Here is a 144179-nt window from a genome sequence, read left to right as displayed (position 1 = left end):
CCATCAGTTTCTGCAGGGCCCCTTTGGTTAGCTGACTCAAGGACCCTGTCACATGGAGCTCACCGATCCGTGCCTCGCTACCTGTCAGCTCTGCCCCAGATATGAGTCCCATGGCCTAGTCGGTCAATTCGACCTTCTAAATTTGTGCTGTATACACCCTATGTTGTAAGTGCACTTTTAGCCCCATTCCACATTTTATCGAAAACTTCCCTTTTCTGCCGATCATCCGACAGCTCCTCTCATTGGTGAGCCAATCAAATTGCAGCCCCCCTTCCCCCCGGTGCAGTTACGGTAATGGGTAGTCACCTGGAAAGAAGACAAAGGAACAGTGAACAAATCAGTTGCTACAGTTACATTTAATAGCATATATCTGTATCCTGCTCTACCCGGATTTGACACAGTATTGAACCACAACCGCTGAGGATACACCTGGGTGTATTTCATTAATTCTCCTATCTCGGATACCGGCAAACATGTAATGAGGCCCATTGCCTTCAATAATAACGATACCAAGGTATGTGGAACAGCCACCTCTAGAGGTGACCCCAATATGATATTCTCACTTTGTTCCACTAATAGAGCTGATAGTAGATAAGGTGGCATTCCTACCGCAACCGGGTCCAATGCTTTACTGTAATAGGCTACAAGACTATAATGGATCCTGTGTTTCTGCACAAGGGCGCCAAGAGCAAACCCCTTTGTTTCATTGCGATACAAGGTAAATCCATTTTTACAATCGGGTTAGCCCAACATGGGTCCCTCCGCTAACAACCTTTTTATTCTCATAAAGGCCTCTTCTGCTTCTGGCGTCCACTGCAATGGTTCTACAGTGTTAAATCGGGTGTAGCCCTCAAGCGGTTTAACTATTTCAGCAAATTCAGTTATCCATTGCCGGCATTTGGCAATTGCGCCTAGGAAATCTCACATTTGTGTTATATTCTGAGGTTTTGGTATATTATAAACAGTCTCTTTCCGAGAAGCAGATATCAGCGGACATGCCTTCGTAATGTCATGTCCCAGATAATGCACCCTGGGGGTTGTTATGTTATGTTGATTTATACCGCGCACCGCTGCCACCCAAGGACAATCTCCAGGTGCTAACGTGGCTCTGCAAGAAAGAGGACAGGATTGGTTAGTGAGGGAAGAGTGATAGGGTAGGTCTAGAACCAGGAGACACTGTTGTCTGTGTGTGTTGGCCTGTAGATGGTTGGTTGGTTGCGTGCACTGGCTTATTGCATCCATACAGGAAAGGTCCAATGCCTGGATTGTTTCTTTGTGAGTGTTATGTAGGAGTGTGTCTGTGTATTTTAAGTGGAGTCTGGATGGTATTCTGGTGGTGTGCACTGGCTTGTTGTATCCATACGGGTATCGTCCAATGCCTTGGTTGTTTCTATGTGACTTTCTGTTATGTAGGAGTGTGTCTGTGTGTTTTATGTGTAGATTGGATGCTATTCAGGTTGGGTGCATTGCCCTGTTGCATCTGTATGGGTATGGTCCAGTGCCCAGGTTTGTTGTTGTAAGCTTGTGTTACTGTGTTGGGTGTGTATTAATGTATAGGATGGCTAGCCCATTGAGCGTGTATAGTGTTTGGTGGTGTGTTGGAGGAAGCAGGAACAGAGTGGTTAGTACATTGGCTACTCTCCACGTTCTTCTAATTGGCCAATCTGCGCAATTCTATATAGTGATGTGCATGGTTAATTTCACGGTCTATCTAAATGTGACACGTGGCTAATCTTCTCAAATGTATCTAAATGTGCTGCATGGCTAATCTTCACAATTCCATCTAGGTAAGACGCGTGGGTGGTCCTTGCAATTGCTAAATGCAGAGTGTAGCTACTTGACACAATTGGGCTAACAGCAGATAATTGGAGACACAACAGTAAATGGCAAACACCTAGATTTGAGATACCTGGGAAGTTGGAAAAACGCCTAAATTGAAGACTCAACAGTAAGAGGGAAGACCGCCTAAAATTGGTACACAGTAGTGATTGGAAAACTGCTTACTAGCTGGCTGACATTGGTCTTCTATGTTATGTAGGTAAAGAGAGTGCTATGCTTTTCTGGAATATAGTAATTGCTTTGCAGTAATTGCTGTACTCCCCACCCAGACCATACTTACCCTACTCCATTGAACTCCATGGGCTCCATTGCATAAGTGTAGCGCCTGACTTCCCGTGCGTGACTTCTGGCGCTGCCGGGACTTGTAATGTCCCAGTGGCCCCCGGGAAGTCAGGTGCCGGATTCAGTGTTACAGGGTTGAGGCAACCCACTCGTCGCACCGGCGGGTTACCACCAACCTCGTAATGAGGCCCTATGTCTTTCCTCTGCCAATGCTGTCAGTATGACCTTGGTGTATTCTTTATAAGCTTCGTATGAGGGAGAGGCGATTAACAAATCATCAACATATTGTGTCTGCATGGACTTCCCTAGCAATTTTTCATCATCCAAATCTTTATTCAATTGTTGTGAGAAGAGGGTTGGGGACTCTGAAATACCCTTGGGGCAAATGGTTCCACATATACTGTACCCCCCTATATGATAATGCGAAAAGGCACAGACTATCCTTATGTATGAGAACAGAGAAGAAAGCAGAACATAAGTCGACCACTGTAAAATGTGTGGCTCCCGGTGAAATACACAACATATGGTCACCAGATTTGGCACCACGGGAAAGGAAGGCATCGCCACTGCATTAATAGCATGTAGGTCCTGGACAAAATGGTATGCCTCCTTCCCTGACTTCTTCAAAGGAAATATAGGAGTACTGCATATGCTAGTGGTCTGCGCTATTATTCACTGACTCATGAAAGATTCAATGACTGACGTGATCCCTGCCTCTGCTTCAGGCTTCAGGGGGTACTGCAGTGTGCAACACAATCTTTTATATTGATCTAATTATATTTGTAGTAGTTTAGCAGTTTGTACATACCCTACCTTGTAATCGTGGGTGGCCCACAGACACCCTGGTACAGAATCAATCAATTCCTGTATATCCTCTGACGATTGTTTGTCTATATCCACCACTCTCCTCCTGTCTCCTCCCTTAGTGTAGCCATCATTGAGGGTATTGTCACAAACACCCCATCAGGGGTGCAATAAATGGTGCACCTCATTTTGCACAGCAAGTCTCTTCCCAGAAATACGAGGTGGCACTTAAAAGAAATGCATGCTGATCAGTAATGGACCCTAACATAACAGTAAGGGACTCTGTTACCTTGTGTATGACAGTGTTATTTGATATGCCTACCGCTCTTACTGTCCCCTGTTCGAGGGACATAAGAAAAGGTGTTAATCTGCAAAGCAGATTGGTTTGCCCCAGTATCTACCAGACATGGTATTGGTATCACCCGAACCTAGCATTGTACATAAGGTCTCTCCTGGTTAAAGGGGATCCTTGGTGCTTTCAGTGTCCCTTCCCCTTCTGTTTGTCAAAATCCATTTGCCTCCCTCTATCACACGCGGGTCTTCCAGATGAAGGGAGTAGTGTATGGGTTCAAAAACTTGGCCATCGAGCCTGCGGTATCGTTCATTATCTGGACCTGCCCTTTCTGTTGTGGCATTTGGACATTATTTGGGATCGTGCCACCCTGTTGCTGTTGTCTCTGTGGCCTAAGTGGGCACTCATTTTTCCAATGGCCATCCTGTTTACAATAGTTGCACATTAAAGGGTTTGGTGCCATGGCTCTAGGAGCCTGCTGATTATTCCCATTTCCCTGCACCTGTTGACCCTGTGTTCCCTGCGCTTCTGTTGTTGATCCAACTGTCCCCACTGTCTCGGTTGCTGTTGTTGTCCCCTATATCCTCCCTGCTGTGTCTGATAGTTTGCGGACCCATCAGGCTTCCACTTCTGCCTCTTAGTTGCCCCCCCCCTTTCGGCCATATTCCCAAATATTGTGCTGTTCCATAGCATTGTCCCGGAACCTGTCCCTGAAGACTCTGCATCTGCAACATCATTAGTTTGTTGCCAAATGTTTCCTTCCTCTGCTCCTGGCAAGTGATGCAATGAGTTGCCACCACAACTGGTTTTGCTATCGGCCTGCTAGCCTATGCACACGTTCTTAAGCTGTATCTGTACTTTCCGAAGTAAGCCTGCAACAAACGAGTTTGCTATAGCTTCCTGTGCCATGTCTCATTTAACTCTGCATTCACTCGTCATTTGCCCCGTTACCCAGGCGCCCGTGCTCAGTGAGTTTTTTCGACTCCACTCCTTTGCAGTACTGAGAGAGAAAAGGGGTCCAGAACACTGCAGAGTGGCCCTGACAAAGTTAAGGGCTCTCATCATGCACTCATCCACCTACCCCTATTTGCTTGACGGCTTTAGCCTGTCCCCCAAATCCATTACTCTAATCCATACCTGTGCGTTTTACCAGGCTCAGTCCCTAACCTTGATATTTTGCTAGGTTAATCTCTGGATAAAAGAGAGAAAGGAAAAATAGAATTACAGTTATAACACAGGCAAAGACTACTATCAATAGTACATTCCCAGCCCAAAACTCCATCCCATTCTAGCATATTCCCTAAACACATCCCATCCTGCGCTGTTCATCCACTGGTCCCCAAATGGCACCGTCAGTTCCCTGTATGGCCTCGCATGCACTGTCAACAGCCCCAATCTACTCCTGCGGAAGACCCCTATGGAGATTTTAATGTAGGTCTCCTACCTTATCGTTTCTAGCGCTTGTGGGGGTGTCCGGATGGAGAGCTTCGGGGTCCGGCAGTCTGCAGCATTGCATGACAGGTTAGCGTCACAGGCACCATCCTATGAATGTAAAACCAAACACAAGGGCTCAGGAGTTGTATTGGAAATTGACAATTCTCCGGCCAAGAATAAGGTCCCATTGTCCTAGCCGGTATAGGCCGGCACAATCCAAGATGGATGCCGAGGTGGTTTTCACCCAGTGCACTCGAGTGCCTTTGAAAGTACTGCCTCAGCAGTCCTACAGTGCATGTTCGTGTTATGGGGCTTTCAGGCAAGCATTGCCTAGAGCCTATAAGTAGTGATTTCCCTATGGCATCATTCCAGTATGAATCTTTTTCCCACTCCCCATAGAGGTATGTCATCAGCGTCCACAATACCAATAGCTGAAAACATATTTTGAGTATATGATACCAATGCCTGGCAAATAGTGTGAGTTCTCGGTGTAATATGGTAAACACAAGCAGCACAGAACACATTTCCATTAGATTAAAGCCAACACTATTGGCTTTGCCCATTCTGGTCAAGGCTTTGGGCTTTATTTCCTAATGAAATGCAGCTTGGTTGTCAGCGAGACAGAAATCTGTCCATGATGATTTTGTATTTCACAATGACGCCTGGGCCTGTCTTTCGACACGTTTCGTAATGCGGTCTGGTAAGTTACACTATGGTGGGATTTTCACAGGTTTCCTTCTGAGTTTTTTTTTTTTGTTGCAATTTCAATAAAGTCTAGTCGCTGCAATTAGCCAGGCATCTCTGCCGCCTCCATGTCAATAATAATTACTCACATTGGTTTCAACCTCTGCATGTGCTGTGCTTTCTTTTTTGTGCATGGGTTGAAAGACAATTTACAGTGGGCGAAGTGCGTGAAAAGAAATAGTGGAACTATGTTCCCTACTGGCCTGCCCTCTTTCCCCACAAACCCACCGCCACGCTGACTTCCACGCACAATACAAACCCCCAAACCCAGGTGCCTGTTGTTTTCACGGAACGTTCAGTCCAGTGCACTGAAAGCGCAAGTTTCAACTTCTTCCTGCACATTTATTTTAAAAAGAAATCCTTCCAGACCAGTTTATCTTTAAGGGAAAAGTATAGCAACAGTAAAACTTAACGAAAAAAAGTAGAGGAGCACCGCTCTCAACCACTCCCATCCATTTCGACCACTGAAATATTCTTTCAATTTCTATTCCTTCATAATTTATTTATATTTATTTTATTGTTTAATAAGCAGACCTCGCTCCAGAGCAGCAGAGCACTGCACAGGGTGTGGGTAGCCAACGTTTGGGCTGGTGTCTTTTAAAAGTAGTGTGCTACTGTGAGTTGTGGTCTGTGTGTCAGTCTGTGCGTCCATCGGGATTAGTCTTTAGGCAGGTGTTGTTATAAAAGCTACGTTTTGAGAGCTTTGTGGAATTGCAGAATTGTGGGGGCATTCTGAGCTGATACAGAGATCGAGTTCTACAGGGTGGGTGCATGAAAAGAGAATGATTATTCACAGGTTTTCTCTTTGTGGTGAGTTGCGATCAGTTGGTCGATTTGCTGCATGAGAAGTGTGTGCTGCCAGATATGTGATACTTAGTTGCTTGGTACGCTGGTGTGCTATTCATGACTGCTTTGTAGAGTATATATTCTTGCAACAACCACTAAACCACGGGAAGCCACACGCAAACGTGAGATAATCTGATAGATATCTTAAGAACAGACAATGCCCTCCCAAAGAATCAGCAGACTCAAGAGAAAGCAAGAAGAAGAGACCACCACAAGGGAACCATGACAGACCTCCACACCACCGAACTACAGAACACAGATAGAACGTACACCCATAAACAGCACTAGAATAAGAGCAGCCCCCCAAAAAAGACTAAAATCATTCTATTTATCAACTTTACACCCTACCTCGCAACAGATAGTCCACCAGAACAATCGGCCATACACGCAAGCAGGCTATCGGAACCTCAAAGAAATAATTATGAGACTACTAGAAGATTGGTGATTGACACCCTCACCCCGTACATCACCAAACACCAAGGGAATCTCTGCCAACACAGTCCTGAATCTGAGGAGGAACCAGAGTAGGCCATAAACCCAATAAGAAACCTAACCGATCTGTTCAACGACACAACTAAAACAATTGAGCTCGCTCAACAACCCACACACGACAGGGAGAACCACCAACAAAACCACCTAAAGGTACAAGCCATAACAAAACAAAGCAACCTAATCAATGCCAGATTGATGTCCTAACATGGAACCTAGATCTACGACCTACTCTGCGACGGGGGAATTGACATCCTATTCATCATAGAAACCCGGCTAGCCAAAAACTACAATGTGATCCTTCACAATTGCCTACCCAACAACTTCAAATGCAAACAAGTGAAAAGGAAAGGGAAAAGAAGAGGAGGACTCACGGTTGCCTATAAAGAACACCTGGTAATAAAAACAGTTGAGCCCTTAAAAATCCCTAGCTGCGAGTCCCTAGTCCTTCAACTTACCATGGACCGACAATCAAACCTCACATTCATTTAAATCTATAGGCCACCAACCTACGACACCACCATTGCAGACACCTTCATAGAAGCAGCCACAAATCTAGCCATACAGCATGAACATCTGATCATTCTCGGAGAGTTCAACATATGGTTCGAAGATGATATGATATGATATGATATGGCATTTATAACGTGCCTATACACAAGTGTTTCAAGGCGCTACGAGGCAAGGGAGGGGGAACAGAGGGAAGACAGAGACAACAATCTTACTAGGCCTGGTGTCATTGAGATTGTGCAAGTGCACGGGAAGGGGAAAAGTGCAGGGGGTAAGAGGCAGGGGACAGTGCAGAACATGGGATAAATAGAATAAATTAAACAATAAATAAAAAATACAGCTAGCTGGTGGCAAGTATAAGTGCAGACATCAGGTATCACGTGCTGGTGTCAAGATGAGAACCCCAACTTGCAGAAAACGTTAATCAAGCAACTCGAGACCATGAACCTCCAACAGATGGTGAAAGGAGCGACACACACAGCAGGGCACACCCTAGACACAATCTTTGCCAATAAAAACCTGGTCACAACGGCACCACCCATCCAAATACTATGGAGCGACCACCTCATATATCCCTTTCGTGATCCAAATACCATCAAAGCCACCTAATAAACCAGAAAAATACCCACCTATTTGGAAAAGAAACTGATGAACCATCAAGAACAGCAACTTAGAGGAGAGACTAGAAATCTCAAAGCCAGCGACCACATCATTGGATGCAACAGACATAGATGAAAAAGCAAACCTAAAACTGTAACGGATTTCAGAAACAATAAATGTAAATGTCATCCGGCCCTCAAGAAAAAAAGCAATGGCAAAATGGTACACACCTGACCTAAAAGGGATGAAAAGAAGTAACAGAAAACTACAATAAGAATGGAGGAACAAACGTGACCAAGAAAAAATTATAAAATACCTGCTACAAATCCGAGCATACAAATCTGAAATTCTAAAAACAAAAAAGAAACACTACAGCGAGCGGATCGAAAAAAACACCAACCCTCAAAAAGAATTATTCAACATCATAAATGAGATAAGAAACCCACCGGGATGCAACAACGCACTGACACCCTCCCAAAATCTGTGCAATGATCTTGCAGACCAATTTAAGAACAAAATCACAAGCATTGATGTACGGCTTCCAACAGATGTCAAGATGAAAACGACTAGATTTTGCTGAAAAAGCGCAACAAGGCAGGTTCTCCAAAGGTCCCCTGCCCTCCATACATCTATAAATCTATCCTTGCACAGGACACACCAGCGGAGTACTACCCGAACCTCTTCAATCAATCTCTTTCAACAGGGAAAGTACCAAGAGCTATCAAAACAGCCTACATCAAACCTCTAATCAAGGACAAAACTGGCAATGTGGAAGACATCTCAAACTACAGACCAATCTCTAAAATTCCTTTCCCAGCAAAAAAAATACTAGGGACCTATGTCTATGAACAACTACTGGAGCACATTCAAAATAACCAACTACTGGATCAGTCGCAAGTAGGATTCAGACCAATGAGAGAAACTGAAACAACACTAGTCTCCATATGAGATACCCTAAAGATGAACGCAGATTCCAACATCAAATAAGCACTAATATTACTCGATCCCTCAGCTGCCTTCGAAACAGTCAACCGCAACATCCTCATTAAAAGAATCAAAGTAATAGGGCTCACTGACACAGCACTGTTCTGGATCAAAACATTGCTTGTGGAAGAGGCAGAAACGATCTGGTTAAAGCCTTTCAAATCCACGCCACGGGATTCCTCGTGTGGAGTACCACAAGGATCCTCATTACCCACGCTTCTTTTCAACATTTAGGTGACATCACTAATCAACCTCATCAAAAGGCACAGACTAACATGCTACAACTATGCAGACAATACACAAATTGTCCTCAAATTCAGGGACATACAAGAATAGAACGCCCCCCTAGGGGAGTGTCTCAAGGAGCTCTACCAAAGGATGAACATTACCAAATTCAAAATCAATCCTGACAAAATTGAAATCATGATTATACCGGTAGACAGAAGGAACGACCTGCACATACCATGGCCAATATAGCTGGGAAACCAACTAACGCCATCCAAAGCTGTACAAAACCTTGGGCTCCTCATGGACAACGAGTTAACACTTGAACCCCATGTGAAAGCAATAATCCGGAAATGCTTCTTCCTCCTACAAATGATTTAAAAAAGTTCCTACCATTTTTCTCCTTCATGCACAAAACACTGGCCATCATATCCCTTATGTCCAGGAATGATTATGATAACAGCATGTACCTCGGAATGCCATAATACCTAACGAAGAAGCTACAACGAATCCAAAACGTGGCAGCCAGACTCTTCCTCAAACTCAGCAGAAGAGATCACATCACACCAGCACTCATTGTGCAACATTGGCTACCGGTCAAAAAGAGAATCTCCTTAAAGCCCTGTACATAATGCACAGAGTAATACGCGGATAGGGAGCAGACTTTATCCAACAGAAATTATCCATCTACAAACTAGCTAGAACCCTTCGATGATGCAACGACATTTGTCTTGAACCCAAAGGGTACCGGAAGAAAAAACTTGGCGGCTCAGCATTCTCCTGCTGAGCTGCAAGTCTATGGAACTCCATTTCGAGGGAAATGCGAACTGCGGAGGACCATACAAAATTCAGGAAACTGCTGAAAACCTGGCTCTTCAACTCCAGACACAACGAAGCCGACAGAATGATGTCCGCACACCCCCCGATCAACGAAGCATGGGGAAAAAGAGAAGTAACTAGGAAAAACAAGATTGAGGGATAGGACCAGAAAGAGAAGCACACCACCCCCTAACCACCTCACCAGCCAACATAGAGCCCTGGAGAAGAGAGGATGATAAGCCAGAAACGCAAGGGCTAAAGAAGTGGGCCAAGGAAAACCCAAGTATGGAAATGGGAAAGGGAGGGTCACCCTCAGGCATGCCATGAGTAAGGGCAACAAGAGGGAAGTGGACCAATCAATAACTACACCCCTACAAGAACTTAACCCCCAAAGAGAATCCAGTTAAATAACTCCCCACCCCGCTGATCACTCTCTGGGCTAGGAACGGGTATCTAATCAGAAATAGGGACTGCACTCAGAATTTGGGCAACAGACAGAGTAGCAAAGTAGCACAAGAACCCTTCACCCAGAGGCGACTTTACTGATACAACTAGCAAGGGCACCACCGAATAAGGGAAGATACAATTAAAAACCAGAAAAGCTGAAGAAGATCAGCCACTAACAACCCAAACTGTTACTAACAATCAACCCTCTGCATGCACTTCTCACATACTGCACTGAAACAACCAGAACTCCTCAGCACCACAAACCGCACACACTTCACAACACTGCAACAACAAGATATAGCACACGCAACCTGTCTGCCTCCCGAATCTCACACCCAAGCTCAGTGAACGGTACATCCGAACATCTTTTTTTTCACAGAACTGCCAGAGCACCAAGAGACCATGCAAGTGACACCTGTGTGTGGTATAAAAACCTTTGCAATCAGTGAGCGACCGATTTCTACTTGATTGACTATTAATGCCAAATTACTACATTTTGATGGAAGCATAGATCCATGAATTTTCTTCAAATTGTCAGGCAGAGTAGGGGAGCAGGATGGGCTTAACATGTCCACCTGTTTTTCCCAGTTCTGTCTGACAGATGCTTCTGTATTGCCACGAGCGTGTGATTTTCATGCTGGCAGTAATGCAATGGATTTCTATGGAACTTGCCGGTAAAAGCAAGTGTACTCCTGAGGAATCCATTGCAAATGTATCCCTCAATAATTAGATGTGAAAGTCATTTACATTGTTTCACTAATGTAGCGGAAAGGTGAAGAGTAATGACGATTTTGTCTGTCTTTTTCGCTTTATTTTTTCACTACGTGGTGGCAAAGATTAAAATGGGTATCGAGGGGAACGTTTGCACAAAAGGTAGGCTGTGGTTAGGAGGACCATGGTTTGGTCATTGTAACTTTGGTCAACACCTTTTCAGCGAGTCGAGCAGATAAATATATATATAAATATATATGTGCCATTGTTTAGGAGTGGAAGGGTGGGGGCGTGGGAGAGGAAAATGGGCATGGGGGAAACCCTATAACTAGGGTGGTCTACCATGGTAGATCTAAACGTAGACCAAAAGCGCAAATAGAGCCAGTCCCCTACATGCAATTCCCATCTTGACGGGAATGACCCCCCCTCTCTAATTTATTTATTTATGCTCTTTTGGTCAATAAGCCAGCGTGCCATTACTCAATCTTCAATGTTCGCCAAATACGTTAGCAGCGTCGCGTACAATTGGGTACGACGAAAGATACTAACGGGAACAACCGGGGAATCCAACCAACAGATGTAACACATAGATGGCATTATTTTAAGTTAAGTGTATGTCTGCCTTGTGTAAACGTTGCCAATTTCAATTCTCTTGGATTGACCGTGATGGCAACGATGCGGTTCTAATCTTTGTAAAGTCCTGCAACTTGAAGTTTTATATTGTAGTGTGATTGCAATAAGTTCAATTTTGTAGGACAACCTTATTTTTAGGTAAACTACAAAGTATAGATAAATAATGTAAACATTATCCTGAGCTCATCACACACAAAGATTTCCATTGACTCCATACAGTCCTGTTCTGGGGCCAGATTACAGAAACATTACACCTGTGCAATTGCAAAATTGCACAGTATCAACACTGGGGCAAAGTTTGCCCTATATTAAAAAACAATGGGACATATTAGAAAACTATTACACTATGACAAGTGCAGTTTGGGATGGTACAAGCACCAGGGCAAAAATTGTCCATGCGCAAAAAAGGTAAATTTTCACTGAATTATTGCACCATGGCAAAGTTTGACCTAGTGCTAATACGGAATTGCATTAGCACTAAGGCAAACTTTGCCCTGGTGAAAAACTCATTGAAAATGTATCTTTATTGTACTATGGTCATTTTTGCCCTCGTGCTTATACCATCCCAAGCTGCACTCGTCATTGTGTAATAGCTGTCTAATATGTCCCAGTGTTTTGAAAAATAGGGCAAACTTTGCCCTAGTGCTAATACCGTGCAATTTCTGCACTTGCACCGGTGCAACGTTTCTGTAATCTGGCCCCAGGTTTTCATTGCTTCTGCCTTCTTCCATGAATTTGTTTTTTAAAATATCTTGTAAACACAAACTTAGGCAACACCGCAGAGACTGAAGAAGTTGTGCCAACAAGTCTTTGAGTGTTATATGAGTGTGCGAGGGCTTTGCCATTGGGGCTGCAAGCCATGGATTTAGGTCAGTGCCACAAATAGAGCCCCTCATTATCAGCAGGCGCTCATATTGGAGCTGTCACTCTGGAGAATGTTCATAGCCTGATCTATGGGGCCCAGACAGACATCTATGAAAGTCAGATTTCAGAGTGTCTCATTGTCACGTCTGCAGATGACACCTCGTGCAGGTGGGGAGAGCCCTAATCCCAGTGCAGAAATCCTCTTTTAATGAGACCCTAGGTAGACGTTGACACATTAAAATTGGAAACACATGTCAGAGACCATTGAAGCGCCCTGCCTGGGTGCTGATGGATTCAGAATGAAGAAGGCGTTTCTTTGCTTGCGCAGTCGATCGCTGGGTTTCGGAGTTGTGGTGCTATAGAAATGCATATGCAGCACCGAGTTACTTGCTCAGACCCTAGAATATACTGACATAAGGCAGTATTAATTGCCATCACAAAATCTAGCTGTGCACTGCGAAGACGCAATGCTCTTTGGATGCAGTGAACTTTGGAACTCTGTGACTGGCACCGACCCAAAACCGACAGGCAAATATCAAAATGATATTGACTTTTTTCTCATGTTCTGAGTATATATGGGGTGTATGGGACCCTCTTTTTTAATCTGGGGGGGGCCTAAATCATGAGGGTGTCAGACAGTATATATAACGCAAGGGAACTTAGGCTACCCCACCTGTTTGGCAGTGGCCCGTCAGTTTATCACAACACACAATGACGGATCATGTGATTTAGTCTGTACAGAAGTTAGAGATCACCAATATTTCATTTATATACATACATTTATTTTCAAATGCTTCTTTAAAAATTGGTGATCTCTAACTTCTGTACAGACTAAATCACATGATCCGTCATTGTGTGTTGTGATAAACTACGGGCCAGTGCCAAACAGGTGGGGTAGCCTAAGTTCCCTCGTGCTATATATACTTTTTTCTCATGTGTCACCTCCATTCAAATCACCAGAGCCAACAGGGCTGGTCAATACTGGGCGAATTGAAAGCGGACGTGAGATATTTCGCTATCAAATGCCATGCTAGCCTCCATGTTTTATGTGGCATGCCTTCCTGTGGCCAGGGCACTTAACTAGGGGTTCTGAAAGGACTGCGGGCCTGATTCATGGATTCAAAGTGACTTTTCACTGGTGCAAAGTGACAGTGCAAAGTCAGGTTGCACTGCAAAAAATACACTTTGCACTGATCCGTGAATCAGGGTGGAGCAGTGCAAAGTGTATTTTTGCAGTGCAAAGTGAATTTGCAAGACACAAATACACTTTGCATTCACTGTTTCACGGGTGCAAAGTCACTTTGCACCATGCAGAAAAAGTCCATGAATCAGGCCCTCTATTTCCGGACACCAAAAAGTACACTGTCCCACTTAGAAACGTCAGTAAAGTCACATCATCCCTGTTGGGGCACGTTTATGACCTTTTGGATCACCTTGGAAGTCCAAACAGGGGTTTACAATTGAAGGTGGGATATTGCGTAATAACATCATGATTAACTGAAGGAGGCTGCCTGTTAGCTCTTGGGGAGTGACTTATGTATACGTGTATATATCATTTTTTGAGGAAGAATAAAATGCTTTAAACAGAATCACCTTAAAAAAAACACATTGTTTTAGTGGTGAACCCATCCTATTGCTCTGTGCTTTACAAAAGCTGTTCATCAAATAATGTGTAACCCATCCCATGTGAAAATATGACATGATTTAAAGCAATAAAGCAGCAGTGTCTAATCCAAGCAACAGGATGTCATGGGTTTGCACATGAGACTGGTTGGTTAATGCCGCATTCTTGATGGGTGCTGGTTGGAGAAATCACGACACCGAGAAGGCTGCCGGGAAAGGAGTCTGGCAGACATCAGAGGAAGCAGAAGTGATGACACAGACATTTCCCTGTAAGGACACCTCTACAATGCTAAGCATTAGCAAAGCCAATAGTCTTTGAACATGTAGATAGTAAGAGTTGTTTTGATCCCTTAGGGGTGTTAAGGTTAGCCGTCAGGTAAGGAAGCGGGGGGGGGCCACAGAGACATACAATGCAGGCTTAATTCTTGTAGTTAAAGACTGCAGATGTAGTACAGACCAGATCAGGTAAGTAATACCACAAGGCATATGGGGCAATGGCCGTCCACCGGCACAAGCTCTCTCTCATTCAGCCTCTCTCCAACTGTGATCCAAGCGCCTAGATGCCTCTGGGTTATGCGCGCTATATAAATGACAAAATAAATAAGTAAAAATAAATAAAATAGAACACTGGTCAGCTCACTCTCGCAGCATTCCTCGCTCAGAACTCACATGACATCATGCATGCCTGCAGGCAGGGAAGGTAGAAGAGCTAGAAAGCACATCACAACACATCTTCCGCAGAGGGAAATGCCAGAAAAGAAAGTACACTTAAAAGGGACTGACAAGACAGAGGTGCAAGGGTGCAGGGAAAGTAGAATTCCAAGTATGCAAACCAACAACGAAAACTAAACAACCCCTCCATATAAAACCAAGGGGTCCCTCATCTGCCCCCAGGGTCGGACTGGGACAAGAAATAGACCCGGAGACCCAGAAAAAAGTGGCCTACCCCTCGGCTCAAAAAAGTGGCCCACCCCTCACCTCAAAAAAGTGGCCCTGAAACCATCATCCGTGAATTGCGTCAATTCAGGACGTTACAAAAAATGCTACTTATGGAGGGTTCATGTGTCTGTTACATTACAACACAACTCATAAAATAACATAACTTTGCATACAAGAATGGATTACCATATGTATCATTAATACCTGTGTGTATAGATCCATATTGTCAAATCACTGTGAATACAAGCAGATATCCAAGGCCAAATGATAATATGTTATTGCACAGCACTTACGCTTAAGCTCTTTTTTTATAGAACAAATATACCTACAATATCACCCAACCTGTGTTGATACTCATTTATCGACCTCAGAAGGATGAAAGGCGGAGATGGATTTGCTGGGATTCGAACCTGCAACCTGCAGATCACACACACATCGCAGCAGCAAGCGCTCAACCCACTGAGCTATCATATCAGCTATAGTAAAATGAGCAATTATTATCCACTGGATACCATTAAACTGGTAACTGAGATTTAACAGCAGACCAGTTAAGTTCATCTGCAGGTCTGGTGCAAATTTGGCCGCATGTCAACCCTGCGTGCATCTACTTTTCAGGCTTCAGAGGTAGGGTGGCCAAATTTACAAAATGGTTTTGCAGGCCACTTTAGAAGTGGTAGCCATTGAAAGCCGCCTGCAGTGCTCGTGGTTCCATATAGTGTCATTCCACCCTCTGCCCCCTCCCATCCACTTTTGGGGTAAATTAGTGGCAGATGGCATTTTAACACACATAGCACAAAAAATGGTGGCACCATTATTGTAGCCCCTTACGAGCAGAGTTCCTGACTGCCCATGCCCACACGCTAGTTCCTGCCTGCCCACACGCTTATCACAGCGGATTCCGGCGAGTAAATGGAATGCCCAAGAAATTGAACAACAGCATATAATAATTCTTGCAGGAGTGTTGGTGATGCAGCCGGAAGGGCTGCATGGCCGGAGGCTCTCTCCGCTGAGACTGCCAACTAGGTGCCAGGTGTGGTGGCAATGGTACTGGCGGGCACCAGCTTATTGATATCATTCACGCTGCTTGGGAGTGAGTTTTATAGAAGATTCCCTGCATTCACACGATTAATTCTTAAGGGAGAAAAGCTCCAGCAAGCCGCCCTCAACCCAAGCATGAATGCCGCTGGTTTGCCCCTTATTAGGTCAACAAAGTCCAGCATAAGCGGCTATTCATTTAGCTAAATTGTTGACCTCCCAAGCTGCGATATATACGCAGTAGATTCAGTTTGCCACTGTGTGCGTTGTGCAAAATTGGTTTGCACCGCCGTGCCCAGAGAAAAATCATTTTGCAATTCTGGGTGTGAAAGCCAGACTGGTTCACTCCGTCCCGCATTAAACCGGGAAAGTGGTCCAACATGGATGCACACACGTTCCGTCTTAATGCACATTTTCTTTTTAAATAAGACTGACATTATCGAGCCACATGAAACGCATCCCTCGGCTGGTAGGGATAACAGGCGCTTGAAATCATTGCTGTTTCCTTCCCGTCAAAAGCATCTACAATCACAGGGGGGTGCAGGTTAGCGGGATAGCGGCTTAAATCCTCCCAAAATGGCAGGCTCCTGGTAGGCCTCTAACGATGACCCATGCCAATGCCTGGCCGGAGATGGGGTGCAACGCATGACACATCGGGCCTGATTGACAGTGCGTTTTCAATGGGATATACCCATTGCAAAACGCTTTGTGAATCAGCCCCATTGTGTTCTCTTGGGCAGATCTCTTTATCCAAACGTGCCCCTGAAGGAAAGTTTATCTCCCCTTACCCTGGACACCACAGGATATTGGCTGGAAAACCAACACCAGTAGCACTTGACTTTAGTTCTTACTTACTTTGCAGAGCGCGAATTGAAACTCGAATCCTTCAATGAGCCGACACCACTAGGTGCCTGTGTCATACTCCCCGTGCACTGCAGATTGCTGGCCAGGCCTGCTGCTGCAGTCACACTGGTGTCTCCAGTCCCAGCCTCCCAGGCAGCCTGTGCTGGTGACACACACCGCACCCAGCCAGACGCAATGCGCATGCCTGGCGGCCTGGTGCCGGGTTGGCGGGATTCGGGAGCCAAGCCAGCACGTGTTGATGAAGTGTGAAATTGGCAACAGTCTTGAGTGCGCGGGGCGGACACCCGCACCCCACCATGCTGTGTTTTGCAAGCAACTTTTGTTTTGCATCGTCTTCGTCTCTCTCTGTTGCAGGCTGGTGCTGCAGCCAGCAAATCAATGGCACCTCGCAAAAAATCTATTCTGACACCCCATGACCCAGGCAGCCGCGAGGCCACCCCTGAGCGCAAGACCTGGGGAAGTTTGCCCCCCCTACCCCACTCGTGACAGCCCTGGCTGTCTCTGCAGAGATACACAAACTGGCTCTCTGCAGACCCAGACTGGCCCAGGAGTGCTTCAGAAACCGGCCCCTCGCCCGCCTCTCAAGTGATTTCGGACCGGCCACGGGCCGATGGGCCGAGGGCCCAGTCCGACCCTGTCTGCCCCCACAAGTGCACAGAATAAACTCTCACAAGAAGGTTCAAGAGCCTCACTGTCAGTATGAAGCACATTTCAAGATGAGTGTCACACATCGCAAGATTGAGACCGTAAGAAAACCTCATGAGTCAAACAGATCAGAAGCCTCACCAGACACCGCAATGAACTCCAAACACCTACCCTACCCCACGCCGCTGAAGCAAAAACGACAACGGAGCAGGGGGCCGTCCAGTCAGACAGCAACGAGTAAAGCGGGTACTGCAGCAAACCAACAGTCCATTCAAAGTGCAGTCTTCAGGCAACTTTTGAAAGTGACCTAACCGCAGGACAGTAAACACAAGCAAACATGAACCTCTAGGCAGAAAGCTGGCTTTGGACGAGAGCGAGCCACCTGAAGCAGGTTCACCTAGTCACAAAGAAGGAGTGTGCATGCAGTCCATTAGCAAGTGCAACTGCAAACATGCATCCCACGTCACCCCGTCTCCAGATGCAACTCCATCAGACAGCAGGTAGAAAGTAAAGCAGTGTGCAACACCCACACACTCAATAGCAAGGAAAGGGGAGGCAGCACAGGCAATGCAGAAGTTTCACACGTAACACAGTAAAACACAGATGCCACCCCAGACTTGGGTCCAGGGTATGGAAGGCCACAGAGGCAGTGGAGCAAAGGTCAATTCAACAGGTGCCATACACAAAACACAATACTGCGCCTCCAACCCAGCAGGCAACACGAAGGCACAAGTAGACATCAGTAACTGTAAAAAAACATTCTTAAAAGGCCCATTGCCCAGGACCTCACGTCTGCCAGGTGGTTCTGACTGTGGGAACAGCATTATGAAAGTATACAACTATTTCAGGATGACAATGCATTGTTCAAATAGAGGCCACAACCTGCACATACCTGTACACACTCAAAATGACAGACTCCACATCACCCCCAAAATCAAAATAGTGCCTCTCTAAGCTCCATGAGGAATAGGAGTAATTGATTTGGCACCAAAAAAACATCCATGATATAAGAAGCAAGCAGGTGTAGAGAAATGAACAAGTGCTGATTACATTGACCGCAACACCCACCAAAGTGTTTCCGGGACATACCGGTTTTAAGGAATATATTTTGGGATTTATCTTCAAATACTGGGTACCTTTTTACCAAAGTATCTGAACAATTAAACAACGTTCATCATCTGAACGAACTGCCAGAGTGAAATGTGCGCGGTTCCAGCTAGACATCGGATGAATCATGCAACATTTTGGGGTGTGGGGGGAGGCTCTAGGGGCTCCGGCAACATTAGATTCAGGGGCTCCAGCAACATTTGAGTCACCTCAGGTCATTGGAGGTTCACCCGGAGGATGTGCACTCGCCGAGTCTCCAATGACACTTGACGCAGCCGCGCTAGGTGGTCAAAATGTCTCCCACACCATTGGGACACACTTTGACATTGAACCCATTTGATCAGGCACGTCAGGATGCAGGCACACAATGGAGATGCAGAGTAGCGTTCAGGCCTGCATCACCATATTGGACAAACGTGCTAAGGGTGAGGAGCTCTTTGGCTTGCCAATGAGGACAAAGTGTCTTATGACTGCTGCACGTTCATCTACGGAGCCACGGCCCACCTCCAAAACAACATGACACAAAGAACCACCTGAAGAATATTGTAAGTCTATGGTGCGGTAACCCGCGCAGGCTTTCCCCACTACTTCTCTGTTGCTCATGCTGGCAGGGGATAGAGCACAGGTCACCTGGGTTTTGGAGAAACTTTAAAGATCAGCAGCTGTAAGAACATTGGTATCAGTACAGAAGGTTAGGGCACACAGGTCAAATCCACAGGTGTAGACAGGCACAGATTAATGAATAATTGTGGTTTGCATCTCGCGCTCTGAAACACTTGTGTATGAGTGCAATACAAATAAAATATCATATCATATCATAACGCTATCAACCCCAAGGGATCTAAGCGCTGCTCCCAAGGTAGACCTATATTAACGAAGGTGGATGCGAAACCAGAAGAAATATTACTTGAGATTAGAGCTAAAGGTTTAAAGTGTTCTTATTAACAGTGTGATGGTGTCAGACATTCAAATCACTATGGGCCGAGAGTTCCAAAAGCTGCCAGAACCTGAAATGAGCACTGAAAGGTTACTTTGCATTTATAAAGGGGAACTTGAGCAAGTAGCTGGTGACATGACCTCAAAGGTTGTGGCAGTGTATACCGCGTGATCATCTGCTTTAAGTAGGCTTGTACATGCATCATATTGTAGACTAAGGTCATAGCCGGAAACTTCATCCTAACAACTACAGGAAGCCCGTACAGCTTCCTAAGGACCAGCATAATATGTGCACGTCCAGGTGTATTTATTTATTTATTTATTTATTTATTTATTTATTTATTTATTAGCATTTATAAAGCACACATCAGCCCTGAGGCATCGTGGCACTGTTACAGAGATACTTGCTGGTTGCAGAGGACACAAATACTTAGTTACATGATATACAGTGTTATAGATGGGCAGTAGCATACATAGAGTAAGAGTGGCAGCGCGGAGAAGAGAGCAAGGGTAGAGGGGGGAGCAGGGGTGTGTTAATTGAACAGTGTGGTTTTGAGGGTTTTGCGGAAGGTAGTGAGGGAGGTTTCAGCTCTGAGTGCGTTGGGTAGGGCATTCCAGAGTTTGGGTGCTAGATGAGGAAAACCGATGCCTCCAACGTTGGCTCTTTTGATGGGGGATATGCAGAGTTGATTGGCGTGGCGACTTCTTTTGGGACGCGTGGAGGTGTCTCTGGTGATGGTTTCAGATAGGTAGGGTGGGGCAGTCAGACTGAGGTATTTGAGCGTTAAGGTGAGGATCTTAAAGTTGACCCTCTCTTTAACTGGGAGCCAGTGGGCTGCTCGCCTAGCCTGCGTGACGTGGTCTCTTTTGGGGATGCTGAGGGCTGCTCGAAGCGCATTTTTTTGTACAATTTGGAGCCTGTTTAGTTTTTTCGCTGAGGTGCCCGCAAGGAGAGGATTACAATAATCCAATTTAGCTCCGATAGTGGCTCAGGCAATGGCGAGGCAGTTTTGGATGGTTAGAAAAGGTTTTAGGGCATTTATAAGTTTGGTGGTGTGGCAGAGGCGGAAGCAATGGCGCTGACCTGTTGAGACATCGAGAGGGTGGAGTCAAGGAAAACTCCAAGGGTCTTTACAGAGAAAGAGACGGTATGATGGAGTTGTCGATGGTAAAGTTGTCATATTTTTGGTTGAGTTTGGGCAGTATTGGTCACAATACACTTTGCTGTATTGAGAATTACCTAAATTCTGTACACACATTTTTTTAAATTAAGTCCTAAATACAAATGCATTGCAGAAGTCTAATTACGCCACAATTATTGCACGTGCTCTAGTTGCACAATTTTCTTCTGATTACAAATGTCAAATTTATATAAGCAACATCAAATGGTACAAAAAGTATTTCACAATCAAGTTTACCTGTGGTGCCATAGACATGGCAGTGAGACTTAACCTTATCCAATGTTCTGATACGTTCCTGAGGTAGGATGATGTGAGTATAGGTAGAAATTATGTCCGTCTTTGGTTGATAAGCCTGAAATAAATGACATCTGTTCTTACATTGGTTAAGTCCAAGAAAGTTTGACTTCCTCCAGTTATCTACCATAAGAAACAGTTCCCGGCAAGCTGATATTTGATACTTTGGCGTTCCTGTCCAGAATCTGCATGTCATCCGCATCGTTCTGAAATTTCACCCAGAGACTGGTCAGCAAGTTGTGGAACGTCATCATGTACAGATTGAATAAGACTGATAAAAGACGGCCATCCTGTGCAATCCCACAACCTTAAAGGGCATGATCGATAGTATCAAATGCTGCTGATAAATCTAGCAGCATGAGGATACATGAGCCGTCTGTATCCAGAAACTAGAGGAGATTTTCCTTAACATTGTTCAGGGCTGTTTCAGTGCCTCATCTCGGAAGGAAGCCTGACTGACGATGTCCGAGTAGATTCCTCAAAATAATCCTTAAATGCAAAGAGATCATTTTATATATAATTTTTAGGAGGAAATGGTTATTGAAGATTGGTCAATAATGGGAGCAGTCACTGGTGTCTAAGGAGGGTTCAGTGAGAGGAGTGAACCGTGACTTTTTAAGGCAGCTAGGAATGAGGCCTTCGAAAAAGGAGGCATTTACGATGTTGGCTATAACACATGCAGGGACGTCTATATGAGTTTTAATCACAGAAGATGGGCAAGGATTATTCAGTCCTGTAGTGGGGTTTAAAAGGTTTACAGTTAAGGTGATGCTGTTGGATAACACTGGCTGAAATTTAAAGCTAGTGAAATTGGGTCATTTGGGGACCCATAGGCATAGGCTACTGTGGTAGGTTGATCTTTTTCAATCTCATTACAAATATCACAAATTTGGAAACAATGTCAGGTTTTACCACCATTAACTTGCTTGCTGAAGCTTGACCTCTAGACCTGAGGGTTGCAAGTTCCTTAGAGAACCAAGTATTGTGTTTTTTCGTGGTGCTCCTATTCCTGGTTATTTTGGGCACAACCAGATCCAGGGGGTGATAACAGAGGTATTGTAATTCTCAATCAAGTCAGATAGGCTTACGTTAGGTGACGGATATATCTTGAGCTGCTTTGACCCATGTCATGTCAGTATGCTTCTGATAAGTTGTAAAATAAAAGATTTCAATAGGTTTCTTCCATTAGGTGGATGTTGTCATGTCAAAGTGGATGAAAATATGGTCTGGCCTGAGGAGTCAACTGCCCTGAGTGTTGCCGATGTTAACATTTCTAGTTATCACCTTTTGTGTCTATAGAAAAAGCGACATTTTGTGTGAAGTCCAGATGGACCATGGTGAATCAGAAGCCATAGACAGCAGAATCTGTCATATCATCAAATACTGAATTGAAATCTTCAAGGATTATGGTTTTATTTTGAAGGGCTAGGGCTTGGAGAATTATATTTAAGCAGGCTTTGGAGAAAGTCTGAGCTGTCTTTGGGGGTGATATAGAAGCATTAAGTAGATGGTATGATTAGGTTGTCACAATTTAACACCTAAACTATTGCATCCTATGATATCAGCACAAATAAGGACTTCAAAGGAAAGGATTGCACTGTGTCCCACCATCCACTAGGCTCCCCTTTTCTCCAAGGTAGCCGTACTCTGTTTCTTCACTCACACTACTATTTTCTTGCACTTCTCTCGCATCTCCTGCACTTATCTTCTAGCTAAACACTCGTGGACCCCTGAAAATACTTTCCCCTACAGTTTATACTGGGCCACAGCGCTATTCCCATGACTTTTTCGGTTTTCCCAATAGGCCTTCCTCCTCTTCTCTGGGTTCCCCTTAGGGTGCGCTGAGCTGGATCTAACTGTTGGCTCATTGGCTGTGCTTTTTCTGTTGTTCACTTCACTCAGTTGTAGAAGTGGTTTCCCTACCTTAACCTACTGTTCTTCCCACTGCTGATACTCATTGCCTGTGTTTTTCTGTTGTTCTCTGTACTCTGTTCTAGAATTGTTACCCTACTGTTACCCCATTGTAAGCTGTTCTAAATTGATACCCTACTGTTACCCCACTCTAACCTGTTCTAGAATTGTTAACCTGCTGTAATCTACTATTCTTAGTGTGTCCCCTGTACTTGTATATCCCTGTGTTTCTCCCTGTGTTCTCCCTTTCTCCGTCTTCTGCCTCTTCTATGCCCTCCCCCACCCATTAGGGTGCTCTCTATTTCCCCCATCTTCTCTAATTACTTCTCTATCGCCTACCATTCTCCTCTCACTAAGTCTGGTAGGAAGATGCTTAAGAATGACACACAGTCTCCCCATCGCTGACACTTATGCCAGTGCGTCCACCGGAGAGACTCTCACCGACATACTCTTCATTATTCCTTCCCTGACCTATGGACACTTAATATGGTTGCTCTGTTATCTCCTTACTCTTCCTCACCCATTAATGGTAGCACATGCTGGGAGGTGCTCTTAGCCTCCTTTCATTCCTTCAGCATCATCATTAATGTCTACCTCAATGGTACCATCCTGGTACAGGGCCTCAGCCCAACCTTTTACTTTTCAATAGGCGCGTCCCTCGCCTCATCAATTTCCTTCCTTCTGCCACCCTGGCTACCTCTGTGCTTGCCCCTCAGCTACCTTCTTCCATCACCCTGGTTCCCTTGCCATTGTCCTCCCTGTCTCCCTTGCCACCCCCTCCATCCGCTGCTCTGGCTCCTTTGCCACCTACCTCCATCGCTCCCCTGCCACACCCTCCCTCCGGTACTCTGTCTCCCTTGCCACTCGTTCCCTTCGCTACTCTGGCTCCCTTGCCACCCCCTCGCTCCCCTACTTTGGCTCCCTTGCCAGCCATGGCTCTAGTGGATTCCTTGCCTCCCTTTTCCTCTGCCCTTCCGGCTTCCTTGCTTGATGCCTCTTTCCTGGCTACCTCGCCTCCCTTGGCCAACACCTCTCTAGCCCCTCTGCCATCCACGTCTTCCTTGGATCCTCTGCCTCCTCCTCCCTTAACTCCCAAGCTACTCTGCCACTTCCAGTGGGGACCCCTACTCCCTGTCCCAGAAGTTTTTCAAAAGTTGCAACTTGCTCCACACCCCTACTCTTAACTGTCGCTCTGATGTCAAACACTCCTCTGACATCTGCCACCTCCTTGAACTGCAGAATCTAGATGTTCTCGCCCTTACTGAGACATGGTTTAAGGCCAGCTCTGTCATGAGTTTTGACACACTTCTCCCTGAGGGCTAAAAGATCCTCTCTGGGCCCAGGCCCAACAGGCCCGGGGGCGGAGTGGCCCTGATCTTTCCTGAGTGGATTCCTGTCTCCATCATTCCCACTCAAGCCTACTCCTATTTTGAATGCCTGGTCTGCAGGCTCTCTGTTTCTCCTGGCTCCTCCCTGACCCTGGTCACCTCTGCCGGCCACCTGGCCAGGCCACACTCTTCCTCTCTTAATGGGCTGACCTAACTTCTTCTCTCCTCTCCTCTACCTCCCAGCTTCTCCTGCTTGGGAATCCCAACATCGACCTGGACTCCCCTGACTCCTCAGGGCTTTTCCACAACCTTTGTAAGTCTCTCTCTCTTTCCATTCAACCCTCTGGTCTGACCCACTCTGCCCTACACAACTTGGATGCTCTCATCGCCTCAACCATCTCTCTCTTTAACCCTCCCACTACTCTTCTCTCCTGGACTGATCACTTTCTTCTTTCTTCTCTCTTCTCACTTGAAGCTTCCTGTTCCCCTGGCAATGGCCCACCCAGCAATGCCTCCATCCTTCAAGGTCATTCGACCCATGAAGAGAGTGTCAGTGGAAGCTTTTGCCTCCATCTACTCTCCCCCACCTACTCCTGTGACTGACTCCCATCCTGACACAGCCCTTTCCAACTTTCACCTTTCCATCTCTAACATCCTTGACATCCTTGCCCCTGTCATGAGGATCCGATCTGAAGCCTGCCAAGAAGTGCAATTCTTGGTATGACTCTGACCTGGCTGCCGTGAAACACAAGTGCAGAGCAGCTGAACAAACTGGCCTGCTGCCTACTTCAAAGGCAATATAGACTCTCTAAAAAAAAAAAGTCTACATTAAAGCATGTATCTCTGCAGCATCAAACAACATGGACACACTTTTTAAAATCAGCAAGGAGCTGGCCAATCCTGCTGCAATATTTTCCTGTACCACACCCACCCAGACCCCCTCTGCTTGGCCCTGGCCTCTCTTTTCATCACCAAAAACTCTCATCTGCTCCATTCCCTCCCTCTAACTCTCTCAGGCCCTCCTTGGCAGCCTCTTCTCCCCTCCTCCTCTCCTCCCTCTCTCCTGTCACACCTGATGAGGTTACCAGACAAGTCTGGTCTATGAAAATCTCATCCAAATAGGTGTCTCACTGCCCCTCCAGAACCAACATTGACTCTCTCGCTCCAGCCTTGGCCTATCTCTGCAACCACTCCTTCGCCACTGGAGTTTTCCACTCTCCTATCAAGCACTCACTTGTGCACCCCCTGCTCAAAAAGCCTCCACACTGAAACTGTTGGTTGTCTCTATGACCACCAGTCTGGCTTCAGTGTAGCCAAAGGCACAGAAAGTACTCTCCTGAACACCCATGAAGACTTACTCTCTAACCATGACTCTAACTCTCCCTCTGTCCTCATCCTCCTTGACCTTTCTCATGCCTTTGACACAGTAAACCACAACATCCTGATCACCCGTCTCCGAGATACCCTGGGCATCATGGACCAGGCTCTGGTGTGGCTATCCTCTTTCCTCTTGGACCGACTTTCCCAGGTTTAACTTGGGTCCTTCCTCTCCTCCATCACACTCTCTACATGTGGTGTTCCCCAGGGATCTATCCTCTTGCCCTGGTTCTTCAATGTCTTTCTGGCTCCCTTGGCCCGACTGATTTCTACCTTTTCCTCTAACATTCAGTGTTATGCGGATGACACGCAGCTCTCTTTCAGGCTACCCTCGACCTCCTTCTCCTCGCTCATCCCTGACTGGTTTTCCGCTATTCAGGCATGGTGTGCCTCTAATGATCTCTGCCTAAATGCCAGTAAGGCAGAGAACCTTCTCATTGGGACCCCTGCTCCCACCTTTCTCCTTTCACTAGGGCCAGCCACTTTTGGCCCTGTGCTCTCACCCTCTTGTGAGGCAAAAATCCTTGGGGTCATCTTCGACTCCACCCTCTCCTTCTCTCCTCACATCATGGACGTCTCTAAAAAGTCCCATTTCAAACTGCACCTCTTGAGAGGTATTCTACCTTTTTTCACCTTCACTCAGAAGCTCACTGTCTCCAGAGCTCTGGTTCTCTCAATGTTTGACTATTGCAACAGCCTCTTTCTCAATCTACCTAACTCCACCCTCCACCCTTTGTGACTCATCCAAAACAGGACCACAAGACTTATCCTTGACCTCAAGCCCAAGGACCGCATCTCTATGGCTCTGGAATCCCTACACTGGCTCCTGGTGGCTGCAAAGATCAAGCTCAAGACCCTCTGCATTGTACACAAGGCCTTCTGGGGCCGGGCCCGCACTATCTCCAATGCTCTCTTCCTAAGTACCTTCCTTCCAGAGCCCTCCGCTAGTCTACCTCCAATTCTCTACGGTGAGTCACTTCTCCAAGCGGAGACTCGGTGTTAGATCTCTTTCCTCTGCAGGTGCCTCCCTCTGGTATGGCCTCCCTGCCACTCTCTGCCTTGAGCCGGACCTCCTTAAGTTCCCGAAACTCATCAAGAACTTCCTTTTCTCCTCTTCCTTCTCTCTGCCTCTCCTCTGATAATCTTTCCCCAACTTTCTTTTCTCTCTGCCTTCCCTCTGCTATCCCTCCCTTCCTCCTGTTGTTACGTTGACGGTCTGCCTGCTGCGCCTCTGAGTCATATAGGACACCTGGCCCCCCTGCCCAGTCCCTAGTACTTGCCTCTGAGCCCTCTGCACTGTGGCCTTCTTTTCAGTTCTGGGGCATGTTCCCCTTGGAGGCCTAGCCTTCCGGCACTTATCCCAGGGCACTGTTCCACTGGGTGCACTTACCCCTTCACCTCCCCTGCACTTCTTGTCTGCGCACTTGCACTATTTGAATGATACTAGGCCTAGTAAGATTGTTTGTCTTGTTCTCCCCTGTTTTCCCCCTCCTTGCCTGGTAGCACTTTGAAACACTTGTGCATAGGCGCATTATACATAACCTATCAATCAATCAATTTGTGGATAATTTCGACGCTGCTCCTCTTGGCCTCCTATCCTACATCTGCTCGAGATGTCATGGCCATCTGGGATAGCTTGTGATAAGTCAAGGCCGGAGTGCGCTATCATGAAAGCTTTGGAGAGTGCTCGTAAGTCTATGTTATGCGTAATGATTATGTCGAGTGTCCAAGTAAAGATCTCGAATGCAGAAGAGCACATTGCCATGTTTTGAAAGAGGATCGTGAAACACTCTTTAAGAGGGAGGGGCAGGTTTCTTATATGCAGAGTTAGCAACTTCCATGAGCCCTTTGGTTTGGATATTTGTAAAACGGTGGCTACATTGAGGCATACGGTCGTGTGTTATTTTGGATGATTATTTTGTATAGCACGTGTTTGTTGTTAAAATGGTCCTGTGGTTTGTAAATATTAACATTGTTATGATAAAATGTGACTTTTATTTCACACATAGCAAGGTCTGTGTGTGCCATGGAAATGTATTTGGGGAGTATATTAGAAAACGGAAGCATAGCAGTGCTGGCCGCATGGACCGAGTTGAATAAGACAGTTTAAGATGATATCAAACCTGGCATTCCGGAATGTTGGCCATTGAAGCAGCAGCCTAGATCTGCAGCCCCTGCCCCTCGCCTGTGAAGGATTTCTCAATTGATTGTAATTGGTTACTTATAACACGCTTAATACCCAGAGGATTATAAGCACGGACCCAGGGATCGAACCTGGGTTGCTCCACTTCGTCTTGCTTCCAAGGCAAGCACGTTGCCCCTGAGCTATCCTCCCAATTCTTATGAAGAAGAAGATTTATACCACAGAAAACCCCATTCACAAGAAGCCTAAACAGGCCTCAGACATGGGCGAGGTGCCAGGAATTCAAGACATCTATGTTCCGCTGCTGAAGGTGGCTCCAGATGTGGGGGAAGTTGAAGCTCCCTGTGTGAACTGACCCAGAATGTGGCCCATCTGGACGGCTGTGTTTCCAAGCTTGAGGCAAATATGGATGGCTTGGGGGTGGAGACTACAGGCAGTTTCAGGGCTTTCAATGGACAGAAAGCAGAACTTTTGAAGGAGAGAGAGAGAAAACCCTCAGGATGGACCTGAAGCATTATGGCAGAAACCTGAGGCCGGTAGGCGTGGATGAAAACAAGGATGAAAACATCAGTATGGATTAATTGATGGGGAAGGTTATCACAGAGTCGCTTGGTCCAGATACCCTCTCAGTGGCCGAGGGGGATTTTGCATATAGGGTGGGTGAAACCTTCCCATGCCAGGCCACGACAGATCCTTCTGGCCCTTAATGGTGTGAGATCTAGTGAAAAGGTGCTGAAGGCCGCAAGAGGGAAAGGTCACATCTCCTTTACAGGCAAGCCACTGCTCATATATCCACACTATCCCAAAGAAATTCTGGACAAGTGGACAGGCTCCAAAGGGGCTAAAGCATTGGCCGGAGAGAAAGGCACAACACCAACGGTGAACAGAGCTGCTGTCCTGAAATGAGCTTTCCCAGATGGAGAGAGGTTGACAAGTGATGCCCCTGAAGCCATGCTTTGGCTGGAAAAGGTGCAAGTCGGACCTTCTCCTGGGTCAGAGACCATTGATCAATGAGTCATTGTTCATTTTTTTTTTTTTATTGCAATTTTTTTGTTTGTTAACATTGTTAATATGATTTTCAACAGCCCGCTGCCACCGTTTTTAATTTTTGTTTTTGGATTTGGTGTTTTGGACTATATGCAGTTTTTCTCACTGTACATTTCTGCTTATTTATTTGCCTCACTCGTCCACTTGAGCACAAGCAAAGATGGCGCCAGATGTGAACAGCTCCTACCTGCACGAGGCCACAATGTGCAGGCTTGCGCTGCTCCATGTCTTTCATCATATAAGTGCCAGAGGGAACAGAGGATTTGCCGGCAGACTGCCGGGTTAGGGCCGGGCCCCGTTCGTACTTCCAACATGCCCACTCCACCGCTGGGTGCAGGTGATACAGGCACCGAGGCCTCCATTTTGGATAGTGTAAAGAACCCTGCAACGTACACGTGCATGTCCGTTGCGGTTGCAGAAGTAAGCTCGGCACGCAAGAGCCTCTGCTAAACCAGGAAAGGATCTGTTCACCGTGATCACTCACGCGAAACTGCGGCTTGGGGATTTCTGTGGCGTGCAGTATTAAGTCAGCATTTGTGTTTATTGCGATATTCGGATGCAGGCCCGGATTCTTGAGGCAGGTCATCAATCTGGCCATCGGTTTGACGTGTGGCAGTCATATTGTGTGTATGCTGTGGGCAAGGCCGCCTGTGGAGGTGGAGCTGGGCAAGAAGGGAGGCTGACCTGATCGCAGTTCAAGGGGCTGCTGTCTCTGCAGGGAGCGCTGCTTGTCACGTCGATTGACGGGGATCCTCGTGGGGAAGGGGTTTGCTGGTCTATTTTATGCGCCACTGGGGGCGCTTCGTGCTGACTCCTTCTCATCATTTTAAGTGCCCACAAGCGTTTGGGGATTACAGCCGCACTGCTGTCACGCTTGTCTCGAGGCTAAGCCATCGTTTACACACCATGCGTAACGCCCTGTTCCTCTACTGGAGTCGGATGACATAGGGGTTTGATTATTGGACTTATATTGTGTATTTCTAAGTTGGTAGGGAGGTGGGTTGGTGTCTCTTTATTATTCGGTACCTTGCGGTTTGTGTGCAGGCCTGTGAGTGGTGTGTCCTTGGTTATCTGTATGGAGAGTGGGTGTTTTACGAAAGGAGTGTTGGGGCTTCAAGCTCTGGATTGCTCTTTATTTACATCGTTTTGTATTTACATTATCCTGCAAAATGTACCTTCTTGTGTGCTTTCAATCTGGAATTCTTTACTTGTTGGAAATGGTGCGTTCTCGGATGCTTTATAGGAGAATGGAACCCTGGCCATGTATTCACCTTACCTTTTGTCTGTATTTTGTCCGCCCGGACTTGAGGCTGGGTTGAGTTATTATGGAGAAGGAACTCTGTGGAGTGCTTAGGCGATAATCCTTTAGGTCCCATGATGTCCAGAATAGGACTTCAACAATAGAGCTTTCATAGTATTGCCTCCTTCGATGTTGGTATGTACAGTGCGCTATTGTCTTGCAGAACATAAGAATACACCTAAAGAGAATGCTCTTTGTGGACCTTATCATCATCCCCTCTCAACACTGTACGCCACTTGCTCCACCAGATCAACCAAACGACCCTGGCGGAGGACCATGGTGCTATTAGCACCATGGTCCATGCCCGTGTCCGCCATGGCGGAATGGGGAATTACCACCCCATTCCAAGGATGGCGGGGCGGTAATTCCCCATGCCGCCATGGCCCTTCCCCATTCCCATTTTTGCCCCATAGGGATCAATGGGAATGGGGAAGGCGCTAATTACGGTGCCGCAAATTGCGGCACTGTACATAGCACCAAGGTCCCTTTGCGGGTCCCTACTTTAATGGCTGGTAAAACCAGCCGTTAAGGTCGGGTCCCGCAAAGGGACCTCGTAATTAGGAGCTAATAGGTTAACGGCGCCGCAGCCTTTTACGGCACGGTTAACCCATTAGCGCCTGGGTCGTAATGAGGCCCAATGTTACCAAGTTTATAAGAATGCTGTTCGGCTGTTTATGGATTTACCCTGGCAAGGAGGCTCATAGGTGGTATTTAATAAACTGCAAGGGGCTTTATTCTAGGGATGGATTGGATGCTATTGAGGTGCAGGGTGGGTGTTTACCTAAATGCTGCCAAGACTATTGGGCCTTCGACCTGGTGCAGCGCCGGAGCCTATGTTCTTGTATTGTTTAAGAATTTCAATTGTCCTTAGGGGATGAGGGCGGTGGGTCCACGTTGTTGACTTTGAGTAGATGTGAGCCAGGTCGGGGTCTGTTTGTGGTACTGTGGTGAATTGATTCCACCTGGGTGTTGATGTTGCCAGCCTGGTATTATGTGTGGGAATATTTGGTGTACCATGTAAGGCTGTATGTGGTTGGCTGCCTGGCTGTTACAGCGTGTGCCGGGATAGATGGGATGAGAATGTAAGCCTATATTGTGGACCTTAACATGTGTGTGACCGTGTGATGAAATTCGCCTGGCTTAGTGTACGGGATGTATCTGCTGATTTTTGCCTCTTTGACCAGTGCTTGTGTGGAGGATATTAATGGATGGTTCTTCTTACGCCATGCTGCAGGTTAATGGTGGATGTGGTGTGGGCCCTTGTATTATGTGGTTGGATATGTGTGCCTATTTGTGGTTAGCTGCTCAGCTTTTGCTCTGGATTGTGGGCCTTTCTCAGGTATGTGATCGTGTGATGTAGTCCCTTTGGTTTGGAGTGTGATGTATGACTGATAAATTCTGCCTGCTCATTTGTTGCTTGTGTGAAGGATATGGTTGCAATGGTTCTCTTACACCTTATTGCAGATTGATAGTGGTTAGGTGTGGATGCTCAATGTGGTTGTTGGATATGTTAGATGAGGCTGTATATGGCTGGATGCTTGACTATTGCAGAAGGTGTTGGGATAGATGGGGAGTTTTTTCGCCTTTATATAGCGGTTCCTTAACATGTATATGACTGGGTGATAATGTCCGTCTGGATTGGTGTGTGTCGTTAACTGCTGATTACTGCCTCTTGACCAGCGTTTATGGAAGGGATATTGGTCGGGGGCTCTCCATACATGTTACGGGAGGTTAATGGTTTGTTGCTGTCTATTTGCTTCTGTTTCAGTGTTTGCATTTGGATTGTTGGGGGACAAGGTTTTTGTATGCAAATTCCTTTATGGCCTGTTATATAGATGTGGTGAATTGAGGTTTGTTTTTTTGCACTTCTGTTTTGTGTTCATTGGGCCTAGGACACCACTCCCCTGGTTTGTGTGTTAAGTCTGAGGAGAGGACTGTTAGGCAGAATTATATGCAGTACCCTTTGGGAACACCACACACAATTAAGACTACAAGTGACAGTACAAATTCACTTTTGGTACAAGCCTGTACTACACAGTAAAGTGGTAGTGATGGCTGAGCAGCCAGACTTATCTCAAGGGCAAGTGAGCAGTATAAATAGTTGCACAAAGGACAACAATTACTATGATTCAAACAAACACTGACTCAAGGTTTCTGAGTAAATGAATATACATTTATTTACACATAAGTTGTAAAACATTTCACTAAAGTAAAGCAGTTGAAAAATCACACTCTTAATACACCACACCACTCCCAATAGATTTTGGACAAGTTAAGCTCAAAAATGAAGTGTGAGCCAAATGGCACTCCAATAATTTAAAAGGGAGGGAAAAACAAAGTTAGGCAGAAATTGAGCAGCACCAACAGGTAAATAGGCAGGGCAATCTAGAAAAAGGAACTACAGTGAGGGAATCAAATCAAAAGGCTTAGGGCCAAAGTCAATAGGACAAAAGTATTTTGCTCAAGATCACACAGTTCAGGGTAGTTCGCGGTTAAGTCTTTGCCAAGAGTTCCATATGGAGTTGGTGAGCAGAAAAGTTAGTTTAAAGAATAGAGAAGGACAAGCCCTTAGATTGTCGAAAGGTTTCACACACTTTCACATCGACTGGATTTGAACAGTACCTTTAAATGGAGAAGAAGCTGTAGCTGAGGCGGACGTTCCTGGCAGGTCCTGCAGGCTCACAGTTCCTGAAGCGACTGTCAGACTGACACGAAGCAGGAAGACTGGAGGGCCCTGCACTGCCCAGGGAAGAAACCAGCAGCGGAGCAGAGCAACAAATAAAAGGTGTGCTCCTTAAAACCCAAGCATGGTCTGTCCTTCCTGGCAATCCGGTTCACTGTAGCTCTGTACAGCAAATTTGACCAGAGGAGGGTGACGTGGCTTGCAGATTGGGTGAACTGGTTGGTCCCACCAGCTCAAGGGGAGAAGATCCCTTGAAGATCTTCCCTGTCATTGGAGTATGAAGATTCGGACCTGCAGCAGGGCTTCACCGGGCAGTTCAGTTGTTGTAGGGGTCCTCTTTTGTCAGCTCCTCTTCCGTTCTTTCGTTCCAGTGGCGACTCTGCCTTTCCAGCCCCAGAGACCTGCTTTTTATGCAGTTTTCCCCCATTCACACAGCCTGGCTGTCAATCACAGTGCAGGGTGGCTGTCCTGACGGGACAGTCACCTAGCCAATGAAACAGGAGTGTGACTTGGGTTACCAAGGGAACCCGTGGCAGGTATCCTAAAACCCCTCCCTCACATCCTGCCTACCCAGACTTTCAGGCGCCTAAGGAGGGCTTCTGTGCAGAAGCCCACGAAAGGACAGTGAACAAAGGATCCAAAGACTTTTACAAAAAGAAATGGCAAATAAACCAAGCCGGAACCAAATTAAAACAAATATGGTGCAGCAGATTTAAGTCTGAGGCTACCAAGATAGCCTAAACCTATACCAAGGTTATTTAAGAAACCCGCAGTAGGAAAAATAGGGTAGTTACCACTGCCACCAGCAAGTCTTTATGAAAAGAGAGCGAAACAATGCTCCAAGAGAAACAGACAAAAAGGGATAAGTATTAACCCTTCCCAGTACTCTATGTAAGATAGCTTGTACTGGGTCTGTGGATTAAAAGAGACTAATAAAGTTAATGGCAACTTTACATGTTCTGGGAGACAGTAGTCAGTCCCAGAAAATTGAGTCTGAGTTGGGAAGTCTAAAAGACAACCCTGTGTCACTGCACTCTGGGTGCTGTGTAACACACAGTAAAAAGATGATGCCTGTGGAGTAGGTGAGGCTCCACAGTCTATGAACACAAGAAAATGTCAAACACACACAGCAAAACACATGTAAGAGTGGAAAAAAGGCTCCCACTCTTACCAGGTGAAAAAATAAATCCTAGAAATCCAGCAAGGAATGTAGCCATTCTGGAGAATTATCCCTAACAAGGACATCTGTTTGGGGAGAGCAAGGGGGCGTGCTCTGGTTCCGGTTTTGTGTAGCAGACTGTGGCTTTACATTTAGTGCTAGTTATTTATTTGTCTTGGTATTCATCCACATGGGGAGGTGGGTGGAGGCATGGGGTTTCTTTGTGATGTTTTCTATTCACAGGTTGGTGTCTCTGCAGACCGATGTCTTAAGAGGGAGTGGGATTTTTCTTCTTTTCAGTGTTTTACTTACAGAATTAGGATTTACTGAAAGATTGTTCCATTGGGACACAGAGGGGATGTCTGCCTCCTGGGGAGAATTGTGCATTATCTCCTGGAATGGCCAAGGGGATAGCAAACCCCTGAAAAGGAAGCAGGTTCTCAATCATTTCAATAGCCTGAAAGATGATGTGGCCTTTTTACAGGAGACTCATCTGACAGTTGATGAGACTGCAAGACTACAGACGGGCTGGGTAGGACAAGTGTACAGTTCCTCATTCATCACGTGCTCCAGGGGTGTGGCTATAGTGAGTCACAAGAATCTCACGATCCAGGTGCTCTCTGAATGGAAGGATAAGGAGGCTATGTTGATTTCTCTTTTAGTGTGCATACACAGAGAGAGGTTTACATTATACAATATTTTGGCCGCAACTGTGGATGATTAGTTCTTTAGGGTGGATGCGCAATCTTTGCAGGGCAATATTGCACTGGTTGGAGATTTCATTGAGGTATTGGATCTTTTATTGGATAGAAGCAACACTAGTGTGTTGAGGTATGAAGGCCTTCAGGCGGCTGTCTTGCAGGATTTGGTTTCTGAGCATAAACTAACAGATACTTGGAGACTTGAACACCCATTTGATAGGGACTAAAGTTTCTTTTCAAGTGCCCATAACACTTACTCACAGATTGACCTAATATTGACAGCCGGTTTGGCTACTATGAACTATATAGGAGGCACAATTAAAAGCATCCACATATCTGACCACACTCCCGTTGAGATGATGATTGTGCTACAGTTTGCTAGTTTGCAGGAGTTTGCTCTGGAAATTGAACACTTCAATTCTGGAGGAAGATGACATAGTGGAGAAGATTGTCATGGAAGCAAATTACTTTGTGAAGGAGAACCATACCAGAGAAATTGAACCGGGCACAGTTTGGGAGGCATTCAAATGCACAATGAGCTAAGCCCTGAGGACCAAAGGGCTGAGGACTTTCTGCTGTTTAGCTGTTTGGCGAGTTGCGAGGTGTAGTCTTAAGGATGGACAACACTCAACTAAGGACACTGCCGGTGATGTCTTCACCAAAAACTCATGCCCAGAGGGAACGTGAAGATTCTACTTCAACTCGCAGAGCCGTGCCTCAACGATGTCACCAGGCCAAAGTAAGTAATTATTACTCATGTGCATCTACGAGCGAAGTAACTGACACGCACACGCACTCTCACACAATAATGCCGGTCACCCTTGATGTACCAGTTACACCTGCCAGCCTTGACAATGACGTTTTTGGCGAGAAGCATACTTCCAGCCCACGGACTCAGTATGGCTCATTAGAAACTTTACATCCAGATAACACACCAGCGCAATCAGAGCAACATAACTCTGATTCTGAAACACCATGAATATTGAAAGTTCACGCAGCAAATGACGCTCTGGAGGTAACAGACTCTGGTATGATTTCTAACAGCACAGGAAACCACATCATGTTACCTTTAGCGTGCTGTGCCTCTGCCTCTGCGGTGGATGGACGCGAGTGTTCACGGCTCGACTTGGATGAGGCGACGAGAACTTTGGAGGTCTTGCCCGAGCGTTCCACCCGGGATGAGGAGCCGCCGCACAGAGCGTGCGAGTCTAGCTTAGCCGAGCGTTGATCAATCGATGCCGACTCTAGCACCTCGCCGACTCTTAGAGCCTGTTCGCCTGTTGTCGGCCCGCCCGCAGCCCCCTCTCGAATTCGAGAGGCAGACGCTGGGATCGCCCGAGGCCACAATACACCAATTCTAGGCACCCTTTCAGCCAAAGCAAATTTCGACGGCCGGGTTGCTGACACACCTAGTGATCCGTACACAGACAAGCAAGTCGGTTCTGCAACGTTGGACTTAACTACCAACCAAAGTGTACGTCGAGATTCCTTGGATCTCGTAAATAACGTGCTTCAAAAGCTAATCATTCTGAACAAAGTACAGAAAATCAACGACTTTGACATATCATCAGTAACTAACAAAGAAGGGGCAAAATCTTCGCTGAAACGTGACAACACGAGACTAGCTGACTCTTGTGAAGAGCCAACACTGAAAATTCCATGTAAACGAGCAAAAATGTCCGAAATGTCTAAAATAGGAGAAATAGGAGAACAATCTGCGTTCCCCCCTGACTTAACTGGCTTACCACCTTTGTCCCAGAAACGGTTAAGCACCAAAACGAAGTGCCTACCAATCAACAGTTCCTTGAACACAAAAATGGCACCGTTGTTGTGTAGTGCTAATTCTGATACTGACTTGGATTGTGAAGAGACTACTGACTCTTCCTTCATTGAACGCCCTTTCCCAAAAATCAGAAGGAACAGAGCCAGTATTGACAGAGGGCATCATCGCCGCCTCAAAGTATCCGCTCACAGCTCCCCTGCAAATATTGCAATGTCGTCTACGGGCCTGCAAGAATTGTTATATCCACACTAACCATTTCTCTTGCCCCATTCATAAAGCTGTATGAACATCTGCATGAGACCACTCGTGATTTGACTACTGTTGTGGCTTTACTCAAATCTAAAGTAGTGAACCTAGAACAAACATGTGGCCTCACAAATAAGAAGCAGCTTGAGGACTCAGCAAAATTAGACGACCTATACAAGCTTATGACCAAACAAAGGAGCAATGACGCGGTTGACAAAAAATGATTTGCCGAAGTTGCAAAGGAAGCCCTTGCATTATTTAAATGGGAAGGAAAAAGACCACAATCAACAGCAAACCGGAATGGACTCAACACTCACACTCAATCGGCGGCAGAGGAGACAACTCATGGAATGGGCGACTGTGGTGACACCTCAAATCCATTTGGCTGCTTGTTAACAACAAAGTTTAATTCACCACAGTCGAGCCCCAAACCCCCTGTTGAGAAGACACTCGACCAGACACCTACCATGGCCCCTCTAAAGTCTTTTGCCAGTAACCACAAAATAAATAGCCTGCCATTGACGAGACCAAGTACACCACCAAGTACGGCAGCCTCAAGCTAACATGTAATTCCAATCATGGAAATTGCTAATGTTTCATTTCAAACTGCATTTGAACAAGCTAAAAGCTCTGCTAACTTAGCACTAAAGGACTCTCAAGCTGAATCGACATCCACAATGCAACCCCAGACAGAGGGCTCAAATTCGGTTGGGCTCGGCTCTATACCTAACACAGCTCCAACTCTATTTTCAATTTTCAACAAGGAGGCTGAGATATCATCATGCTTAGGTGTAGGTAAACAACCTACCGCACAACAACGAAAAAAATCTAAAAACTTGCCTGCTAAGAAAGACAATAAACAGAATGGAGCCCGAAAATGTCTTCGTAACATCAAGGTGGTTCACGTGCTAGCCAAGGAAAATAGAAATCAACTGCCCAAGCCAATTCAAAACCAAGCCTCCAACAGTCCGCCCGTCAACGAGTGTGGAGCCAACTTAGTTGACAAAATGAATACAGAGCAGGAAATTTCAATCGCACTGCTAAATATGTCAACCTATGATGAAACTGAATACGATGACATTGAGTCCACCGCCGTGCCTTGTGAAAAACCACAAATTGGCACTGAAATACAAACGGACTCTTATCCCGAAGAAACTCCAATGGTCGGAAGAGTTGTTCTCATTGGGAATGACGTGCAAACACAAGAACCTGTCGCACCTCCCAACGCGGCTCTAGAGTCCTCCCCTGCACAGCTTAGTCACGTTAATGGAAAGGAGGGAGCTCTGTCGACCGTGACGGCACAGACGAAGAGTCCAACTTTCTTGACAATGCAGGCAAAACGTCTAGAGCTTAACAGAATTTATCAAAGGCAACAGTGCACTGACCTGGCTCATCGAGTCCCTGACCGAAGTGATTGCCAAGTCCAAGGTCGAGAAGACTGGGGTGTGCCCAAGCACTCAACGCAGACAGTGAGCCAAAACAAGGCCTACTCAACAAGATTTAACAAAGAAAACCAAACTCCGAAAAGGAATTCCTTAACCAGGGGGTCACTCAATCAGCCCTTCGTCAGAATATTGGTCGAGCGCCTACAGTCTTCTGACAACCTGATCTTAAATTGCAGGAACATCATAACCCTATTACATCATGTACCGGGACTACGTGCAATCAGTTCTAATGATCTGCATATCGTTGAATTTCCAGAAGAGTGTCGAAATGATAGAGTGGTGCTTCATATAACCTCTCCCCTAATCGCCTCTTCTATCTTGGATGCAAACGTGTCCCTTTTCTCCTTGGGATTTGATGTCTACAAGTTGCAAGATGGGATACCAGCTGTATCAATAAACGATCAAGGCGCTCAATTACACTCTCCAGAAAGTATTTTGACCACTCAAAACTCATCAATGGGATTGTCGAATACAGCCCTGAATCGTCCTATCGGACAGTTGATGTCATCGTGTAAGACCTTAAATGACGACTGCTCCAACATAAAAGCCACAAACAAAAATCCCCTGCTTATCGGAAAGAAACACGTCTCGTTTGCCAAAGGTCACTGTCTAGAAGAATGCAACGCTAACAAGCAGCTCAGCATAATCATACAAGGTTACGCGAACTCTGATGACCTAACAGTCAACCCTCACCTAAGTAACCTTCCACAGGAGGTAGAACAAAACTGGCACTGGCTAGCATCAACACTGAATAGTAATCAACCACAATAATGCCAGATGGAGTCTGCCCCTCTGCGATGTTCTTTAGGCTCCTGGAACACGCGAGGATTCAGTCACTTGTTTAATAGTGAGCGGTTGGGCGATTTGTCCATTGCCTGCTTACAGGAGACGTGGCTAAGTGACATTCCTACCGTGACAGGTTTTCAGATCGCTGCAAACCCTGCGATACGACCTGGAAAGGGGCGCCCTATGGCCGGACTTATAACACTGGTAAGAAGTGCATCCGGGTTCAACATCTCCAACTCTGTAAATCACTCTCCGTTCATCCAAGAATCAACCATTACCAGAACTGACCGTGTGTCACAAGTAATCGACCAAATGACGATCATTAATGTTTATTGGAATCATACACGAGCTGGGAAGGATGAGTTTATCCACGCAATCTCTACCATCATAGACTGTCTACTTGTAGATCAACAGAGCTCTAATGTAATACTCTGCGGAGACTTGAACATCGACTACTTTCATGCTAGGACTCCTTCGACACAAAACTTAGCGTCGAAACTGAAGAAAGAATTGAGTGTAAGAAATCTGCAAATGCTAAATGGCCGCACTCAAGGTGACATATCGCCGGCCCTGACATGGAATAGTGGGAGCTACGGCTCCACAATTGATTACATATTTGTCTCAGCAGACTTTCACAAACGAGTAACAACATTAAAAGTGACTCCGAAAGAAAAGAGCGACCATAATGTTAATGATGGAATTCACAAATCCTATTTGTAATGTTGGGCCTATATGGCCGCAAAACATCAAAGTTGAAACAAACAGAGTGAGGCTATGGTTAGCTGAGGAAGATTTCGCCCAGATATCTGATCAATATCGCATAGGTGGATCCATGCTTGACTACGCAGGACTATTGGTTAACTTTAAAACAAACGACGGTGAACTAAAACACTTGAACATAAACCGCCTCCACTGTTTTGACCTAGACATACTGCAACAGAAACGGCTGATGAGGCGTACCATTCGACTAGCCCAGACAGCTGGGAAAGCCTCCTATGAAGTCTTGACAAGAGCCGCCAAACAGCGTTACAAAAATTGGCTCAAATCTCACAAACGCATAATGATGCAAAGAGATTCGGAGCGTATGTTAGAAAGTCTCCAAAACAAGAACACCAGAGACTTTTGGAACATCATCAATGACACAGAAGCCTCTCAGGCCGGTCTGCAAGCCTCCATGTTTCCAGAACCAGTGTGGATCGCTCACTTTACCGACCTATACAAAAAGAATTCAAAAACAACTGATTTGTATGTTCCAATCAAAACGAAATGGACCTTGACTTTCCATAAAGATGACATTGTATACATAATTACCAAATCAAACAATTCGCGTGCACCTGGGCCTGATGGCCTGACAAACTTTACAATTAAGCAACATCCGGAGTTATGGGCCGACTTTTGCGTAACCCTTTTCCAGAGAGTATGCGATCAAGGACAAACACCTAAATCGTGGAAATCGGCCGTGATTGTGCCCGTCTATAAAAAGGGCGATAGAACCTGCCCTAAAAACTACACACCGATCGCGCTACTTGACGTTTTAGGAAAGATCTACGCTACTATGCTACAAGTCAAGTTGGTCAAGTGGGCCACATGATCAAACCATGTCGACATTCGACAGACCGGATTCGTAAAACATGTCGGATGTTCGCTGAACTTACTGCTGCTGAACTTACTGAAGATGGAGGCCATCCGATCTCAATCAGTTGTATATCTTGCTTTCATTGACTTTTCTTACGCTTTCGACATGGTAGATCGAGAACTGATATGGAAAAAACTGAATAGATGGGGTTGTCCTGACGACCTCTTGGCTGCAATAAAAGATCTACACACAGGCACCTCTGTTAGAGTAAGATTAGATCAAACCGGCACATTGTCATCCCCAATCGAAACATTTAAGGGAGTCAAACAGGGCTGTCCTTTGGCAGCCGCCATATTCAGCTTGTTTATATCTGATAATGGCAATTCTATTGAGGCTGTAAGATCGTTTCCACCAAAGATTCACAGGTCGAATCTGAATTGGCTCTTGTACGCAGACGACCTCATACTTCTAGACTTAATACCAATCGGCCTGCAAAGAAAAATCAACGCAGTACAGCAGTATGTGGTCGAAAAACCATCTACTTATTAACACAAAGAAATGTGAAATTCTTGTGTTGAATAATCTCAAAAGTGGTCGTAGAAGAACGACTACGAGTCAATCTTGGTTTATGGGACCTGAAAAACTCCTGATATCATCCAGCGTGAAGTATCTTGGAATGATCATTAGTTCTAGTCTTAACGATGATCCATGGACAACAGCGACAAAACGCAAATGCAAACAACTGGCAAATCAAGCCTTAGTGCTAAAGAAAAGACTTGGTAGGTTTTCCCTTAAAGCAGTACTACGATTTTACCAACAAAAAGTAATACCATCTCTAACGTACGGGGCAGAAAACGGATTGGGCTGTTCATTGAAGTTGTGGCCAACGCTCGAGAACATCTTTTGGACAAAAGTTCTGGGCATAGCGAAAGGCACCTCGACGGCCTCAATCAGGTACGAATTATCGTTAATCTCTATCCGCGCACGTGTATGTTGGAGTCTGTTATCCTTATACCGAAAAACAATGGCATGCAAACACATCCCGCAATTTGCCATTTTTCACAACGCTGGTTCGTCAGCCTCAGGAGTTTTGGCAATGTGGTTGGAACGTTGTGAAAGTCTAATGTCAGAGTACGACATCAAACCAGAACTGCTACAAGGAAATCCGGATGCAGCAAAACTAAAACTATGGCGCACAGACTGGGAGCTGACATGCGCGGAAAGAGGAGCCTCGAAGCTACTGAGCAAACTGCCACCGGAGGCTCGGGCTTTCAATAACCCGCAAAAATATATTGAACTATTCCCAGATCCGAACGCAAGGAGACTGTTCATGTGCCTTCGGCTTAACATGTTCAAAACTAAAGAACGCTTGAGAGCGTGGTCAGCTAATGTGTACTTGAACCCCATTTGCCGATGCTGTGCCCAAGAACCAGAAACTCTAAAACATTTGGTGTTATTCTGCACAAACTTACGCACAGAGAGAACCCGACTTCTGGGTAATTGGAGTGAGCGTCATCCATCCCTCTACGCTGATGAGTGGTGGCAACACATGTTCAGAGGAACGGACATGAAACTGATACTGCCGCTGACAAACCTTTTGGCGACAATCGAAAAACGTTTACTGGAATAATGGGATGGACGATAAGTGATGTAAAGTGATGTAATGTAATGAGGACTAATGAATGGTCTTATTTTAAAGGTTTGTATGTAAACCAATAAAATTAATAAACAAAATTAAAGAAAAATTATACAATATTTTGGCCGCAACTGTGGATGATTAGTCGTTCTTTAGGGTGGATGCGCAATCTTTGCAGGGCAATATTGCACTTGTTGGAGATTTCAATGAGGTATTGGATCTTTTATTGGATAGAAGCAACAATAGTGTGTTGAGGTATGAAGGCCTTCAGGCGGCTGCCTTGCAGGATTTGGTTTCTGAGCATAAACTAACAGATACTTGGAGACTTGAACACCCATTTGATAGGGACTAAAGTTTCTTTTCAAGTGCCCATAACACCTACTCACAGATTGACCTAATATTGACAGCCGGTTTGGCTACTATGAACTATATGGGAGGCGCAATTAAAAGCATCCACATATCCGACCACACTCCTGTTGAGATGATGATTGTGCTACAGTTTGCTAGTTTGCAGGGGTTTGCTCTGGAAATTGAACACTTCAATTCTGGAGGAAGATGACATAGTGGAGAAGGTTGTCATGGAAGCAAATTACTTTGTGAAGGAGAACCATACCAGGGAAATTGAACCGAGCACAGTTTGGGAGGCATTCAAATGCACTATGAGAAGCCTCCTGATCGGTTTGTCTAGCAGATGGAAGAAGAATAGAGAAGATGAGATTAAGAGGTTGGAGGTGAGGATTAAGAATATGGAGAGAGAGAGATGATGCAGAATCCAGATGATTGGATGAAGAATGAACTGTGTCAGTTTAAATGCGAGTTTAATAAGAAGATGTCAGAAAGAGCAGATGATATGCTGTTTCACACTAATTGCATGTATTTTGAGAGAGGAGAGAAATGTGATCGATGGTTGGCAAATAGGCTTCAGAATCCAGAAAAGGACAGGGCCATTCCGTCCATTTAGTAGTCTGGCAGATCGGTGACGTTTGACCCGATTGAAATTAACATTGTGTTTCACAGCTTCTATAAGAAGCTCTACACCCAGGAGGAAGGTGATGAAGGAGAGTTATAGGGCTTTGGACAGGACATGATACTTCCAGGGCTCTCTGATGTTGAGAAGGGAGTTATGGAGGAGGGTTTTCTGTTGAGGAGTTGAGGAAATCAGCATTGAACCTTAATTCAGGGAAGAGCCCAGGTCCGGACAGGTTTCACATGCAGTTCTATAGGATAATGCTGATTTCTTTCTTTGAACTTCTGAGAGACATATACAAGGACTTGAGGGCCGTCAGGATCCTTCCGGCAACAACTCGTCATGCTTCCATCTCATTGATTTTGAAGAAAGATAAGGATCAGACTTCTCTGTTGAATTACCACCCAATTAGTTTTATAAATATGGATAATAAGATCTTGGCTAAGTCTCTGGCAAGAGGACAGGAGGTAGAATGGAGGCATGCTGCGACCAGCATGAGGAGGCTGCTTCAGACTATTACACAGGCAAAGTACATGGATCAAGACGCACCAGTCTTCTCATTGGATGCAGAGAAGGCGTTCAACCGGGTCAGCTGGAGCTTTTTGATTGCATTGTTGAGGAAGATGAGCTTTGGTGAGTCCTTTATGAGTTTGGTTAAGATCTTGTACACAAGCCCTACTGCAGGCGTGTCAACAGGGTTCGCTCAGAACCCTTCTATTTGGAACGGGGGACACAGTAAGGTTGTCCTCTGTCACATTTGTTATTTTTGATTTCACCCCTGCCCTCAGTCATAAAACAGGAGGAGAGAATAAAGGAGGTTAGTTATGGTGGGGTCACCCAAAAACACTGGATGTATGCATATGATTTGCTCTTGTTGCTAAGAGACCTGGGAAGCTCATTGCCAGCATTGATGGAATTGATTGCTGCGTTCAATGCCCGGGCTGGTTATAAAATTAACTTGTCTAAGTCAGAGGCAATGCCTGTTTCAAAGTGTTGTGAAAAGTATATGAGTGTGGATTCAGGTTTTAGGTGGGCCCAGAAAGGATTAAGTACTTGGGTATCTGGTTGACCAGTAAGCCGGACAAGATTGTGTCAGAGAATATGAGGTGGACTGGCTCACGGTCAGAAATCGGATTTGTAGAGATGGAAACTATGAAAACTCTCAGTGTGTGGGAAGGTTAATGCACTAAAGATGAACTTTACACCTAAAATTAACTATGTACTTAGTATGTTGCCTTTGCCTGTTAGGAAGAAGGTGTTGCCAGCATTTAATGTCTTACTGCAGAGTTTTCTTTACGGACGATAAGCCTCCCCGCCTAAACCTCTGGAAGCTGCAGGTACCTGTGGACAGGGGTAGCTTGAGAGCTCCACATTTCCCGGCATATCACTTGGTTTGTACACCCAGAGACTTGGCACCACTCCTGAGTTCAGCGCCAGATGATTGGGCCAGAGCTGAGGCCAGTTTAAATGGACCATTGTCACCTTACACAGGTATCTCTCCTGGCTTCTCTCTCACTGTGGTCACTATCTACAGGCCGCCTGGCCAGGTCGCCCTCGTCATCTCTGAGTGGGCTAATCTCTCCTCCTCCCTCCTTGCCTCTACCTCTCAACTTCTCCTCCTCAGAGACCTGATAATCCACCTGGATGCTACTAGCCCTTCTTCGGGACTCTTTCACAACCTCTGCAATTCTCTTGCTCTCTCTCTATTCTTCCCTCTGGCCCGGCTCACTCTGCAGGCACACCCTGCAGGCACACCTTCGATGTTCTGCTCTCCTCAGACCTTGCCTTCTCTAACCCTCTCACCACTCCCCTCTCTTGGATTGAGCACTTTCTCCTTTCCTCCCACCTCTCTCCCTCTCTCTACCCGTCAGGTCAAGCCAACTCCAGCACTGCCACCTACCTTCTTGATCATCCAACCCATGAAGCGTGTGTCAGTTGAGACTTTTGACGCTACTTTCTCTCTTCCTCCTGCACCTCAGGCTGTCTCACACCCTGACACAGCCCTCTCTAACCTTCATCTGTCTATCTCTAACACTCTGGATGTCCTTTCCCCTGTCATGAGGATCCCCTTGAAGCCCAAATCCAAGTGCAACTCTTAGTACGACTCCGACCTCCCTAACCTTAAGCTCCAGCTAGGGCGGTTGAAAGAATGTGGCGGGCATCAGGCGCACCCCCTGACAAACTGGCCTGCAACCTGCTCCAAAGACAGTACAGACTCTCTGTCCACTCTAAGAAGAGAGCCTACACCCAAGCCCTCATACCTGCGGCATCTAACAACTCAGCTGAACTTGAAAATCTGCAAAAATCTGGTCAATCCTGCTGCAGTCTCTACCTCTCCTATTACCTCCCAGGCCCTCAGCACCGCCTTGGCTTCTCACTTCACCTCTAAAACTCAGGACATCCTGTCCACCCTCTCTTCCCCTACCTCCTCTTCCTCTTCCTCCTCCTCTACCACTCCTGGCCCATCTGAGGCCATCTGAGGCCATCTCTCCTCCTCTTTTCTCCTCCTTTCTTTTGTTCACCCCTGACAATGTTTCTAGACAAGTCCGATCTATGAAAGTCTTATCAAAGCAGGTTCTCCTCTGCTCATCCAGGACCACCAAGGACCACATTAACACCCTTGCTCCAGCCTTAGCCGATTTCTGCAATCACACCTTTGCCACTTGCCACTGGAACTTTCCCCCAACCCCTTAAGCACTCCTTGTGCATCCCCTTCTAAAGAAGCCCTCTGACGATCCCTCCTCTCTGGCCAAACTCCTGGAAAAGCTGGCCATCTTCCAGCTTAATCTGCATACTGAATCTGCTGGTTGTCTCCACGACCACCAGTCTGGCTTCAGAGCTGCCAGAAGCACAGAAACTGCTCTCCTGAACACCTGTGAAGACCTGCTCTCCAATCTTGACTCTAATATTCCTTCTGTCCACATTCTCCTCGATCTATCCTCTGCTTTTGACACAGTCAACCATGCCATCCTGTTCAATCGTCTCTATGATAACCTAGGCATCACTGATCAGGTCCTGGCCTGGCTGACCTCCTTTCTCACTGACCGACCCGCTCAGGTCCAACTGGCATCTTTCCTCTCTTTTATCTCTCTCTCTCTAGTTGTGGTGTTCCCCAGGGGTCTAACCTTTCTCCCTGGTATTTTAACCTCTACCAGGACCTCTTGCCCACCACATCGCTACTTTCTACTCCAATTTCCTGTGTTATGCGGATGACACCAAGCTCTCTTTCAGGCTCCCCTCAGCCACCTCTACTCCTTCTTTCATACCAGACTGCCTGGCCGCAATTCAGGAATGGTGTGCCATCAATGATCTCTGCCTTAGTGCCAGTAAGACTGAGATCCTCTTGAAAGGGTCACCTTCTCCCTCCTTTCCTCTCTCTCTGGCTGCCCACTTGGAGCCCTCTTCCTCTTCCTTCCTGAAAGGGTAAGAATCTTGGTTTCATCTTCGACTCCACCCTCTCTTTCTCTCCTCACATCTCTGACATCTCTTACTATTCAAACTATCATCTGCACCTCCACAGAGGTATTATTCCTTCTGCAACAGACTCTTTCAAAATCTGCCTGCCTCTACTCTTTGACTTTATCCAGAACAGGACTGCAAGACTTGTCCTTGGCCTCAAGCCAAGGGATCTTATCACTCTGGCTATGAATTCTCTTCACTGGCATTCAAGTCTCGATTCATTCATAATCAGCCTGTTTCTCCCCACTGAGGAATCTACTTCAATAGGGTAGATTTCAGTTATCTCTGTCCCCCGTTCCATACAGGACAATTTCAAATTGTTATGATCACTCTTTTTTGTCTGAGTGACTTCTAAACACAAACTTTGCACAAGCATGTTACCTGATACGAAAATATAATCCAGCATACTCGTTTCACATCCCCTTTTCCAGGTGGCTTTCGCCGGTATGCCCCCCCTAGTTTGACCATTCAGCAAATGGATGTTCCTAAAGCCCAGTTCTTTTCGCCAAGCATGCCCTCTCTTTTCAGCCATTGTGGATGACACATGGATATTATTTATCAAATCATAGTTATTTTCAAAGCAATAAATGTTTAGGTCACCACAGATTATTATGACTGGGTCTACCCACATTTAAGAAGGCCTCTCCAGAAGACCCATGATTGTAAGTTGGAAACGTAACACCCCGTCTGCCTCTTGATTCCAGTATAAGTTCAAAAGCACCATCCACTTTTGTTTATTAAATCTCGCACAATGAACCCGTATTATTAGGATTTGGATGTGGGCATTCGGTTTAAACATTGCCACTACATTCAATCCCCACCCATGTTCAATGACGATTAACAGTCCCGATTTAGGCATACCATTGAGTCCTTTTGTAGCCGGATTTAGATAGATACCATATCCGTCTAAAACAGGGGTCTTATTCAGCCAGGAGTCAGGTCTCTTGAAAACAAAAAACATCATACAAATCAATATCTAGATCACCCTTCCCAAACAAATTACTAAACCCTCTTGTATTCCAACTCACCACATTAGAAATCCTTTATAGGGCTTGGCTGAATCAGTTAGGTTCCTCTTTTATTCACCACCAAAGCTTCTGCTGACTAGTTCCAGTTGTCGCGCTCTTTGTTGTTTGACTGTTGTTTAACCACTCTTCGCTCTTTGTCCTGATTAAACCCGAGCAAAGAAGCAGTGAACTCAAAGCAGCCTCATCCTTCCTTTTCTCCGTGGCCCCCCAAGATGATTTTAGAGGCCTTGTCTGTGGAATATCCAACAATTGTGTCAAATCAAAATGTATAGGCAACACATTATTTGCCTCCTACAGCAGTGACTGCATAACTAAGTTAGATACCAAATGACTTGCAAACTTATCCAACCGTTCTTCTTCCAGAAATTCAATAGTTTGTAAATCATTTGGAGTTATTAAACGAAGTTTTGGGATATGGTGGAGTAATCTCAGTACATTATCAGAATAGACCATCATTGATATGAAAAATACGCTCTAGCAACAGACGCTTTGCGTAACAAGGCACTTCCTTAAATCTTCTCTGTTCAACTATTTTGGTGAGTGCATATCTGAGTTCTTATCAACACTTCTAGCAGTTCCAATCTTATATTGCATTTTCAAGCTCAAATGTTTTTCCTCCAAGGTTTGAAATGGACGATTCAAAGTCTGAGTCTAACGCATAGTTTTCATTTTCTGCGAATTCGAAGAAGAAGCCTCTATCACCCTCTGTTCTGGTTGGTCCTCCCTTTTTGCTTTAGCAGAACTGTGGAGACCTACAGAACTCCATCTCGACTCGATGGGATTTTCAGACATAGGGCTTTTACCTTCGTTTTTAAGAACAGCATCTTTCTTTTGGTCACTGATTTTACTTATTACCTTTCCATGTTTCAGTCTCAGGTTATGCCATTAGATAGGGTCGGGAGTGGAGGCGATCGTTTAACTTCAAAGTCATCTAAGTTGGGTAGGGTGACATGAAACACAACGATCTTAGCATTTATCTTTGACTTGTTGTGATTAGCTAAGTTGATATCCATGCTCCTTTCCAAATGTTCTAAAGTGGTCTCATTCTCCCTCCCCACATTCCTCGATTCACTAGTGAATGAGAACATATGCTCACAACACTGTCATCGTCTGCTACTCAAATTATTGTCTATGGTCTGATCCACTAATGTTTCCACGTCCGTAATTGTGTAAGTCAAATGTTCATTAGATCATCACAAGAGGCGTCAGATTGCGATTTCAGCAGTTGTTTAACATCACTTTGATTCTTCACTCTTCTTGTTTTTTCAAAATGTCCTTGTTAGTATTCATTTTGAGGGTTACATTCTCATTTGAGGTCTCTGTTAAGACCAAATTCTGTATGAATCGGCATGAATCATTAGATCTCTGTTTGTTCACCAGTTTCTGGTTTTTAGATTTTTTTTCTTTTGTTGAGGAGGGAGGTTCTGCTGATTTGGTTGTTGTTTACCCCGCTGCCAATGTCGAGTTACTTCACCATGGTTAGTCTCCCTTATTTTTGAGACGATTGTATATTCTTTCACAGGGTGAGAGCTTGCAAAACCACAAATATCAATCAAGGGGGCTTCAGCCGTTTCGTTAACGTCTGCCAACTCCCTCCTATCCACCTCATCCAATGTAAATCTTCCACCACATAAGACCTTTTACGAACAATTGTATCCAGAATTACAGTCTCTATTGATCCACAGCCAATCAGACTCATAGCGCCCTCCATTTGGGTGTTAATAAGAGGCAAAGATAATTGTTCCATCGTGTGATTTGTGGTTTACGTCCCTGACATACAGAAAAGCACCAGCCTCTTATTAATCTCTTTTTGTTTGCCTGCAGGAGCCTTGCTGTCCTGACGCTTTATAACATTCATGGGTTGGGTCCTGGACAAATCTGGAGCTCCCACCTTCGTGTCAGCTGGTGTCGCCAATGATCTTTGTGGTCTTTCATTTTTTTCCTGGATAATCGTTCTAAAATACGGCAAAATATATTCATTATTTGTGCATTGTTCTTGTCCAAATTATCTTGTACCGCATTTACAAAGCCCTCCCCAAATAGCATCTGTGATTGCACCATTGCGAACAACATTGTGTGATCCTTAAATTGGTCATTTATGCTCTCATAAAGTTTAGTGAAGGGAGCCATAGTAACATTTAGTGCCGCCAGAGTATTTGTATCGATCCCAACTGATTTGGAGTTGTTCTCCGGTCCTTCTGTTAGTTGCGCACTTCAGGACAAACTTGTTTATGACAGGGGCAGCCTTTGTTTGTATCCAAAGGGTCTTCCTTCAAGGGAGACTCCAGGCTTCCAGACGAAAGACTTGACCCCTTATGGTTTCCTTTAACGGACATTCTTGAGGCCTGAAACACAGCCATAACAGCTGTAATTTTAGGATCTAATTTTTTGGTTTTAGAGATTTCACGCAATAATGTAGGCTTTGACTTGGCTGCGGATAGGGCTGGGTTAGCAGTAATATAATTCTTCTGAGTAGAACTCCCAGTTCCACTGTCTTTGACTCCACTCAGTTCGTGATTCCCAATATTGACAGTAGTGATGCAATTTTCAGCTAAGGGCATAATTGTCAAATCTTGATTAATTAGCTGAATAATTTCAAATTTATCTCCACCAACATCTTCATTGTTCTCGGAAAGCACTTTACCGCCTCCCCTCATCTCCACATTTACTTTAGGAGAGTCGACCTTCATACTTACTGGGCCATTTTCAATTAGCTTCATTGATTCTAATAAATCTTCATCCTCAACTTTCACCTTTACACTCTTTGCCTCCCATGAGCCCTGTGTTAGCCCCAATGTGCCCTCGGGAGATGGTTTCCGGTAAAAAATTCTATAGTTTTTAAAAGCCTCTTCAGATCGTAAGGCTCTTGGTTGCCAAATTGTTTTGCCTTTGAGTCGATTAGCTGCATCAAGTGAGGGACTAAAGGTCGACTTTTTAACGGCCTAGAGGGCTCTACTTCAGCGCTATGCCTTTTCACAGTGTACGACTGTGTAAAGGTAAATACTCTGTTTATGCCTGTGAAGCCCCCAATTTTTGATGCAGGTAGCGATACCGTTATTGGCATTGCCTCATTATTGTCTATTCTCTCAACCGTCATTGCCGGTCACTAGCGTAAAGTGTCACCACCACACGAGCTGTCCAAGCTTAAGACTTCATTGTTTGCTTTTGTAGTTAAGGCACCATTTGGTATCTATTTATATATCAAGGAGACAGGTTCAATGCTTTCAAATTCACTGATCTATATAAATGGTCCGATGCAACCAAACCCTCCATGTGCCTCTAGTCTTGAAAAAATAGACCAAGTACGTGATGCTTATGCTCAGTATCAAAAAAAGTTTTTTGTTTTAATAAAGTTTTACACAGAGATAAAAAAACTCATAAAAATGTTCTGTATGAGTATGTTACAAAATTTTTGGGAAATGTTTTAACTAAATTCTTTAGGGATCCATAAACATGGAAAACAGACTAAACCCAGAAGGGACACCGTCTCCATGAAAACATTGTCCAAGTTCTTCAAATTCACCATAAGTCCATCTTTTCCCTCCTTTCTCATGATTGCGTCTGTCCACGCTGTGCTGCCTGTGCCAGCCAAAGACTGCCAAGGCTGCCTTCTCTTCGACTCAGCTCTGCAATACTATGCATTGAGGATGAGGTTATGTAGAAAGGCGCCTCCTCCTGGATCCAAAGGCACTGTGAACAGACTCACAGTCTCGCAGTTCAACGGCACAGTACCACTGCCAAGACTGCCTTCACCTCGAAGATGCCGAAATTACAAAAATACAGATTTGTGCAGAGTTTAGGCAGTAACTGGCAACCAGAGCCAAGGTTACCGGAAAAAGGAGAGGGACAGAACATTGCAGTGAAGGCATGAGATAGCGATTCCCAGAATGCAAGAAGTATACACCGAGATTAATTAATGTTTAGGAGAGCACACCAAGCCATTGTGAGCCAGGTGCAAGCAAACGTTAAGTCCAAAAGACTTCACACAGAATAACCCAACAGTGTCGCCAGTGTTAAAACAAACCATCCCACTCTCAGTAATAGTAGCTAAACCCCTAAAAAATTCAGGGTAAAATAATTCCGCACCCTGTCCCAACACTTGTGGCCCACACTCAGCGAACATTGTCTATTCATTAGAAGGCAGCACAGATAGAACACCTGCCTTACTCCCTACACGTACACACAGACACAAGACATCATACAAGGTCAGGTACATAGGAATCACCCTGGCTCATGGGCTAGGAATAAGGGATGGTATATTTTTTAATTGAAAAGAAAAGCAGTCCATGTATCTCTCTCCTGCTTCTCCTTTCTGGCTCATGTCTTGACGACCTGCCAAGTGTCCAAGGTCGGTTAGCAGAATGCCAACCAATTGGAGTCCCTGGTGGTAGGCCGCCCATCATGTTGTTAAAAAATAATAACATAATACCGCCTTGTTATGAATATTGACCTAAGCCCATTCGCATTACACAGAAAACCACGCTTATAATGTTCCGACTTTCGATCGATGTCGCCGCCATTTTAAGAATTGTCCGCAATTTTGATTTCAACTCTTGTTTCTATGTTCTAAAATGGTGGACTGTGTTTTCAACTTGCAGTCGAGCTGAACGACCTTTGAGTTCTGTTAATGATTAGGCTGACCGAGAGCAGACAGTTTGACCAATGTAAAGAAGCCTTGTGACTCGAATGAACTGCCATCCAAGTGTTGTCTGCGCTCATAAGCCTCATTGTCATATAAATAATGAGACAATGGAGAACAAACGCAGATGGTCTGTTCTTGCTGAACTGCATTGTAGCGATTCTTGGAACAAGACTTACCGTGGATCAGAGAAACAACAGCACCATTGTAACTTCGTGGATATGCAAACTTGTTTAATCCCTTGTACAATATTGTAATATTTGACATGTGAACTGGGCACAAACTCTAGCATGTGAATTATTAGCTTGGAGAGAGGCTGGACAATGTTTCAAAAATGGTATAAATATGTCTGTGTTTAGATGTCCAGCACTCTCACCCCTCACTGTGTCTGCTGGTACACACTGCGAGGTGTTGGGAGCCAGATAGCTATCTGTTTTGCTTTGACTGTACAGAAATAAAAGATACTTGTATCTTTTCTACCCGTGATTGGCGTATTTCCTTTGTGGTACTAAGCCTGGATATTTCTTTGGTCTTTCAGATGGTGCCCGAATAGGGACCCTCAAGATTGATGTCACCTCGTTGAAGAGAAGACATGGCTATCGGACCGGGATCGGAGAGTGAGAAAAAGGGGCCCCCTTTGTATGAGATGCAAAACCTCGACAGTACTGCACCTTCAATCCCTGACGGTGAGCACGCCGTACGATAGGGCATCTTGACGAGGGTGTCCATATCGAGGGGGGCTGTTTTGCCGAAATCGCCAACCACGAGGGTCATCCTTTGTAATCTGATTGGACCTCCATAGTCATTTGTAATTAGGTGAGTCGTGACCCGATTCCTAAGTATCCTGATATTTGGTTGCAGTTTGGACTCTTGAGTTCAAATGACGCCAGGTAACACCAGTGATCTGATATGCCTGGGAAATTGTCTGCCTTTTTCAGGGGTCTATTCCACAGAGACAGACAATCTTTAGAATTTGGCTGACCAGCACCACCGGAGGGGTCGCTGGCATGTACTATGTACTGTAAGTACCGCATTGGTAGTATAGTATTCAACGATATTTGGCACAGACAAACTAGATATGCTTCCGAATTTCAGTGGCCAGTTCATGGTAGTTTTGATATTACCCGTATAGTGTATTTGGAGTCTATACTGTTGAAGAAAAAGGCTAGGCCTGCAGCATTTGATGTAATTCAGAATTGGAAAAGGGAAGCTATGTAGCAACTTAAGAGTAAAGAGAAACATGCATTTCATCACAATTCAGAGAAATCATTACTGTATGACCAACAGAAACGGTCTGAGTCTGTTAGAAACATGGATAGGGCTTTTCAACTTGGTGTACAGAAAATATATCCGTCTCAGGACTTTCATGCCTCAGACAAGCTGATCGATAAGCTTTTGAATGAGCGTAGGACTGTTGCTACTGCACCTCCTGCCTATGTGACTCTTCCTGTTGCTTTACCTCTTCCTGCTGTTGCACCTCCTCCCGCTGTTATTCCTGTTCCTCTTGTTGTAGCTCCTCCTCCAGTTGTTGCTCCTCTTCCTGTTGTTGCTCCTCCTTCTGCATCTCTGCACTTATCGCCAGTTGTTGTTCCCTTAACGCCTTCTTTACCGTAAGCGGTAGTGTCTCCACTATCGGTTGTACAAGATTTGTCTGAACTTTCTTTTCCCAGTGGTTCTGCTCCACTTGAAGCAATTGAAGGGGTGAGTGCTGAATCAAAAGTAGTAACTCATAGTACAGTTTCTAAAGCTAGAAAAAGAGAATTGTATGCATGGGCTAAGAAATGTGTAGAAGAAGGTGAAAAATCGGTTGTTTTAACTACAATTTCTGACCAAGAAAGTATTCCCGAACAGAATATGTTTATAGAGGGGATGGGAATGCACTTGGCTGAAATGTGGAATGATTTGACAGACATGGATGTCCCACAAGAGTTGAGGGATTTGAATGTCTTAGCTTATTCAAGGGACACTGCGGAGAAAGTACATGAGCATGTTGAGAGGGTTTTTGAGTTTAAGAGGGAGTTAGATCGGATACAGAATGATGATATGGATGGTGATATATTGGACGGTTCGTGTGTACAAAAGCAATTTCTTCCTTCTTGTAAACCAATGAGTGAAGAAATGCGTATTTGCACAAGGGATGCGCTTAGATGGATTTCGGATGTTTCGATATCTCCCATGTAAGTATACGACACGTTTATTCAGTATACTCTGGCTATGCAAAGGAAAGTGTTACAGGTAATGGTCGAGTACCTGCAGGATGAGTTTATGAAGAAAAGGGTTTGTTGTCCCGCAGATTTGATGGTCATTTATAAGAGACTATTTTCACCTGATACTGCTTCGACTGCTTTGTCTCTTGATTTAGCCCTGTTGCATAATGAACGTTAAGAATTGCCTACTTCTCAATTGCCAATGAGAGAGGTTCCTCTGACATTTGTTCTAAAGTAGAGATTCCAGTTAATGACGCGACAGGCGCAGCAGCCGCTACTATTGAAGCTCATTATGTTTCACGGTTTGTTCATGTCCCATTCTCTAGACAGGAAGTGAACACCATTAGACACTCAATACCAGATATTAGGAAAAATCCAACAGGGTTTTACAAAGAAATAGAGTCTGTTTTGCATTTGTCAGTTTTCACACTGGATGACATAGACTTGTTGTTCCCTTTGAGCCTACCTGCTGATTTATGGAAACAGATTAGAACTGTAGATGATCAGGCAGGGCTGGGTGACACATATGTTAACTTGAAACTGATGGATGGAGAAAGGAAAGCTGGTGAGAAACCGCCACAGGTGATACTGACACTGCCAGACAGAATAGTAACTAAATTGAAGACTTTAGTTCCAGAGAGAAGAATAGTTTGGGACAAGCTTACTGCTTGCACCCAGGGGAAATCTGAAGGTGATACTGAATTTTTTTATTGGTTCGAACAAGTATTTTCAGATTTTAGCGGTCAGGATTTAAGCACCGAGTCAGGGAAAAGGCTGTTTGTGGACAGATTTGTGCGTGGATTGTTGCCTGATATCCAATCACAAATTATGACTTCCGAAAGTGCTTGGCAAGCTAAATCACAGTCCGAAGTATTGCATATGGCTCAGTATTACAAAAATAGAGTCAATAATGAAAAAGAGAGGATAGAAAAGAAGAAGGGAGACTTGAAAACTAAAGTATTGTTGCAACAGATAGTTAGAGGAACCAGAGGTGGGAGTACACAGTTTAGAGGTCAGTTTGCTCCACAGAGTAATGCGCAGATGGGTCCTGTACACATGAACCAATATGCTTATTGCAGACAAGAAGGTCATTGGCGAGCACAATGCTGATCCTTCAGCAGAGATCGAATAACACATATGGTACCGTGGGTAGACGATCCAGAGGCCTCCCTGGGGTAGGTGGTCCTGGTAGAAGTCAGTTCGCTCAGAATCCACGGTCATTCTTGCAAGATAGTCAGCAACATAGTATTCATAATAGGAATATTTTTAATAACCCTTTGACTGTCTATCTTTCTGAGGATCTCGTATTTGATGATATATTGTTCCGTTAGGACAGCCCGAAGCAGAGTCTGGAACCGGTGCTTATTCCCGCCGATCAGAAAGGACCCTACATAGAAATGAAGGTGGGGAATAGGAAGCATCTATTTTTGATAGATACAGGAACACAGAAGTGTTCCATTGATCATTCGCGGGATCCAGATATTCCACTGTCAGGGCAAATAACATTTCTGTAGGGTTTTCTGGCACGCCAGTGGGTAGTCTGGTTTCTCACCCGGTACCGATTTCACCGGGACCATTCACGGATCAATGTCCATTTCTTCTAACGACAAATAATGGTGAGAATTTGTTGGGGTTGAATCTGTTGAAGGAATTAAATGCGGTAATTCATTGTTCTTCGGATGGAGTACATTTGACGATTTCACCTCAGCAATTTTCTGCTTCACAATTTCTGACTAGGACTTTACCAACTGAATTGGATAAAGTTCCAGCATGTTAATGGGCAGTTGAGGATAATGATGTTGGCATTTTGCAAATTGAATCTGTTAAGATTGTCTTGAAACCAGATGTTAAGTTGCCACGTATTCCACAATATAAGATTTCAGTTGATGGTGAGCAAGCTTTAAAAAGTATAGTTTCTGATTTTGTTAATCGCGGAGTGATTGAGGAAATTGCAGGAAGTTTGTGCAATAGCCCGATTGTACCAGTGTACAAGAAAGGGGATAATGCATGTCCTTTCCGTTTCATTATTGATTTACGTGCTATCAATAAGATTGTTGATCCACAATTTCCAACTGTGCCTGATGTGACTACAATATTAATGATGATTCCATCTTCTGCTACTCATTTCAGTCTTGTGGATCTTAAGAATGCCTTCTTTAGCATTGCTGTACACGTTGACAGTAGATACTTGTTCGTGTTCACCCTAGGGGGACGCTCGTTTACATTCACTCATGTACCACAAGGGTACAGTGAGAGTCAGAGTATTTATAGTAGAGCTTTGAAGGAGCAGCTCAATACACTTGAGTTGCCTTCCACTTGTACTTTATTGCAATATGTTGACGATCTTATTTTAGCTGCAGACTAAGAAGTTGCTTGCAAGGAGGGCACCGTGTTGCTGCTTATCCATCTAGCAGAGCATGGCATAAGGCTTCTTTGAAAAAGTTTCAATATTGTCGACAGGAGGTTGCCTATCTAGGCTATCTCCTGTCAAAGAAGGGAAGAAGACTGACACGTGAACAGATAAAAAGCATCTATAGCATGTCTGTTCCAATACACAGAAGGAGGTCAGAGCCTTGATAGGCATGGCTTCGTACTGTAGACAGTGGATCCCGAACTTTTCATTAATGATAAAACCAATGTTGGCATTGACAAAGAAGGGCATTTCTTTGCAATTACCGTGGAACTTGGATTGCCAGAAAGCTTTTGATCTGCTCAAGGCTGTGTTGTGTTCAGCACTGGTTTTGGGCACACCAAATTATGACAAGGCCTTTGTGTTGAATGTGCATGAATGTGATTGATGTGCTTTGGCTGTGTTAATGCAGGAACATGGGGGGAAGAATAGACCGTGTGGTTATTTTTCCTCCACGCTTGATCCTGTTGCATACGCTTATTTATTTATTTATTTTAATTTTTGTAACGCGCCAACATGCCCGTGGGCCTCAGGGCGCACAAAGAACAAGAACAAGACAAAGACAAACAAGCATAAGAGGCAGATGGAGAAGCGAGTCAGGAGATTATTCCAGGTTAAATAAGTGAGTCTTTACGGCACGTTTGAACGCTGTATAGCTCTGGATCTGCCGTATACCAGCTGGAAGTGTGCTCCATAAAAGGGGACCCTGAGCATCCAATGTAATACCTCCAAATTTGGCTGTCCTAATTTTAGGATAATTGAGAGTGACCGCAGAAGAAGAGCAAAGGTTCCTCACGTTAGGTTTGATGCCTATATGGGATGAAAGATAGGTTGGGCCGCTGAGACTGAGGCATTTATGGGTCGTAGTAAGCATTTTATGCATTATGCAGTGTTTGACGGGTAGCGAGTGGAGTTTTTTCCTAAAAGTAGAGATGTGTGTGCGACGTGACTGATTGAAAATATTACGCACGGCATTGTTCTGTGGCACTTGTAAGGATTGGATGTTAGAGGCTGTGGTGCCCGCCAGGAGGCTGTTACAATAGTCCAATCTTGAATTTATCAATGCAGTGCACAATAGAGCACAGTTCTCTTCCGATATGAATGGTCGAATATATCTAATTCTCTTGTTTATAGCACCACAACTAGATTTAATGCAAGAAATATGGGATTTCATGTAGAGTTCTTCATCAAGTACTACTCCTAGGGTTTTGACTTTCTTTTGAACTATGATGGTGTTATTGGCAATATGGAAAGAGGCGTAGTTAGGATCAAGTTTTGCCCGGATGTTTTTAGATGCCACAATAAGGAGTTCAGTCTTTTTACCATTAAGAGCAAGAGAATTACAAGCCATCCAATCTTGTATGGACTTATATATTCGGTTAATGGTTTCCGAATCACTGCTGTATGAGCCACTCAACTGAATAACAACCTGAGTGTCATCAGCGTGATTCGTATATTGCACTCCTAGTTTGTTCAAAAGATCGAGAAGGGGTCGGATGTAAAGGTTGAAGAGCAGCAGCGACAGACAGGAGCCCTGAGGGACTCCACATGTCTGAGAGATAGGAGAAGATTGTTTATCACCCACGCAAACCCTTACAATTCTGGGACCCAGAAAGGAAGCGATCCATTTGGGTGCAATTGCAGAGCAATTGGCAACCTCTACGAGCCTTGACACTAGTAAGCTATGATCAACTAGGTTAAAGGCTGCAGAGAGGTCCAATAGCATGAGCAGAGCAGCTTGCATGTCAGCTATGCTAGCAAGTGTAGATTTGAGATCCAGCATAGCTGTCTCAGTTCTGTGACAAGCTCTATATCCCGACTGACGGGTACCCAAGATGTCGTATTTTTCAACATGGGCCTGTAGCTGTAAGTAGGCCAGTTTGTCAAGTATCTTGAGAACATAGGGCACGTTAGTTATGGGTCTGTAATTGTCACTGTTGGCTGGGTCAAGGCCTTCTTTTTTCAGTAGAGGAGTGATCCATGCTGACTTTAGCAGGTCCGGCACCAGACCCTCATCAAAGGAGAGGTTAACCAGTTTGGTAATCCATGGGACCAGGGTCTCTAAGGACTCCTTAAGAATGCTGGTGGGGCAGTCATCTGCTGGACAAGATGTGGCTTTGAGGTCCTGAATGATTTTGAATACTTCATCTTCAGAATAGTGCGTGAAAGAGAATGGAGGGATAGTATTTTCACAGGTGTTGGGTGAAGTGGTATCAGTAGTGGATTGTGTAATGGCTACGTTGCCAAGGGCTTTACTGATTTTTTCTTTATGAGAATCAATCTTAAGTAGAAAGGCATCATGAATGCCCTGACACCACTTATCATCCTTGATAATATTGTTCGTGGGAGGAGGCTGATTTTGGAATTCCGCTAAGATTTTAAATAGCTCCCCGGTGTTAGATTTAGCATTCACTATTCTTTCGTTATAGTGTGTGGCCTTTGCTTCTGTAATGAGCTTTTTATAGTTGCGGATGGATTTTTTATATTTTGTCAGGGTATTATCGTTGGAGTCTTTCCTCCAGGCTCTTTCAAGAGCTCTTTTTTCTTGTCTGGTTGTAAGAATTTCATTATTGAACCACGTGTCCTTTGTGGTTTCAGTCTTTATTCAGCTTTATTCAGGCTTTGCCGAGATGTCCGAGAGCTGTTGCTGCTGCTGCTGCATCTGTAAATCAAAGTGAGGGTATGGTTTTAGGTCACTCTTTAACCATGATGGTACCCCACTCCGTAGACGTCCTATTGAACAGAATGCAAACGCAACATCTTACTTCAGCACGATTAACAAGATACGAGTTGATTTTATTTGCACCGCATATCCAAATTAAGAGATGTTGCGTATTAAATCCGCCCAAACTATTACCTCTTCCGCAAGACATTGCTTGCAGTGACAAGATGTCACATGACTGCCTCTATACCACAGAGCAAGAAACCAAAGGCAGAATTGATTTAAATGACACACCATTGAAAAATCCACAAGGGGAGCTTTTTTGCAATGGCTCCTGCTTCAAACTTCCGGATGGTACATCCACTGCTGCTTATACCATCACTACATTAAAAACCAAAAAGTGGTTGTTCGTCCCCTGCACACTTTCTAATGTCTGAAGATCAGACCAAACATTCAAGTAGGTAATCAATAGTTCATATTAACCATTTGGCATAATTGACAATTTGATATAAGAAACTCTCTTTTTCAATATTTCAGTAAAACACAATATTTTATTATACAAATAAAGAAGCCCAACGCGTTTCGAGTCACAAACTCTTCTCAGGGGCAATAATACAATTCATCAGATTTCTAAAAAGTAGAAAAGAAACATCTTAGTGTAAAATTTCACACTGTAATTCAACAATAAAGTATTGTTTAACACAGTAACTACTTTTTAGCAATTTTTAACAAATCACGTTGTAATACATACTCAGATCAATCAGGGTCCTCTATATCCTAGAGGTAAATCAGCTAGTGTAGCTATTATTAGAAATGTGGAGAAAAAGAGCTTGGCTCTGCTCAAAATAACCAGAATTCTATCGAATCAATCCGCACATGCAGTCAAGAGAGAGAGATTGCTGTCAAAAGGTCTTAACTCAGTATGGTTGGAAGAAAAGCGGACAGCACTTACCCCAGCAAGTGGGTGTCTAGATAGGTAAACAATCCTAGAGGTGTATGTATTCATGAAGTAAATGATTGATAGGACCCCGCGTCCAACAACAGATCAATATTAAGTCTGCAATACAAGTAATAGCTCTAATTAGGAAAAGAAGTAGAGCCTCGGTGGAATGTAGTAAAAGAAAATAGATAAACACTTACATCAATAATAATGTCCTGCTCAATGGTACCCAGAAGAAATCCTAACCGCAAAAAGCTGAAAGTAAGAAGAAAAGGATAAGTGCTAGTTCGAATAACGAGTCAGTCCATGGTACAGGGAAAAGTACCTAAGCTACTTACAGAATTTGCCAAAGATCAACGAACGTGGGAGCCGAGGAGCGACACGTCTCACCAAAGTAGGATGCGTTGTTCCAATGGGTGCCTTTTATTTATACTCAAAGGAGTGTAAAGGAGTGCATGCGCAGAAGATTGCGCGTGCGCCTAAGGAAAAGGTCAAGAGCGTCATAAGGCTTGCGTCATATGCGAACATGCGCAATACCCTAAGGAAGGAAAGTAAACACAGCGCCGTGACGTATCAAGAAGGCGTATGCGTGTGCGTTTGATGGAAAGATGTAGGCGTCATGAGAATGATGTCATTTATCATGGGCGAACGCTTAAAAAGTAAAAGTATTCACGTAAGGAAGGAGAGTAGCGTTAGGAAGTAAGCAAAGTGTGGAATACTCATAGCGCCGTCACCATAGTGACACGATCTGCGTCAGAACGTGATGGTGGCTGTAAAAAACTACGGAACAGGAAGTAGCGTAAGACAGTAAAATACTCATTACGTAAAAGAATAAGCAATGGAGATGATAAAGTAAGTGAAGATCAGTGAAATTGTCAGTCTTCCTACAGGGACTATGTCATAAATGTCCAAAACTGAGGAGTCTTTAGAAAATACATGTACTGCCTGCCCACCTAGGGGCGTACAATCTTACACAGTCACATGAAAAATAGACCTACTACAAAAGAATGGAAATAAAATCAAGTTACATTTTTTATGATGAAAGGCAGTATATCTGGATACATGATTTATAAAATTTATAAACAAATTTATAAAAAAGGGCCCAGATAATAGTCTTCATTCATCCCCAAAGGGGAGAGGGAGTCGAGGCAATGAATCCAAAAAAGTTCTCTCTGGGCTAGTAACTTCTGTAAGTTACCTCCTCGAGGAAGTGGATGTATAGTTTCTAGTATTACAAAGCGCATTTGTGCTACTGTTTGCTGATGGTCTCTGAAGTGTCTGTATACTGGTGATTTAATGTTTTTTGTGCGAATATTAGACTTGTGTTCTGTCCATCTCTCCTTTGCTTTCCTGGTGGATTTGCCAACATAATATTTCCCGCATGGACAGCGTAAGGCATAAATAACATTTTTAGAGTCACATGTAGCATATTGTTTCAGAGGTATCTTTTTGCCAGTATTGCCATGGCGGATGTGATCGCCTTTAATCACATTTGAACAGTGTTGGCAATTAAGGCATGGAAAAGTCCCCTTTTTGGTTTTACACAGCACAGTTTGATTACCAGGTTTCTGTTTTTCAGCCTTAATCAATTTGTCACGAAAGTTTCTGCCCCTCTTGTATGCCAGCATTGGTGGTTCCGGAAAAAGGTTGTTCAGTTGTGGATCTGTTTTTATGATCCCCCAGTTTTTGTGAATAATTCTCTTGATTTGAAAACTCTGACTAGAATATTTCAAAGAGTGAATTAAGTTAGTTTTCTTCATTTTGGCTTTTGGGTCCAGGAGGTCCTCTCGGCTATGCAGTTCAGTTCTGAGTATGGCTTTATCGATCAGGTCTCCAGGGAAACATCTGTCTCTGAATCTTGTTTTCATGTTGATGTATTCTTCCTCTAGTTTATCTGCTTCCAAAGTAATTCTTTTCACTCTGAGAAGTTGACTGGAAGGTAAATTTTCTTTAAGATGTTTTGGATGAAAACTTTGGAAATGTAGACTACTATTCACATCTGTCGGTTTCCTGTAGATCTGTGTTTTAAGACCCTCATTCGTAATTTCAATGGTGACATCCAGAAAATGTACAGATGGTTTACCTATGTCCATTGTCAACCTAATCCTGTTGTTACATTTGTTGAGGTATTCCCAGAATTTCAAAAGTTCTTCTTCGGTTCCTTTCCATATGCCGAAGATATCATCAATGTATCTAAACCAGCTCTTGATTTTGTCTTTCCAAGCAACATTATCTAGAACATGTGTATGTTCGAAGAAATACATAAAAATATTGGCATATGAGGGTGCCACCGATGATCCCATCGATGTACCTGATGTTTGCGAAAGAATTGTCCATTAAACCTGAAGTAATTGTTGAAGAGAATGATGTTAATGAGTTCAATTGCAAATACTTTGTGAATAGTAACTTCTTCATGTTTTAGTAAGAACCATTCGAGGGCATTAATGCCCTGGTTATGTGGAATAGAGGTGTAGAGACTGGTAACGTCCATTGTAAATAGTATAAGGCTAGGTTCCTCCAGGTTCAAATCTCTGATATTCTGTAGAAAATGAGTTGTGTCCTTTAGATAAGTTTCTGTTTTTTGAATTAGCGGTTGCCGTGCCGTATCCAGGTATACTGCCAAGGGATGAAAGATGCTCTCTGTACCCGCGATAATTGGCCTAAAAGGTGGGTCCGTTCTGTTCTTATGAATTTTCGGGAGTCCATAGAACACCAGTGTTACCGGATTGTTGTTAATCAGAAATTTACTTGTGTTCTCTGATATCCATTCTGCATTTTCGGCTTTTTCTATGGTTGTTTTGATTGTAGCCTTAATCTTGCTAACAGGGTCACTATCCAATTTAAGGTAGGTATTTTGATCAGATAACAGTTTCAAACAGCCTTCATTATAAAATGAGGTGTCCATAATAACGAGAGCCCCTCCTTTGTCTGCTTTCTTAATAGTTATACTATTATCCTCAGCTAGATCTTTGATTATTCTCAACTGGTGTTTTTTGATATTTTGTTTGCTAGAGGTCATGTATTTCAAGCTTCTAAGTGCTCTTGTGGTTCTTAATTTAAACAAATTTATCAGGGGATGATTAATTTGTGGATGAAAATGACTTTTGTCTTTTATTTCCAGATAAGGACATTTATCTTCTGTGCTTGTAACTGTAGTCAGATTATCAAAAAAGACTTTCAGTTCCATTTTTCGAATTAATTTGAACAGGCTGACCTCCTCTTCAAACAGACTTGTATTGGTAGTTGGTATAAATGAGATACCTACATTGAGAGTATCTATTTGTGACTGAGAAAGAGGTTTGGAAGAGATATTGACGATTATTGGTTCCTTCAATGTTTGTTCTTCTGACAGAGCTTTCTCTTTCCCTCGTCTGGTTTTTCTCCTCCTCCTAAAAAAATCTCAGGTGATGGTATTGGTGCTGGTACGGTCCCAATTGTGGGAGTAGAAATATCACTTGGAGTAATTCCCACTGTTGATAATGTCGTCCCGCTAGTCGAAGGACGTTCTTCAAGCTCACCGCTGGTGACTTCGCTACTATCCGTATTATTGTTAGTGGGTCGTGGTTTTGGTTGCCTTGGTGTAAAGTTGGCTTGTTTGCTGTTATAGAACTCCTGCCAAGAGTAGACAATATCCCGGGTGTAATCAAGAGTATCTAACCTGAATTTCCTTATTTTCCGCTGTTCTATTTCCTTTTTGTAGTTGTCCAGTTTGCTATTGATATCTTCTAAGATAGATCCCAGTTCTGCCGTTGTTTTAAATTTGGACAGTTGTGAAGAAATCTCTTCGATCTCCTGGTTGATTTGTGATAATGATTTTGATAATTCCTCAATTGTTAATAGAATAAGATCCAGCGAGCATTTATTCAAAATGTGTTCCCACCGTTTAACAAATTCCAAGTTGTCTTTGCAGAGTGTAGGGTGTAGATAAATCCTTAATCCTCTGGGAATTCTTTTGGATTTAAAATACTGTGCCAACGTGGTGGCATGAAGTTTTTGCGAGATTTCTCTACGGATTAATCTCTCCAATTTTTGAATTAGATTTTGGGGGTTATCTGTCCCCAACGGTTCTTTGCTGGTGTCTTTAATAAGTCCACGGATCCGTATGGCCTCTTCATCAGAAAACGCCAATGTGGTAGCTGATTTGTCCGTGAGTTCATTAATTTTTGAAAAAGACATAACTTAGTAAAGGCAGGGTGCCAGTGTTAGGGTATCCGATGCCAACCCCTCCACAACGTGGGAGGAGAAACAAACAATAAGAACAGCAGATAACACTAAGGCACACCTATTTTAAAGGTTCTTTTGGTTAAATACCTGCAAGGGTATTGTTGAAGACATTCTACAATGTTTATATGGAGTTTTGAGGTGCGGGGGGCAAAGGCTCAACCTTGGCATCTAGGTTGGATATGTAAGAACAAAAAAGTGGTTGTTCCTAAAGAGTCCTTTAGGAACTCCCATCCCCTGCACACTTTCTAATGTCTGAAGATCAGACCAAACATTCAAGTAGGTAATCAATAGTTCATATTAACCATTTGGCATAATTGACAATTTGATATAAGAAACTCTCTTTTTCAATATTTCAGTAAAACACAATATTTTATTATACAAATAAAGAAGCCCAACGCGTTTCGAGTCACAAACTCTTCTTCAGGGGCAATATCACAATTCATCAGATTTCTAAAAAGGTGAAAAGAAACATCTTAGTGTAAAATTTCACACTGTAATTCAACAATAAAGTATTCTTTAACACAGTAACTACTTTTTAGCAATTTTTAACAAATCACGTATTAATACAGACTTAGATCAATCAGGGTCCTCTATATCCTAGAGGTAAATCAGCTAGTGTAGCTATTATTAGAAATGTGGAGAAAAAGAGCTTGGCTCGGCTCAAAATAACCAGAATTCTATCGAATCAATCCGCACATGCAGTCAAGAGAGAGAGATTGCTGTCAAAAGGTCTTAACTCAGTATGGTCGGAAGAAAAGCGGACAGCACTTACCCCAGCAAGTGGGTGTCTAGATAGGGAAACAATCCTAGAGGTGTATGTATTCATGAAGTAAATGATTGATAGGACCCCGCGTCCAACAATAGATCAATATTAAGTCTGCAATACAAGTAATAGCTCTAATTAGGAAAAGAAGTAGAGCCTCGGTGGAATGTAGTAAAAGAAAATAGATAAACACTTACATCAATAATAATGTCCTGCTCAACGGTGCCCAGAAGAAATCCTAACCGCAAAAAGCTGAAAGTAAGAAGAAAAGGATAAGTGCTAGTTCGAATAACGAGTCAGTCCATGGTACAGGGAAAAGTACCTAAGCTACTTACAGAATTCGCAAAAGATCAACGAACTTGGGAGCCGAGGAGCGACACATCTCACCAAAGTAGGATGCGTTTTTCCAATGGGTGCCTTTTATTTATACTCAAAGGAGTGTAAAGGAGTGCATGCGCAGAAGATTGCGCGTGCGCCTAAGGAAAAGGTCAAGAGCGTCATAAGGCTTGCGTCATATGCGAACATGCGCAATACCCTAAGGAAGGAAAGTAAACACAGCGCCGTGATGTATCAAGAAGGCGTATGCGTGTGCGTTTGATGGAAAGATGTAGGGCGTCATGAGAATGATGTCCTTTATCATGCGCGAACGCTTAAAAAGTAAAAGTATTCACGTAAGGAAGGAGAGTAGCGTTAGGAAGTAAGCAAAGTGTGAAATACTCATAGTGCCGTCACCATAGTGACACGATCTGCGTCAGAACGTGATGGTGGCTGTAAAAAACTATGGAACAGGAAGTAGCGTAAGACAGTAAAATACTCATTACGTAAAAGAATAAGCAATGGAGATGATAAAGTAAGTGAAGATCAGTGAAATTGTCAGTCTTCCTACAGGGACTATGTCATAAATGTCCAAAACTGAGGAGTCTTTAGAAAATACATGTACTGCCTGCCCACCTAGGGGCGTACAATCTTACACAGTCACATGAAAAATAGACCTACTACTACCTCTGAAACAATATGCTACATGTGACTCTAAAAATGTTATTTATGCCTTACGCTGTCCATGCGGGAAATATTATGTTGGCAAATCCACCAGGAAAGCAAAGGAGAGATGGACAGAACACAAGTCTAATATTCACACAAAAAACATTAAATCACCAGTATACAGACACTTCAGAGACCATCAGCAAACAGTAGCACAAATGCGCTTTGTAATACTAGAAACTATACATCCACTTCCTCGAGGAGGTAACTTACAGAAGTTACTAGCCCAGAGAGAACTTTTTTGGATTCATTGCCTCGACTCCCTCTCCCCTTTGGGGATGAATGAAGACTATTATCTGGGCCCTTTTTTATAAATTTGTTTATAAATTTTATAAATCATGTATCCAAATTTACTGCCTTTCATCATAAAAAATGTAACTTTATTTTATTTCCATTCTTTTGTAGTAGGTCTATTTTTCATGTGACTGTGTAAGATTGTACGCGCCTAGGTGGGCAGGCAGTACATGTATTTTCTAAAGACTCCTCAGTTTTGGACATTTATGACATAGTCCCTGTAGGAAGACTGACAATTTCACTGATCTTTAGTTACTTTATCATCTCCATTGCTTATTCTTTTACGTAATGAGTATTTTACTGTCTTACGCTACTTCCTGTTCCGTAGTTTTTTACAGCCACCATCACGTTCTGACGCAGATCGTGTCACTATGGTGACGGCGCTATGAGTATTCCACACTTTGCTTACTTCCTAACGCTACTCTCCTTCCTTACGTAAATACTTTTACTTTTTAAGCGTTCGCGCATGATAAATGACATCATTCTCATGACGCCCTACATCTTTCCATCAAACGCACACACATACGCCTTCTTGATACATCACGGCGCTGTGTTTACTTTCCTTCCTTAGGGTATTGCGCATGTTCGCATATGATGCAAGCCTTATGACGCTCTTGACCTTTTCCTTAGGCGCACGCGCAATCTTCTGCGCATGCACTCCTTTACACTCCTTTGAGTATAAATAAAAGGCACCCATTGGAACAACGCATCCCACTTTGGTGAGATGTGTCGCTCCTCGGCTCCCACGTTCATTGATCTTTGACGAATTCTGTAAGTAGCTTAGGTACTTTTCCCTGTACCATGGACTGACTCGTTATTCGAACTAGCACTTATCCTTTTCTTCTTACTTTCAGCTTTTTGCGGTTAGGATTTCTTCTGGGTACCGTTGAGCAGGACATTATTATTGATGTAAGTGTTTATCTATTTTCTTTTACTACATTCCACCGAGGCTCTACTTCTTTTCCTAATTAGAGCTATTACTTGTATTGCAGACTTAATATTGATCTATTGTTGGACGCGGGGTCCTATCAATCATTTACTTCATGAATACATACACCTCTAGGATTGTTTCCCTATCTAGACACCCACTTGCTGGGGTAAGTGCTGTCCGCTTTTCTTCTGACCATACTGAGTTAAGACCTTTTGACCTCAATCTCTCTCTCTTGACTGCATGTGCGGATTGATTCGATAGAATTCTGGTTATTTTGAGCCGAGCCAAGCTCTTTTACTCCACATTTCTAATAATAGCTACACTAGCTGATTTACCTCTAGGATATAGAGGACCCTGATTGAAGTATGTATTAATACGTGATTTGTTAAAAATTGCTAAACAGTAGTTACTGTGTTAAAGAATACTTTATTGTTGAATTACAGTGTGAAATTTTACACTAAGATGTTTCTTTTCTACTTTTTAGAAATCTGATGAATTGTGATATTGCCCCTGAAGAAGAGTTTGTGACTCGAAACGCGTTGGGATTCTTTATTTGTATAATAAAATATGGTGTTTTACTGAAATATTGAAAAAGAGAGTTTCTTATATCAAATTGTCAACTATGCCAAATGGTTAATATGAACTATTGATTACCTACTTCAATGTTTGGTCTGATCTTCAGACATTAGAAAGTGTGCAGGGGACGGGAGTTCCATAAAGGACTCTTTAGGAACAACCACTTTTTTGTTCTTACATATCCAACCTAGATGCCAAGGTTGAGCCTTTGCCCCCCGCACCTCAAAACTCCATATAAACATTGTAGAATGTCTTCAACAATACCCTTGCAGGTATTTAACCAAAAGAACCTTTAAAATAAGTGTGCCTAAGTGTTATCTGCTGTTCTTACCATCACTACATTAAGCACTATTGTGGAAACCAAAAAAATTTCGCATAACTCCGCGCAGGCTGCAGAGATTATCGCATTGACTCGAGCTTGTGAACTTCCCAAAGGCTTAGAGTAAATATATGTACAGATAGCCAGTATGCCTTTGGGGTGGTTCACAACTTCAGTAGATTATGGGCAGAGAGAGGGTTTTTGACCTCACATGGAACTAAGATTCTACATGGCACCTTGATAGTTCGGCTACTCTCAGCACTTGCGCTTCCTACTCAACTAGCAATAATGAAGTGCGCAGCACACCAGAAAGTAACAGGTGATGTGGGGAGAGGAAACGCTTTTGATGGCAGGATAGCCAAAGAGACTGCCACCAATTTGTATTCTGAAATGTGTAACAAAGGAAGCCACCAATATTTGTATAATAGATGAAGGAATTGATTCTATAAAAAAACATTGAAGCTGATGCCACTCCAGAAGAGCTTAAGCAATGGGCTGAGGGTTTAGCAAGCTTAGATGATGAAGGTTGTTGGATAGACAATGTCAAGAAAAGATGGATGCTACCCGATGCTTATGTCACTGCTATGGTTACAATGGCTCATGGTCCCACTCATATATGTGCTAGAGAAATGTGTAAACTGTCAGAACCTTTCTGGGTAAATGTAAACACCTCAAAGACTGCTGAGTGTTTGGTCCAAAATTGCATGGTATGCTTACAGCATAATGTGTGGAAAGGTACATCAACACCGAGGGGTAGTTTTGGTCCCCCTTTTGTGCCCTTTGAGGTAATACATTTTGACTTCATCGAAATGGAGTGCTGGCAAAACTACAAATATGTTCTGGTAGTCATTTGTGCCTTTAGCAAATGGGTCGAAGCCTTCTCTGTAAAAGATGCCACAGCAATAATGACGGCGAAAACCATGCTTAAGGAATATTTTCCTAGGTTTGTGTTGCTGAGGGTCATTTGGTCGGATAATGGTCCACATTTTATCTCTGCCATTATCCTGCAAATATGCGCGGGATTACAGATCGATAAACAGTTCCATTCGGCCAGACACTCTCAAAGTGCTGGACTTGTAGAACGCCATTATGGTATATTGAAAAATAAGATGGCTAAGGTTTGCACTAGTAGCAATTTGAAATGGCCAAATGCCTTACCAATAGCTCTGTTGTCTATGCGGATGACCCCAAAAACAAAAACTGGGCTCTCCCCCTATGAAATAGTGATGGGGAGGCCAGCCAATATTTCGAACATGCCCAAGCCCAAGCGAATGAAAGACGTGGAGCATTTGCTCCTTTCTGAATACTGTGACCAGTTAACTCAAAACTTGTATTTGATTTATCAACAGGTGCGAGAAGCCCTCCCAGTAAAATATGAGGGGCCAGGTCATCAACTTCGATCCGGCGACTGGTTGCTCACGAAAGGTTTTGAAAGAGCATCCTGTCTCGCACAACGTTGGAGAGGACCGTTTCAAGTCGTGTTGGCCCACACAGACCGCTGTACGAGTAAATGGCAAGAGACATTGGATACACGCGACACACGTCAAAAGGATACCATATCTTCTGCCATACGATGAAGGAGAAGAGAAGGAGACTGTTTCCTCTGTTCCGCATGAAAAGTCAGTTCTGATCGACAACAAGGGTGTCCAGGAGATTCTTCCTGAGCCTGTGGGGCCTGAGGAGACAGTAGCTTTGCCTATGAGTTGTTCCTCGGATCCTTATGAATCATCGAGCAATCTTGCTTGTGTTTCACCGCTTCCGACAGGAAGCGACGACACTTTGTTCGCAGATCACGCCGTACCTGGAGTCTTAAGGTACGATCTGCGTTCGCGGCACTAGACTTACAGCATAGCATCCGTTGTGCCCACAAGAAACCACTGTTGAGCTAGTCCCTTGCCACTCTCTCACTGAAAAGTAAATAAGAGGCAGGGACCGGCAAAGTTACCTTCAAGCAAGATAAGCTTCATTGTCAGGAGACAACCGACGAATTAACTGAAAGTGTCTGACGGAGAGACTTTCTAAATAGACTCTGAGGTACAATGTCCTTTCCTAACTCTACTTGTACGCAGCAAGTTATTGGTCATGTAGCTGACGAAGAATCCATTCATCAAAGATCATGGTCCTTGAAGACTCATTGTTTTCTTGTTATAATGTTAAATCGGTCTGACAGTTGTATTTTTGCTTGGGTTGTGGTATTTAGAGGGGGTGCATTCTCTTGAGACTTTGTTACAAACTGAAATTCTTCCCACTATGTCTTCACCTTTCATGCATCTGCACACTCTACCTCCTAGAGATTCCCAACACAGAGTTATCACAGTAACACTCTCCTATTAATCATGAATGCCACCCATACGATTCTAAACGAAACCAATTGCTGGGTGTGTTCACATTTGCAACAGCACCGGGAAAAAGGGTTGGGCTGGTATATTCATCCTCTTCCTTTGACTACTGCATGCTACGCCTCACTAAGGGCACTATTCTTTGGTTGTTGGAATGACAGTATTTCTGGGAACTTCGATGGGACTAATCTGAATGAATTTGAAAGACGAGTCCTGACACCTTTGGGATGTTCCCTTTTTGCGAATAGGAGCAAGCTCAATGTTGCTTCTATTAGGCCTTCCGATAGACTTTCTAGACCTTTCCAATCGCTAATTTCTTTCAAGATGGCTCCCGTAGGCAACCGGGATGCCATGCCTCCTTCCTACACTATCGATCATAGCCCCAACTCTGTTTCCTTTGTATACAAAGGGATGGTTCTCAGCCAATGGGTACATTCAAGGGTTGTACCAACATTCCAAACCTAACTAGTGAGGACAGACCTTTGTATGTAGGTGATCCTGTTTACTTTGTCTGTGGCAATGAAGCTTATCCTTGGCTACCTAGAGATTGGCAGGGTATTTGTTACTTGGGTATCTTGTTACCAGGGGTATATGTGGCTAGCACCTGTGAGGCCTCTAGAGCTCGTCCAAGGCGGGACGAGAATGGTGATACTCCTTCACAGGTTTTGGGCGATGTAGCCAAATCGTTTGTACCATTTTGGGGACAGATAATGAACTCTGAGGATATTAGGAGACTAGCAAGAGTATTGGAGAAAACCATCAACAGAACTACTGATATACTATACAACATGACGCTGGAACAAAAAACAATCAGATTAGTGGCCCTTCAGAATTGGATGGTGTTAGGTATGTAAATTGGTGGGATCTGCTTGCTGTGTTTTCATACCTGACTCCTCCCCTACTATATTCAAGGCAATACAAAATCTGCATACCTTGAGTACGGAAGTGCATGTCCAGAGGGAAACTGGGATTTTAGTGCTTGGTTCTGGAACTTTCTACGTTCATGGGGCTGGAAGCTCTTTTCGGTCTTAGTGATAGTTCTTGGTGTTCTATAATTCTGTTGTTGTGTACAATGCCTTCCTGCTATATGGTCGATGTTAGGAGGATGTTGTGCGCAAACTATAGGTACATTAGGACCAAAGGTACACACACCCGAGAAACCTGTTAGCGCTTTTGTGATGAAGGATACCACTGTCAAGGAACTCATGGCGATCAATATTTCTGAAGAATGTGATTCAGGATGTACGGACATTGAGGCGTGGGGTTTTGAGTAAGGTGAATGTTTGAGGAATGCTCTTGGCTTAGGCCAAAAGGAGGGTTTGTTAAAACATAATCACATAATATACGCCTTGTTATGAATATTGACCTAAGCCCATTCGCATTACACAGAAAACCGCGCTCATAATGTTCCGACTTTCGATCAATGTCGCCGCCATTTTAAGAATCGTCCGCCATTTTGATTTCAACTCTTATTTCTATGTTCTAAAATGGTTGACTGTGTTTTCAACTTGCAGTCGTGCTGAACGACCTTTGAGTTCTGTTAATGATTAGGCTGACCAAGAGCAGACTGATTGATTAATGTAAAGAAACTTTGTAACTCGAATGAACTGCCATCCAAGTGTTGTCTGCACTCACAAGCCTCATCCTAATATAAATAATGAGACAATGGAGAACAAACGCAGATCGTGTGTTCTTGCTGAACTGCATTGTAGCGATTCTTGGAACAAGGCTTACCGTGGATCAGAGAAACAACAGCACCATTGTAACTTCATGGACATGCAAACTTGTTTAATCCCTTGTACAATATCGTAATATTTGTCGTGTGAACTGGGCACAAACTCTAGCATGTGAATTATTAGCTTGGAGAGAGGCTGGACATTTCATAAATGGTATGAATATGTCTGTGTTTAGATGTCCAGCACTCTCACCCCTCACTGTGTCTGCTGGTACACACTGCGAGGTGTTGGGAGCCAGATAGCATTTGGACAGATAAACCTGTCCAAATGGCCGCAATAAGTTAGAACATGATGACATCATCGCGTAAAACGTTGGCTTGAGGATGTCATCGCGCAAAACATTGGCGTGACGAAGTCATCGTGCCAAAGAATAAAAGGCAGCAAAATTCAATTCAGAGCCATGTCACTGATCGGTTGCATGTATCCTGGGACAAGTGGATTCCAGTACCTTAACCAGACAGGTAAGAACAGGCCCAACTTTTTCTGTTGCACTAAGAGATCTGTGATGACTAGCATCCCTTTATTTAGATTACCACAACCCTTTTGAAAAAGGGAAAAGGTTAAAGGAAGGCATCTTGGCCTTTTATATCTTTATTCTGTTCTAGGTTCTAAAGCATTTGAAAACTAATCTTGAGAATTACAACCTCCAATCCCAGTGAGGAATTGGTGGCACTTAGCGCAAAATAATGGGGTGAGTGCCCCTCCCATTTTTTTATATATCAAAATATACACAAACACTTTTTTCTTTAAAAACACCAAGGCTTGATTTATGTTCTATTAAAATTGAAAATGTTTATGTTTGTTTCAGATTCTCCCCTGATGACCCACTATAAAATAGTGGAGAAACACGTGTTGAGAGAAAATATGAAAACATTTTGTGCTTGGCATTGAGAGAAAATATATGGGAAAACATTGTGTCAGCATTGGAAAAATTAAAGACAGGATGGAAAAGAAATCTATGGTCCTGTGGTGTTATTGAAACAAATCACCCACTATGATGCACAAAGGAATTTATAACTACAGCTGGTGCATTTAGGAATATACCTTTAGCAAAAACAGCTAATACATGTTATTGGTCAGTCACAATACTGGTATGGCCTATGCAGACAACTGTTGGCTAAATAAACAATTGAAGACACATTTGCAGACTGGAGAGCCTTTTTGACTGAACATTCTACATATTAACAAATGGTTATGACTGCTATATACTTGGTAGCCGTAGAACCAATTATGTCGACACAATATGAATAAAATGCAAATTATAATTGTGATTGATATGTGTGTTGTAAGTGGGTAATTATCCAGAGCAATAGTTTTAGTGACATTGCAATGTCGGAATGAACTCCGACTGTGATAAATATTGTAAAACTTGTTTCCATGTTTGATTGTTTTTAATATGTTTTTGTGTTTTATGGCCGTTTCCCCAAAATAAATCTGATTGTTGATGATGTTGATGATAAGGCAATCCTTCAGTAGAGGCACTTTGTATCTGCTCAGAGTCAAATCCCAGCCATTAGGCCTTACGAACTTCTGGTCAATATAGGAGACATTATTGGGGATCTAGCTCTCCTGATGTAAAAAAAATAAAAAAACATTGCTTGGATATTCATTTATTTTCCCAGTCAAAATAAACTTAATTTGGTTTCTTCTGAATTGAAAGCACATTGGTAGTTTGGCAATATGGCCTTATAAATACACCATACAAATACAATAAATAATGACATTGCTCAAGTTCAGTTAGCAAAACACAATCACAATTTGTTTCCACTGCATTGCAAGGTCAGGTGATGTTTTAAACCCAAGTTGCAAAAGGGCCTGGGGAAAACAATATTCTACCAACTACAGCTGAGAAGATATGTGAATTGCAGGCAGGTCTCAGATCTCGGCTTCTCCAAATAATCAAAGTATGTACTCCTGGCCAAATCATTTTATCTCACTGTGCCGTATCTGCCAACATTACAAGTGCCCACAGATGATTCAGCTGACACGTTCTACTCCAAAAGAACATGCCTCATGGTATTGCTGCACATATAAGGATAACAGCGTCCATTCATATATTATATATTACAAGTTTTATTTGTCACTTGACTAACTCCTGGCAACTTCTTTTAGTGTAACTTCCTATGATCCCCTCGAGTATCAAAAACTCATTCTGTGACATCATTTTCTGTGATAGTACTACATATGCAAAGTAGGGGATCCGCAAATGTATTTGTCACCCGAATCTCCGCACGTTTTAGCACCAGGCCTGCATGCAGTAGCCGAAACGTGGCCTGTCCCTTTTGAGCAGGAAATAAAGCAACTCCTTTTGCATGGATGAAAACATAAATGGAAATGACAAATTAGAAAAACGGATGGACGTGTCTTGGCATCACCCATTGCATTTAAAGTATTCAGTAGTTAATTGACTGTGGACTCAATTGAAATAGGTGCCGTGTAATTACTGGAGTTGGGAAAATTGCTCAACTAACATTCCATTAGCTTCTGCAAAAACGCCATCTGTACTGAGTGTTTGTCCTGTAGCAGCAATCTGGCGCGGAATATGCTCAACAAAGTTGACGTTGTTGTAAATTACATAAAAACAGCCATACGTTCAAGCAATGAGAAAGAGCGTTCTTGGTACTGTAGGTATGTTCATAGCGCGATTGCTCCATTCCTGATGAGTGCTTTCAAATGTAAATGCAAATTGCTTAATGCACAATGAGGCCTCACAGGACGGGTGAGGTTTATTCTGATCTGACTCCTCATTGGTTTATCATCCGGAAACCATTGACGGTCCAGCTCACGAAAACTCCCACCGCACGTGCTCAATCACACACCACAGCAAAATGTCTTCAAGCGGAAAAAAAAGAAAAGAATTGACCCCAAACGTAAAAGGGAAATTATGTTCATGACAGACGTCATTGTCAATGTCAAAGCGATTCCTCTTACAATTGGAATGGCGGATACCACCAGGCGTATCCGCTAGGTTTTCCAGAAATGCCATTTTGAGAGATGCATTTAGCAGAGTCATTTTAATCTCATTTTGATTTGCAGTTAGCTCATCAATTTGAGTCTCACTTTGTTGCTCGGTAAACATGGCATGCTTTCTAATTTGTGAAAAAAATGTATCCTGTCTAAAAATGGAAACACCGAAATGCTGAAATGAAATGTCCGTTGTCATTCGAAACTTTTACTGTTATTCTGAAACCGCTTCCACGTGTGTCACGTCAGTGCCCACACCCGCCCCCTTATGCCCACACTCCTAAGCAAGAGACCCCGTTCGTCAGTCACACTACACTTGTGTGGCAGAAAGGGCAACCGCCTTTATTCCAAAGTGTAATTATGTCTTGAATGACAGCTTAGCCTCCGATGGTTGCCGGGCAACTGTTCACCTGAGACCGTGCCTTTATCTGCGTGTGTGGGAAGGTGGGTCCCTCTCGCTAAGAATGAACCAAGAGTCTTCCATTTTTGCCATGGTTAATTTATGAAATGTGTGAGCGTGTGCTGTGACTTTGCATACAGTGTGAAGGGAATTGCTGGTCTGACAGGCAGGCTCACTGTAAATTGAGATGTGAAGGCACCTTCTGCTGCAGCCTTGGATGAGATATTGAGCACCCCATGTTCTGCGTTGGTTATACAGACCTTCCAGGATTTTGCGGCAAGAAATGGCAAATTTTGCGGCATGAAATGGCAAATTTTGCGGCACAAACCTTTATTTATTTCAGCATTTTTGCAGGACATTTTGTATTAACTGGAGGGTGTAAGATTGCCACATTGCAGGAAATAGGCAGAGTGCAAGGCTACAAGAGAGCCAGGGTGTCATTATTATGTATCTTTTGTATTAATTTAATAGGAAGAGTCCCAGATGTCTCTGGCTTGGCAGAACAGTGTTTGATTTGGCTAAATTTCTTGTTTAATGTTCATGCCTATTTAATAGTATTAACTAAATTGATCATTATCAATTCTAATGCTGAAAATATTCCCCTTCTATGTTCTCCAATCCCCCAAACACCCACACACCTCTCTCACCAACACATATCTCACCAACTCTCCATCACAACTTACATTCCTTAACTTCTCACTCTGTCATACAAATACTCACGTGCTATGTCACACTGTCAAGTCATAATTTGCACTACCCAGCCCCTGCCACACTCCAAATCATACTCCCAACTCACACCTTACACTCTACATTTCCTCCCGCAATATACAGTCCTTCATTCTTTTGTGCTGCTTCTGCATCTTGCATCCTTTCTCGCATTCTATCGCACACTTCCCTTATCCTTTTTCCCAATCTGCAGCTCACTGCCTCTTTCTGGCCAACCGCTTCCTCTCTGCTTTCTGGCTCACTGACCAGATGCTCCCTCTACTTTCTGTACCTCTGCTCGGCCTCAGATTTCGGGCCCACCGCATCACTGCTTCCTCTGCTCTCTTGTGCAGCGCTTCCTCCTCTGACCCACTGCTCTCCCTCTGCTTTCTTGCCTATCACTTCACATCTCACCCATCACTCTCCCTCTCTCTCATAGTGTAACCATCCATTTTTTAAATGTAGATTTTGACCCAGTTCCTCAAATAATGGGGCATTTAAAAAAAGAACGGAGGATATGCTATTTTTAGACAACCCATTTTTGGAAATGAGCAGGTCGCCTTATTCTCAAAGGTGACCGGCGCATTTCCACAGGCTTGAGCTGTAGCGCAAATTGTGCGCTGGCCAGCTGCCCTGAATGGTACTCTGGGTTGTTTGACCGAAGTGTAATTATTTGCGGCGGAATTGACGTAGTCAATTTCGCTGCGAATTGATTTTCACTTCAGCCAAACCACCCAGAATGTACTTCCCCACCACCCCACCCCCTCCCCTACTTAACTGCTTGGTTGCTGCCGCTTCCCCTGCAACTCTGCAGTGCCAGATCCGTCCCTCTAACGCGTTTTTCGTTATTTCTTTTTTTTCTGTCCCCGCCTCCAATTTTGAGAATAAAGGGGAAAACACTTCTGCAACCACCCTAGACCAAAAATACTGAACATGGGGAGCGGGTGACACCCCCGCAACACATGTTCAGTATTTATAAAAATCGATCGAATAGTACTGGACGAAATAGGTCAAATTGTAACATTCGATAGATTTCTGTCATCAAAATGGGCAGTACTTTGAATAGAATCGCTCTCCCGACAGTGTTCTGCAAGCTCCCAGTGCCTTTCACAGGGACAGGCCCTCCAGGTGCCTGCCGCTGTAAAATGCGACCCAAAAAATGCATTTTTATCCTGTTTGAGGAACAGAAATGCAAGCGACACAGCAGCGGTTCATACCTTAAAAGAAATGCATGACAGGGTCAGGAAAGACCCTGTCATGCAGTGGCAGCCCCACATCCCGTGCGCGTAGGGCTGCCTACAATTTCTGCACATTTAAAAGTGCATCTTGCTTGGGAATGAGGGATGCGCATTTAAATTAACAGAAACGCCACTTTATTTGATCAAGGAGGTGAAAAAGGCCATCTGAATGGTCGCGCATATAAAACGTGCCCATTCATGTGTCCCTTGTGGATTGGGCTGCACCTTTTTGGGGTGCAAGTGATGAGATGTGTTAGCGCATTTCATTTCTTGTGTAAAAAAAAGTTGAGAACCTGGCACTCTGAGTAAAACAGTAATTTTTGCAGATTACGTACAAAAAAAAATAAATATTAAGATGCTGTTTTTACACAAAACGGCCGTTTCACAAAATCGCTAAAAGCTGGAGGGTCTGGTTATATGCTTAAATAAGTCAGGGATGTCATTTCACCAAAATGCATGGGGTAGCAGAAGTGACTGCACACGACCCATGACCTCCCTGATGACATGCAGGAAGTGGTATCATTTGACCCCGCCCGAAAATGTCTTCACAGGAAATGATGGTGCACGACCCTTCACCCCTTGACATCACAGGAAGTGGCATCACATAGCATTGTTCTTCAGTACACTATGGAAAATATGCTTACAATACCACTGTAATATGATATACATGTCATAAAAGAATGGATCACCATATGTAGTGTTATCGGTGTGGCAAGGGACATATTCCCACGTGAAGTGTGTCAACCCAAATCCCCTATTTATGTGGAACCGCCCTGTTATTTCAGAATTGTTCTCTGCTGCCAGTGCCACCTCTTTTTCTGTGATACAACATTTCCTATTCTTTCTCTCTGCTGCCCAACAAGGCATTTATGGAAATTATGCAGCACATTTAACTTCCAAATGACGTGCTACTATAACTGTGTCCAGTACCCATGACCATTCATGCATTACATGTCTTCTAGAGGTTTACTATTTAACCATTTGTGCAAATTCTCAGCCAAATAGTTCATGTCATATAGGCATATTTGTAAGGCATTCGTTGGCTTTGGGCGGGCCAAAAGTAGGTCCTGGCAGCTGTTGGTGTCAAGTTAACCAGACTCTTCAAGACCCTATCCAGGAGCTAAAAAGCCCCCAGCTCACAGCAATTTCGAACCCTGTAGTGTATTTATTAAGCACATACCTAGCTTAAAAAAGTAGTAGAGCAGTCTACAAGTCTCAGGGGGAAGTACATGGCAAGGGAAGCAGATTTTGAGGGATCCATACACAGGAGCAGGGGGCAAACAATGGGGTAAAAGAAGGAACATTTGGCAGCAAGGGATCTAGAAGCAACCACGGGAAGAAACAGGGCAGAGGATGGCCCAGCTCAGGGTAGGTGGGGAGTTCTGCTACAAACGAGATGTTTTGGTGATATATTATGCAACATAGGCTCTGATCTACATGTGCTATCCTTTCTGAAGACGATAACACCAAATTTCAAACAGTTATTTTGCATCAAATTGACATGTCTACATATTGATTGCCAATACATTTGATAAATTACACGGAACGCGTTATCTAACATTCGAGTGCGTTAGGTAAATGAGCCTGTTTTACGATCATGCGTTTCCGATTTTTTTTTTTGTGATTGAGACAACATAAAGCAGGATGTGGGGGTGTCTGGAAAACACGGGCCGGTATGGACACCTTTTTAAAATCTGTCATGGGTGTATTCACATTACTGTTATTGTGGTCACTTCGGGAGCAAACAGATTTCTAGTTTCAGCTGCAAGTAGCCAGAAGGCAGTGGCCAGCACAGGGTGGCCATTGTGTATGCGAGGCATGTCCATTATCTGGCAGAGCCAGTAACACAGCATATTGGCAAGCAGAGAGCAACTACAATTACAACCAGCTAAAATGTCCAAAAGAAGCCAAGCAACTGCTTTAAAACTCTCCTAAAAAGAATGGAGCACAATTGTAGGCATGCCCGAAATGAAATGCAGAATGCTGTATATACTTCTCCTTGCCTCTTGCTGGGCGGGGTTATATTGTATTACTCCTTGAACACTGAAAGCCATTTCACTGGGCTCACATGCTAAGTGAGTATCATGTCAAGCCTTGGTCATTAGAATACAAAGAAAAAGTGCCCCGCCAGGAATGATTTAAATGAACAGAAACAAATTCTTTGCATTTTTGTCATGTATGGTGGAGACTGGTGCTTTTAATGCCAACTTACTAGGAACTACCCCGATAAGTACAGGGGGCAAACTGACTCCTAAATCTAACTAATTTGTTCAAAAGCTCATAGGCAATCCATTGATGTTTGCTTTTTTTGAAAACCTGTACTTACAGGTATTGTATTTTATTTTATTTTACAAAAAGTAAAATCACGTTCATATGTTATCACCAATTCAATAATCATCAGACATATGAATGCAAAAAATGTATGTATGTATACATGCATCCATGCATCCAATACAACATACAAAATATGCATTTGGCAAGATTGGTTCTTTACTTAATTCAAGAAAAAAGAAAAGTGAGAAAGTACAGGAAAGTAAAAGGACAGAAAAATATAGATAGACACAATTGCTAACAAGTTTACAAGTGGTATCTCAATATCACAGTCCTTATTCTCTGACTAGTTTCAAAGGAGACCTTAAATTCAATCTGTGAGCACCTAATCATGAGCCAGGGGTCTATGTAGTACTACAGTTACATATACAAAAACATTTAGAGCCTCATTCCTATGTGCCATATATGCTTCCAAGGAGGCTTTACATTTCTGCGGCAGAAAAATCCATGTACTACCTTCCTCAAGACCAAACAAAGTGCAGCGACCCCTGAGGACCAAAAAGAGATCAGAAATATGTATCAAAAGTCAGCATGGTCAATAATGCAAGCGGTTTGTCTATAATTGGGGCTCTTTCCAATAATAGGTGGAGGCGTTGTATGTTCATGCGTGTTGATTTATGTTGGCATAAACCCACATTGGTCCGGGTGGACCAGAGAGGGAATGGCCAATTTTAGCCGGTTAGCTAGGAGTTTGGCAAGGACTTTGGTTTCAGTGTTAAGTAATGAGATGGGCCTGTAGGAGCCGCATTGCTCAGGTGGTTTAACCAGTTTGGGGATGACAACAATCGTGGCTTTGCGCAAATCCGGCGGGAGGGCGCCCTGGTCCCGAGCCCCGAGGAACATTTTGTGGAGGTACGGTGCTAACTTCTCTCCACCCAGCTTCTTCCAGATCTCAACCAGAAATCCATTGGGGCCCGTTGTTTTCCCGGATTGTAATTGGGTTACAGCCTCAGCTATCTCTGCTTCAGTAAGAGCTGAGTCCAGTTGTGCTTTCTGCTGTTCCGACAGCTGAGGCAGAGTAATATCATCTAGAAGGGAGGGATCCAGTGGGGATACCGGGGTGCAGTACAGAGTGCCATAGAAGTCTGCGAAAGCCTTTGCTATTTCATGGTCTGAGTGGTATCTTCCGTCCAGCGGGGTTATAATTTCCCTGACATGGCGTTGACCCTCGCCTCTCCTCTGCCAGGCCAGCATTTTCCCAGCTTTGTCCTCATGTTCATAGACCCTTGCTCTGGACTCTCGATGGGCATGTTTAGCGTTGTCTAGCTCGATGTTCTGAAGCCTCTCTCTAGCACCCTTAAGGGATCTGAGGATCTCAGAGCTTGGCTCAAGAACGTATTTGGCTTCCCAGTCGCTCATTTCGACTTCTGCCTTAGCTAATTCCCAAAGTCGTTCCTTCATTTTGTTTGCCGTCCAGGAGATTATTTCCCCCCTCAGCACCGTTTTGTACGCTTCCCAAATATTAACAGGGTTATCTACCGCAGTGGTATTATTTTCAAAGTATTCATTGGTTGCTTCCGTGAGTTGGTCGACAAAATCAGGGAAGCCCAGATAAAAACTGTTCAATCTCCATGACTTGGGGGGAGCCACGCATCACATGCACAACACCATCATCAAGGATGAGTGGTCTGAGATGCCACGGGAGAGCAGACCCGCATTAGTCACCTTATGCATATCGGTACTTGGGAGCAAGAAGTAATCCAATCTGGACAGGGAGCCATGTGCTCCCGAGTGGAACGAGTAAGCCTCGGTATCAGGATGAAGATGTCGCCACACATCTCTGAGGCCCAGGGCTGATGCAAATTTGGCTAAGTTGGTGGAGGTGTTCGTATTGCGGTCCCTGATGTGAGTGCAATCCTTACTGTTGCACATAACATCATTAAAATCGCCCCCCAAGACCCACATGTTGGGTTGGTGTTTTGCCATGAGGATAACTAGGTCCTCTAATAGTTCCTCCCCCAGCCCCTGTGGATAGTACACTGATGCAATGGCCAATGTTTCTTCCCCTAGCGTTCCAGTGGCCACCACATAGCGACCCCTGGGATCCCGCTCTACTGTCAGTGGCACGAATGGGAGGCGTTTGTGTATCAGTATGAGTATCCCTCTGGATCCCATAGTGTATCCCGCATGTAATGCCACTCGGTAGTTGGTTCTACGAAAGAGGGTGCAGTTAGTTCCAGCTAAGTGTGTTTCATTAATCAGGGCAATGTCTGGGGAGTGTCTGTTCAGGAATTGCATCACAAGACATCTCTTGATTCCAGAGCCCAGCCCGTTCACGTTCCACGTGATCAGTTTGAGAGATTTGGGTCGCTCAGGAGGTAGTGCATGATTCAGCGTGGGCGCCATTCATAGTTTGCAGGGTCGGATTCACAGGTTTTGTTGAATCGTCTTATAGGGGTGTTATGCGGGGATTGGTCACAGAGTGGGTGTGCTGCCCATCTTGGGGTGACATATGACAGCGTGTGCTAGTTGGTATGATTCATTAGCCCTGTGAATGCATAGTAATTTTAGATCAATATAAAAACAACATAAACTGTCCCTTTCCCCCATCCTATACTCCACCCCAACACGAAGTTGGAACATAGTTGCAACCTAACTTACAAATACAGTAGTGATAACTATCTTGGGGGGTCCGTGCTTACCGGGGTCGCCAGCTATGTTGTAATCACAACCCTCAGTTGCATTGTCAGGTTAATCGAGTCGCGACATTTTGGTTCCAGGTTCTTGCGAGCATCATTTTGCCATGTTACTTATCAGTCGTTGCCTTCATTTAGTGGTGCACCTATCTCTCATTGTGGGTGCTCCGGTGGCGCTCTCTCTGGTCTTGGCCTGTTTCTGCCAGTATCTTGTCTCCGATGCGGTCTCCAGTCTCCCTCCAAGCTCGTGTCGGCCCAGTTCCATGCATCCTTGAGATCCGAAAAGTGCACGTTCGCACCATTATGGTAGATTTTCAATCGTGCGGGAAACATGAGCCCGTATTTTATATTGAGGGCTTAAAGACGCTTTTTAAGTGGGTCGCTTTCTGAACCTCCCTGGTGAAATCTGGGAAAAAAGCAATTTTGGAGCCATTATACGTTATTGCGCCCTTGGTTCTGGCCATTTGCAAAATGGTGTCTCGATCCCTATAGTTCAGGAGCTTTGCTATCACCGTGCGTGGAGGAGCACCAGGGATCTGCCCTCCTATTGGTATGCGGTGAGCACGTTCAATTGAAAAGAATTTCGATAGTGTCTTGGGAGCGAAAAACTCTGCAAGCAACTGCTCTAGGAACAGTTCCATGTTTGGTCCTTCAGCTTTCTCTGGTATGCCAAGAATGCGGATGTTGTTCCGTCTCGCTCTGCCTTCTCCCTCTTTGACTCTCTCCTATAGTGCTTTGAGACGTGTCAACACTCCAGTCATTTGGTGGCCTACAGACCTCAAGCCATCCTCTGTTTCCGATATGCGGCCCTCGGCCTCACCTGTTCGGGACGTTAATTTTTGCAGGTCATGGCGCAGTAGGGACACCTCTGTGCTTATGCCATCCATTTTCTTCTCCATGGAGGTTCTTGAGCTGGCGATAGCGTTCATGACATCGTTAAGAGATAATCCATCATCCGCCGTTCCCATTGTGTCACTAGATTTGGCCTGCTCCTGTACAGGGGCTTGGGCAGTGGTAGTGTACTGTTCCATTTTGCTCTGTGTCGTCGTATTTTTGGCTCTGTCTTTCCCCATGTTAATCAAATGAGCATCGGAATGCAGTAGCCTTCAAGTCTATTTGTCTTTATTCACACAATCGTTTAGATCTGTGGGGTGCTCAACTCCGGGTGTGACGAGGCAATGGGGCACCTTCCAGCTGTAGCAGCCTGTTTCCGGAATCTGTGGGGGGGGTAGTCAGGTAGTTCGCTAGGAGCCCTCGGTACGCCTTATCAGATATATTACTTGCCGTTTACTGCCAGTCGGTCTTGCCCGTGTGCACTGGTCTTCCATATCTTAGAGACGATAGAACCACAGGTCTTGGGCTCTATCCCATCTGGGAGGTGTTATTGTGTCATTGAGAACCCTCCCTCACTCTTCCTTCAGTTGCTTTTGTGTGTTTTGTACGCTATCTACATCCGAGAGGTCTTCAACCGATTGTCTACGCTCGCATGGCCTTATGTTGGTCGTTCCGGGGTCTGATTCAGTTGGTTCCCAAATGTTCTAAGAGGAACTCCTTCGCATGACCTGCTGTTCAGGCAGGTATCCCAAGTTCACACAACCTAGGATTAAGGCTGCTATCACCGCGCAGCTTTGGGGCAGAGTTGGGTAATATTCCAGCTGTTTCTTTTCACTGGTGGGGTTCTCATCCTGGAGCTCTGTGGCCTCCATGCGCACGTCGGTGCCTGGACAGCTAATGCGACCCTAGCGAGATCCCTTCCTAATAACAGGCCGCGTTCCTCATTGGGTTGGGCCCACAGGTCGTCACAGGCTCGCAGATCTCACTCCCTCCTGCTTGTTGTGGTGGCCCCTATATGTGTTGACAGGGTATCGCTGAGTATGTTTCAGGTTTGCCACACCATCACCGCAGTGGGGGCTTGGTGTGTCACATTAGCAGCGTGTGATTGCTATTTGCCCCAGAGCAGTTATGTTCATGTTGTGAGGGGCCCGGCTGCCCGTGGAACGCAGTCTACAGTTCGCTTACGGAGTCCCCGTGTGAGCGGTTGTATCCCGGGGTATTCTCAGTTTGACACGTCAGTGTCAGGTAGCCTGGTGCCACACAATGTCCCCAATCAGGGGAGCCGCTCCCCACCGCGGTTGCCGCACACGTTGTTGCGCTTGAGAAGGGGCTCCTCACCTTCTCGCTGCCCCGGTCTCGCCGAATCCCCACAGGGGCCAACGGCCCTCCCGCGTTCCATCTCTCCTGCAGCTGGCAGCATCCGAGCGCCGCCGATGTCCAGAGCCTTGTCCCAGCAGCAATCAGGGGACCGTCAACAGCGAGGCGCGCACACCATCCCCCCAGGTGGCTGGAGTCCGTGTGGGCACACTCCAACTCTTGGTGTAGTGCGGCAATAGAAGCCACCTCTGCGGGGCGCCCTGGACAGTGGAGGCGACGCCATGATGTGTGTCTCCTAGTCAGCGTGCAGTCCTGGTGGCCACCTTGCTCAAGGTACGCAGTAGGTTGCCTTTTCTTCCTTCGCTTGTAGCTCTGAAGAGATGCACCGATTCTCGTTCACAATGCAGCGTTTTGTTGTATAGAAGTTCCGCCACCCGTTGGTGTCATTTTTGGGAGGTTGTGAACATATGGTATCAGGATAATTAGAGGATCTTGCTGGCGGCCCGGGAGCGATGGGGAATCACGTCCTCATCCCGCGGTCACTGGCCACGCCCCAACAAAAAGTATTTTAATTAAGCGCTACATACTAGGTTAAGGGCAAGAGTCCTGGTCTGTTGTGTGATGCCCGATTACAATCCTTAACAGATTGGGGGCTTGTGCTGGGATTTGAGACAAGTGTTGCCGTCCATGGCAGATTAACAGAGCAGGCTAACCTTCAAGGTAGTGATACTTTGTGTGGCAAGAAAGCAGTGTTACGCTGTAGAAAGTGCCTCCCCAAAACATAAACCCTAAGTACCAGGCCTGTGTGTAAAACTAAAGCAAAATCAAACCCAAACTAGACAAAAAGCAACAGAATACAGGTTACCCTTATATAAATAAATGAATAAAGAAAGAACACTTTCCAAAATGACCACTGTAGAGATCAACATGGCTAGGCAGCACCTAGCGCACAAGTTATTTGTCAGAGGGGAATGGGTAGAACAAGATGAGGAAGTCTGGCTTGAAAAAATGATGCAACAGGTCACCGCCATGGACATGGATATGTGGCAGGACGGTGGCTCATTACATCAAGATTTGAGTGAGTTGTACCTGACTCTGAAAACTAAAGAGGAGCAGATTAAAATTGTTAGAATTGCAGCTTACATGTATCTCCATATGGGAGTGATGCAGGAAAAACATGAAGAAAACAGACCCCTTGCGCAAAACCAGTCCGGGCTCTTAAACCAAATCCAGACTGAATTAAAATTAGTGGAAGAAAAATGTAAAACGTGCCAAGATTCTGAGGTAGAATATCTGGAAATTATATTAAACAGCTATAAGAGGACTTGGCTCCACAACAACAAAATAATTCAGAACAAGAGACCCAATTAGATGCATTAAAAGAGGAGTGTCAGGAAAAGGGGAAGAGAGTCAACAGAAACTAAATCAAAAACTAAAATATAATAAAGTTTGCTCAGAACAAATCACTGTATTACAAAAGCAGATTGAGAAAGTGGAAGAGGAAAGTAATAAATTAATTATTAAAGAACTCCACACACACAAGCAGAATTTGATCAAGAGCGCCAGAAATTAAATGCTATCAAGCAACAAAGGGATGACGTGGCTGAATAGAGGGGCACCCTAAATCAGGAGAAAGATGCCCTATGTCAGGAAGTGTGCAACCTAAAAACAGAACTACAGAAAAGAGAGTTAGAACTCCACAAACTAAATGAACTAAAGGTAGAATACGAAAAGTTATTGGAGCACACCAGACCAGTAGAAGGTGCCCTGGAAGATAATACCCAAACTAAAAATGCACAAACTCAGGAGGTGAATCTCATGCAACAAAAATTGTCTCAATGTTCCCAAACCAAACAGGCAGCACAAAAAGACAATGAGGCCCTCTGTGAGGAGAACAATGGACTCCACAAGCAGGTGTCAGCTCAAGAGCGGATCAAAGAGGCCAGTCAAGCCCTGATAGCCAAGCAAAAGGCTCAGACCTTTGCCTACTATCAAGAGGTAGGGGCTGAGAAAGAGAAATTAGTGAGGTTGGAGAAAGAGTATGCCAGGCTAAATCCAAACTTGAGGGACCCTGAACACGTAGAGAGGGACAGGGTAACCCCTGAACACAGTGTGATGCCCTCTGTACTAAGGGACTGAAACCCATTTAATACTTTGTGCACTGCTGAATTCATGTCCGACGGTTCCCATGAGCTGGGTGTCATGGGGCAGCCAGACTTAAATAGGCCTAGGATGTTTGAACAGGTAGGCCATCGCCCATCAGAGATTGATGGACGGGCGTCCCTGTATAGGTACAAAAATATTAGGGCTGATGTCTCCGACCAGGAAGCCTCCTATGAGGAGAAAGTCAGGGAATTAGACCTGCAGAGCATTATCTCTAAAGGGACCATTTGGTTCGATTTGCAGAAAAACTGTGTGGGATCCTCCGCCAACTCTGGAAGCAGGGAGGAGTCAGAAGACTACTCTCCTATGCGCCACAAGGGAGAAGAAACTAAGCCCCACCATTCTGCGTGCCCCTCACAAGCTTACAGAATCAGGGAGTGCCTAGAAGATCATGAGGGGACTTCAAATAGTAATGCCTCTGAGTCTAAGGGCGAGTGGACTCAGGTAACGCAGCAAAAGAAGGCAAATAGACAGAGGAGAGTTCTGGTGAAATACCCCATTAGGTAGATCAAGGCTATTAGGAATTTCATAACACTGTACCACAAAAACACCAAATATTCTGTCTGGGAGCATCTGGAACTCTATGAACAAATGATGGACACTTTTCACATCAAAGAACTGCACAGATTATGCCAAATGGACATTCTCTCCGGAGTACTCCAGCTTCTTTGCTGGACTGGAAGATCAAAACCATTCAAGGTGGTCTACCTACAAGGCGGCCATCTTGAAGCACTTTTCCGCCCGCATAAATCCCCAGGAGGCTACCAAAGCGGCCTACAATTTGCAATGCAGAGAAGATCAGGCCCCAAGAGAATGTGTGCAGGATCTGAAACGCGCCTTTTACATAAACAACCAGGCGGGTGCGCCCAGAGAATTTATAACTACCGATTTTCATACGTTCCCAAAATACATAATGACCAAGTTTGTGAGGGATTTTCATGATAAAAGGACCCTGGACTGGGTAATTGATCAGGCTACCTGGATCTATGAAGTCCAAAAACCTCAAGAAAATAAAAACCAGATCAAAAAAACCCAAACCAACCAACATCCCTGCTGCTGCTAAGGTGGCGGAGGTGAAGGTTGCCCCCATTTTGGACCTAGAAATGGGATGCCTAAAAATGCACCTACCCAAAACCAGTAAAATCAGAGGCAAAGAAGGCTTTCTAATCAATCAGCAACAGGTGGCAGTCAGGGAGGTAACCCCAACAATGGGACCCCTAACTCTTCTGAATACATAAGTCCCAGATACAAGGGCAACTGGACTATCTTGGGGTATGTATGGACTCCCCCAGCCCAAAGGGGGTGATCCAACCATGTAAGTACTACCCCAGGAAACTTCCCTCCTAACTTCCCTCAGGAGGGCAGTAATCCCCCAAATCCTGGGTTAAGTTTCTTTTCCCGGTATCTACAAAACCCCAACCTGCAGGACAACCCTCATTTCTTTCCCCACTTTCAGGAATCCAGACCACCCAATCCGGGAGAGGGGAGGTTAAGGGTAGGGGGTTACCAAAATCCCCAATACCCAGGGTACTCCGGGAGAAGGGATAGTTACCCTTCCCGAGAACCACCCAGGTATGAACAAAGACCCCCATACCAGCCAGAACAACGGGTGTCCCAACTAGAGCGCCAGGTCCAGAACCTCACGCAGGATCTGAGTCGCATGTTGAGGGCTCAGCAGAACCCTCAGATGAACATGGCAGCTCAGAACGAACCCCTCAAACCAAGGGTCTGGCACCCCAGAACAATGATGGGGAGAGAATCCCGACAACTCACTAGTTCCAGAGGAAGAGGTATGGGAGGAAGGGGGTGTAAAGCCCTAAGGGAAGCTTCCTTCCTAACACATGAACAGCACCTGGACACCCCGGAACCGGAACTAAAATCTCCTGCCCCCGAAAATCTGCAACCCAGGGAACAGAGGGTGGGTAGGAGAAATAAAGACATCAGAAAGGCCCATTTTGTGGAGGAAGTTAGTATCCTCCAGTTTGATGGGGAAGAATACTTAGAGGATTCTGGGAAGATAATCTTCTGATTCAGGGATGGGGGAATTCCTCCCCAAAAAAAAACGGGTCCCAAGAGATCTGAATGAAGACTGGGTGGGTGTGGGGACTGATTCAGAGTCACCCATCCCTGAACCCCAGAATTGTCACCCTGAGAAAAAAATATTACTGGAGGGATCCTCCTCACAAATTGGTTCTAGTGACTGCCACCAGGTAAGAGGGGGCAGCACAGGGCTAAGGGGAAAAAGGTGATTCCAATATCCCATCTATTTCAGGAGGCCAAATTTGTGTTGCAGATTCCCAGACTCCGGCACAGAAAAATGTCCAAAACCCCACTGTGTCAGAGTCCAAAATAAAGAAATTGAACAGCCAACTTGCCCAAAACGCCCATTACCTTTGTCCGCTTGAGGAGAAGGAGGGGAGATTCTATGCCCCCATTCAAGTGCAAGGGCATTGTGCATTTTCAGCACTGGTGGACACTGGATCCCAAGCCACTCTTCTGTCAAAAAGGGCCTTTGAGAAGCTAAATTGAGGAAGGGGGGGAGACACACCAGATCCCTCTCACCCCTCTTCCTGGACAACTCCCTCCAGAACTTCGATGGGAATGAAATTCCTTTCGAGGGGACTGCGGATCTGGAAATAAAAATTGGGCGGCATAAGGTGAAACATCCGGTTATAGTCCTGACTTCAGAGGGAACCCCCTGTCTAATAAGGAATGACATCCTTCGCTGGTTGTCTCCCCTAATAGACTGTGTAAACAAGGTCCTCTGGACTAAGACTAACCAGCCAACAAAATTAAAACAGAGTGTCAGCCATGTTAGTTTAAATTGCACATGCCACATGGTTGAATAAAAATCTGATCAAATTGAGTTACATTTCCAAAATAATCAAATACCTGACGTTACAGTAATTGGTGTGGGACAACAAACTAGTGATGGGAACTGCTCTCCATTCCTGAAAATCAACCTTCCTTCCAGTTTTAAGTGGCATTCCACACTGAAAGGAAGTACTTTGAAATGTTATATTGATTCACAATCTGAAATCCCAATTCTATAGTCAAAAGTAATGAGAAACCAGCTCAAAGTTTAGCTGACATTCAGAAAATCAGAGCGCAGCTGTTCCTCCCTATTCAGTTAAATGAGGGGAAGGAGTCTGTTCTCGCCTGAGTATGCTTGAACAACGGAAAGAGCTTCATCAGCGAAGCCATGTTCAGAAAGCTCCCAAAAGATCCAACCATTCCCACATTTAAATTGATCGATAAGAGGGAAATGGGCCTGGAAACTCCCAATTCCAAACATCTCCTGCCTAGCAGGTATGTGCTCAAAATTTCTATAGGTGACAAAAGCATAGAGCATAATTGTTGGGTCGTGCGACATGTCCCTGCTGCATTCTATTTAGGCAGTGGCATTCTCAATCGGTTTTGCAATTAATTTGGACCTTATCAATTACAAGAACTGGTCCCGGCTACGGGGCAATCCCATGGGCTTTGATGATTCTGAAAAAGCATTTCAGTCAGCCCAATTGCCGCCGTATGCGGTTGAAGTTCAAATTGGAGAGGAGGTCACCATCCCAGGACAGACCCGACAATTCCCACTAGAAGAGAACAGAAACTGCAAAATCCTGATGCTTGTGTACATCACAATGCCCATCTCCAACAGCAGGGGTTGGGGTTAAACCCAACACCATTAGTCAATGTAGAACACAACACCATTCCAATATTGATGGATAACAGTGACCCTAGGAGTATCACTCTGGGAGCAGGCAACATTATTTGAATGGGAGTTGATGACCAACATTTTTCCATGGATCTAGGAAATGAACTGATAGGACCAATCCACAATGACCGCTTTTAAAATGACAGTGACAATGACATACCACCGGACAGGATCTTCACCCGGCAAGGGGGGAATTTCTTGGTGTACTCTTCCTGCCCTTACGGGGAGGAAGAGGTGACCTGTGACATCAGGCAGGATGAGGTGATCTTTCAGGTCCACAATGACTGCCTCTCCTACCTGAAAACCTCTGTCCAGGTCAATACTCTAACCAGAGACCTCTCCACACAATTGGAGGAGGCCGTTAGGATAGCAAAACCCAAATTCTTTCCAGGCTTCAGGCAAATGTTGGAAGAGCGAGTCAACCTAGCTGATACATGTGAGAATGAGGAGCAAAAGCAAAAGTTGAAACAGGTGTTCTTAGATTTCCAAGATATCGTTGCTGTGGACTTGTACGACTGTGGTTGCACCGAGATCCATACTACAAAAATTCCCACGGACCCTGGAATGACTCCTGTGTTTGTGAAGCAATATCGCTTGCCTCTCACATCTATGGAGTCCTTGGCAGAAATGATCAAAAACCTTTAGTCCCGTGGGATAATTCGTCCAATCCACAGCACCTTTAATAATCCGGTGCTGGGGATTTTAAAACCGAATGGCCAATGGATACTTTGTCCAGACCTTAGGGAGCTGAACAAACGGGTCCACATGTCCCGATGGCCTTTTCCCTACATTAACCAAGGGCTGGCCCAGATCCAGGGGTCAAGGCTATACACCGCTATTGACCTGACAAATGGATACTGGACTGTGCCCATCTGTAGGGAGGACCAATACAAGCTGGCCTTTACTTTCAGTGGGCAGCAGTACACGTGGACCCGGACTCCCTTCGGATACATAAACTCCGGCAACAAATTCAACATCTTCTTACATGAGGCCATGCCTGACTTGGGTGAAAGGGGTTACCTGGCCTATGTGGATGATGTCTTGATAAAAAGCTCAACTGTGGTGGAACACATAGCGGAAATCCGTTATGTTCTGACCCAGTTGAGGGTTGCCTGAGCAAAACTGTCCTTCCAAAATGCACAGTGGTGCAGGACCCATGTCAACTTCCTGGGACATGAAATAACTTCTCAGGGTCTCTGTCCCCAGGAGAAAAAAGTGGAAGCACTATTAAAACTAAAAGACCCCACAACTCTGGGAGAGCTAAGAAGCCACCTTGGACTGACTAATTACAGTAGGAAGTTCATTGAGGATTACGCAGAGGTCACAAGACCTCTGATCCATCTGCTGAAGGGTGGGTCAAGTGGGAGTGGGGTCTGGAACAAGCGGAGACTGTAAATCAACTTAAAAGAAGTCTCTCACAAGCGTCTTGTCTAGCTTACACTGTCAAAAACAAGGCTTCTTCTTGGAGACAGGGTTCTCGAATACATGCTTGACAGCAGTATTATATCAGAAGCATGACAAGATCAATAAAGTCATCTCCTATGCAAGCAAGACTTTGTCCTCTGTGGAGGAAAAATTCAACAATTGTGAGAAGGCACTCCTGGCAAAGGTATGGGCATTGAAAAATTACCACCCGTTCATCCAGGGGGAATACATCATAGTGGAGACTCCACACCAGCCATTGCAATACCTCCAAAGCGACAGAACCCGGGCCGGAAATGTGAGTAATTCCAGAACTACTTCCTGGATTCTGTCAATGGAAGGCTTTCCTGTGGAGGTCAGATATGGCCAAAACATAAAGAGTCCCCTCGCGCAAGGTCTGGCTGACTTGCATGATTGTGCCAGAGAAAACTGTCTCAAGGACGAAAGTCTTAAAACCCAGGACAACATGGAGGAGTACCTGAATTCACCACACAAAGTCTATGAAGAAGATAAGTGCCAGGGAATGCCCACTGTGTATGTGGACGGGTGCTCCTACCATGTTGACAACAATGGGGAAAAGGAACTGGTGGCCGGCGTTGGGAATGCCTAGCTGGGTACAAAATCAGTCCCCGTAGTAGACAGGTGGCGGAGTTGATAGCAGTCCATCAGGCCCACTTCATTGCCGTCCACCACCAACTCCACGAACTAGTCAGAATCACTGATTCAGATTATGTCTGGAATGGGTTCGTGGAGCACCTGGTTAATTGGAAAACCAGAGGCATGCTGTTTGCTAATAACAAACCACTTAAACATGGCAAGCTAACACAAAATATTGATGATCTGGTCACCTCTAATGGGATGACCATCTATTGGAAGAAGAATAAGTGTCATTCCAGAGTAGAGGGGCCAGACAAAACTGGAAACGACTTAGCTGATCAGCTGGCCAAAACCAGAGCCATACAGGAGGATCTCCTTGAGATCGAGTCGCTGTGGGGGAAATCAAGGTCGCTGCTGTCACTAGGTCCCAGGCAAATGCTCACAATGAACTCTCAACTGCCCGGTGGAGTAAGGAGACCCCAGACTCTGATTTAATCACGGCACAAAAAGGGGATCTGATTATTGGGAAATGTTATCAACACATTAAGGACCCTGAGAACTTTCTGCTGACGGATACCAATTACATTGGGAAAGAGGACCTCAGGCTGTTGATGAAGTGTCCCAGAATGTTCAGAATCCAAGACGGTTTGTTGGTAAGGAGATCCATCTCTGGATTTGACCAGTGGGTGGTACCTACCTCATTCCGAAGCCTGATGCTAAGTCACGCCCATGATGCGGCCACATCAGGTCATCAGGGGTTTCATACTACTCTAGAAATATTGCAGGAGGTTGCATACTGGCCACACATGAGGCAGGACCTCGACCAATATTTGAAGGGGTGTCTTGTGTGTGCACAATTTCAGCCAAGTTCACTCACACACCGAGCTCCCCTCCAGAAGAGGGGGATGACACGGCCTTGGTCTGATTTACAAGTAGATTTCATTGGGCCTGTGATTTGCTCCTCTAGGGGGAACATACACATGTTAACAGTAATATGCTTGTTTACCAAATGGGTGGAATGTCTCCCAGCCCCAAATTGCAAGGCAGAACAGCAGCTGCCCTGATGATCAACCACATCTTCTTGTGTTTTGGCCTACCCCAAAGGATTGAGTCAGACCGAGGAAGCCACTTCACCAGCGAAGTGATGACAAAGATGTGAGAGATACTTGGGGTAAAAAGGAAACTTCATATTGCATACCGGCACCCTCTAGTGGGTGAGTTGAGAGGTACAATAAAACAATTGTGAGCATTCTAAAAAAGTTTGTGGCAGATTCTGGGCCAAGTTGGGACATCCGATTACCGCTTGTCCTGATGGCCATCAGATCTACACCTTCTTCTGCTACCAAAATGTCTCAATTTGAGCTAATGACTGGACGAAGGATGGTGCGACCTCAGCACCTGCTCTATAGAACACAAGAGCAGACTCTGATAAATGCCTCCACAACACATGAGTATGTTGAGAATCTAAGAAAACACCTTCAACATGCTTTTGCATAAGCTCAGCGGAATCTGGAAAAATCAGCAGAGGGGGTGAAGACTCAATATGACTTAAAAACAAAAAGGAATACCAAGTAGGAGACAGGATCTACTTGTACAATTTTCAAAGGAGCCAGACCAAGGAGCAGAAACTTCTCCCTAGCTGACCTGGTCCTTTTGAAATTGTAGATAAAATGTAACCTGTTGCCTACAGAATCCGCATCCCCAAAGGAGAGATGGCAGAAGAGAAATGGGTCCACATTAATCAGTTAAAGAGTTGTCACCCCAGACACATTTTGCAGCTGATTGAAGAGCCAAGAGAGAGTCAAATAGAGGAGGCATCTGGAGAATGAGAACCAGAAAAGAAGAACCAGAAGGGAACAGGTAGGTCCATAGATATATCTATCTAACACAGAGTATTTTTCATCATTGTCTGTGAAAAAAGGCGTCACAAAAACGCTAGTAAAAATATCAATAGTTATCTGTGTCTTGTAAGGAGTTATTTGCTGTTATTGTTCGAGCACTTAATGAATAAATGTATGTGTGTCCCACTTATGTCAACCTTCCGGGAAGACAGTCAGTGGGAAAATGTTGTAACCTGTCTTTATTTATTCACTAGATTAGTACTGATTCTGCCCCTTCATAGACCAAACCAAAGAGGACTTCCCCGGGGACCTGGAAAGGAAAGACCGAAGGAAAATCTAGTGGTGTCGCTCCACACTTCAAGGAAACACTGAAGGAAAATCTGGGGTTGTCACTCCACATTCCAACGAAAGACAACGGGAGGATTGTGGCGTACCTCTCCCTGATGGAAGAAGAACACCTGATGAACCCCACTTTGCCCTACTCTCCCTCAACAAGAAGTCTCGGGAGAGTCGGGGGGAATTTGTGGGGTACATTTACCAACCCAGCAGAATCCCCCTCCATCACCAAGTTGCAATTCAGTAGCACCAGCAGAATGGCTGCGCTGGCGCTGTTGAGCACTATCGCCTTGCCTTAAAACTGCACTTGACAGTCACCGAAATAATGGCTGTGCTGTCTGACCAAACACACATGGGGCGAGAGGAACACCAAATACCCTGAGAATCACTGCCAGTATTGTCTTCAGTGGCACCAGAGAAAAGTTCATTTGCACCAAAAAGAAAAGAATTCAAAGGCAGCGCTGCTAGGCTGCCAGCCCAAAATTTGACTGAAAAAGAAATGATTCTGCCTTTTAAAATGACTGTGCCCTGATGCCCTTTTTCATCTGTTCAACAGTACACAGTTGGTTCCAGTGAGACGCAGCTATGCCCAGCCATATTCAGGTTGTGCTCCAGCAAAAGAAAGCATTTCTCACTGAATGATCTGTGAAATCACAAAGAACTTTTACTCCCAGCCGTACAAAAAAACTCAGTTCGAAAACCCTTCTTCTTAAGTTTAAGTAATTAATCTGAGGAGGAAGAGGCTTGATTTTGTGAGCATGTGCCCCCTAGATCAAAGATAGAGGGACCTCTTACAATGCCTGAAATGTGCGCTTCACTGTAGCTGAGCGTAGCAGTTTCTGACATACTATGCGGGTAAGTAGTGGGTGGAAGAAGGGAAAACAGTCCAAAGTATTTCCTCTTAAAAGGCCTTACTTTCACCCAGTGTCTTCTCCAAAAGAAGTTAAAACTACCGGTGTGAACCAATACTGATAATAAAGTAATGGTCAGTGCACAGGTTGTAGCCCTAGACCAGCCGGACAGCTGTGGGAACAAAATACATACTTGAGGGCAACCCCAACTCTGGCAGGGGCCGGAGCAATGTCTATAGAATACACAGAAAAAGTGCCCTGACAGGAATTATTTAAATTAACAGAAACACATTCTTTGCGTTTTTGTCTTTTATGGTGGAGACTGGTGCATGTAATTCCAACCTACTAGGAACTACCCCGATAAGTATAGGGGGAAAGCTGACTCCTACATTTAAGTAATTTGTTCAAAAGATCATAGGCAACTTATTAATATGTTTACTTTTTTCGAAAACCTGTACTTCTCAGGTATTTTAGATGTCCACATAGTTGACAAAAGATGTATGCCCCTGCTATCAGTTCTCACCTCACGATTGAGGGAGAAGAGGATTATCCATGCTGTAAGTGTCCCAGAGAGGGAATGTCTCAGGACTGGGTGGGGGGGCTAGGAAGAGTTAGCTAGCCCGTTGTGACCGCCAAATGTGCAGTACTTTCCTGGTGCAGGACACACACGATGCCCGAAATAGTTGGAGGTGGGTCTGGCACGGGTTTCTAGAAAGGAGAGACAGCAGGTAGATGAGGAGCGCAAGGGCGGCCTTGGTCATTAACACTTCACCTCACTATCAGAAAAGAGCCTCTTATCATGAATGAAGTCGTGAGAGGAGTTAACCATTTCGATTAAATTGATGTTTATTTCAGCACTTGATCCTACATGAGTGCTTTGTGCATGGGAGGTAAGCTCCCTCATGCGCTTTCATAGAAGCCTCCGATCAGCATCCCAGTAGCTCTTGATTTCTGTAACACGCAGCAATTTGAAGCTGATGGGTTTCCAAACAGGCTGAGGCTAAGAGAAGGTGAGCAGTAGGGAATCCTAAAGCACAAAGCTGCAAATACAGCTCACCAGGTTAGGTGAGTGTTGCTGAGATGTACGTTTAGACCTGCCTGTAAATCCTCTGCCTTTTTTTTCCAATTCCTGCAGCTACATCTTTGGTAAAATGTGTTTTATCCGAACTCAGGATGAGCCCGGCTCCCTCACGTCACTCAGAGTTGAGATTTCAAATTCAAACATTGGTTCTGCCACTGTAGCGAATATCAAAGTTGGCGCCTACGGGTGTGAACACCCCAACCAGAACTATTTCATGGTAGCTTTTAAATGTCACCATGACTTTAAAATGTAATATTCCTGGTAAGAATGCACGAGGAGTTAATAAAGTATTTAAAAATGTGCAACTCCACTCAGTGGTCAGGTTTATGAAAAGAATTAGTGGAACTATGTTCCCTGCTGGCAAACCCAGTCGCCACGCTCCCTCCCACACACAATACATAACCCCAAACAAATGCGCCTGCTGTTTAAGGGAATGTTCAGATCAGTGTAACGAAGAGCATGTTTCAACTGCTTCCTACACATTTACTTTAACATGAAACCATTCTGGAACGGGTTGTTTCTAAAAATAAAAGTATAGGAACAGAAAAACGTAATAAAAAAAGCCGAGGCCTACCCCTCCCAACCGCTCCTGCCCATTTTGACCACCGAATCCACTTCCCTTTTAATTGAATTAGTGTTGAGAGTAAGGAGAATGTAAGCAAGGTCAAACTGGAACAGCAGCAATTTAATGGAAATGTTGCTGCAGTGTCTCCATGCCAAACACTGTATGATCCATCAGCAAGGCCAGAGCTATGAGTGAGCCACCCGCTGGAAAGCATTATGGCTGCAATAAATTACAGGCCCGGACTGAGGAAAGCTCATGTAGTCATAGGAAAGCACAGTCATTTCGGTACCCACCAGTCACCAGAGGAGATTGTGAAAACAATTTTCAGGCCTTTATAAGCCTGAGGTCCGCTAAATATGATCTGGACGTTAGTGGAGCGTTCGGACCTCCTTTGGGCTGCGGTGCGATTGAAAGCTGCACTCCCTGCAGTAACTGCTTCAAAGCAGAATAGACTCGTGGACCCCACCTCCACATAACATGTTGTCAACAACAATCCCTGTGACATGGTCTGATATTGTGTGCGTCACTGCAATGCCACCACCCTTCATGATAGTCACGCTTCACTTTGCCTTGCTGCCGGATTCCTGCAAGCCAACGGCCCCAGCAAAGTTAGGCCCACCAGCACCAAGGCCTTCATTTTAGAACCTGATTGCAGGCCATGAAACTGTCCCCATCTACAACCTTCTTCAAAGATACAGTGGCAACACCTTGACGCCCCTGGTGCGTCCTCTGGACTCCTGCGCAACCTCTGTGACACTCTTTTCCTCTCCATTCTTCCCTCTGGTCTGTTGCACTCAACCAGACACACCTTGGATGCTCTCATCTCTGCTGACATCCCCATCTCCAACCCACTAACTACTACTCTCTCCTGGTCTGATCATACTCTCCTGTCTTCTCACCTGAACCTCCTGGGTCCCGTGCTGCCCCCCCCCGCACTGCCAGTCTCCTTCTCTGTCTTTTCACCTATGAAGCAAGTGTCAATTGTTGCTTTTGCACCACCTTCATTCCCCCCACTCCTTCCTCTGACTCTGACACAGCCCTTACTAACCTTCAACTCTTCTCTATCTCCCACACTCTCGATATCCTTGCCCCTGTCATGATCCGCATGAAGCCTGCCTCCAAGCTCAACACTTGCTAGGAGTCCGAACTGGCCTCTCTGTAACGCAAGGGCAGAGCTGCTGAGCGGAAGTGGCAGGCTTCGAGCACACCCTTTGACAAATTGGCCTGCTGCCTGCTCCAAAGGCAGTACAGACTCTCCATCTGCTCGAAGAAGAGGGCCTATTTACAAGCCCGTATCTCTAGGGCCACTAACAACATGACAGAATTTTTCAAAATCTGCAAGGCACCAGCCAATCCTACTGAAGTCTCCATTTCTCCTCTGGCTTTCTGCACTCCACTGGCCTCTCACTTCATCGTTAAAACTCAGGACATCCTGTCCTCACTCTCCTCTACACCACTCCATTCGCCCTCTTCTGCTCTCAGGCCTCCCTTGCCCCCCCTTCCACCTACTCTCCTCTTTCTCTCCCATAGCACCTGAAGAGGTTACTAGACAAGTCCGCTCTATGAAGGTCTCATCCAAACAGGTGCTCCCATGCTCCTCTAGAACTATAAAGGACAACATTGTCTCCCTTGCTCCAGCCTTGGCTGATTTATTTAATCACTCCTTTGCCACTGAATCCTTCCCCTCACCCTTCTGCCGACCCTTGCTGTCCGGCTAACTTCTGCCCTATCTCCATTAACCCCTTCCTGGGCAAACTCCTTGAGAAGCTGTCCATCTCCCAGTTTATCCACCAAACTGAATCTATTGGTTGTCTCCACGACCACCAGTTTGGCTTTAAAGCTGCCAGAGGCACAGAAACTACACCCCTAAACACCTGTGAAAACTAGCTCTGAAATCTCGATTCTAACTCCCCGTCCATTCTCATCCTTTTTGACCTTTCCTCTGCCTTTGATACGTTCAATCATGCCATGCTTATAAATCAGCTCTGTGCTACCCTTGGCATCACAAACCTAGCTCTGGACTGGTTGACCTCCTTCCTCTATGACCGACCTTCACAGGTTCAACTGGCCCCTTTTATCTCCCATATCTCACTCTCCACCTGAGGTGTCCTGCAGGGCTATATCCTCACACCTTGGCTTTTCAACATCTACCTGGCCCCTCTAGCCCACCTTCTCTCCTCACTTCCAGTGTTATGCAGATGACAAACACCTCTCCTTCAAGCTTCCCTCCTCAGCCTCCACTTCCTCTCTCATTCCTGACTGACTGTCTGCTATTCAGGCATGGTGCACTGCTAAAGATATCTCCCTTAATGCCAGTTAGACAGAGATCCTTCCCATTGGGACCCCTGCTCCCTCCTTGCCTCCCACACTCTGGATACCCTACATGGGCCTCCTCCCCGTACCCCTCTGTGAGGCAAAACATCTTGATGTCATCTTAGACTCCGCTCTCTCCTTCTCTCCTCACATCACAGACCTTTCCTAGAAGGCCTACTTTTAGCTGCACTTCCTCAGAGGCATTTGCTCTTGTAGACTGTCCTTTTGCAGATGGTCATTTATTTGATGGGTTTTTTGCCGCCAAAATTACATCGAAAAACTCATTGAAATGTATATACCACTGCAATGTTTGGCCAATGTGGGGTCTTGCCACTGTGAGCTTTTGCTACTGTGATAGCCTGCCAGTGTGACAGCCTGCCATCGCGAGAGCCTGCCATTGCAAGAGCTTGCCATTGCACGAGCCTGCCATTGTGAGAGCCTGCCATTGCTAGAGTCTGCCATTGTGAGAGCTTGCCATTGTGAGAGCCTGCCATTGCTAGAGCCTGCCATTGCGAGAGCTTGCCATTGCGAGAGCCTGCCATTGCTAAAGCCTGCCATTGCTAGAGCCTGCCTTTGCGAGAGCTTGCCATTGCGAGAGCCTGCCATTGCTAGAGCCTGCCATTGCGAGAGCTTGCCATTGTGAGAGCCTGCCATTGCGAGAGCTTGCCATTGCGAGAGCTTGCCATTGTGAGAGCCTGCCATTGCTAGAGTCTGCCATTGTGAGAGCTTGCCATTGTGAGAGCCTGCCATTGCTAGAGCCTGCCATTGCGAGAGCTTGCCATTGCGAGAGCCTGCCATTGCTAGAGCCTGCCATTGCTAGAGCATGCCATTGCGAGAGCTTGCCATTGCGAGAGCCTGCCATTGCTAGAGCCTGCCATTGCGAGAGCTTGTCATTGTGAGATCCTGCCATTGCGAGAGCCTGCCATTGCGAGAGCTTGCCATTGCGAGAGCTTGCCATTGTGAGAGCCTGCCATTGCTAGAGCCTGCCATTGCGAGAGCCTGCCATTGCGAGAGCCTGCCATTGCTAGAGCCTGCCATTGCGAGAGCTTGCCATTGCGAGAGCCTGCCATTGCGAGAGCCTGCCATTGCGCAAGCCTGCCATTGGGAGAGCCTGCCATTGCGAGAGCTTGCCATTGTGAGAGCCTGCCATTGTAAGAGCCTGCCATTGTGAGAGCCTGCCATTTCTAGAGCCTGCCATTGCGAGAGCTTGCCATTGTTAGAGCCTGCCATTGCTAGAGCCTGCCATTGCGAGAGCCTGCCATTGCTAGAGCCTGCCATTGCTAGAGCCTGCCATTGCTAGAGCCTGCCATTGCGAGAGCTTGGCATTGTGAGAGCCTGTTATCGCGAGAGCCTGTTATAGCGAGAGCCTGCCATTGCGAGAGCCTGCCATTGCGCAAGCCTGCCATTGCGAGAGCCTGCCATTGCGAGAGCTTGCCGTTGTGAGAGCCTGCCATTGTAAGAGCCTGCCATTGTGAGAGCCTGCCATTTCTAGAGCCTGCCATTGCGAGAGCTTGCCATTGTTAGAGCCTGCCATTGCTAGAGCCTGCCATTGCGAGAGCTTGCCATTGTTAGAGCCTGCCATTGCTAGAGCCTGCCATTGCGAGAGCCTGCCATTGTTAGAGCCTGCCATTGCTAGAGCCTGCCATTGCCAGAGCCTGCCATTGTGATGTGTGGCGACTATTACTGTGGAGTTCAGCCACTGTGAAATCTTGCCATTTTGAGAGTCTTTTATCTTCTTATTCTATTGTTTTTTGCCATTTCAAGGTCTGGCCACCGTAGGACTGTGATCTTTGGCCTTTGGGAGGTGTCCTACCCACTGAGATTATGCTAACGTAAGTTTTGCTAATATACATTTTGCTAATGTGAAACTTTGCCACCATAGTTTTTGAACACTGACATTTTGCTAATCTGAGGTTTTTTCTAATCTGAGCTTTCTAATGTGCCATGACCCGATTTTGCGACCACCCTTGTAAACAAATGAGGGTCAACACGTGTACATTATTCCCCAAAGATTCCATAAATTAACACAAATAACTGTGCACGGTTTGTTGACACAAGACCTTGAAATCACTTTGATATCCTCAAATATTTGTGTATTCTTGACAGTCAAATATCTGGTAATAACTGTATTATAAGGCTAGAAAACCCTGAGACACGAAGACCTGTCCTGGCAAGTGTGACTAATGTATTTATCTAGAACATTTGTCTCCAAACGATTGGGTCCAAAAGTGTAAGACATTTCTGAGAGACAGAACAAAATGTATCAATCATAGAGAAAACCTAAAACTGACAAATGAAGAACGCACACTGGCGACAGCAGAGCTAACAGGTTACATTACCAGCGTGCCAACTCAAGCTGGCATGCAAGTGCTTCGAAGGATGCTATCAGAGAAACAAACCACTCGGATTCACAATTTATTTTTATTGGACCCCCTAGAAATGTTTTCAAAAATTACAGTCAGTTTCCAAGGAAGCTGTTTTATCAATAAATGAGCGCATCCAAGTCCTTTTCAATGCAAATCGATCCGTGCAATCATTTGCAGTAGACACAATCTCGTTTTAGGCAATGACCGGGAAAGATGCAGGCTCTGTGTGGCATTTGTAGACAAACACGGATTATAAAAGCAGAGTGCACAAAGGGAACCTGAATGTGCACACCAGAAATCGAATGGAGCATTTCTGCACATTTTAAAGCACAAACGAAACAAGCGCTTTGAAACACATTGTGTATAGGCGCTATATAAATAAACTATCATATCATATCATATCAATCAGAATCCGCGAACGGGACGCACTTTGAAAAAAGCAGAATAAAAAAGCCTTCTCCTGCACCTCTTTGCAACAGGCACAAGAGGTTGTGCGGTGCATCACACCGGCATTTGTGAACCTTTTGTGCATTTTTTAAAGCAGGTCAGTCAGCAGAGTTATGAACCGCTGCTGCCATACAGACATTTCAATCTCTCAAACAGGTGTAGAAAAGGTTTTTTCATTCCATATCCCCCCCCCCCAATTACAGGCTTTCAAGAGCCCATCACTGTGAAATGCGCTGCCTGCACTCACTTTGCTCCTGCAAGCCGACCACACATTAGTGCATGTCTCCAATAGCAATGTTTGGGAGAGAGCTAGCCGTTGCACAATTTGCACTGACACATGGAGCACCCAGAAATGCACAGGTCACTTTTGTGAATAATTGACCTTAGCTGCATTTCTGTGAAACAGCCACCCCAGTAAAAAGAGTGCAAAGTCTGTGCTTTTTCACTTCCACGATTCTTTTAGGATTGGCGCCATGCGTTTGCGTTCTGCAGGGGGCCACAGGAAGAACCACTGATCATTACAGATTACATTACATGAATGCAAAGGAACCCGGAACTCAGTGTTCGAGGACTTTCCAACATGGCGCGATTTCTAGATACGAGATAGTGGCGATTCAGAGTCAGACGTTTGCTTTCAATGTGAGTCAGAACAAGACCCACTAAAGAGTGCATTATAGGCACAAGGTTTCCATCCATAATGGTTGTCAAAGGGATTAACCTTCAGTCAGCTTTTAAAAATAATGACGAGGACTGCATAAGCAAGTAAGCATGATGCACAAACAGAATGAGGATGGCAATTATGATGAAAACATTGTGAACGCCCAATCAGGGCATTTCATTTTTCACTTTGGCTTTATTCGACTTGTGTCTTTCAGTACAATGCAGAAATAACAAAAATACAATAACATTAAAAACCAGTTCCATGTATATAAATAAAGTTTACAAAATAAATACATTATGCTACTTAGCGTTATATTCCGTGTCTCCTGGGCGCACAACTAAGGTATCATTAGTACAACCATTGTGGAGGATGGATTGATGTGGGAGGATAGCTCAGGGGCCGCGCGCTCGCCTTGGAACCACACACAGGGTCGATCCCTGTGGTCCGTGCTTAAAAACCTCTGGGGGATTAATTGCTTTATAAATAACCAATTATTATGCTTATGGTGTATGTATTCCTTCCTTTTCAAGCAGGCTTTAGAAAGATGCATATTGTTAGCTAGACTGCCAAACCCTATTGCAGCAGACATTGATTGAATTCTATATTTACGCAAAGTGGTGTTAAGTCGGTTGGTCTGTAGAACATACATCCCAGGCAGAACAAAGAAAGTGTTCAGGCATTCTCTCGCATGCAAGCAGCTTACACAGTCCTCTGGAAATGTGCTGTTCCATTTGTGTTGCATCGCCGCAATTGGTAGTATACCGAAATTCAACTTTACAAGCAAAGGCCTGGCACAGGGTGGATTGCTAAGCTATGCAAAAGGAGGGATCTTTTAAGAGGGCCAGCAGAACAACCAACAGCTCTGCATTTGGTGATAGCAACAAGGGAAGAGAAAGTGTAGACCGTTGTAACAGATCACAAGAACTGCACCTTCTTATGAGAGATCGAGGTGGTCTAAATCATAGCCGTGCTTGGTGGAAACTATTTTGTTGCCTCATTTGTCTACAACCTATCATGCAGTCCTTGATGAGAACATGGCAAGGGAGACACACCCAAGTAAATTGGAGTGAAAGCCTGGCTGATTCTCACCCAGAAAACTGCACCAGTAGTGGGGTATCTAACCAACCCAGAACAACTGCTACGCCTGTGAATGAGCATGCAACAGACTGTACAATTTTAACAAGTTTGCCCTGAGTTAAACTCAACCTCAGTGAGGCTGGCCTATCCTCAAGAGCAGGGATACGTGCCAGTGGGAAAGACCAGACACAAGCTACTCCATTGGTGAAGGGGCACATAACTGGGCTGCCAACTGATGAAGAATAAGGTGGATGAATTTGTCCAGGCTGCTTCTGAGAGCGGAGTATGGTCATGAGTTCATGGTCTGTACCCGACAGAAGGATGCAAAACAAGTGCCATCAGGAGTCTAGAAAAATGAGGACATGTGGAGAGTGCTTCCTGATGATGGGTGGGTTTGGGGGATACAATGGGCTTCATCATTACATTCTTTCCTTCAAAGGAAAATGACAGTCATATTGGCCGTCATTGACGCATACACTATAACGGGACAATTTGTAACTTTGGTTGTGGTACTTTCCTTGGACAACCTAGCGCAGCAATTCATACAGCATGTGGTTCGGTTACAGGGTGCACCAGATACAATGTTTTCTTATTGTCACCCCACGATGCACTGCCTCATTCTTGCATGCACTCACAAAACAGTTGGATTGCCAAGCTCAGAATTCCATGGCTTGCCATCTGCAAATGGAAGAACAAATAGAAAGAACAATGTCGAAGAATACTTCTGAAGTTTAATTGTACAGACACAAGATAATTCAAATGCTTCCACTGGCGCAGTTTGCTTACAACAGCCACCACTATGCTTCTGCGGCAATTCACCTTTCTACTGCTTAACTGTTCTTCACCCGAAGATGATGCCAAAACACTCCTCTAAGGCATGCCCTGTCCCCACCATGCAGGAAGCATCTAGAAGACTGGTCAGAAATCACAAGGACACTGAAGAGACATGAAGCAAAGCCAAAGAAGCATTCAAGATATACGTAGATTGGAAACACCAGCAAGCCCCGCCATTTGCAGTGCACGATAAAGAGTGGTAATGCACGAAAAACATCATGCTACCTAACTTTTACAAGACACTGAAACATTGATGTCCGGGTCCATTCCACAGCCTGAACATATTTTCTCCACTACCAATGATATTACGGATCTCTAAACACTGACATATTCACACAGTGTTCCATGAATCCCTTCTTTGAACCTGAGCCCTGCCTAACTGGTGGTTTTTCTTAGGTGCTTAGCACCTTGTTGCTTAGAGGAAGGGTGAGGTGATTGTTCACACCTCACCCTTCCTCAGCTTTGTGTGGCGGAGACTGCGTGTCTCTGCAGCTGTGGAGGAGAGGAGCATGTATGGGGGTGGGGGCTGCCCCTCTCCTGGCCTGCTGAATAGTAACATCAGTTACCCTGCCTCACCTTGGGCGGCCCTGCAGCATTGCCCATAACTGCTGAACCCATATGGATGCACTTGTGTTGGCCGACCCCTTACCCTCACCCGAAATAATTTGGCTCGCAAAAATGTGTGAAGTGTTGGCAATAAAAGGCTGTAGGATTTTATTGTGCACATATGGTTATGGAGATAACAATAATCACATATCACAATAGTATCATACTTTTGGGCACCGGGTCCTGAGGTTACCTATGATATTACAGCTCTCTAAACACTGACATATTCACACAGTGTTCCATGTATCCCTTCTCATACCACCCTAGGGTCATCCCTCTAATGGTGACCAAGGTCGTGCAGCATATCTTAGGTGCCAATGGAAGGGACGCAGGATGTAATACCTTGTCCATTGGATGGGGTGGGTCCCTGGAGAGATCTCTAGTAAGGCCAGTTGGTCCATTTAATTCTGCCCCTTGCTTGCTTCATTCATTCCATACCACATTGAAACCTGGAGACTTCCCACTGAACATGCCTGTCGCCGCTGATTCCAAATCCTCCATTGCAAGCTCCAGGGACGGCTCATCACCCAGGTTTGCCATGGGGACCTTAACCAGGAAACACAACATTTTTGCCATTGACACTTCAGCCTTCCGTATAAAGGGCATGAAAGTAGGACCCGAATTCTTCTGTAATTTCCCTAAAGTACCTCTGCTCTCCTTGTGTTCTCCTCATTTACTACACGTTAAATCCTCATATGCTCCCTCAAATTTACCACACTCAGATTGTGCTGATGTGTGCTTAAATAGGGCAAATATCCTGGCCATATACTTTGAAATTCCGAATTTAACGGCACTTTCCACAAATGATATTGGCTGTGTTTTGTTTGAGGACCCAGTGAAAACGGACAAGGTGATCCTCCACATTGACTCAAGAATCGTCAGGAAACATATTTGAAAAGAAAAGTCCTCTGTGCGTGAATTAGGTTTTGAAGTATCATTCTATTCAGTTTCTGTCCCCCAGAATTGTACTTATGACTATCTGTAGGGGAGCCGAGATACAGTGGTTTCGGTGGCAGCAGGAGGAGGTGACAATAGAGATATTTCGTTTGCCAATAATAAAGGTGTAAGTAGGACGGATCAAGTGGCCTGGTCTTGGATGGCAGCAGCCCTCAGGAGGCTGGGTGCCACAGTCGGGCATAATTCACAACTGTCTTTTTAGCACTAAAGCGCAGTTACACATTTTTTGTGGAATTCAAGAGGGAATTCACATTTGTTTACCAATGTGGAGGTGATGGGATTATAAGAACGTATAGAATTGTACTGTTACAAGAAATATGGTTGACTATGTGGCCAGTGATAGACGGATACTCTGTGTTTGTGCAAGAAGCAAAACCTAGTAACGGGGGGTGGCCCTCTGGGGTGGCTAATGCGATTAGGTCGAGTGGCCTGAGCGCCATTAAATCTTTCAATCTACACTAGGAATTTTAGGTGTTGACATAATGATGGAGAAGGATTGTGATTTTAGCTCATTACGTTTGGTGAATATTTATTGGCACGTAGGGGTCGGTAACATGGACACGTTCTTGAACACCGTCACCAATTTCATCTTAGATTGGAAATGTGAGAATGAAAGAGTGTTGGTGTTACTTGCAGGCAACCTTAATTCCTTGTGTATTAATTATGGAAATGATAATGAGGAGTGGAATGTGGTACTGTCTAAATGCGATCGCACAAGTAAGCAGTTGTCTGGTAGTAAGTGGTGTGCAGGTTTTTCTTCCGATGGGCCTGTACTCTTTAACTGAGAAACACCAGGGGATTGTCCATGTCACCCTACATGGCATTGCCAGTGAATCAACCCTTGATTATATTTTTACTGACCACTCATCATTACAACAGTGCTTCTTCCTAGGAATCATAAGAAATATCTGTGACCACAGCATGTTGCCTGCAGAATTCCATATTGACATGGTAAAAGATTAATTGGGTGTCTCCAGGGGACTTTTGATTGATCACAGAAAGAATTGTGTCATATGGAGGGACTCTGCTGTTCATTGATTAAATAGCAACTTGGAAGCTGTCTTGCGCAGGACCACCTATGAGTGGAAATTGGAGACATTTAATCTGCATAATTTTGACAACTCAATGGAGTCCTTTATGCTAGATAGATTCCCTGTCAATTCTAGTAGTAAGTCCACTAAAAACAAACAGAAATTACACAGACATGCATTTGATGTGAAAGCAGTAGAGGAAAAAAGCTATGGGAGCTACCATTAGATCCATTAATACCAAGCCCAGGACACAGTTGGGGACATCTATTTTGGTTAGGAAGGCTGAACAGCATTATAAGAACTTCTGCAAGCAGCATCGAGCTATATTATTGCAGAATGATGCAGAAATTACGATTGGAATATTAAAAACTAGGAATGTTGCCGCCTTTTTGGAAGTTAGTAACGCACAGGTGTTTGGTCAATCGAGGAAACAGCTAAATGCTGTATCTGAAGAAGACTGGGGTATCTTATTTTGAAGAACTTTATATCTGTAAATGTCAGAATACATCCAAAGTTGGGCAGAGGTTTAAAGGACCCTGAGAAATGGGACCTCAATTATGACCAGGAGGATGTTCTGGACCTTATTAGTCGCTGTAGTAACTCCAGCGCACTGGGCCCTAAACAGTTATCTAATAGGATTTTTAAAGATGACCCAATCACTTGGTCCTGTATTCTCACCATCTTGTTTAAAATCATAATTCATTGGAGAGCTTTCCGGAATCATGAAGGACTTCATGCATCATCCCAATTTTTGAAAAAATGATTGTCCCATAACAATCATGGATGCGGCAGGAAAGTCTTTGCATCCCTTTTATTACATCATCTGGAAAAATGGGCAAGTGATTTGTGCCGACTGAGTAAATTGCAGTCTGGCTTTCGAAAGGGTCACAGTAACCATCTAAATGGTTTATGCTTAGATGTGTACAGGACCAGGGCTGGACAAAAAAACTTCCAGTTGTGTATGTGACATCAATGTATTCGTCCTCCGCATTTGATCGGGTTGATCGTAACCATCTCTGGGTAAAATTGGTAAAGTGGGGTATACCAGATGGCCTACTGAGATTAATTATGGGCCTGCATGAGTCCTCTAGATCAAGGTTTGATTGAATAAAGAGGGCCATTAGTCCCCTAGGATAGGGACTGGGACAGGATTGAGGCAGGGATTTATCTTGTCACCCTGCCTCTTTAATCTGTATGTGTCAGATGTGGGGGACTTTTTGAGCCCAGCTGCATTTGTTTCCCCTATATTAGGCTTAAATTATGTCACATGACTCGAAAACGCAGAATATCTTTGAATATTTCATCATACACCTACAGTTCTGCAAAGACTGTTGTCCACTTTTACTCTGTTTGCAAAAGAAAATTCTCTGATAGTTAATCCCGGTAAGACTAGAATTCTAGAATTTGAAAAGGAAAAAAACTGAGTACCTATAAATGGTATTTGAAAAGAATTGGCTTTGTCCATGGTGGGCAGTGTTACTTACTTGGGCTTTCCTATCACCAGACAACCACAGAAAGTGGTGCTTTATACTCTTAAGCAAATGTCTTCTTTCCTAGCTAACCAGATGATGAAAATGAAAAGGAAATTTGGGAGATTTTCGATCAAGACTGCCTTAATGCTCTATGAGGGTAAAGTTGTACCAAAAATGATTCATGGTATGTAACTGCTGGGATCACGGGCCTATGACTTTCTGGACAAAAGAGAGGCTGCAATTTGGCGCAAGGTCTTGGGCGTGCCAAATGCTATGCCAGCCGTTGCCATACGGTACGAATTGGCTCTTACGTCTCTACAAGATAGAGTTAGGAGGAGGCTTTTATATTTCAATCGAAGTGTGTTTTCTGCAGGTGACTGCTGTATATGAAGAATTAATTGATTTATAGTTTTGAATGGTAATAGTTTAATTTTGAACTTGAGAATTCAGTATGGTTTGATGCTTAGTGGGGCAGGGAGAAATGTTCATGATTATGGGGAGAACCCAATTAAGGTTAAACATGCTCTGTTTCAGGTGGATTGGTGTATCACGATAGAGCAATTTCATAAATAGCCTACACTATCCGATTTATCTTTAGACCCCAAAAAGCGGCGATAGTGGCTCCTTACCAAGATGTTCCCCAACCATCATCACTGAGAAAACGTTGTTCGATTCAGATGGAATTTGTTACAAACTAAAGAAGTTCTTTTAAGACGTAATCTGAAACTTTGAAACATCAGTTGATTGATTGCACTGCATATTTATTGCTTCGCATTATCTATTTTAGGAAATTAGTTCCTTACTCATCCAGGTTGACAGGGACCCTGTTTGGCAAAGATGTCTGGGGACAGTTACCCCCTTGGTGGGGATTGCTATACTGGCATGTTTGAACTGTTTAAAATTGGCAACTGGATTTTAAAAACCAAATGTGTTTTTATTAGAGTGTATACATTTTAATACAGTCGATATGGACATTTTATTGGACAAACTGTCGGTGTGAATTTGAGTGTGAGAAGATGTATGCTTAAATCTTTATCATATTAGATTAACTACTTTAATGGAGGACCATTCATGAGAAATGTGATATTGTTACTGGGAGAAAGGCATGGTATCAAGAGATGAGACAGACATAAGTGATACAGTTTCAATATCTTGATTTTGCCCGTCAGGATGGTGTAATGCCTAACTTTCATTAGTTCTAAGGTGGAAATGTTCTCTAAAAGAAAGTAGGTTAATGGAAATCTAAGTCTCTTAGTGCAAAATAAAATGCTGTCTGTGTCAACACATATACTTGCCCTCACTTCTATATGATATGTGTAGGGAACTGGAAAAACTCAGTAGCGTTCACAGTAAAATCAGGATGGCACTCAAGCTCTTCTGTAGCTCCCTTCCTCAAGTTCAAGGCACTCAGGATCTCAAAGTTCAACAGGCTTTTCAGTATTCAAAAGTTTAAATTCCTAATTTCTCACAATGGGTCACTCAGGCATCCCTTGCCCAAACTCAGACTCCTCTTGGCATCACAAAGTTCACTTTACACAAAGTTCCTTGGGTTTCTACAAGTTCCCTTTTCCTGGATTCAAAACATTCTGAACTATACACTTCAACAGGCTTCTTAGACTTCCCTCTCCTAAGTATCAAGGCCCTCTTTGATTTCACAATGTTCCACTCTCTTTAACACAAATGTTCAACTTGTAAAACACAAAAGTTCCATAACAGTTCAAGTAGCTTCTTTTGAGGTTCCCTTTCCCATTTCTCAACTTCCTCTGAGGTCAGGGTCTCACCACCTGCCCCTGATATATTTGTTACCAACTTGTCACAAAGTTCACACATGTATTTTGCTTATCTCCTTATGATGGGGTCTCTCCGGCCCTCCTGGATTAGTCTCCCACCTTGAGGCCCCCCAAGTGTTTATTTCTTGTGTTGGGGTCTCTGCGGCCCTCCTGCATTAATATCTCATCTGGAGGCCACCCCAGTTCTTTCCCAACACTCTTTGGTTTATGTCAATACTTTTCCATAGTTTTGGGAATTTTGATCCCACTTCATTCCTCGCACAGCTCCCCTCTTTAGAATCTCTATTTTGCTCCCACTTCGTGTCTGCTCACAGCTCCCCTCTTTGCAGACACGCCCTTTCTTTACACAGAGTCTTTCAAGAACGTGTAATCATACACACGACCACTATGCCACTTTGTATCCTTTTCAGTACAAACGCCAGCTCTCAGTGTGCTTCACTCAGCGGTTGGGTTTTCGTTATCAGTCTTTGCCGTCTCAGGTCAGGGTCTCACTGCCTGCCCCTCATACACTCCTCGGCTCCTTTCTTGCCCCAGGGGAATGAGTATTGTTGGTTACAAATTTCAAAAGGGATTAGCAAGCCTCCTGGCTCCCTTCTATGGACTCTCCTGGCTGCTTGGAGACATGACTCCCTCACCATGGTTCCCTCTCCTGCTTCACCTTGCAGAACCTCAGTGTCTCTGCGTCCCTCTCTCCTCCAGCTGGTCCTGGGCAGCTACAGCTTCTCAGCTCCTCTCCCTACTCACTCAGCTTGCATTCTGAGCATGGTGCTTTTATAGGGAGTATAGTCAACTTCAAGTGCCTGACTTTGCCTGACCTTGTTAATGGGACATCTCCATTGAGCATACTGTTGTACCTCTGTATGCATCTTCATCTTCTCAGTACCATAGTAGTGTTTCTCATAGGAACTCCACACTCCTCCTGACTCCCTCTTCCTCATCACAGTACTTGAGTAATACTTGGGGAAAAGAAGGTTGTGTGCTTTAACATATCCTAAGAAGGCTGAAGGGGTGTTGGGTATATAATGTTTAGAGGATCCCCGTGAAGCAAGAGGGGAAAAACCCTCAGGTTTTTCACATTATTGAGACTATTCCTTGCCTTCTATTTGACAAGTGTGTTTACAGTATACCTATTCTTATTGTGATTGTAAAGATCTTGTGTAAACCACAAAAAATAAAAAAAATAAACAAAATGTTGTAACTCAATCCCAAGTGGGAGTGCAGTAATAAGGCGTTTTATTAAGGTTGTCCATTACTGCATACTCTCAAATTGTATCATCTGTGCTGCATATTCACTCGGGTACGCTAAGACTTTTAATTAAAATAAATACATCAGGCAGTGGTAGGAGTAGAGGGCAAGGCCTCTTTGTGTAGCAAGGAGATCTCGATTGGGATCAATTAAAGCATCTCTAGATCTGCATTGTGTAGTGCTTCCTTTGTGTTTCTGAGATTGTGTGTGAGGATAATTGTTTGAGGTGAAGCAGGTTCAGTTTTTCATTTGACTTCTTTGTGATTAAGTCGGTTGTTGGATCTTGATGGTTACCGCTGGTAGTTAAGTAGATTGAAGGACTTTGGTTCATGGTTTCCTTTTTGTTACCTTTGACCCTGTGGGATGGCAAGGGCATGCACATGAACATTGATATTTGGGTTGCCCTGTTGTAGGATATTTTCTTGTTCCAACTTGTTTCCCCTCTGGATTTCCTCCGATGTGATTTGGTTCGTGCAAATGCCTCAAGAGTCATGTATACCTGGTTAGGTTCAGTGCTGGGGGTTTTAAGGGCAGACAGTGCAGCAGGATTGCAACTATGTTTTTTAATTAGTACATGTATATTAGCAGAGGTGATTTGTCTTTTGGTAGCCCAGTTCATCGATGCTAGCCAGGGTGGTAGAGGAGTTGTTAATGGAGGTGAAGGAGAGTTTTGCTATGTAAGTTACAAGGGCAAGTGTATGCGCTGTCTGTTTTGTTGTGACTGGGTATTAGCACAGGAGTGTTGTCTTCCAATTACCACCACTTTTACCACACCGCCAAATGTATTTCATCACTGAAATTTGATGATATCCACCTGGTTCTTTCACCCAAATCCATCCAGGAATGCATGCAGTAATACTGCATGCAGTAATACAAAAATTCCCAAGTCGAGTCCTGTGGTATTCCCAAATGTGGAATAACTGAAGTGACAACATGACTCTACAATCACTGCATGCTTACCACAGGTGGTGACAGCAATTCCTAATGAGGCCCGTAATCGACACTGAAGAAGGTTGATGCGTCAAATTTCACACCTAGCTCAATTCTGTCTGATAATTCAGATGGTTATACAAAGGACATGGAAGAAAGAGCTTTTTTGTGTTCAGCTATCTAATTTACGAATGAACAGAGAACCCTATCACATTATCAATCTTGAATCAGCACCTTATTGCACGGCACATTCAAACCTCAGAAAGCATCTGTTCTCGCACATTGGAACATGCGGCAATTACAATATGATCATAAAAGAGAACCGTTCTATCCCTGTTCAAGAACTACGCTGGTGCTGTGGTCGCCATGTGCACTAATGCAATCCATTTAAATATTGTTAGCTCAACTGAGGTGCTGTAATCTGGCACACAGTGTGAGATAAAGTGGATTTCAAAGCAAGCCAGGGCGCCGCCATACAATCTAATTGGCGCTATTAAAGTAGAACTCTAATACGTACATAATACTGGTTGTTTTGCTGCTCTGCCAAACTACAAGTTTCAGTACCTAAACCTTTCCTTTCCGCCTGCTTGTTTGGCGGTAATTACCGTCACACAAATGTATTACCTCATGCCGTAATTACGGTAATTACCCACCCCCATAGAGCGCTACGGGGATCCAAAAGGGGGAACAACTGAAGGCTCCACAAGACTTAGAATATTTCAAACCCTTCAAATCCCTGCGTTTCCAGAGGAAGTACAACCAAACTCGTTTTTAAGGCAAACATGCACATGCATACCCCTGGTAATGCCAAACGTTCAGGAGTACTTGAAGATGACAAACAACTTCACTTTCTTTATTTAAAAATGTCCCAGTCTGTATTCACATGTACACATGGCATATCCCCTTACCAGCCCATTTTCTGATTTCTGCCACTGATGTAAAGTTGCTCACATAGATAGAACATATATAGATTTTTCCCAATACATTAAATACTAATAATGCTTTATAAATAGTTATGTGCTCCGGAAAATGTAATTGTAATTGGTTATTTATAATCCTCTTAATAACCAGAGGTTTCTAAGCACGGACCCGGGGATCGAATCTGCGTTGCTCGACCCAGGGACCGAGCCTGTGTTGAGGTGCTCGTGTCATCTTGCTTCTAAAGTGAGTGTGTTGCCTCCGATATATCCTCCCGGCCCCGAACAGAAGGGGTGAGAAGTGATGAGATGTACTTAGTCTGAGACAGCCGTAGGATCTGTTTGCAGCAAATTAAACCCTCCTTACTGTATATGGCTTGAAATAATTCAGTGTTTTCTCAATACACGTGTTATCTAACACTGCATGGTAATTTTGTTTTTTGTCTAAATGTCCCTGTTCCCTGCACTGTGACTCCTCTGGGCCAGCCTGTCTTTTTTGAGATTCCATCTAAAGCCTTCTTTACAAAGCAATGTTCCTCGAATTGTGATTTTTCCCCTACAGGGGGCCACTCAGGGACGTCATTTGGGGGTCGCCAGAGGTCGCAACTGCGACCTCTGAGGTCTCCCTTGCGACCTCTGTGGTGTCACTTGCGACCTCTGTAAAAAAAAAACAAAAAAAAAATCGTATTTCTTTTTTTTTTCTTCCGTTTTTTGTAATGCAAGGTCCTGGAGTGGCTGGCTCTCATGTACAGGCCCTTTAAAAAAAAAAAAAATAAGAAAAATAAGAACAGGAGTGCCACAAGTTTAACACTTTCAGCACTGACCCTAAATAAGAAAGAATAGGAAACCAAATAATGTGTCTTTCTGGAATTCTGTACAATAATTGCTAGACTCATTAAAGGTTTATTTCAGGCACACTTCAGGGGGTGAGTCACTGATTTAGTCTGTTCTTAAACGCCTCAACTCAGCCTTTCATCCTTCTGAGGTCGATAAATGAGTACCAAGACAGGTTGGGTGATATTGGGTGTATATTTTTTCTATATAAAGCGCTGAAGCGTAAGTGCTATATAATAACACATCATTATCATTTGGTCATGGACGTCTGCTTGCATTCACAGTAATTTGGTAATATGGGCCTATACACACTGATCTTAACGCTACATATGGCGATCCATTCTTGCATGAAATGTACATCACATTATAGTGATATCGTAACCATATTTTTCGTAGTGTACAATGCTGTGATGTCACTTCCTGTTTTGGCAACGGGTGAAAGGTCGTGTTCCATCACTTCCCGCGATATCTCTTCGGGGTGGGGTCAAATGACATCACTTCCTGTGATGTCATCAGGGGTCAAGGGGCGTGTGATGTCACTTCCGCTACCCCTGGCATTTTGGTGAAATGACGTCCCTGGGGCCACTGCTGACCCTTCAGGCCTGCAGTCATGTGCAGTGATGTGCTCGGGCTTATGTTGATGTATGCTACATATCTTTAAGCTAATTGCAGTATTCAAATGGTTTTGGCTGAGATCCCAGTGCATATAGCATTACAATAGACCTATCATGATGTTGGCACTGCCATGGATAGCGTGGTTTGGTAGAGTGAGCAAAAGCAGGATTTGCTGGATAACGCTCTTTAGGAGTCGCACACTATCTCAAGGTGTAAACTGGCGGTGCCAGCTGTGGAGGAGGACCTAATTATGCAGGCAAGTTGAGAAGTTAGAAAGTGGGGTCATTGGAGTCGAAGGATAACATTTCGGTCTGGGACACATTTTTACGGAAAGTTTGTTTTGGTACATCCATTCTTGTATCTACACCAAGCAAGACCCAGTGTTCCGGCTGGGAGACCAAAGGTCCTGCGTCTAGTTTTAAATGTTGCTTGTTGTTGTTCACTGACATGTGGTCTCAGAGTTGAAGGAGGCAACATCATGTACCAAGGCCAAATATATGTTGAAAATGATCCAGGGGAGCACTGATTCTTGTGTTATGAGGAAATAGATGATGCTGTTGTCGAGGGGAAGGTACTGAGCGTGACCTGGAGAGTTTTGCTTTACAGCAGGCCTGTACAACATTTTTGAAGGTGGGGCTGAAGCATTAACATTTTGTCACCCGGTGGGCCGGCGAGCCAAAAGTGAACACCCTCACCCAAAGCAGTATATTCAAAAGCGATGGTGTGTGACCTTTGACACAATAGCATCACAGGCATAGCCATGCAGTCGCAAAGATAGCTTTTGGTGTCGGGGGCAGTGATCATAGGTTAATTTCTTGTGATTTCTTCCAGTATGTATGTGTTGATATTTCTCTGAAATGGGGGCGTAGGGAGCTATAATGATCTAGGGAGGGTTTGTGGGGGTCATCTGCATCTACATCTGTGCACCCCTCTTGCGAAGAGGGGTGCACAGATGTACAAATACACCCAACTCAAAAAGATTTTTAGAAATTGATGGACAGACTTGCTTTGCATCTGTGCCTCCATTTCTAAAAAATCGTTTTGGGTTGGGTGCGCCTCTACATCTGTGCACCCCTCTTGCCAAGAGGGATCCACAGATATACAAATACATCCAACCCAAAAATATTTTTAGAAATTGAGGGACAGACTTTCTTTGCATCTGTGCCTCCATTTCTAAAAAATCGTTTTGGGTTGGGTGCGCCTCTACATCTGTGCACCCCTCTTGCCAAGAGGGATGCACAGATATACAAATACATCCAACCCAAAAATATTTTTAGAAATTGAGCGACAGACTTGCTTTGCATCTGTGCCTCGATTTCTAAAAGTCATTTTGGGTTGGGTGTACTTTGACATCTGTGCACCCCTCTTGTGCACAGATGTACAAATGCATCCAATCCAAAAAGATTTTTAGAAATTGAGGGACAGACTTTCTTTGCATCTGTGCCTCGATTTCTAAAAGTCATTTTGGGTTGGGTGTACTTTGACATCTGTGCACCCCTCTTGTGCACAGATGTACAAATGCATCCAATCCAAAAAGATTTTTAGAAATTGAGGGACAGACTTGCTTTGCATCTGTGCCTCGATTTCTAAAAGTCGTTTTGATTAGGGTGTACCTCTACATCTGTGCACCCCTCTTGCCAAGAGGGGGGAACAGATGTACAAATACATCCAACCCAAAAAGATTTTTAGAAATTGAGGGACAGACTTGCTTTGCATCTGTGCCTCGATTTCTAAAAATCGTTTTGGGTTGGCTGTACCTCTAGATCCGGGAACCCGGGTGCACAGATGTAGAAGTATATCCAACCCAAAATAATTTTTAGAAATTAAGGGACAGATGGAAAACAAAAGCATCTTGCTTTGCATCCGTCCCTCAATTTTTAAACATCGTTTTTTACCCGGCTTTTACCCGGGCTGCCAAAGAGAAACACAGTATGGATGGAACAAAGGGCCATCCATACTGCGTCTCTTCTCTTCGGCCTGGGGGGTCAGGGGGGGGGGCCTGGAGCACCCATATACTCGGCGCCCCTGAAACCGGGCCGTGGCCTGTTACTGCCTCTGGTGCTCCCCCACCCCCCTTTTAGGGGGCACCAGAGGCAGTAGCAGTCCTCCTCCACAGCCCGGTTTATTTCTTTATTAGTTCAATGTTTTCTGTACAGCTTTGCGGGCCACATGAAATGGCTTGGAGGGCCGCATTGAGTATCAAGCACAATTAAGTGGTGTCGAAGGTCACTAACAAGTCAAAAAAAGTAGTGTGTTAGCATGGCCATGGTCCAAGTTAGAGATCTGGTCTTTTCTTTTGTTGATTAGGCTGGTTTCAGTCCCTCCACATAGGCAGAACCGAGACCTGAAGTCAATGGAGGGGGCTGCTGATTTCAAAATGAGAGGAAAGTGGTATAGCTGTGAGGGCCTTAGTTAAACAGAAGGAATCCTGTATCGTTCTGCAATTTTTTAAGTTGCCTGGGAAAGAAACTGTGTTTTTGAGAAGTGGCAATATTCCCCTCCTCACTCATCTCAACGCCAGAGTGCACAGGCTACAGAATGTGCCTGGAAGAAGCCAGGCACCGGACCAATGCATTCAAAGGTGTCCTTCAGCTTGGAAATCAAAGAAGACGCTTTAATTGCCATAGCGTTCTAGCAAAGGCCTCTTCGCATACATGAGAGTGTTTACTGGGTCATTTGGCTGTTCACTCATATTTTTGAAATGTTCATATACAGAGTTGCACTGCCCTTAACTCTATACTACTACCCACAAGCTAACATGTCTACATCTACACAATGTAGTTCTAACTGCACTGTCTTCCAAAACCGATGATGACTTTATTTATAAGCTGTAAAGATAATTTGCTTATGCCACACTGCTTGATTGCTTGTCTGCACAACAGGTTACTATTGGATTCAGGGTGCCCACAAGCTCCTCACTTGTCTTCTCTTGAAAATATGAATGCATTACCCTGATGCCACTGCGCCACTGCAGTATTGAACCATGAGGTATGCGGTGTGGCACATGGGCGACTCCCTTTCTGAACAGAGTGGTAAAGTCTTATGAATCAGAATTTCGTTTGTAGACTGGTGCAGACCAATCAACGTGGACAACTGCGCCACTCACGGAAGCCAGTACAAGTGAGTGAACTGGATGAGAGGAAACAAATCTTATCTCTAGACTGGACAAACCCATGTACCATTAACAGCCATGTGACAGGGAGGAAGAACAAGGCCACCATTCTGGTTTGTCACCTCCTGCAAGACAAGCAACATTTCATGAAAGCAAGCAGACATCTTGGATTGGTCTGACAAACATTCAGAAGGCTGACAGCATTACAAGGCACACGCCAACATCGTGCATGAAGCTCAATATCGTGCACTGCCATGCGGGACACGAATTCACCGGACACCAGCAGAGCCAAACATCTGAGCAGGTAAAGTGAGCTCAAACTGTAAACCACCTGCCCCAGACAGCACCTGGTTCATGATGCTCCCGAAGCATACTAGAGTATTGACTGTCTGCATTGTCAATCCCATTACACTGGTAATGGTAAGACACACTATTATAATAATCATTGTTTTTTTTATAATGCACTTAACACTGAAGAGGTTTCTAAGCATGGACCCGGGATTTGAACCTGTGTTGCTCTGCATCGTCTTGCTTCCAAGACAAGGTGTAGCCACTGAGCTATACTACCCATTGCCATTTGAAGTAACTGGACCACAGAGTTCTATAGTACCTTATTGATTAACTACACCAACCCACAAAATGTGCACGATCCCTGTAAATCTGCCCAAAAGCACAAACACATTAACAGGACTAAGCCCATGTATTCAAGCCTACTAATTTCCAGAGCAAAATGCCCCTGCACTTCAGTCTTGGCCACCCTAAATCGTACAGGCCTCATCTTAAAGTTTGGCATATTAGGAAACATGAGTGGTCTTCTTGAAAACCACAACCATAAATGTACGTTCAGCCTGGTTTCATTAGGGCACACATAGAAACTCCATTATCCATCAAGGCATCTGCTTCCATCACACTGACAGACCGTAACAAAATAGTGATGGAGTGAACATCATTCTCCACTACTCCATCTCCTATGCTTTAAAACCAGCCACACTTCTGCTGTCATTCAAACACCTGTTATCTACGGGCTCCCTATCTGTGTCTGCGTACCTAACCTCTGGGCTAACCTAGAAGCCATTCTTCTTTCACCCACTCCTTCCCTGGCGTCCCTATTCCTGAACTCCATTTTCTAATAATCCTGTGGCACTTTAATCACTTGCTTAGCTCCAGCAGTGAAACTGACATTTGATTCATGACAACCCCCATGACTCATGGGAAACTTCAAAACACACCTCATGCCTGAATTTCTCCACCAAGGCCCCATGTCACATAGTGCATCTGAAGAAGCTCACCTGCACGACCAACTCCTCATATCCCTCACAAACTACTATTAAATGCCCCCCTGCCACGTTCCAGATCACCCCATACAGCCTCCTTACCATCACAGAAGAACACGTTAGTGCTTATAACTACTTCCTAGTCTACACATTAGTCATATTGGCACAATTATAGCAGGTAAAACGTTCGTCGATCCTTACAGAACCTCTACCGGACACACTGTTGGGCCGTCCTCTCAGCTGCCAAACCAAGTGCGCTAGTACATCACACTGTCTTCAGGCTGCCTGCATGGACACACCGCTGTCCACATGTACCCGGCATGGCAGGACTTATACCACATCACATCTGGCCCATTCTTGGACACATTCACATTTCACCACTTTTGGCTTCATCAGCTTTGCTTTGCTGGGCTCCACACTTCAGTAGTACAGACGTCTTGGACTTATTTAGAAGAACATCCCCGTTGCCACTTGTAGTGTTGGGGTTTTGGAGTCAGGTACACGTAGCAGAGATGACCGTGGAGGCAGGTAAGTATAAAAGGAAAGTGTCTTTATTATGTGTCAGGGCAGGTTAGAAAAGGGAGGCAGGAGCTAAGTAGTATGCATCCTCACTAGGAAGATCTTCCATCCTGAATCCCTAACTGCCAGTCCTGGAACCTTGATGCTGTGCGAGGTTCCAGGCTACATCATCACACTCTATGACCTGCATCGGTGCACTCAATACAAGACACACACTACAGGTAACATGTGGTGGCAGGCAGAAGAGATGTGACCTAATATTTCAGGATGCAATGCTCCTTTTGGGGTGGGTGGGACAAATACCTAGCTGCATATGGGTTTTCCCTTGCTATAACCATACAGCGAGCTGAAAAAATGATGGCCTGTAAAGCTTCAGAGTAATAGACACTGACAGTGGTTATTTTTAATTCAAAACTTTCCATCCATCACTTTTTAGTTTGACAAAGTTGCCCTAAATGGCAGAGGAATGCCCAGATGTGGATTGCAAGTTTATCAGCTACTACTCAAAGATCAGCTACAACTCAAAGGTGACACCCAATGATGCTGAAACACGCCTAGAGTGGCCTGTGGTCCTGTACAGAAGGGATGTCATCAAGCAGTTCATAGTTGCACCCAAAACTGATTAGCATTTTGTTTTTCGCCTTTCTGTAAAGACACATTTGGACCAGTTTACAGACATCTTTGGGCAATTTCGCATAGTATTTATAGTAGGGCAAACTGTGCCCTAGTGCAAAAGCATATACGTTCAATGCTTTCTTGCATACGGGCAAAGTTTGCTCTATTGCTTATATCATTCTGTATTAGCACTTTAGCAGACGTTTGCCTGGCACAGAAATACAGTGTAAGCACTTAAGGAGCAAGGGTCCGAATTTTTACTTTTTTTCAAGGTACTATTAGGCAGTGGTTTGCCAACTGGGGTGTCTTCTAATTCCCCATTGGTTGGGAACAGCAGGTGGGTGTCCCATAGGAAGACAGGGAAGGCAACTGTCAAAAGGATTCTCTTTTGCTTGGATCCCGAAAAGGGACCGACTGGGTGAGCAGTGTTTTCTTGGAAGTAATGTAAAATGTGCAAACTGTTTAAATGGTTGAGTGCAAATGATACCTGAACCGAAAGCTAAAGCTAAGCTTTTAAGGAATCGTGTACATAAAATTCATGCAAATATACAGTTTGGATCCTGAACGTATGCGTGGACTGCTAATGTGTGTGATTAAGCTGCACTTTTCCAAAAATGATAAATACTCTTACTTGGATATTTTATTTAATCTTCCCCATTAGTACCACATAGGTTAAGAATTGCATGAAAGCCTGAACCATGCAAAGCATGTGGCACTCCTGTGAGTTAACACCTTCTGCCAGGATTGGTGATAGCAGACAACCAGGGTCACATACATAAAACAAGAATCAAGGTGTGGAGATTTCAGACAAACACATTTCATGGTAACAAATTTGTCCAAAAAATGGTAAGTTGGATGCCGTATCACGTAAGAAAGTAACGGAGGACACAAAAAAGTTTCAATAATCTTTTCATTTTATTTTATTTGTTTAAATTTCTAATAGAACTTTAACAAAAACTTGACATCTGCTATCAATTAACAATTACTAATCAATACGTGATAGTCATAATTCATACAAGTAACATATATATAAAATGGTGCCTACAAATCAATAAATACGTGTTCTATAAAAGAATCCATATTACTACAGCAATTAAGTAAGATCATTTTACACCCATTTCCTAAATACATTTCTCGTTAAAAGAAAAATCATCACATTTCATCGTCATCAAGCCTAGTAGGTTAAAAACTATATCAACACATATCAGAACATCAACTTTTTAAACCAACATCTTAACATCACTTCGACGAACTTTTTTTCACTTGAATTTCAAGGTTTATGTTGTGTTGAACTGATTCAACGTAACTACTGTCTTTTAACTAAAGTTATTTTCACAGAAAAGGCACTAGTGGCAGCACATTTAAGGTTAAATGCAAAGATGCCGGTCATGACACTTCTGATTTGGCTAAATTTGACAGTTTCAGTTTTTGTTTTTTTTGCATAAGACCTGCCATAGAAATTGAAAAAATGTACCACTTAGCCTATAGTATCTCAAAATTGTTCCCTTCGATTTTCAAGATTTTTGGCACATACCTCTGGGCTGAAGTAGTCCACGCTTCAAAAATGATGAAAATTGTATCAGTCATACTCGAGGTATTAGGTTTTTAAGGCCAAAGAAACATATCAACTTTTCTGGACGTGTACAGTAGGTATATAGCATCACACTAGTGCCAAAATAAATTAACTTCATACCAGACAACACATAAAAACATCTGCAACGAGCACACCCAACATGAAATGCAACGGATTCAATCATAGTCAGCACACAATGCACGTGGTAGAAGCCACTGTACAGCACACTCCCCACACAGCACACACACTCACATCCAATTCCCACAAAAATATTAATACCTCTGAAAAAAATCCATTATGCATGACACCATGTGAGCGACCAATGTAATAACATGTGCGAGCAAGCAACGCAATGACTAATCAGAAATATACTTTTTTGGTTGAATTTTCCCCTGAATAACTATGCTACCTAAATGGTCATAGCCAAACAAAATAAAGGGGCCCTCATTAGGACCTTGGCGGAGGACCATGGCGCTATTAGCACCATGGTCCATGGCGCTAGGCTGCCAACTCCGCCATGGTGGTTGGCGGACTTACCGCCCCATTCCGACCTTGGCGGGGCGGTAAGTCCCCAATCCCCATTTACCCTTCCCCATTCCCATTTTTGGCCCCATAGGGCATAATGGGAGTGGGGAAGGCGTTAATTACGCCACCGTAAATTACGGTGGCGTAATTAACAACAAGGTCCTTTAGCGCCATGGATTTTAACGCCTGCTAAAAGCAGGCGTTAAAATCACCATGGCGCTAAGGGAACTCGTACTCAGGCGGTAAGGGGCGGCATGGTTTACGCCGGCGTAAACCCCTTACCGCCTGGGTCCTAATGAGGCCCAGGGTGTATTGCCCATCACACAGAAACATCACCCAACACATAAAATAAACAGAGAAGTAAGGCAGTGTACCCCATACAGCAGCACAACTCCACACACCCATCAACATGGGAGCAAGAAATGCAATGAAGTGCTGGCAACAAATATAATGACAAATAACAAATACAAGATCCTGTGTAAACCAACCTCTGCGTAACAAACGCTACTGAAATAGCTAGCGCCAAATGAAATGAAGAGTGTACCACCCACAGATAAAGTAAAGCCAATACACGTACAAATGGATGAATTGTAATTCGTATACCATTTCCCCCACTGTTTTTCCGTTCCCGCCCACCCAAGTTTGGCCTCAACTGTACCATTTCATGCACTTGCACTAGGAGAAAGGTTGTCAGGCCTAGTATGCTAGTTTTTCTGTTTAGATCATTCAGAATCTTCAAGGCCTAAGAATGATTACTGTATTCCCTTGTTCCTTCCCACCTTGAAGCACTTTGAAGTACTTCACCGGTGTATAGGCGCTATATAAATAAATAAAATAAACTCAACACAGACTTATCCTATTCACACAAGTTAAAAAAGAGCAATCTGCAACAAAATCAACATGCGAACAAGGGATGTAATGACCAATAACGCTTTCAGACTCTGCCATAAACTCATGTGCATTCGCAGACTCACACTGGGCCTCATTACAACCTGCCAGTCCGGGACCGTGCAAAATCCGTGATGGCGGTAAAAACGTTTCCGTGTCCGCAAGGGTGCGGAAAAACCGCACGATTACACGCTGTCGGTCGCGCGCACCACACGGACTCGGAAACGTTGTTACCGCCGTCACGGAATACCCCACGGAAATGGAAATAACGAAGCCACAAGTGGCGCAAAACCCGTTTCCGCCTCCGCCGCCACGGACACGGAACCGGAAATACCATGATCGCCAAAACAGGAAACAGAGAGGCGGCCATCATATAAAAGCACAATCCATTGCCATCCAGAGCCAGCACAAGCACAATCCTGACTCTGAGAAGCCAAAAGGGACCACCAGCATGTCTGCCAGGATTCCTGCTCAGAGGCAGCGCAAACAGCGCTTCAGCGAGGCGGAGCTAACCGTCTTGGTGGAGCACATTGTGGACAATGCTGAGATGCTGTTCAGCGCCGACCAACGGCGTGCCACACAGCAGCGGAGGAAGGAGGTGTGGGCCGAAGCTGCACGCAAGTGCACCGCTGTGGGCGTGGCAGTGAGGAGCGTGAAGGACTGCCACAAGCGTTGGGACGACCTGAGGCTGAGGGTACGCAACCTCATTTCCACGCACCGCCAACGCAGCAGTGGGACAGGCGGAGGACCCCCTTCCCCACTGAGGCTGCAAGCATGGGAGGAGCGTTGCAGCAGCGTCCTCCACCTAGAGGGAATCCATGGGATTGGGCAGGCTGAGGCAGGAGTGAGCCCACCTGCAGATGCCGGTAAGTGCCCAAACATGAATGCCACATGTAAATATGCAGTTGTGAGTACTGGGCCAAAGGACCCATTAACAACCCCCCCCCCCAGGCAGTGCATGTGTGGGGCAAAGGACCCATTAACAATCCCCCCCCCCCCAGGCAGTGCATGTGTGGGCCAAAGGACCCATTATGATCCGTATGGCAACCAATGTCACTGAATGCAGACACCAGCAATCAGATGCATGTGACTAACACTATTCAATGTACAATCTTAATGACGCATGTGATGCACCCATCTGCCACCACAACAACATTAATTGCATGCCCTTTGTGTCCCCACAGCCGTTTCAAGTGACAGTGATACTGCACAACAGGCCAGCCAATCAGCATCGGCAAGTACACTAGCCACCGCCACCACACAGGAGGATGCTGCCAGCAGTTCTGCACCTCTGGCCACATTACCAGCCACTACAGATGTGCAGCACACCACCACCACCACCACCAACATCCCCACCATCTCCACACTGGCTGAGTCCAGACAGGTGCCACAGGAACCTATCATGGCCACCCAAAAAAACACCGAAGGCAGCAGCACTGCAGAGGGGGCGGCCTGCAGTGATAACAGTGCCCCGCAAGAGCACTCGGAAACGGGGCCACAGGGGGAGATGCCCACATTGGAAGACCTGGGCTCCTTCCATGAGCTGGGGTTCAGCCCCACTTCACTGGGGAGTCCCATGAGGTCGCCCACCCCATCCATGGCCGAACTGAATGCCCGCATGCAGCGGATGGAGGACCAGCAGGCTACCCTCACCCAGCTGGTGGAGAGGCAGCTAGAGGAATCCAGGCTGCAGAGGGAGAGCTACAGCGCCTCAGTGCGTCGCCTGTCGAGGTCCATTGGACGCTTTGCGAGCACCATAGTGACCCTTGCACGCCATGTGCGGGAGGGCAATGACCACACCTCCAGGCTTGTGGAGGCCATGTTGGTTGGCCAACAGGCAAATCTGGCACGGATGCCCTCAATCCCTGATTCTGGCCAATCAAACACTACCACCCCATCCAGCTCCACTACTGCCAGTCCAAGGAGGCGCTCGAGTAGGCTAACGGGTCCCTTGGGCAAGGTTGCACAGAAGCGCACACGGAAGTGATGGCATGTGTGTGGGGCAGTGCAGGACACATGTGGACTACAAGGGTGTGAGAGGGGTGGTCACGTTTGGGTGGTGGGGTAGGTAGTTTTGGGGGTTTGGACAATGGGCTCTGGGTGGGGGTGGGCACGTTTGGGTGGTGGGTGGCCCCGGGTGTACAGCTTCCCTAACCAATGCACCTTCTTCCCTGTTGTTATTACATCAATACATCACCATTTCAAATCAAGACATACATGTGTGGACATTGATCATTTATTTTGCAGTGCAACTATTAATTCATTGTCGTCACCATGTTTGTGCATTACTGTGAATGTGCTGTGACTCAAAAGTAAATGCGAATCAGGGCATCCCGTGCTCTCTGGCCATCATGTGCACCCCCAGGGGGAGGCGGTGCCATCCCATCCCCATCTCCATCTCCATCCCCATCTCCATCCCCATCTCCATCCCCATCCCCATCTCCATCCCCATCCCCATCCCCATCTTCCTCATCTGCGTCTGGTGGCATTGGGATGTTCCTGCGCAGGCATATATTGTGCAGCATGGCACATACCAGCGTGATTTTGCCCGTCTTCACTGGGCTGTACAGCAGTGATCCGCCAGATCTGCTCAGACAGCGGAAACGGGCCTTCAGCAGTCCAAATGTCCTCTCAATCATTCCACGTGTGCGGATATGTGCCCTCTTGTATGCCTCTTCATGCCTGTTCCTTGGTCTCCGTACAGGTGTCATCAACCATGGCGTGAGTGCATATCCCGCATCACCTACATGGGATGTAGATGGGGGAACATGTCAGTGTTTGTGGCATCATGTCCTCATCTGCTGCTGTGCATTCTTGTATCATCATTCATTCATGCATATGAACCATGCAGTGTCTGGAGGTATGTTTTGGCCATCACGAGGAATGTCGCTGACTGCATATGGGCCTACACATTAACTTGCATGTTTGCTGTGCCCTGCGGGTGACATTTGATTGTGTGCATGTCATGGTGCAGTGCTGTCCACACATGGCAGAGTGACTCCATTGTACGGAAGTAGTAAATACTCGTCGTATCATTTACACGCCTCTCGTGCTTTTTGGGGCAGTGTTTCAATTGAGGGTGGGTGTCTGCAGTGGCACAGGGTTCATGGGACAGTGACGGGATTGGCTGTGGCAGCGTGTGCACGGCACATTGTGGTGCCCTGTCATGTCTTCCTTCATGATGTTTGGCATCCGCTGTGTATTTGGTAGATGGAAGGGGGGTGATGCATGTGCGGTCACAGCGGCACACTCACAATGCTCATTGCCTGGACACACACACACCACTCCGACAGGGTTGTAGCATCGTCAGCTGTACTCACCCAATAGCCACGTGCTTTGTCCGGCATAGCGTTCCATGTACCGTGGCAACGTGGAATTCCGCAGTACCATTGAGTCATGTGATGAGCCTGGGAAACGTGCGCAGCAGTGTGTAATCAGTTGCATGGCATCACAAACCATCTGGACATAAAAAGAGTGATACTGTTTCCTATTGCGGAACACCGCCTCAATTGCATGTGGTACTGTCAGCTCGACGTGGGTGCAGTCAACTGCGCCTATGCAATTTGGCATGCCTGCTATGGCATGGAAGGCCAACTTGGTGGCAATGACCCCGGGGAGGGTGCGGGGTAGGGCTATGTGTTCCGACACATGGCGCAACATGGCATCCAGTACCTGTACCAGGACTTTTGAGAAACATGGTTGTGATATGCCGTGCAGCTCACCAACCGTGTGTTGATAGGTGCCAGTGCCAAGGAAATGCAGAACTGAGACAACCTTCAAGAGGGGGGGATGGCGGTGGGGGTGTCAATTAGGCTGCTGATGTTGTCCTCAATCATGGCGGTGATGTGCATGATTGTTGCACGGTCCAGCCGGTATAGGGTGTGGATCTGTCCTGGGGTGAGGTTCCAGGGTGAGGCCCTGATGCGTGGTATTGGTGGCTGGCGGCGGGGTCGGGCTGGCTGGGCAATGGGGTTTGCCATAGCTGCAGGGTTGGCTGGTTGCCGCCTGCGCCTCCTCCGCCTACGCCTCCTCCTCTGCGCCATTGCTGCCACCATGTGCAGTACTGCCTGTTGGTTGAGTAGGCCCAGTCCCAGTGCTACTAGCCCTGCTGCCTGCATGGTTCTGTGTTGTGTTGGGCTGGGTGTGGCCCTTTTGTAGGCTCCCAGTGGCCTGCTAGGTCCAGCTGGGCTGATTTGGTGCACCTGTGCCCTGATTCAGTTCAGCCGGCAGTGTATAACGCCATGTTCGCGGTGGCGGCGGTTCCGCCACCGTGATCACGGTATTTCCGCCATTTTTTTCCCGGTATTTACGTGTCCGCGCTAGTTGTGATGCTCACGGTGTTTCGTGTTGCCGGTAACGGAGGGGTTTCCGTGCAGGCGGAATTAAGGGGAACCCTATTTCCGCGGTGGCGGTTTAGGGTGGTGCTATTACCGGGGCCGCGGGTCATGATTGCGCGGACATGCAAACGGTGCCGGTATGGTTTTACCGGCAGTGTTAATTCCGGACCGGAGTACTTGTAATGAGGCCCATTGGGCCTCATTACAACCTGCCAGTCCGGGACCGTGCAAAATCCGTGATGGCGGTAAAAACGTTTCCGTGTCCGCAAGGGTGCGGAAAAACCGCACGATTACACGCTGTCGGTCGCGCGCACCACACGGACTCGGAAACGTTGTTACCGCCGTCACGGAATACCCCACGGAAATGGAAATAACGAAGCCACAAGTGGCGCAAAACCCGTTTCCGCCTCCGCCGCCACGGACACGGAACCGGAAATACCATGATCGCCAAAACAGGAAACAGAGAGGCGGCCATCATATAAAAGCACAATCCATTGCCATCCAGAGCCAGCACAAGCACAATCCTGACTCTGAGAAGCCAAAAGGGACCACCAGCATGTCTGCCAGGATTCCTGCTCAGAGGCAGCGCAAACAGCGCTTCAGCGAGGCGGAGCTAACCGTCTTGGTGGAGCACATTGTGGACAATGCTGAGATGCTGTTCAGCGCCGACCAACGGCGTGCCACACAGCAGCGGAGGAAGGAGGTGTGGGCCGAAGCTGCACGCAAGTGCACCGCTGTGGGTGTGGCAGTGTGGAGCGTGAAGGACTGCCACAAGCGTTGGGACGACCTGAGGCTGAGGGTACGTAACCTCATTTCCACGCACCGCCAACGCAGCAGTGGGACAGGCGGAGGACCCCCTTCCCCACTGAGGCTGCAAGCATGGGAGGAGCGTTGCAGCAGCGTCCTCCACCTAGAGGGAATCCATGGGATTGGGCAGGCTGAGGCAGGAGTGAGCCCACCTGCAGATGCCGGTAAGTGCCCAAACATGAATGCCACATGTAAATATGCAGTTGTGAGTACTGGGCCAAAGGACCCATTAACAACCCCCCCCCCCCAGGCAGTGCATGTGTGGGGCAAAGGACCTATTAACAACCCCCCCCCCCAGGCAGTGCATGTGTGGGCCAAAGGACCCATTATGATCCGTATGGCAACCAATGTCACTGAATGCAGACACCAGCAATCAGATGCATGTGACTAACACTATTCAATGTACAATCTTAATGACGCATGTGATGCACCCATCTGCCACCACAACAACACTAATTGCATGCCCTTTGTGTCCCCACAGCCGTTTCAAGTGACAGTGATACTGCACAACAGGCCAGCCAATCAGCATCGGCAAGTACACTAGCCACCGCCACCACACAGGAGGATGCTGCCGGCAGTTCTGCACCTCTGGCCACATTACCAGCCACTACAGATGTGCAGCACACCACCACCACCACCACCAACATCCCCACCATCTCCACACTGGCTGAGTCCAGACAGGTGCCACAGGAACCTATCATGGCCACCCAACAAAACACCGAAGGCAGCAGCACTGCAGAGGGGGCGGCCTGCAGTGATAACAGTGCCCCGCAAGAGCACTCGGAAACGGGGCCACAGGGGGAGATGCCCACATTGGAAGACCTGGGCTCCTTCCATGAGCTGGGGTTCAGCCCCACTTCACTGGGGAGTCCCATGAGGTCGCCCACCCCATCCATGGCCGAACTGAATGCCCGCATGCAGCGGATGGAGGACCAGCAGGCTACCCTCACCCAGCTGGTGGAGAGGCAGCTAGAGGAATCCAGGCTGCAGAGGGAGAGCTACAGCGCCTCAGTGCGTCGCCTGTCGAGGTCCATTGGACGCTTTGCGAGCACCATAGTGACCCTTGCACGCCATGTGCGGGAGGGCAATGACCACACCTCCAGGCTTGTGGAGGCCATGTTGGTTGGCCAACAGGCAAATCTGGCACGGATGCCCTCAATCCCTGATTCTGGCCAATCAAACACTACCACCCCATCCAGCTCCACTACTGCCAGTCCAAGGAGGCGCTCGAGTAGGCTAACGGGTCCCTTGGGCAAGGTTGCACAGAAGCGCACACGGAAGTGATGGCATGTGTGTGGGGCAGTGCAGGACACATGTGGACTACAAGGGTGTGAGAGGGGTGGTCACGTTTGGGTGGTGGGGTAGGTAGTTTTGGGGGTTTGGACAATGGGCTCTGGGTGGGGGTGGGCACGTTTGGGTGGTGGGTGGCCCCGGGTGTACAGCTTCCCTAACCAATGCACCTTCTTCCCTGTTGTTATTACATCAATACATCACCATTTCAAATCAAGACATACATGTGTGGACATTGATCATTTATTTTGCAGTGCAACTATTAATTCATTGTCGTCACCATGTTTGTGCATTACTGTGAATGTGCTGTGACTCAAAAGTAAATGCGAATCAGGGCATCCCGTGCTCTCTGGCCATCATGTGCACCCCCAGGGGGAGGCGGTGCCATCCCATCCCCATCTCCATCTCCATCCCCATCTCCATCCCCATCTCCATCCCCATCCCCATCTCCATCCCCATCCCCATCCCCATCTTCCTCATCTGCGTCTGGTGGCATTGGGATGTTCCTGCGCAGGCATATATTGTGCAGCATGGCACATACCAGCGTGATTTTGCCCGTCTTCACTGGGCTGTACAGCAGTGATCCGCCAGATCTGCTCAGACAGCGGAAACGGGCCTTCAGCAGTCCAAATGTCCTCTCAATCATTCCACGTGTGCGGATATGTGCCCTATTGTATGCCTCTTCATGCCTGTTCCTTGGTCTCCGTACAGGTGTCATCAACCATGGCGTGAGTGCATATCCCGCATCACCTACATGGGATGTAGATGGGGGAACATGTCAGTGTTTGTGGCATCATGTCCTCATCTGCTGCTGTGCATTCTTGTATCATCATTCATTCATGCATATGAACCATGCAGTGTCTGGAGGTATGTTTTGGCCATCACGAGGAATGTCGCTGACTGCATATGGGCCTACACATTAACTTGCATGTTTGCTGTGCCCTGCGGGTGACATTTGATTGTGTGCATGTCATGGTGCAGTGCTGTCCACACATGGCAGAGTGACTCCACTGTACGGAAGTAGTAAATACTCGTCGTATCATTTACACGCCTCTCGTGCTTTTTGGGGCAGTGTTTCAATTGAGGGTGGGTGTCTGCAGTGGCACAGGGTTCATGGGACAGTGACGGGATTGGCTGTGGCAGCGTGTGCACGGGCACATTGTGGTGCCCTGTCATGTCTTCCTTCATGATGTTTGGCATCCGCTGTGTATTTGGTAGATGGAAGGGGGGTGATGCATGTGCGGTCACAGCGGCACACTCACAATGCTCATTGCCTGGACACACACACACCACTCCGACAGGGTTGTAGCATCGTCAGCTGTACTCACCCAATAGCCACGTGCTTTGTCCGGCATAGCGTTCCATGTACCGTGGCAACGTGGAATTCCGCAGTACCATTGAGTCATGTGATGAGCCTGGGAAACGTGCGCAGCAGTGTGTAATCAGTTGCATGGCATCACAAACCATCTGGACATTCAAAGAGTGATACTGTTTCCTATTGCGGAACACCGCCTCAATTGCATGTGGTACTGTCAGCTCGACGTGGGTGCAGTCAACTGCGCCTATGCAATTTGGCATGCCTGCTATGGCATGGAAGGCCAACTTGGTGGCAATGACCCCGGGGAGGGTGCGGGGTAGGGCTATGTGTTCCGACACATGGCGCAACATGGCATCCAGTACCTGTACCAGGACTTTTGAGAAACACGGTTGTGATATGCCGTGCAGCTCACCAACCGTGTGTTGATAGGTGCCAGTGCCAAGGAAATGCAGAACTGAGACAACCTTCAAGAGGGGGGGGATGGCGGTGGGGGTGTCAATTAGGCTGCTGATGTTGTCCTCAATCATGGCGGTGATGTGCATGATTGTTGCACGGTCCAGCCGGTATAGGGTGTGGATCTGTCCTGGGGTGAGGTTCCAGGGTGAGGCCCTGATGCGTGGTATTGGTGGCTGGCGGCGGGGTCGGGCTGGCTGGGCAATGGGGTTTGCCATAGCTGCAGGGTTGGCTGGTTGCCGCCTGCGCCTCCTCCGCCTACGCCTCCTCCTCTGCGCCATTGCTGCCACCATGTGCAGTACTGCCTGTTGGTTGAGTAGGCCCAGTCCCAGTGCTACTAGCCCTGCTGCCTGCATGGTTCTGTGTTGTGTTGGGCTGGGTGTGGCCCTTTTGTAGGCTCCCAGTGGCCTGCTAGGTCCAGCTGGGCTGATTTGGTGCACCTGTGCCCTGATTCAGTTCAGCCGGCAGTGTATAACGCCATGTTCGCGGTGGCGGCGGTTCCGCCACCGTGATCACGGTATTTCCGCCATTTTTTTCCCGGTATTTCCGTGTCCGCGCTAGTTGTGATGCTCACGGTGTTTCGTGTTGCCGGTAACGGAGGGGTTTCCGTGCAGGCGGAATTAAGGGGAACCCTATTTCCGCGGTGGCGGTTTAGGGTGGTGCTATTACCGGGGCCGCGGGTCATGATTGCGCGGACATGCAAACGGTGCCGGTATGGTTTTACCGGCAGTGTTAATTCCCGACCGGAGTACTTGTAATGAGGCCCACTGTGTCCCAATACATCCTCTTGCTAATGTGTAACTCAAACAGGCATACATCACAGTTGTTTTGGTGTGTTCTTAAATACACTGTTCAACCTACGTTTTTATTTATTAATAATGCGATACAGTTTATAAAAAAACTTTACACATAATTACAAATTAATTTAAACAAGCAACAAAGACAAGTAAAAAAGTAAGAAAACGAGTAGAAAAATGTAAAACATAATATAAGAAACACTAAGTGCGTAGTTAAAAAAAAGAAATCTCATTCCTAAATGCTTCCTGTTCAAACAGTCACCAAATACAGTCGTATAATAGAAACGGAAATAGATACCTACAACGCAAAGACAGGGATGATAACATCTTTCCTCTTATCTAAGTATTATTTTTAGCATTAGTCACTATACAGTATGTCTACAAGCTTGGCGCATCTCACGTCAATTATCGCTTCAACCACAATTGCTTTAAGTCAATACATCAGTCTTTAGCTGGTCTTTTGCCCAGTAGTTGATGGCACTTTCTACATTGATTTACAGGAACTCAATATCGCCGAGTGATCTTAGATGGAGATACCCAGAAGATTTTCAATTTTTAGTCAGACATTAAACAAAGCAATGAATACCTTGAAGGTTTGGGAATGAATACAGCGGAAGTGGCACGCAAGTGGGCTGCTGGGCTGAGACTCTTGCGCTGTGCCGTGTTATGCTGAGGACTCGCTGCTCCTGAGGACGTCGGATCTTTCACCCAAGCCAAGTCCGTTTTCAGTCTCTACTCCTTGGACCCACCTCCTGCCTCCCGCCCACGGCTCCTACGTGCTTATTACTCCCTGTGCTAGCGCACCCGTGCGCGCACCCGGAAGTGGCACGCAAGTGGGCTGTTGGGCTGAGACTCTTGCGATGTGCCGTGTTATGCTGAGGACGTCGGATCTTTCACCCAAGCGAGTGAGTGACTCAGCGAGAGGAAGCACAGTGGGCCCTTTTTCCTGCGCAACACGCTGCTTTTGAGCGGACATTGCTAAAGCACTGTAGCTCAGTGATGAGCCTTGGGACTTGGGACTTGGGGACTTGGGGACCTGTTCAGTGATCTGTTCTGGGACTTGGGGACTTGGGTACTTGGGAACTTGTGCTTGTGACCGTGAGGGGCTGTGATATGTATCACTGACTTCCTCTTTCTCCATTATCTTGCAGAGTCCGTTTTCAGTCTCTACTCCTTGGACCCGCCTCCCGCCTCCCACCCACGGCTCCTACATGCTTATTACTCCCTGTGCTAGCGCACCCGCGCGCGCACCCGAAAGTGGCACGCAAGTGGGCTGTTGGGCTGTTTGGGGGTGTGGGGCGGCGGGTTGGAAACCCTAATTTGTGGTTAGTAGATTCCCACATTGACTTTGTTCCTCTCCTATCTGTCCAATTTTACAAATTTAGGGCAAAATGTCCACAGTGTTACGAAATGGTAAAATCTGCGCACTATAGACCCCGGTTCACCCAAAGACCGTGGAGAATAATTTGATACCGCAATGTGTGGGGACAGAGATAAAGCAAATGGGAGTATCTCTCGCTATACAAGAAATGCCCCCACTGGAAGAGCGGATGGAACTTGAAATGCCTGCGGTCCCATTATTGGGTACCAATGCTCAGGAAAAGAACTCTGAGCTAGTTAATGTGGAGGATGATCAAAGGGAAAAAAGGTATGCTATCAAGCAGGAGGTGGAATTCTCCTATATGCACTCTCAATTACACACAAAATTGGGTGCACAATCGTTGGGGGAGGAAGACATATCCTTTGTGCCAGCCGGTCTGTCCTTTGATTCTCAAATTCCTATTCAATCGAATTTTCTTAGCATAAGAGAATCAACAGATCAGAAATTTATCAAGTGCACAGACACCATGCTAAAGGACATACATTTAGATGTTTCTATGATGGGTCAAACAGTGAGGACAGAACTGGGTAAGCGCGCTAGGCTCTCAAGGAGTCCCTCTACACCAGTTAACGCCTCACGAAATGGAATTGACCAGGTACATTTGTTTAATACACTTCCCCAGTCGAGGACCCTCATTCCTTATAGAGTCTTCTCTGCAAATGTGAAATTCCCCCTACCCTCAGCCTCTTTATTTACAGATATACACCAAGGGTGAGGTGCGGAACCTAAAATCATTAAGGGGGCCCAAGGGGGACTCTTGCCGCTGGTGAATTTGATGAACACTGCGGTGCCCCCTCATATTAACAATCCTCCAATCTCAGGAATATCTCTTACGAGTTCCCCAATTAATGATAATAATGATAAGTTCGAGAAGTCACTCCCAGTGATTTCAAGGATATTAAATCTCCTTGACAAAGGTCACGAGCTTACACACTGGGAGATGAGAGATATGAAAAGAATTGTACTTGATACCCAAATAAAACTCAGCAAAATGGAATGTTTCCTCATGGCCAGAGAGGAAGCAAAAGAACCCAAAATAAAGACAGAATTTCCATTACCTCTAAAAACAACCAATTCTCAAGGATCCCAAACCCTAGTTAATGGAAAGGAGGGCCAGACTTTCGCCATTATGATTACTATGGGAAATGGGATGAATAAGGCCAAGGAAAAGAATGGAAATAACGTCACAAAGCCTGATATAGAAGGGGAAAAAAGGATCATGCAGGCCCTCGAGGAACTCTCTGTAAAAATTGCCACGTTGGAAAAAGTTATGCAAGTTTTGATAGGGCGCTCAGTCATAAGAAACTCCTCGGGGACCCTATTGCCAGCACGAGAAGGGAACTCCAATCCCACTGACACACCCGATAGTCCATCCGTTCTAGTTAAAATACTGGACTCTGTTGAGGGCTAAGGGCCAAAAGAAGAGGCTAAAGAAAAACAAGAGGAGGATGAAAGTGTCAGTGAAAATGGTTTTTTCCTCTAGCGACGGCAAAAATGCTTGGCACTAAAAGCAAAAAAAAGGCTAATTAAGAAGGGATCACTCTCTACTAAGCCAAACATCTCTAAAAAAGAACTGAAGATGCCCCCTAGTGAAGTTGCCCTATCTGATCTTAAACAACTGAATGAGGAGAGTAGGAAGGCCCTACAATTAAACAATGATGACACCCTGAAATCCATCCCGGAAGAAACGCAGGGAAACAGTAAAAACAAAAATTAAAAAAATGTCAAAAAAACAAAAAACACTAACAAAAAACAGGAGGGTGGAAGGAAACTTATCGCAGAGGATAAGACAGAGGGCTCGGACAATGAAAAAGCTATGTTGCAACAAACAGGGGGGGAAACAAGTAAGTAAAACAACTACAACTCTCTAATTTCTGCAAGGTTTTGGAGAAATCGACTTCCAGAAAGATATTGCCCCAAGATACCTGTAACCAGCTGGCTGATTGCCCTATGACTTCAGCGGAATCAAACAGATTGGGCTTTTCCTCCTTACTCTCCGCTCAGACCTTAATCCCTCCTTTTCCCGGGACCACAGAATCCTCGGGCATGGATCTCAGAGAGGGGATGATGAAGCCCAATATTGAGAAATCCCTTTCTCGGAGATTTATGAATGAGGGATACAAAATTTCCCCAAACCAAGACCAACAGTCCCTGATAGGGAACGAGGGACCTAATTCACGCCTACCAGAAACAATAAAAAGGATTATGATGAACTTCTTCCCGGACCTTGCATTATCTGCAAATAAGGTCATGATGGGAAGGGACCCCAGTGAAAAAGAAAACAATAGCTGGGACTCTAGTAAATTGTCTACCGGGGGGGGGGATGACAGAAAAAGCACAGCCTAATGGGAGGGAGGAATGCGCGAGGGCACCTATACAATCCAGTAATGAATATGCAATGCCCCAAACCTCAGGTACACAGGATTCTAACCCCGCTCAATATGAACTAGCTAGGCCACTTCACGTAAAGGACAGCGAACTGAGGAATACAATGTGGCGGAAGGTTTCCTATCCGGAATACCCAAGCATCCTCCTGTATAATTTGTGTGACATTGGAGGACCATCCTCCTGGAACAGACAGCGCATTTTGTCGCTCTTTAATGAGGTACCACGTTTGAGGCTGATTGCTTCAGCGGATATCTGCTTAGTGGACTTCATATATCCCTCATGATTAGATCATGTCCGGATTGTTCCCAACTCACAAAAGATCTTTGATATGATAGCTCAGGAGACAGAACAATTTAATCGAATGGGTTATGATATCCTGATCTTTAGTATTTGGCTGGGAGAATGGAAATGCTCATATGCAAGAAAAAACGAATTTCAACACACTACGGGAGGAGGCTAATACACGAAAGGAAACTAACATGGCCAATAAGGGGGATGCGGCTCAGGAGTGGACCTGGTTAGTGCAGTCCTTAAGAGAGTCAATCTCCGAAATCCAAAAGATGAGGCAAAAACTTTAGTATGGTAATTGGAAAATCCTACTGGAACTTGCTCTCATGGAACTCAAGAGGTAACTCTAATTTGGTGAATTCGGGGGTTCTGTGTGCAAAACTTAAAACATTCTACCTATTCTGTATACAAGAGACATGGCTTACCAGTGCTTTACACTTGGACGGTTTTGCTTGTAAACATCTTTTAGCAAAAGCGGGGATTCGCGGGAGACCGTCTGGTGGTCTACTCACAGCTGTCAAAATTGTATCAGGCACAAAAGTCCTGGAATCCATGGAAATACTGAACTTTGCACTCGCTATTGTTTTGGAATATGGGCTCATTCCACACCCCAAATTGATCCTCGCGCTAAATATTTACTGGAATCCCCTTGTTCCCTTGGGTAACATTATACCTCACCTAAACAATTGTATATCTTCCATGTTGCTCAACAGTAGAGGAATAGAGATCATAGTCGCAGGGGATCTGAATTCAGAAATTAGATATGGACAAGGTATTGCAAAAAAGATGGGGTTGTCAATAATAAACTCCATGCAGCCTATGAAAAACGTGGAGGGTGTCCCATTTGCAATTAAACAAAAGCTAGTTAATGGTGAGATTTGGAGGAATTTATTTGATTACTGGGGTCTTAACCATATCAATGGTCTCTTTACATCCTCTCTGCATGAGCATACATGGTCGAATGGGGTTGTTAAATCACAGATTGATCATATCTTTATGTCTGAATCCTTATCTGCCTTATGTTTAGAATTATTGATAAACGATACCAAAATGAGTGACCACAGATTTTTGGAGATTAAAATAATAACCAACACCAAAACCCCTAAACAAAGTACCATGCAAAATCACTCTATAGTGTCTTGCGGTGGAAATCGCATAACCTGGCATGAGGGAACTATTGATAAATTTAACATCGTCTTTGTTCAAGAATACAATAACACGCCATTGTCGAAAAGACTTCAATGTGTCTCAGTTTCCAACTTTACGGATTATATTAAAGACATGATAGGGAGGTCGATAAAACAGAGAAAACAAGGCATTGTGAAACTTCCTTATGTGCACGCCTACGACCCTTTGGTAAGGCAAAAAAAAAAATTCACAAATCGCAAAATCAGTGCAACCCTGAAGGCAAATTTGACACAAGTTGAAAAAAGGAAACAGATTTCGCAAATAAAACAAGCAAAAAAAAACTGGATGAAAAATCACAAGATGGTGCTCCAAAAGAATGACAACATAAATATGTTAGAGGCACTCAGGGATTAATCGGGCTGTGAGTTTTGGAGCCTGATAAACACTGGAAAAACATCAGGTCACTATCCAATCAGTAAATGTACAGGAAGCAACCTGGGAAAAACAATTCTCCGACTTATATAAAGGCACTACTGAGATGACAAACGAACTGTTAACCATAAAAAGAGGAACTTGGAATTTCGACTTCTCAGCATCAGACATTGAATCCCAGATTAAGAGGGCAAACAAATCTAAGGCGGCTGGTCCAAAAAGGCTGACCAACAATACACTAAAGAGGTCTTCGGAACATTGGGCTAAATCCTTATCCATTCTATTTAATTCCATCACACAATCCAGGGCTACACCTCACTCCTGGAGAACATCTTATGTTGTCCCGATATATAAAAAGGGGGACAGAACATGCCCGACAAAATCTCGGTTATGGAAACAGACTAGAAAATGTTTGCGGGGTTGGTACTACAGAGAATTGAAGAGTGGGCAGACTCTAATAAGATCTTCCCCCCACAACAGTTCGGCTTTCGGAAAGGGATGGCAACGGAGATAGGAGGCTTGGTAATCTGTCTACTTCTAGAAAAGGCCTCAAGAAAAACTGCATCTCCCACATATCTGGCGTCAGTTGATCTCTCGCTCGCCTTTGATAAGGTGGGTAGAGTGAGACTCTGGACTAAATTAGCTCAAATGGGGATCCCCCCTGGACTTCTGGCCATTTTGATCCATCTGCACAAGGATTCCGCTATTCAAGTGAGATTAAATATGTCTGGCGACCTCTCTAAAATAATCCAAACTTATAACGGTCTTAGACAAGGTTGTCTGTTCGCTCCAACCCTTTTTAATCTCTACACAGCCGACCTTCTCACTTGTTTCCCCTAATATAGAGGGAATCAAAATATGCTGGAATGCATATGCCAATGACCTTCTGCAGGTTGACAATACCGCAGTGGGTTTACAATGCAAACTTAAAGCCCTTACAACATACATTCATGAAAATGCCCTTGTTATAAATGAAAAACAATCGGTGGTAATTTGCTTCACTACCAGGAAAAAGACTGTAAAATATAATTGGCGAATAAATGCATGCACTCTTGTAAAAGTAAGATCTCTCTGCTACCTTGACTTTCCAGTCTTTGGAACCGCTTCCACGCAATTATACTGGAATTTTTATTTTGAAAAGGTGGATAAACTTATCCTTCAATGAGGGAGGTCAATAATAAATATTGTACATTTTCGATCACTCCCCTGATCAGTTTTTACAACCTGATAATTGTACCAAAAATATTATATGGTTTCGAAATTTTACCTCTCGAATCATCACGGTTGGTCTAGAAAATAGAATCAAAAATATGGCAGAAAATCATCTTTTACCTACCTCAAAGCATGCCCGTTTCAGCAATTCATTATAAATTAGGCCTTACGTCTTTAAAAATGAGAGTACAATGGAAAAAAATGGTAGTGTACCGGAATTTGATGATAACCAAGAACAATTCCCTATACACCTTACTGGCTGTAAACTGAGAACGGGCTCCAGTTACTCGAAATGGACGCTGAGGCTACAGAAAGATTGTGTAGATCTTCTGGAGTCCATTAATGCAACTCATGCAATGTTAACTCAAAATCAGGTGGGCATAAAGAAGCGGTTGCAATGGCTGGACTGGGCAAATATTATGGATAGGGTGGTCGCATCTAAGATATACAAACAACTAATTGTAGAAGGGAAAGAATTAGGCAGGCTGGAATCCTACCTGATAAAATTCCCAGACCCAACTAGGAGAGCTGTATATTTACACTTTCGTTTTAACGTACTACCAACGGGGGAAATATTAGAAATAAGATCTCGCACTGGACAAAAATTCCCCTGCCGTTTCTGTCACTGTGATAACAAGACGGAATCACTTGAACACTTACTCCTTTATTGTGAAAAAATTGCACCTTTGGCAAATGTGTCCATGATACATCAAGGGTGTTGTCTAAAACTCTATGGTGGTACATGCTTCATGGGAAGTTAAATGCCCTAAAATTGGCTGTGGTAAAGTTCCTAACTGAAGTGTGTGGCCTGTCATCTACAGAAAACAAAACTAGTACTGTAAGGAATCATGAGTTGATCTCAATATCGACATGAATGCATAGCGCAGAGTTCCTATTTTTTCCATTCTCTTGCCTTCCTTGTCTTCAGCTACGATGTATACATGAACATTTAGCGGATGCCTCATTTGATCTGTGTACTGACCCGAATGAATTATGTCTTTTAGGTTATTTGTTTTCAATGGTTTTTAGAGGAAATTGTTAAATACTTAATGAAATTTTAGATTGTTTTAGAATGGTAAAACATTTCTTGGCATGTTATTTTAATGTTCTTTTTGATTTTTGTAACGGTTTATTTCGTATAAACCATATACAAATAAAAAAAATAAAAAAATTAATACAGCGTGGCCAAAACATGGGTTATCTGATGGATTCCAAGTCATGTACAGAATTGCTATAGCATAATTGGTACACATTTTCCATGTTTACACATTCTGCTAGTAGGTGTTTTACAGTTTCTTTGACCACTCCATTTTTACATATACGTCTATGGATGCTCCTATTTGTCAGGACCGGTAGATTATCCATCCTCAATAATAGAATGACAAAGGACAAAGATTCAAGTAGCTCTGCATTTGTTTGAATGTATATAGCATATGATGTATGTATTGGTATTTCCAAAGTTTACCAAAGTGTTCATAGTTTTTGAGCCAATCCCAGAGATCAACCTTTTTTGATAGGGCAATTTTTGCAGAATGACTGAAACTATCACCGCTGGTAATCCAGCATATCTCCTTCAGGAAATTTTCTGTTTTATTTTTGAGGTGGTAGTTAGTTGTTTCTTTGGAGATTTCACAGTAAATAGCTCTCATAAGAAGATTCTCCGGCTTGTTGCTCATCCTTAAATACATTTCTGCTCTCTTTTTCAATACTATAGACCAGAGGTCGCCAAACAGTCGATCGCGGGCGACTAGTAGCTCGCCTGAGCCTTTTCAATCGCCCGCGCTGAAGATACCGAAAAATAAACGTTTATCCTAAGTTATATTATTTAATGGTGTTTCCTAAGTTATATTATTTAATGGTGTTTGTGTAGCCATGTTCCGTGTTCAGGATCCAAACCCTAGTCAGCCCAATTGCAGGCAGAGAACGTGGCTACTGTGCTACTTGGAACTGCTTGTAAATCCACTGACAAATGTCAGTATCACGTTATGCTTCTTCAGGCCGCCTGTAGTACCACAGTTGGCCTAGTGCGCCCCCACGACAGTCTTTCTTAAGCAAGCTGCTCTTGTTAGCCAGAGATGTTGGAGGGGCTGGGGCAGGATCAGGATCATTGTGACCACGCAATAAAAATATCACAATAGCACTGCCGCTCGCCTGGAAATGTTCAAAATAATATTTAAAAAATGGTGCAATTTCTTTCAGGTGGTTTCTTTCCAAATTCCACACCGTACATTTCCACTTTAAATCACTTCCATGACACAAGTACACACACTTTTAGTACATTAAGCAATCCATAGACACGCTGTACAGTAGAAGCCTACCAGGGTAGTTCAGCAGGTTGACAGACCGATGCTGAGATGTTATATATTCAAAACTACAGGTTGTTAATCGTATGACTTTTTGCAATGCATTATAAAAAAAAGTGCTATACAATGTGTTTGGCCAGGGTATGGGTTGGGCTGGTTGCTTGCTTATCTTCAGGGCTGAGGTGGGGATATTTCTGCCCCTGTGAAAATCAAAAGTTGGCACCCATGAACCCACAGTTTAATTTCCTAAAAACTGCTGTCAGCATAACAGAAACATTTATTTGTGATTAACCAGTTTGACAAGCATATAACATCTTTATAAATATAACATATGCTAAAACACAGAGGGGCACACAAATAATGATAATGATGCGTTATTTATATAGCGCCTTAATCCAAAGCGCTTTACAAAGCACATATTTACATGCAATATCACCCAACTGAAATTGGTACTCATGTATCGACCTCAGAAGGATGAAAGGCTGAGTTGGCCTTGCCGGGATTTTAACCTGCGACCTGTAGATCACGCTCAGATCGCAGTAGCGAGCGCTCAACCCACTGAGCTATCTTACTGGCAAATAACAGAGTATGTGTGGTGTCTGACAAAAAAAAACATTTCAAAGAAAACTTGTGAACGCAAGCAACATTTTTCAATTTGGAAATTACTTTTTTTTTATGTAAGTGTGAAATGCACATTTGGAAAACAATAGTGTGCCTAGCATGTAGAAAGACTGCATAAAACGCAAAGGAAGGGCACAAAAATTACAGGATATTTGTGTGGTAGTCCAACAAATATCTGTCTTTTTGAGACAGCTACTAATAAATAATAATGCAACAAAGGGGTTTTTGAAGTTCTTAATATAATCGTGAAGGCATATGTTATTCCATCTATTTATAGAGGAGGAAATAATCGAGCCCAAAAAATATTGGTAACAATTCAGAGGTTTATAAATATCCCCATCCCGATATCACCCGCTAGTAGCTCTCCACTGTTGGCCTCCACTACAAGTAGCTCTAGCTAACGTAAAGGTTGGAGACCCCTGCTATAGACTTTAGAGAAGATAGTCCCACCTCGAGTCTAATTATCGCCATTGGTGTAGATTGTGGAAGGCCTAGTATTCTCCGCCAGAATTTACCCTCAACCACTCATAACCAGTTCAAATCAATAGGTAACAGTGCCTCTAGCCCATATACTACCATAGGAGCTAGAACCTATGCATATAGTTGACGGATTCTGCATAGACTAAAGCCACAATTTTTGGCCGCAAATTGACTTATCAAAGATGTTATTTAAGCGGCCCTAATTTTGTGTGATTGTTGTGTATATTTGATTTTGGTTTCATGCGCTATAAGTCGGGGACGGGCAATCTTTCTACCAGAGAATACCATTAACTGGGTTTTTTCCCAGTTGATTATCAGATCATTACTCTCTGCATAATCCCATAGGATCTTAGCTGATTTTTAGAGCTCACTAAAAATGTGTCCATGATTATGAGATCGTCAGCATAGGTCAACACTGGACAGTGGGCCCTACCGACAGTTGCAGAACTATGTTCAGCAGATATTATGACCGGTAGATCATAAGTAAATAGATTGTATAGAAAGAGAGCTGTCACGCAGCCCTACTTAACTCCTCTGTTCTGTTAG

The sequence above is a fragment of the Ambystoma mexicanum genome, chromosome 7q (assembly GCF_040938575.1).
Source record: "Ambystoma mexicanum isolate Mex_15411 chromosome 7q, UKY_AmexF1_1, whole genome shotgun sequence".
NCBI classification, from domain to species: domain Eukaryota; kingdom Metazoa; phylum Chordata; class Amphibia; order Caudata; family Ambystomatidae; genus Ambystoma; species Ambystoma mexicanum.
Note: the sequence above shows the minus strand (reverse complement) of the source record.